The sequence below is a fragment of the Artemia franciscana genome, chromosome 2, assembly GCF_032884065.1.
Source record: "Artemia franciscana chromosome 2, ASM3288406v1, whole genome shotgun sequence".
NCBI lineage: Eukaryota > Metazoa > Arthropoda > Branchiopoda > Anostraca > Artemiidae > Artemia > Artemia franciscana.
The window spans coordinates 21,840,436-21,984,614 of NC_088864.1; the positions used below are offsets into that span (position 1 = coordinate 21,840,436).

Sequence of the window (144,179 nt, forward strand, 5' to 3'; positions counted from 1 at the left end):
ATTTAATCTGGTCCGGTCCCTGATACGCCCGCCAAATTTCATCGTCCTAGCTTACCTGGAAGTGCCTAAAGTAGCAAAACCGGGACCGACAGACCGACAGAATTTGCGATTACTATATGTCACTTGGTTAATAGCAAGTGCCATAAAAACTACGAGTAAACGAACAGCGCAATACCCGGCGCTATTAGAATAGAGATTGGTTCAATTATGACATAGAGCATCATGTGCTGGGCGTGGGGGCTGGGGGAAGTGGAAGGAGATATATACTGCAGCATTAGTGGTGAATCTGGTTGAAAAAAGCCGAGTGTACACGATATTCACCTTCGCCCACCCGAAAGCTTGTTTACGCTATGCTATTGTCGTCTGTAGCAGATCATTGCTGACAATTTAAGCAAAAGCCATGCACCAGCGCTTATATTTATGATTATTTAATGCTTGTTTATTGTTTATAATGCCTTGCTTAATGTTTATAAATTCACAAAGTAGTGTGTATGTAAAATAGTCACTTTTCTCCGCTACGGCTTGAATAGTGCCTACTTCAATAGCACCCCCTCTAGCTTCCCCTCCCGAATAAAAATACTGTAGCTATGCCCCTGAAACTGTGGGGAATCTTTCTTTTTTTTTAAACTGGACGAGTGTTTTGAATATTTGTCTAAAATTATTACCATAAAGAGTACCGATATTACATTTTCGCTAGTGCGTAAACGGAAAGTTTTAATTTTTCAAGCAGTTTTTACAGTCTTAGAAATGCGTGTAAAAATTAAACATTGATATAGATGTCAAAATTTTCAGCCTGTAAAAAACGCAGAGCTAATTGATCCTTAGTACAAAATATATAGCCCATAAAAAAGTTTTCGAGCTATAATCTTTTTTTATAATTATAACTCATAATTTTATAATTATAATTATAACTGTTTCTCTGTGGTTAAACTATGGTCTGAAAGAGAAAGGTAAGTTGTATCCGGTCTATCCATTCTTTTCTCTACGAAATTCTAAGCCCAGGCGTGTACTATGGAGAAAGGACCTCGATAAAACAGGCAGCCACAGGAAAAATAATTTAAGGTTTGGAGATAAAACCTCACCTATTTAATAATAATCAAAACCTATTCACGAAGATGTGTCAAATATATCCAAAAAACCCTAAAACTGCACGTAATTCAGGTCTTGCCTTAATCTGAACAGCAATTGGAATAAGAAACTTGACAATCAAATTCCCTTAAATAAGCGCTATTGTGTTTGCATCCTACCTAAACGCAGAGTGAACTTGCAGAGCCATACGGAAATAAATTCCCTAAACAGAGAGTGATGCAGATTAGTGTTCCATGCGTTAAAGAGGTCACTTGTCGTTTCGATGTATAGCCACGGCTGAGCCACCGTGACTTTGGAATTTTCATACAGTTCCCAACTTCCAATCAAAACAAGCCCATTTAAAAAAAAAGCCCACGTTCCCGCCCCACGCCTGCCCCAAAGTTCAACCCACCCCTGACGGCTAAGACAAGCCTACGGAGCAGAAAACAAGTCCATCTGGCAACACTGTCACTAAGAGGAAAATAAAATACAGTAAAAAAATACAGATGGGTGTCTTACAAAATATAAAAATAAACTAACAGTTTTCAATTATTTATGTACCTTTTATGTTTAGATATTACAATTTCCGTTTCTTTGAAGGTTTAAGCATTAGATAATATATGGATCTATCCCAGCATTCCCGCTTCTGCAAAATCTGAAAGTTTTATCTTGATGTGCAATTCTAGTTCTGATTAATTAAAATATATATTTTAAGTTTTAAGATTACTCTTTACCTTTCTTTAAATATCAAAACTAAAAAAAACCGACGAGTTTGGTTCAAAATTCCACTCTTCAAGACTATGAAAGTTTTACCCCGATGAGATCATCCAATCCTAAGGTATTAAAATTGCAGGTAGGGAATCTCTGTTTGTGATTCTTTTTTCTTTTAAATAACAATACCTTTGGAGTACAGGGAATTAGCCCAAATTCGTTCATTAAAAAGTTCATGGTTGTTGATCGGGGCGTCCATCGTTAAAGTAATTGGTATGGCCCTTACCCATGTTAGCTCAAGGTCAATGCTATTCAGGGAGCTAGCTCAACCTCATTCAAACAGAATTTCATTGTCGTTGCACTGGAAGTTAATTAAATGACTTTACCAGTGGGTACAATTTATTTTAATTGGGTAACCATCATTCTGTCTGTACCTCCTCCTACTATTCTGTCTAAAACAATCTAAAACCCATTTACAACACCTCTCAGTTTCAGAAGTCATTTCGTCTTAGATGGACCATTTCATCTCTAGAAATATGTCACTTTTATTAAAAAGAATGATTATCGCATCGAATAAGGGAGATTGAATGGGTGTTGGGGGTATAGATCCCTTACTATTGCTGAGAAATTTTAAGTAGAAAGATTTGAGTGTATATTATTACAGCATAACTACCTATAGAGGGGAGGATAGAGGACAGCACACGAAGTCAAGATTGTCTGAATTAATTGATTAATTTATTGATACTCTATTTATTTATGAGCATTATTAAATAGCTGTATACTACCTGAAATGAACACTACCCATTTTGCTTAAGATTATTTGGAAAAACACATTTGACAACTCCCATCTTTTTTACGTTTAGAGCGTCAAGTGTTGAAGTATCTAAAGTGTAAATCTAGGGTGTAAGTTATTTAGTATCTAGAGTGTAGAGTGTGAATAAAATTACATTAATAAATCTGCCTAAACAAAGGTTAAAATAATCGCGAATGTCCAAACATCTGCTACTTTGTGAGGAACCCGTGGTCTTAGAACCTTGGGGGAGCGGGATAATTTTTCAAGAAACTGGACTTTCTAGTGCTCTTTTCAAAGCTAAAAAGAAATCAGAGGATAATCAGCTTCTCTTCGCGCCCCATACACCTTTTTAACACCAAATCACACTACCACCGTGGACGAGTAACCAGCATTTGATTAAAAGATTTGATCTGATAGATCCGGATGTTGCTGTCCCTATGAGAGTAGTTAATTTTATTATTCGTACTCTGCCCCCTATTGTATTTGTACGGATATTGCAGGCAATAAATCTACATCATAGCATATCTATATATATAAAAATAAGTTGTGTGTTTGTGTGTCTGTCTTTCTGTCCGAATATGACGTCTGAATTATTTCATCATATACCAATTCAAAAACGAATGTATTCAAGCCGAAGTAGCTGAGTTGGTAAAGCGTTCCAGGTTCTAGGTTCGAGAGGTTCCAGGTTCGAACCTTGGCTTTAGCATTAATACAAAAGAAAAAAAAAACTAAAAAAGGTAAAAACTACAAAAAAACTAAAGCGGAAATACTAAAAAAAAACAAAAAAGCTAAGAAACTAAAAAAGAGTTAAAAAATAAAAACTAAATAAGAAAAAAACTAAAAAAAACTAAAAAAAGGTAAAAAAAACTAAAAAGAAAAAAAAAACTAAAACCTAATAAAAAAACTAAAAAAACTAAAAAAAAAACTAAAAACTGAAAAAGAAAAAAAAACTAAAAAAGGAAAAAACTGAAAAATAAAGGAGAAAAAAAACTAAAAATAATAAAAATAAAAATAAAAAAAATAAAAAAGGTAAAAACTACAAAAAAACTAAAAAGAAAAAAGAAAAAAAAACTAAAAAAGCTAAAAAACAGGTAAAAACCAAAAAAGAAAAAAAACTAAAAAGAAAAAAGGAAAAAAACAAAAAATTTATTTCATCATATACCAATTCCAAAACGAATGTATATACAGACCGGGACACGGGAAATATAAATGACGACCGGGACACACTCAAAGAGAAATTACAGACTGGGACACCGGGACAAAAATGACGACTGGGACGTGTGTGTCGACTGACGTCATGTTTGTGTGTCGTCGGACGTCATGTTTGTCGACTGACGTCATTATAAGGATTGAGCTGTATGTCGTCATGAAGTTGTTTGTCGACTGACGAAATTACAGACTGGGACACAAATGACGACCGAGACACAGGGAATATAAATGACGACCGGGAAACTCAAAGACATATTACAGACTGGGACACCGGGACACAAATAACGACCGGGACACAGGGAATATAAATGACGACTGGGACACAGGGACACAACTACAACGGGGACGCCGGGGGGCACAGGGGGGATATATAAATGACGGTGGGGACACAGGGAACGTTTGATTAGCAATCACCATCAACAAAGCGCATGGGCAATCATTAGAATAATGAGGTATAGATCTGAATACGGATTGTTTTTCCCATGGACAATTATATGTTGCATATTCAAGAGTCGATAAACCTGACAATCTATTTATATGTACAGACAATGGGACAGCGAAGAATGTTGTATATTCGCAAGTTTTACGTAGTTAAAAATAGATATATCTATATATATAAAAATAAGTTGTCTGTCCGTTACGCCAGATTATATCTTCTATATATATAAAAGAAAACAAACTAGAATGTAAAAACTGGAAATTGCATAAATATTTTGAAATATTTTGACAATAGATTAAAGTAATTCGAAAGAAGAAAAATGGTAAAAAACTAAAAAAAAAACTAAAAAGAAAAAACTAAAAAAAAATTAAAAATTGAAAAAATAAAAAAAAGAAAAAACCTAAATGAAAAAACGTAAAAAAATAAAAAAGATAAAAAACTAAAAAAAAACTAAAAAAGCTAAAAAACTAAAAAAAAAGAAAAAACTAAAAAAAAAAACTGGGAATTGCACAAATATTTCAATATATTTTGACAATAGATTAAAGTAATTCGAAAACCTTAAAACAGATACCCCAAATTTGAGGTTTAATTTAAATTGTTGGAGCTTTAGCATGCTTGGCACGTAAAGATTTTTCCAAGTGTCAATGTTAGAATGAACATTGAGAAATTGAAGAAAACAAATCAATAAAAAGAAGAAACTAAAAAAAGAAAAAACTAAAAAAGAAAAAAAACTAAAGAAGAAACTGTATCTATATATATAAAAATCTATCTTCTATATATATAAAAATAAGTTGTCTGTCCGTTACGCCAGATTATATCTTAAATATATATAAAAATGAAACTAAACTGAAAAGCAAACTGAAACTAAAAATGTAGAAACTGGTAATTGCATAAATATTTCTATATATTTTGACAATAGATTAAAGTAATTCGAAAACCTTATAACAGATATTTATAATTTTGAGTTTTATTATAAATTGTCGAGTGTTTGCATGCTTGGTACGTAAAATTTTTTTCTAACATCAATGTTAGAATGAACACTGAAAAATTGAAAAACATTGAAAAAGGTAGAATGTTACCAAAAAGCAAAACCAGGCTTGCGGTTCAAAGAGAAATGGCCAGATTAAGAATGTGCAATTTACGTCAACGAAGGCGTGTCGAGGAATTGTTTGTGGGTTATGTCTGTCTGTCTGTCTGTCGAGTGACGTCGTGTTTGTCCGCATATGACGTCTGAATTATTTCACACTAATACAAAAGAAGAAAAAAAACTAAAAAAGGTAAAAACTACAAAAAAAACTAAAAAGAAAAAAAACTAAAAAAGCTAAAAAACTAAAAAAAACTAAAAAAGGTAAAAAAACTAAAAACTAAAAAAAACTAAAAAAACTAAAAAAAGGCAAAAACTAAAAAAAAAACTAAAAACTAATAAAAAAACTAAAAAAGCTAAAAAACTAAAAAAACTAAAAAAACTAAAAAAAGGTAAAAAACAAAAAAAAACTAAAAACTAAAAAAGAAAAAACTAAAAAAAAGGAAAAAACTGAAAAATAAGAGAAAAAGAAAACTAAAAAAATATTAATAAATATAAAAAATATAAATATAAATATAATATAAATTAGCAATCAACAAAGCACCGAGACACAAATGACGACCGGGACACAGGGAGTATAAATGACGACCAGGACATAAGTAAAAAAAAAAACTAAAAAAACTAAAAAAATGGTAAAAACTACAAAAAAACTAAAAACTAATAAAAAAAAATAAAAAATCTAAAAATCTAAATAAACTAAAAAAGAAAAAAAAGAAAAAAAGGAAAAAAATAAAGGAGAAAAACAAAACTAAAAAACGAATGTATATACAGACCGGGACACCGGGATACAAATGACGACCGGGACACAGGGAATATAAATGACGACCGGGACACAGGGACACAACTACAATGGGGACGCCAGGGGGCACAGGGGGATATAAATGACGACCGGGACACCGGGACACAAGGAATATAAATGACGCCCGGGACACTCAAAGAGAAATCACAGACTGGAACACCGGGGTCTGTGGAATCACAGACTCGTCAATATAAATGACGACCGGGACACAGGGACATAACTACAAAGGGGACGCCGGGGTGCACAGGGGGATATATAAATGACGATGGCGACTCAGGGAATGGTCGATTAGCAATCACCATCAACAAAGCTCAAGGGCAATCATTAGAATCATGAGGTATAGATCTGAATACGGATTGTTTTCCCATGGACCATTATATGCTGCATGTTCAAGAGTCGGTAAACATGAAAATCTATTTATATGCACAGACAATGGGACAGCAAAGAATGTTGTATATTCGCAAGTTTTACGTAGTTAAAAACATATATATATATATATATATATATATATATATATATATATATATATATATATATATATATCTATCTATATTCACAGATGGGACATAGGGACACAACTACAATGGCGCGTAACTAATATGGCGCGTAACGACTTACGCGCGCGGGGGGGCTTGGGGGGGGCGCGAAGCGCCCCCACCAACTAGGTGTTGGGGTGGCGCGAAGCGCCACCCCAACAGCTAGTATATATATATATATATATACTAGCTGTTGGGGTGGCACTTCGCGCCACCCCAACACCTAGTTGGTGGGGGCGCTTCGCGCCCCCCCCCAAGCCCCCCCGCGCGCGTAAGTCGTTACGCGCCATATTAGTTACGCCCCATTGTAGTTGTGTCCCTATGTCCCACCTGTGAATATAGATATATATATATATATATATATATATATATATATATATATATATATATATATATATATATATATATATATATATATATATATATATATATATATATATATATATATATATATATATATATATATATATATATATATATATATATGTTTTTAACTACGTAAAACTTGCGAATATACAACATTCTTTGCTGTCCCATTGTCTGTGCATATAAATAGATTTTCAGGTTTACCGACTCTTGAACATGCAACATATAATGGTCCATGGGAAAACAATCCGTATTCAGATCTATACCTCATGATTCTAATGATTGCCCTTGAGCTTTGTTGATGGTGATTGCTAATCGACCATTCCCTGAGTCGCCATCGTCATTTATATATCCCCCTTTGCACCCCGGCGTCCCCTTTGTAGTTATGTCCCTGTGTCCCGGTCGTCATTTATATTCCCTGTGTCCCGGTCGTCATTTGTGTCCCGGTGTTCCAGTCTGTGATTTCTCTTCGAGTGTCCCGGGCGTCATTTATATTCCTTGTGTCCCGGTGTCCCGGTCGTCATTTATATCCCCCTGTGCCCCCCGGCGTCCCCATTGTAGTTGTGTCCCTGTGTCCCGGTCGTCATTTATATTCCCTGTGTCCCGGTCGTCATTTGTATCCCGGTGTCCCGGTCTGTATATACATTCGTTTTTTAGTTTTGTTTTTCTCCTTTATTTTTTTCCTTTTTTCTTTTTTTTCTTTTTTAGTTTATTTAGATTTTTAGATTTTTTAGTTTTTTTATTAGTTTTTAGTTTTTTTGTAGTTTTTACCATTATTTTAGTTTTTTTAGTTTTTTTTTTTTTACTTATGTCCTGGTCGTCATTTATACTCCCTGTGTCCCGGTCGTCATTTGTGTCTCGGTGCTTTGTTGATTGCTAATTTATATTATATTTATATTTATATTTTTTATATTTATTAATATTTTTTTAGTTTTCTTTTTTTTTTAGTTTCTTCTTTTTATTGATTTGTTTTCTTCAATTTGTCAATGTTCATTCTAACATTGACACTTGGAAAAATCTTTACGTGTCAAGCATGCTAAAGCTCCAACAATTTATATTAAACCTCAAATATGGGGTATCTGTTTTAAGGTTTTCGAATTACTTTAATCTATTGTCAAAATATATTGAAATATTTGTGCAATTCCCAGTTTTTTTAAGTTTTTTTTTAGTTTTTTAGCTTTTTTATTTTTTTTTTTAGTTTTTTGTCTTTTTTATTTTTTTACGTTTTTTTCTTTTTACGTTTTTCTTTTTTTAATTTTTTAAATTTTTAATTTTTTTTTAGTTTTTTCTTTTTTATTTTTTTCTTTTTAGTTTTTTTTTAGTTTTTTACCATTTTTCTTTTTTCGAATTACTTTAATCTATTGTCAAAATATTTGGAAATATTTATGCAATTTCCAGTTTTTACATTCTAGTTTGTTTTCTTTTATATATATTAGAAGATATAATCTGGCGTAACAGACAGACAACTTATTTTTATATATATAGATATATATATATATATATATATATATAGATGTTGGGGTGGCGCTTCGCGCCACCCCAACACCTAGTTGGTGGGGGCGCTTCGCGCCCCCCCCAAGCCCCCCCGCGCGCGTAAGTCGTTACGCGCCATAATAGTTACGCGCCATTGTAGTTGTGTCCCTATGTCCCACCTGTGAATATAGATATATATATATATATGGTTTTAACTACGTAAAACTTGCGAATATACAACATTCTTTGCTGTCCCATTGTCTTTGCATATAAATAGATTGTCAGGTTATCCCCCTGTTTCCCCCGGTGTCCCCGTTGTAGTTGTGTCCCTGTGTCCCGGTCGTCATTTATATTCCCTGTGTCCCGGGTCCCGGTCATCATTTGTATCCCGGTGTCCCGGTCTGTATATACATTCGTTTTTTAGTTTTGTTTTTCTCCTTTATTTTTTTCCTTTTTTTTTCTTTTTTAGCTTATTTAGATTTTTAGATTTTTTAGTTTTTTTTATTAGTTTTTAGTTTTTATTTCTTTTTAGTTTTTTTGTCCCGGTCGTCATTTATATCCCCCTGTTTCCCCCGGTGTCCCCGTTGTAGTTGTGTCCCTGTGTCCCGGTCGTTATTTATTTTTTAGTTTTTTACCTTTTTTTAGTTTTTTTAGTTTTTTAGCTTTTTTATTTTTTTTATTAGTTTTTAGTTTTTTTGTAGTTTTTGCCTTTTTTTTAGTTTTTTTAGTTTTTTAGCTTTTTTATTAGTTTTTAGTTTTTTTTGTAGTTTTTGCCTTTTTTTAGTTTTTTTAGTTTTTTAGCTTTTTTATTTTTTTTATTAGTTTTTAGTTTTTTTTGTAGTTTTTGCCTTTTTTTAGTTTTTTCAGTTTTGACGTCACCTGATCCAGTTTTTTCAGGTGACGTCACCTGATCCACGATCCACAGATCCACAAACAACTTATTTTTATATATATAGATAGTTTTTTTTTTTTTTACTTATGTCCTGGTCGTCATTTATACTCCCTGTGTCCCGGTGCTTTGTTGATTGCTAATCGAACATTCCTTTTGTCCTGGTCGCTTTCTCTTTGAGTGTCGTCATTTATTAGTTTTTTCCTTTTTTTTTTAGTTTTTTATTGGTTTTTACCTTTATTTTAGCTTATTTTTCAGTTTTTTCCTTTTTTTTAGTTTTTTTTTATTTTTTATTTTTTTTAGTTTTTATATATATAGATAGTTTTTTTTTTTTTTACTTATGTCCTGGTCGTCATTTATACTCCCTGTGTCCCGGTGCTTTGTTGATTGCTAATCGAACATTCCTTTTGTCCTGGTCGCTTTCTCTTTGAGTGTCGTCATTTATTAGTTTTTTCCTTTTTTTTTTTAGTTTTTTATTGGTTTTTACCTTTATTTTAGCTTATTTTTCAGTTTTTTCCTTTTTTTTAGTTTTTTTTATTTTTTATTTTTTTTAGTTTTTTACCTTTTTTTAGTTTTTTTAGTTTTTTTAGTTTTTTAGCTTTTTTACTTTTTTTATTAGTTTTTAGTTTTTTTTTGTAGTTTTTGCCTTTTTTTAGTTTTTTCAGTTTTTTTTTAGTTTTTTATTGGTTTTTACCTTTATAGTTTTTTTAGTTTTTTAGCTTTTTTATTTTTTTTATTAGTTTTTAGTTTTTTTTTGTAGTTTTTGCCTTTTTTTAGTTTTTTCAGTTTTGACGTCACCTAATCCAGTTTTTTCAGGTGACGTCACCTGACACATCCATCCACACATCCATCCACACATCCATCCACAGACAACTTATTTTTATATATATAGAAGATATATATGTATATATAAAAATATATGTATATATAAAAATATATGTATATATAAAAATAAGTTGTCTGTCTCTTACGTCTGTTACACTATGTCTGTTACGCCAGATTATATTTTATCAATATATATAAAAATAAGTTGTATGTATTTTTGTGTTGAGGGTTTGCATATGACGTCTGAAAAATAAAGAAGAAAAAGCAAACTGAAACTAAAAATGTAGAAACTGGGAATTGCATAAATATTTCAATATATTTTGACAATAGATTAAAGTAATTCAAAAACCTTAAAACAGATACTTATAATTTTGAGGTCAATGTTAGAATGAGTTGTTAGAATTTTGAGGTCAATCTTAGAATGAACATTGACAAATTGAAAAACATTGAAAAAGATAGAATGTTACCAAAAAGCAAAACCAGGCTTGCGGTTCAAAGAGAAAGGGCCAGATTAAGAATGTGCAATTTACGTCAACGAAGGCGTGTCGAGGAACTACCAGAGTAACGCGAAACCAGACTTGCTGCTGAAAGAGAAAGTAAAAAAAGAAGGCGTGTCGAGGAATCACAAGAGCAACGTGAAAACAGGCTTGCGGCTTCAAGAGATAATGCCAGATTAGGAATGTGCAATTTACGTTCGAAGGCGTGTCGAGGAACTACCAGAGCAACGCAAAACCAGACTTGCTGTTGAAAGAAAAAGTAAAAAAAGAAGGCGTGCCGAGGAATCACAAGAACAGCAAGAAAACAGGCTTGCGGCTGATAGAGAAAGTAAGAAAAGAAAGCGTGCCGAGGAATCACAAGAGCAACCTGAAAAATATGGCCTGGCATTCAGGTACAGCCCAGTCGATGATTATAGTAGATGTGTTCAAATCGGGACTATGTCTAAAATTTGTCCCTATTGCAAGGCCTTAAAATTCAATGGTGAAACAATGGGAATGTGTTGCGCCTCAGGAAAAGTTAAACTTCCTCTATTGGCTGCACCACCAGAGCCATTGAAGACTTTGCTTACTGGAACTACGTCAGAATCTAAGCGTTTTTTATCACAGATCAGAAAATATAACTCATGTTTCCAAATGACGTAGTTTGGTGCCCAAATCGAAAAGCCAGGTCAATTTATGCCTACTTTCAAAGTAAAAGGGAAAATTTATCATAAAGCAAGGTCCCTTCTACTATTCTCAGGCGAGAATCATAATTTTTACAATTGTACTTCATCAGTGATAGAAATTCTGAATTGAATGCACGTTGCGAAATTTCTCCCAACGTTGAAAAGACAATCGTTTCCCAATTGCAACATCTTTTCCCGAAAATAATAATTTAGTGCGTCTGTTCAAAACAGCCATCGATTTGATGCCTACTGATACGCATAAAATTGTTATTTGCGCTGACAAAACGCCTCCTGGCCAACATGTGCGTAGATACAATGCTCCAACTATCGACGAAGTGGCAATCTTTATGGTCGGTGATCAGTTTTTACCTCGAGATATTATTCTTCATAAGCGAAACGCTCAGTTGGTAAGAATTGCTGAAACTCATCAATGCTACGATGCTATCGATGCTACGACCCTACAATATCCTATTATTTTTTGGGATGGAGCCGACGGCTATCACTTTAATATTAAATTGATGAATCCAGCCACTAACAAAGAAACGAATAAGAAATGCAGTGCAATGCATTATTATTCCTATAGACTAATGATTCGGCAGGATGAAGACAATTATATTTTAAAATGCCGTCAATTGTTTCACCAATATGTCGTTGATATGTATGCAAAAATTGAATCAGAACGTTTCCTATATATCCGCCTGAATCAGACCAAGCTCCGCTCTGAACAATACATTCATTTGCGAGATGCAGTAGTAAATGACGGTAATACCACAAACGTTGGAAGATTAACGTTTTTACCTTCGTCATATGCTGGCAGTCCCCGTCATATGCAGGAATATGCTCAAGATGCTATTGCGTATGTTCGTCTCTATGGTCGTCCAGATTTATTTATTACATTTACATGTAATCAATCTTGAGACGAGATACAGCAGCTTTTACTTCAAGGACAATCGGCGGTTCATAGACATGATATTACGGCCCGTGTCTTCCGGCAAAAGTTGAAATCACTGATAAACTACATAGTAAAACTTGAAGTGTTTGGGTCAGTGCGATGCTGGATGTACTCAGTGGAATGGCAAAAACGAGGTTTGCCACACGTACATATACCAATCTGGCTACATAATAAAATTACTTCTAATGAAATTGATGATGTGATTTCCGCTGAAATACCTGATGAAAATGTCAATAAGGGGTTATATGATATTGTTGTAAAAAATAGAATACATGGACCTTGCGGTGCATTGAACGAAAATTCACCATGCATGGCCAAAGGAAGGTGCACAAAGCAATATCCTCGACTTTTAGTATCCAACACAATTACTGGCAATGATGGTTACCCCACAATATAGAAGAAGATCTACTGAAGATGGCGGTAAAACAGCAATAATAAAGAAGCGTAACGGTACCACCATCGAAGTAGATAACCAGTGGGTTGTTCCATATTCCCCATTATTATCAAAAACATTTAATGCACACATAAACGTTGAATACTGCAACTCCGTAAAGGCAATCAAATACATATGTAAATACGTCAACAAAGGCAGTGACATGGCAGTTTTTGGCTTGCAGTCCGAAATCAAAGGTATCGACGAAATCGTACAATATCAGGCTGGAAGATACATAAGCAGTAATGAAGCTGTTTGGCGAATTCTTTCATTTCCGATACATGAACGTAGTCCAGCTGTTGTTCACTTAGCGGTACATTTACAGAATGGTGAACGTGTTTATTTCTCGGAAACCAACGTGCAACAAAGAGCCCTGAATCCACCGGATACAAAGTTAACTGCTTTCTTTTCGCTATGCAAAAATGATTCTTTTGCAAAAAAACTGCTGTATACTGAAGTGCCTTCGTATTACACGTGGAATACTAAAAATAAAGTATTTGAACGTCGAAAACAGGGTAAGTCAGTCGACGGCCAGCCTACCATCTTCAAAGATACCACGATAGGAAGACTCTACACCGTTCACCCCAATCAACATGAATGCTTTTTTCTACGCCTGCTTTTGGTGTATGTACCCGGTCCGACGTCCTTTGAGTATTTGAGAACTGTAAACGGTACTATACATGACACTTACTGTAGTGCATGCCAAGCTCTGAATTTATTGGAGAATGACCAACACTGGGATAACTGCATCAATGACGCGTGCGAAACGTCAACTCCAAGTCAAATTCGTGCATTGTCTGGCATCATACTAACAACTTGCTCTCCATCAGCTCCTACAGAGTTATGGGAAAAATATAAATCAAAAATGTCTGAAGATATACTCCATCGAAAACGGCTAGAGAAGTCAGATATGACTTTTGATTTTACATCAGAAATTTATAACTACACTTTAGTTATTATAGAAGATTTGTGCGTATGTATGGCGAACAAACCTCTTCAGGATTTGGGAATGCCTTCACCTAATCGTACCGCTGCTGTTTCGACATGTGTAGCATTGGATCGTGAACAAAGTTACAGTACGAGTGATCTATTGTCGTATGTACAAAATAACATTTCCAAGTTAACGTCGGAACAAAAAGACATTTATGATACGATAATGCATTGTGTCGATAACAACGTTGGAGAAATTTTCTTTTTGGATGCGCCAGGAGGTACTGGTAAAACGTTTGTGATAAAACTGATTCTGGCATCAATTCGATCAAAAAATGATATAGCGTTGGCAATTGCGTCGTCTGGAATAGCCGCAACGTTGCTGCCTGGTGGAAGAACTGCTTATTCCGCTTTGATATTGCCTCTGAATTTGTATTCTACAGAAACTCCCACGTGCAATATTTCCAAATCATCTGGGATGGGTAAAGTATTGCAGCAATGCAAACTTATTATTTGGGACGAGTGCACAATGGCACACAAAAAATCGCTCGAGGCTCTGGATCAATGTTTGAAAGATTTGCGAGGGAATTCGAAACCCTTTGGCAGCACGTTAATATTGCTTGCAGGAGATTTCAGGCAAACATTACCTATAATACCTAGATCAACCCCTGCAGACGAAATGAATGCTTGCCTGAAAAATTCTAATTTATGGGCACACGTAAAAACATTAAAATTAACTACAAATATGCGTGTCCGATTGCAAAAAGATGACTCTGGTCAAACATTTTCAGATCAATTGCTGGCAATTGGAAACGGAAAGCTCCCAGTAGACTCAATTTCAGGGCGTATACAACTACCTGCTGAATTCTGTAATTTAGTGACGTCCAAAAATGAATTGATTGAAAAAGTATTTCCGAATATTCTAAACAATTATAAAAATAATAAATGGCTAAGTGAAAGAGCGATTCTTGCACCCAAAAATATAGACGTCCACGAAATCAACAATGTTGTTTTGACCAAGATTCGAGACCAGGCAGTCCTTTACAAGTCAGTCGACACAGTTTTGGAACCAAATGAGGTGGTTAATTATCCATCTGAATTTTTAAATTCCGTGGATCTTTCAGGGTTTCCACCACACGTGCTACAACTAAAAATAGGCGTACCAATAATACTGTTAAGAAATATCAACCCACCTTAGCTTTGCAATGGCACGCGACTTGCCGTAAAAAAAACAATGGAAAACGTAATAGATGCCACAATCTTGACAGGGCCTTTTGAGGGTGAGGCTGTTCTTATTCCTCGCATTCCCATGATTCCAACGGATCTGCCTTTTCAATTTAAAAGATTGCAATTCCCAATTCGATTAGCATTTGTAATCACCATCAACAAAGCTCAAGGTCAATCATTAGAAAGATGTGGTATTGATCTTAATACTGATTGTTTTTCCCATGGACAATTGTACGTTGCATGTTCGAGGTTCGAGGGTCGGTAAACCTGACAATCTATTTATATGCAGCGACAATTGGACAGCGAAGAATGTTGTATATTCGCAAGTTTTACGCAGTTAATGTGTATTTTATCTATCTATCTATCAATCTATATAAAAACGAGTTGTGTGTATGTATGTTTGTTTGTTTGTTTGTAAAAAGAGCGTTTGCATATGACGTCGTTAATAGTACATAAGGCTTTGTATATGCACAGACAATGGGAAAGCCAAGAATGTTGTATATTCGCAAGTTTTACGTAGTTCAAAACACATATATAAATCTATCTATGTTCATAGGTGGTACACAGGGACACGACTACAATGGCGCGTAACTGATATGGCACGTAACGACTTATGCGCACGGGGGGGGGGGCTTGGGGGGGGTGCGAAGCGCCCTCACCAACTAGGTGTTGGGGTGGCGTGAAGTGCCACCCCAACAACCAGTATATCTATATCTATATATATATATATATATATATATATATATATATATATATATATATATATATATATATATATATATATAAATAAGTTGTATGTTTGTGTGTCTGTTGACTGACGTCATGTTTGTGTGTCGACGGATGTCATGTTTGTGGACTGACGTCATTATAAGGATTGAGCTGTATGTCGTCATGAAGTTGTTTGTCGACTGACGTCATGTTTGTCAACTGATGAAATTACAGACCGGGACACAAATGGCGACCGGACACCGGGACACAGGGAATATAAATGACGAACGGGACACTTAAAGAGAAATTACAGACTGGGACACCGGGACACAAATAACGACCGGGCCACAGGGAATATAAATGACGATCGGGACACAGGGACACAACTACAACAGGGACGCCGGGGGCACAGGGGGGATATAGAAATAACGGCCGGGACACAGGGAATGTTCGAAGAGAAATTACAGACCGGCCACAGGGAATATAAATGACGATCGGGACACAGGGACACAACTACAACAGGGACGCCGGGGGCACAGGGGGGATATAGAAATAACGGCCGGGGCACAGGGAATGTTCGAAGAGAAATTACAGACCGGCACACCGGGACACAAATGACGACCGGGACACCGGGACACAGGGAATATAAATTACGACCGGGACACTCAAAGAGAAATTACAGACTGGGACACCGGGACACAAATGACGACTGGGACACAGGGGATATAAATGACGACCGGGACACAAGACACAACTACAACGGGGACGCCGGGGGGCACAGGGGTATATATAAATGACGACGGGGACACAGGGAATACTCGATTAGCAATCACCATCAACAAAGCTCAAGGGTAATCATTAGAATAATGAGGTATAGATCTGAATACGGATTGTGTTTCCCATGGACAATTATACGTTGCATGTTCAAGAGTCGGTAAACCTGACAATCTATTTATATGCACAGACAATGGGACAGCGAAGAATGTTGTATATTCGCAAGTTTTACAAAGTTGAAAACATATATATATATATATATATATATATATATATATATATATATATATATATATATATATATATATATATATATATATATATATATATATAAAAATAAGTTGTCTGTCTGTGGATCTGTGGATCAGGTGACGTCATGTTTCTGTGTCGGCTGACGTCATGTTAAAAAACTAAAAAGAGGAAACAAAAAGAAAAATAAAGGAGAAAAACAAAACTAAAAAAATAAAAATAAAAAAAAAACTAAAAAGAAAAAAAACTAAAAAAACTAAAAAAATGTAAAAACCAAAAAAAAAACTAAAAAGAAAAAAAGGAGAAAAATACAAAAATTTATTTCATCATTTACCATTTCAAAAACGAATGTATATACAGACTGGGACACCGGAATTCAAATGACGACCGGGACACAGGGAATATAAATGACGACCGGGACACAGGGACACAACTACAACGGGGACGCCGGGGGCACAGGGGGATATATAAATGACGATGGGGACACAGAGAATGTTCGATTAGCAATCACCATCAACAAAGCTCAAGGGCAATCATTAGAATCATGAGGTATAACTAAAAAAAACTAAAAAAAAAGGCAGAAAACTAAAACCTAAAAAAAAGACCAATTCAAAAACGAATGTATATACAGACTGGGACACCGGGACACGAATGACGACCGGGACACCGGGACACAAGGAATATCAATGACGCCCGGGACCCTCAAAGAGAATTCACAGACTGGGACACCGGGACATAAATGACGACCGGAACACATGGAATATAAATGACGACCGGGACACCGGGGGGCACACGTTCAAGAGTCGGTAAACCTGACAATCTATTTATATGCACAGACAATGGGACAGCAAAGAATGTTGTATATTCGCAAGTTTTACGTAGTTAAAAACATATATATATATATATATATATATATATATATATATATATATATATATATATATATATATATATATATATATATATATATATATCTATCTATATTCACAGGTGGGACATAGGGACACAACTACAATGGCGCGTAACTAATAAGGCGCGTAACGACTTACGCGCGCTGGGGGGCTTGGGGGGGGCGCGAAGCGCCCCCACCAACTAGGTGTTGGGGTGGCGCGAAGCGCCACCCCAACAGCTAGTATATATATATATATATATATATATATATATATATATATATATATATATATATATATATATATTCACAGGTGGGACACAGGGACACAACTACAATGACGCGTAACTAATATGTTGCGTAACGACTTACGCGCGTGGGGGGGGGGGGGGCTTGGGGGACGCGAAGCGCCCCCCACCAAAAAGGTGCTGGGGTGGCGCGAAGCGCCACCCTAACAGCTAGTCATTAGATAAAAATGAAGACAAAACTTCGTCTGAAATCATCGAAAGATTCAAAAGTGTGACTCCAGGCGTTTACGTTTCTCCAGCCTAAGTGCCCTAAATTACGTAAACGTCCCTCTCTTCAGGCATGTATTTTAGAAACAGTACCATATTGCACCTCGTTAAATGAAATATCATGAAAAAATTTAAATCTGTATAGTTAGAGGTGCAGATTACACCTATTTAGTCACCATACCTCCCTCCCTTCCGCCGCTTTCCTTGTAGCAGAAAGTTTCTCGCTTCTTTACAACATGCGAAGTACTAGCTGTAAAATCAAGCTACGTCTTGAGTCAACTACGTCTTGAGCAAAACAAGGAAAGTCCGGAAAGGACAGGTTGAATAATTACAAAAACAGGATATGTCTTTACACGGTAGGGAGACAAGTTAACTCCTCACTCATTGTAAGCTTTGCTTCAAGGATAAAAAGTAAACTATTCAAATATTTATTTGCCTTTTACAATTTGTTTTTGCCAATGAAAAGAATGATAGCAAATATTCATTGTTTTTCTTATTGTCAATTTAGGTTCTTATCACGGCAAAATTTAGTATTACTGTTGCTAGTTTGATTTTGAAGGATCAAAGAGCATGACAAGAACATACCAATATTTATTTATAAAGAAGATAATGATTAGAAATAAAATAAAGAAGTTATCGTAGTTGGTGCCAGGATTAAGATAGTTATAAGCTACGAGCCTGAGAAAAATTTCTTGATTTTCAAAAAAAAAAAACGGTAAACACCCCACCAAAGTCAAGAAGTCTCAGTGACAATGACACCATCAGATTCAGTATTTAAAACTACTATAGAGGCTTTAAGATCCTATCTACAAAAATGCGGAATTTTGTATTTTTTGCCAAAAGAAAGTTCGCGGATGTGTGTTTATTTATCTATTTTTTCAGGGGTGATCGCATCAAACCAATGGTCCAAGATGATCGTAAGATCTCATTTGATAGTTAATTAAAAGTTCTAGTGTCATTTAAGTGCCCAAAAAGGTTAGAGGACAACTAGCACACTTCCCATGCCACTTTTCCCCAAAAAACATGAGATCAAATATTTAATAGCATTTTGATTTGTTCAATAACTGCGCCTTTGGAGATGACATGACTCCTATAGTCCCTGAGGAAAGGGCTGAAAAACATGAAATTTGCCCATTGTATAGAATTGGTTATTCGGTAATATGCGAAGACTTTCTTTGGGAATTTTCTTCGAGGGAGAATTTTTCGTAGAGAGGAAAATTCTTGGGAGGAATTTTCCAGGGGAAATTTAAAAAAAATGTAATGTTGGAGACCATCAATTAGGTTTTTGAAGATAGGGGTTCAAAATGCACACGCAATATTTCTAGAAATTTTGGAACAACATAACTTTGAAAAAGAAAAACTATTTGTGTGTGGAGTTGATATTTCAAAAGTGTTTGATAGTATGTTGAATAACCACGCTTTTTTTTATCATTGTTGCGTAGTGGAGTGAACCCATTTATAGGCCATTGTTTGACGGGTTGGTATGATAATTCATTTGTGAGAATTTTTCGGGAGGGCAATATTCAGACCGAAATCCTTTACGTCGTGGAGTAAAATATGGTCAGTTGTTAGCCCCTTTGTATTTAATAATGTATATTAAATTTATTGACCCATATTTTATTGACGTAATCGATATTAGCGACTTGACATATTTTGGTGAAATATTGTTATTCACAAAAAATTTAATATCAATTAAGAATGCAATTAATATATTACACTCACATCTACGGGAAATAGGATTAGAAATTGAACCTTCTAAAACAGAAATCCTAGTGGCAGATAATAATAGTGATTTCTAGCATCATTCAATTAGGGTGTGTATGAAGATGTAATGAAGATAATAATCCATTTTTTAATAAATAATCCATGAATTACCTTGGGTTGCCTTTGGGTCCGTCAATTAAAGCTACGCAGGAGTTGGTGTTATCGTCTGCATTGGGAAAACTTGTGACCTGCTAGTCAGGGTGAAAGATTGTTTTGTTAAACAGACAGTTGCTATAATTTATAATCCAACGTTTGCACTATTTTTTATTGTTCCATTTTTGAAGTTTTTAAGCAAAAGTAATAAAAAGCCTATCCGCGTGTACTTTTTCTGGTTTTGTAAACATTTCCTTGGAATTCCAGTATGGTTCAAAAACAGGTATAACGAAAATTCGGAATTTTTGATATAACTGTTAAAATGGATCAACACTACGATCCATTTCCTAGACGATCTAGAGAAAATCAAATAAATTTTCTCTTTAATTGTCTTATTAAATGGAAAAATAGTTTTGTCACCATATCTTTAATAAACAGCTATTTGTGCGTCAAGCATTATTAGTGTTTATGCGTTGTCTTATGACTGTTTTTACGTGTTACATGCAAAAAATTATGAGCTACTTATTGTCGTCCTTTTCGTTAGAAGTGTAATTTTATATTTTTGAGCTTTCTTTTCATTTATACTCCTCTGTGAACATCTATCTATGTATAGAGGGCATAAATAAATTACTGTTATTATTATAGTCGAATTAACAAAATTATGGTGGCAGCACAAATGAAGCATCCTCTTTTCGTTCGTAATTTGTCTAGCGTGTTCAACTTAAAAGAGTAGAATGTATTATTGACTAAAAAGAGTGAAGATGTAAGACATACTCTTTTGAAATTAGACTGGTGAACGCCTGAAGCTACATTTTTCTATGTCAATTTGGGTGAATCTGGCAATAAATTTAAAGACATTGAATTAGTAGGAAATAATTGAAAACAAATTAGTGCTGATGCAAGCTGCCACAAAATACCACACAAATATATTGGCTTTCTTATCGATAGGTGTGGCTATGATGCGGCTCACGCATGGAGCTAATAAAAGTCCCATTTTTTGGATACACAGAATTTTGGGGCTATTTAGCCTTTTATACAATGGGCTAAAATGGGAAGTGTATCACCCATTGTATCACATCACCCAGTATAAGCTAAATGGGGCCAACATGCAATTAAGTCTTAGGGCAAGCAACATCTACCGATTTCCAACGTCTTAGATTCCCAGAATAAAGCAAACATAAAATCGAAACCACAAAGTGATTAACCTAGAACGACCTAGATCTTCTTAGGGCTGATAACTTTTACTTTTACTTCGTCGCTGTAAAGAACAAAATGAACTTAGAGGCAATGTTATTTTAGTAGGGTAACGACCAGGAAACTTTTGTGTTGTGATACTGAATTTGGTTTCGTGGTAGTAACCTATAAGAAATGGATCCCTGTGTTATGAAGAAGTTTCGAAAATGGAATGAGAAGTTTACGATAAAACTTTTGAGTTTAATTACTGAAATTAATAGTTTTTTAGTTGGAATATTTGGCCCAGCCCTTCCATTTTGCGCAACTTTTTTAGTAGTGTCAACAATTGGTAGACCAGCAGTAAGGTGAGTTTATTTTAAAAGCGAAATTTTCATTTATTTCTCTTTGTGTGTTTGTGTGCTGATACATTTTCAAGATATGTCCAATAAACTACAGAAGTACTAGGAATTCGGCGAAATTCAATGATCGCTTTGAGTTCTTGACAGAAAATTGCAAGTGTATCTTAATAAAGTGCATGTTTAAGACTAGTAAAACGTTTACGTTTCAATATCCTCAAGAGTTGTTATTTGAGGATTTTGAAGTCACTAACTAAAACTATCACTAACTAATTACTATATAATGGTCTTAAGCAAGTAACAATTGGATAGCTGACTTGTTTTACCATTGCATTCCAACGTTCACTACGGTTTGTACTGATGGATTTCTGTACGCGCTGATCACAAATCTGAGGCTAATATTATGTAGAGAACTTTTTTTCAACTAAATGTAAGGAGTAAAATTAAAGCTTAATAGTCCCCACAAGGAATTTTCTAGATATTTCCCGCATAGAACATGATTATGAATTTTCCCAGGCTAGGAGGTACAGCACATTTATTCAAACATGTAAATATTCCCCATATAGAACTCCAACATCTCACAAATAATTTATTTACATAATATCTCCCTTATAGAATCCCCATCCCCATGTGAATTCCTAGAAACACCTTCTTAAAAATAATGTAGAAGCCTGCTTTTTACCAAAAAAGATCCCAAAAAGAGAGTGTGTACTAGTGCCCTCAGAATAATGTTCTCACAATTAGTTGATTTATTAATATAAAGCACATACGAAAAAGTCTTTTTTCCGCTATCTTCAGATTCCTTCTTTTACATAAGAATCGTCATCGACGGCAGCTAGTAGTGGTAGATCATTTAGATTCACTTTATACTGGACTTGCAAAGAAAGTTAGGTTAACATTTTATACAATACAATGTAATTTGACCTTTATTGTATCTCTTTGTAAAGTAATGATGCTTCTTTCATTCACAATGTAAAATACAAGTGTTTCAATTTGCTTATTCACTGCAATATCCCACAATGAATCTTCATTCTCCGTGATAGCCAAATAAACATCAGTAGACTTGTAATCATAATACCCATTGTCTTCAAAAGGATGACTTAGTAACCATACTCTCTTACTATTCCCACAGTTGAAGCAAAGAACAGTCCTTCCTCCCATTATAATTCAAAACCACGACGATGCCAGTGTTTTAGAAAAAAACTAAAGGTTCGTTTATGGTTTTTCGATATCATACTAGAATAGGTACTTTCCCATTGTTCACACTTGTTATAGTGACAGTTAGAGAGAAAAGCAAACCTTTTATGTGAGAGTCACAAATTTCTACAATACAGGAATGAATATTCTTTATTCGTACTGCAAATCCTCTGTGTGGTCTACACGGATTGTATATGTTTCACCATATTCATCCGCAACAGTGCAGTTCACACAGAACATCCTGCTGCCCAAGATGTATAAACAGAGTAGACATATGTTATACATGTTTTTCATTGCTAATGTCGCACCGCAGTACAGCTAGGAAAACTCTTTATAAAAATATACAATTATGAAAACTCGATTTATTTTTGGGACAGTGCGCGGTAGCGATGCTAGCGGCTGGAGACAGAAACTGGTATTGGTATCTAATTGGTACCAGGAGACTGGTATTTGTATCTATGCTGTGCATGCAACAAAACAAAATTGCGTTCCCGCCTATGGTGTTGTAGTACGATCCACGTGTCGGAGCGCGGGCTTGCAGGAGGCGCCAAGTTCAGAGCTCCGTACCAAATGCTTCTCATGGGCAAGATAGGAGTTTTCATAACTGTATTGGTATCTAAGCTGTGCACCGCAGGTTTTCAAACTAACTATTATCTTACAAATATTCTTTTACTCCCGTTACCCGCTTAAGCTGTTCGCCTATTGGCTGCGTACAGGAACGAGAATTAACTCCCAGCACACAGAGCAGTTGACACAGACAGAGCATCCAGCTGCCCAAGTTGTACAAACAGAGTGGACATATGTAATAAATTTTTATTATTGTGGAATGTCATACTATTGGTTTCAAACTAACCATTATCTTGAAAAACATTCCTTTACTCCGATTACCCGCTTAAGCAGTTCGTCTACTGGCTGCCTATAGAAACGGGAGGAGTGATTAAAACACTGCAAAATCCTCTAATAAATTTACAATATCGTTTTTTTTCTAGATTAAAACATCATTTAATAAATAAATTAATTAAATGGTTTGATACCGCGATTCAAGTTTAATGTAATAATCAAAGGCTGGGGACTCATCTTCCATGATATCCTTAATGATTGATTCTTAGACTGAAGACATTCTGCATAGACAATGTTTGAAACACACTATTTACGTTTAACCATGCTTCCAAAGTAACAAAATTCCCTGTAAGTTTTTGTCTGCCCACTTCATTCATCTTTCAGTATTAACTCACACACTTCTGGTTTCAGACTAACGGATATCCTCACAGAAAATTACATTACTCCGGGTACCCGTTTGAGCTGTTCGCCTATTGGCTCGCTAGACAGACGGAGTAGTTTAAATGAGCATTCTATGTTGTAAAAAATATGTGATAAGCTTAGAATTCAGAAAACAATATTTCAATACGAAAATATCGACATCATAACATTTAAGTTTTTGTATACATTTTTAAGGGGGTGAATACCTAACATTATGCGTGTATAATCACTTATGACAAATAAATTTGTAATCATATTTAAAGTAGCCTTAACATTATATTCACGAGCTCTCTGTAAAATAAAAAAGATTACATGAAATCCACACGACATTGTAAAAGTACCTTGTATCTGTTTTCTATTTTGAGTCATTACAGAACATTTTCAAAAAATTTTCCAGAAATGGTTATGCTTTATAATCTCTCCTATAACTGTCAAGTATTTCAAATAATGCTTTTAAAAGAATTTATATACCAATCGAAATGTCCTTCGCCAAGTGACGAATCACTAGCATTAACAACAATAACCGTTGGATATTTTTTTTTTTTTTAAATGATCAGAGTGGATATAAAAACTATTGCTTTTAGCCTTTTCAAAATCCCTTTCCAAAATATTTAGAATCTCAAGAGCATTCATTAAGGAGGAAAAAACGCTGTAGGGTGGTTTTCAGAAGAAATTTCCAAACGATTTCGTAAAAAGCAAACACAAAAGAGATGATGAAACTAAAAGAGAACGCTTGCTTAAAATTCAAATCTAAAAGAATCTGTCCACTTTTCACAAGGGCTGACCGCCACCTATATCGTATATTGCATAACTTTTTATGCTTGACCCATTGTTACTAGCTAAGATCATTTGCAAAGTTGTGTTCGACTTGACACTAGGTGCCCAACTTAATTTATAGACGAGATGATAGCAAATATCAGCAAAATTTAAATTGTTCAAAGGTTGAACATTTACAGACATTCGGGATTCTATGGCTTATTGAGATTAAAATTAAATGGGATTTCATTGGAACTGTCCAAAGATCTGGTTATTTTCACAAAACTAATGGCTAGCTTTGATGGGAGGAGAGACGAAGGGTATCAATTACTTTGGAATATGTTACAGACCCACTCAAAATCTGTCTTGCATATGATATAATCTTAAGGCACACAAACCTTACATGCTTGCCTTCGGATCTTATCTTTTCTACATCTAGTGCTAGGCTAGGCACAACATTAATCTTTTAGTATTTAAAATGCATTCGGCAATGGAAATAATCACATCAGGGGATGTATTACAACTTTTTCTTAAAAGGAAAGCCTTTGATACTGGGAATAAGCTTAACATCAATTTTTACACTAGGGGGTTAATATCTTTCTTAATCAAATGTGTCCCAACTTCTTTTGCTGCTCTTTTTAATACCCCACTTGAATTTACAATGCAAGAACATTTCGGCCCTCCAAGCAACAGCTCTGTAAAACAGCCGCTATCTAGCTTATTTTTAAGCCTTCCAACTGATTTTACTTTTGACTGTTCACTAAATAAGTGTATACTTTAGGATCCCTGTTTGAAAGTCCATAATATGGTGGGTTGAGGGGACGTTAAGTCCTTGATTAAATTTTGCTTCTGTATTTTTACAAACAATGAATCTGCGTCCTTATAACACAATCTAATGCGTTTTGCACGATTAGGGGAGGGATAAAATTTTACCAAGTGGTCCTAGTAAAAAGAACTAAAGCAATTAAAAAAAAGTAAAGTAAAGTAAAAAAAACCTATTAAAGTAATTTTTCTCTTGATAGAAAGAATTCTCGCTTCAGGTGCAATATTCTCTTTTAGAAAAACATGTATTTTTTCCTAAAAATTAAGGCCATGTTTTCAGATATTATTGTGAAAAGTCAAAAATTGAAATCTTTTGTCATGTGTGATAATTGAATTAAATCAGTCCCAATGCCACACCTCATTCTTTCCCTTTCATGCTCAACTGATTTTCCAAAGATAGTTTTATTAAAAGTTTAGAAAGCTCGCTTTCAATTTTTGAAAACGTTTGAGCTCTGTTTCCATAAAATGCCTAACATTGGATTGAATATGTGAACTTTTTAAAGTGGACAAACTTATGAATTAAGTCTACTCTATAATCACGATTGAGAATCCATTTTAAATTTAAACGATGTATAGTAATATTTTGTCTTATAGTTTAAAGAAGCGACTAATTTTTCACTAGATGTCCAAGGTATTTTTCTTCTTTCATGAGTTTTTGATTATAAGGAGATAAATCCTCGATTCAAATTTTCTCTTCATAATAGGGAGACTTTTCTAAAGCACCGCTTTCCAAAAAGTACCTATATTACACATTGTCTTCAGCAGTCTTAAAATCAGGGTATTCTTATGGGCTTAGGAACTTCTAATCCCTATGGGCATACAAACACTGATATGCATTGTGCGTAAAGTGTATTTGCATCTAGGCCAAGCCCATAATTCGTATTTTCTTTAACTTCAAGGTCATAGTTACATATCTATCATTGAGAAAAACTAACCCCGATAGATAGCCCTATCTATAATTTCTTTTCTTGATCTGTGATCAACTAAACTATCCTTTTTTGCATTATGTCATTTGCGGGGGAGGGGGCTTAGGCAATATTTTAGTTCGATTTTATAAAGATGAAGGATTGTGGCACTCAATTCCATAAATACATCTTCTAAAGAAGCACATCAGAGGCATGACAAAATGATGTATAATCTCTTAAATTCTTGCGGTTAGATTTTACCCAAACTGTACTTACAAAATCACAATCCTCATCAAAAAATTAGTTTTTGGATCAAATCATTATAAAATACCTACTTCAAAAGTAATATCTTTTCTTCAAACTATTTAAAACTATCTAAATCTGAATAAGGAATAACGCCTTTGCAAGTAAGCAAAGAAAATTCTTCTTGTGAAAGAAATTTCTGTTTTAATATTAAGGGAAATATAAGGGACCTTCACTTCTTTGAGTTTCCACTAGCCTTTTTAAAGATTTGGTAAGAAAGTATATGCATCAAAAAAGTATATGATACACCTTCTGTCCTGATCATTCTACCAAGAAAACTTTAGGGACATGCATCTTTCGCTGGTCATGGCAATAGGTGCAAAATCTTCAATCTGAAAAAAACTCTAACCATATTTTTTTTTATGTCATATGCAAAATTGTGAAAGCCAATAGGTATTTAAAGCTTGCTCCATAACACGGATTACATACATTACGGGCCAAGCCTCTGAAATTTCCTTAGCATGATTATGATCTTTTAGAGAACACTTTCCAATATTTGTTGGTAATTTTTTAAGGCTCTTTCACATATCCACGCATTATACTGTTATATACCCATTATTGCCGAGCCTCTAAAATTTCCTGTAATATGATTATGATCTTTTACAGAATTAAATAAAAAAACGAGTTTTTTTTAACTGAAAGTAAGGAGCGACATTAAAACTTAAAACGAAAGGAAATCACTTCGTATGTGAAAGGGGTTGCTTCCTCGTCAACGCCCCACTCTTTACGTTAAAGTTTGACTCTTTCTTTTAACTCTACTTTTTAAAGTAGTAAAAAACTTTAGCGTAAAGAGCGGGGCGTTGATGAGGAATCAACCCCTTTCACATACGAAGTAATTTCTGTTCGTTTTAAGTTTTAATGTCGCTCCTTACTTTCCGTCAAAAAAACTTGTTTTTTTATTTAATTTCTGAACGTTTTTGAATCGATGCATGTTTTGATTTCGACTCTCCGCAGATGAATAATTAAAACGAAATTTGCATATTTTATCTTTTTTTTGGCTAAATGGCTTTCTCATAGTTTTGATCGACTGATTTTGAGAAAAAAGGCAACATATCCCCCTCTTCTCAACCCCCCCCCCCAACCGAAAAATCCCCCTGAAAACGTATGTACACTTCCAAATAACCATTACTATATGCAAGCAATGGTCAAAGTTTGTAACTTGTAGCCCCTCCCACGGGGACTGTGGGGGAGTAAGTCGTCCCCAAAGACATAGTTAATCAGGTTTTTCGACTACACTGAATAAAATGGCTATCTCAGAATTTTGATCCGGTGACTTTGGGAAAATAATTAGCGTGGGAGGGGACCAAGGTGCCCTCCAATTTTTTTGGTCACTTAAAAAGGGCACTATAACCTTTCATTTCCGTTAAACTGAGCCCTCTTGCAAGATTCTAGGACTACTGAGTCGATACGATCACCCCTGGGGAAAAAACAAACAAACAAATAAACACGCATCCGTGATCTGCCTTCTGGCAAAAAATACGAAATTCCACATTTTTGTAGATAGGAGCTTGAAACTTCTACAGTAGGGTTCTCTGATACGCTGAATCTGATGGTGTGATTTTTGTTAAGATTCTTTAAGTTTTAGGGGTTGTTTTCCCCTATTTTCTAAAATGAGGCAAATTTTCTCAGGCTCGTAATTTTTGATGGGTAAGACTAAACTTGATGAAATTTATATATTTAAAACCAGCATTAAAATGCAATTCTTTTGATATAGCTATTGGTATCAAAATTCCATTTTTTACAGTTTTGGTTACTATTGAGACGGGTCGCTCCTAACTACAGTTCGTTACCACGAACTGTTTGACACTTTCCAATATTAGTTAGTAATTTTTGAAGGCTTTTTCACATATCCACGCATTATAGTGTCTCATATACGCATTATTGTCGAGCCTCTAAAATTTCCTGTAATATGATTATGATCTATAAAGAACATTTTCCAATATTCGTTGGTAACTTTTTAAGGCTTTTTACGTATCCACGCATTATAATGTTATATACGCATTATTCTGTTTAGTTTCTCTTTATCAGCTTCTGTTATCATCATTTCTCTATTTGTATCATATATTTTATTTAAACAAGCTTCTACGTCTTCTTAAAGTTCTTCTAACCCGGCAATATGATAAAAAGAGCGTAGACGTTCCCTGTATTTGACTAGTTGCCTAGTTAACTTGACTACTGCATAGCCGAAAGCCGCCGGTTTATGCTGCAATGTTGCCCATATTTCCCTGTTTCTGCAGTTATAGATTCAAAATCCCAAAAATGTTGTATTCCATTGGAATTCTTAACGAAAACCTTCTAAATCTTAAAGTCGCTTTATCTTTCAGTAAAGTTTGAACTATCTTTAGCCAATGGGGCAAGCAACATTGCAAACGGTTCTCGCTAGATTTCGGCACAAGACAAAAGACGCAAAAAAAAAAAAAAAAAAAAAAAAAAAAAAAAAAAAAAAAAAAAAAATCTAGTCCCATTTCCGTTTGGTAAAAATCGACTGAAGTTTACCATTAGAAAAAAGTGTCCATATTCATCCTTTTCTGTATACAATCAAAAAACATAACATTTTACATTAAAATTAGACAAGGGGTATATAGGGCAGACAAGGGGTATTTTTATAGACAAGGGGTATTTTTATAGACAAGGGGTATTTTTATAGACAAGGGGTATTTTTATCATTTATCAAAAAAAAAGCACGCTTATTCCCTAGGATTTCATGCTCCCAGACTTTAGTATCTTTCATTTTAATAGGCTATCTTCCCTCAAAGCGTTTGAAAGAAACTGTAGGAAATATTCTTCCCCTCCACCCCAATGAGTTCAAAGCAAAAAGCTGTTTTCTGCTTGTATCACGCCCTAAAACCCGTTGGCCACTGGCTAAAATATCCTACTTAAAACAGTCATATTCTTGGTGAAAGGGTAAACAGATAGCGGCACTCTTTTTCTTCAATGTCTCATGGATTTGGGCCCCCTTTTTTATCAATGACAAAGCCATAGTCTGTGAGTCCTAAGTACAAGTCTGGGCTTTCAATCACTGTTCTTTAATGCCTCGTGGATTTGGGGCCATTTTTTTTATCAATGGCAAAACCATAGTCTGCGAGTGCTAAGTGCAAGTCTAGGCTTTCAGTCGCTGTTCTTTAATGCCTCGTGGATTGGGGCCATTTTTTATCAATGCCAAAACCATAGTCTGCGAGTGCTAAGTGAAAGTCTAGGCTTTGGAGCCCTTTTTGATCAATGGCAAAGCCATAGTCTGCGAGTGGTAAGTGCAAGTCTTGGCTTTCAATCGCTGTAACGGTAAAACCAGAACCATTCTCAATATATTTTTCTAGTCATATTAACTCTTGAAACAGATTTGTCATTTGACATAAACGTTTCTTATATATCCCCAAATTTGAGAAATGTCTATGGTGTTTTTTAATCTTTCTATACTTGCCCAAGGAGCACTGCCAATACAGGCAGAAATAAATTTGTAGATTTTAAATATCCGTTCAAGACAGTTTTGTTAGAAAAAAGAACTGATTCAGACTCCCCCCTCCAATTTGATTAGAAACAACATTACTTTGATCTGAATCTGAACCTCACTAGACGAAGGCTATTGAAATTCAGGGGAATAAGGAATTGACTCGCTTCAAAATTGTCACTTGTGATGAAAATGTCATTAATACCGCCTCAAAATTCAGAGGGAATAATATACTGACTCTCTTCAGTAATATCACTTGTGGTGAAAATATCATCAAAATTATTTGGTAGGGTCAAAATTATTTAGTCAGATATACTGACTAAAATCAAGTCTTGGAACATTTCATTGGTTAATTGTGAATGAATGTCTTCACTTGAAAGTCCTCTAAAATTATCACTAAAATATTCTGGTAAAGGTTGAATTACATTGCTAAATAAGTACCTTGTTACAGGAAAGTACAAAGCGCCTATAGCTGGGTTGGTTGTTGTAGGGACGTGGGAATGTAGCGCTTTTAGGGCCCTAGGCATCGCCTATAGCCGGATTGACAATTGTAGGGGCCTAAGAAGTGCCTATATCTGGATTAGCGCTTGTAGGGTTGTAGAAATCTGCTACAGCTGGGTCATCGGTTGTAGATATAACAATAGGTGAATTACCTAAATCAGGGCCAGTAAACGAATCATACTATCATTTCTTCAAGAGGGGGCTGATCTTCAAAGCCTATATAATTAAAAATACCACCAGACTCACTAAGAAATGCTGTAATAAATCCATCCATTTTTTTCAACTGTAACAGTCAATAGCTTGTGAAAAACTGATTTTTAACTGTCAGGAGTGCTTTAAATATACAAGCTTTTAGCTGGGTCATCGGTTGTAGATATAACAATAGGTGAATTACCTAAATCAGGGCCAGTAAACGAATCATACTATCCTTTCTTCAAGAGGGGGTTGATCTTCAAAGCCTATATAATTAAAAATATTACCAGACTCACTAAGAAATGCTGCAATAGGTCCATCCATTTTTTCAACTGTAACAGTCAATAGCTTGTGAAAAACTGATTTTTTAACTGTCAGGAGTGTTTTAGATATACAAGCCTTTAGTGAACAATTTCAGACGTGTTTTTGTAAAGAACGTCTTTCTAGGAATTCATATGTGGTATCTATACGGGAGATCTTTCGCAAAGAAATTCTTTGCAGTAGGTTAGAATTCTATGCGGGGGATATTTACATGTTTGAGTAGACGCGATATACCTCCTACACTGAGAGATGTCTTAAAATGTTAACGGAAACATGTTTATTTTCATGAATTAAAAGAAAAATGGGATAGAAACAAGAAAATTGCTCGTCTAGTCTTAGAATCAAGATCTAGCTGCACCACATAAGGAGTAACCTCCTGAAATGCGACAGGAAAGATACACCTGGAAGGGACTGTACATGCTGTAAAGGGGTTTCCCATATAAAGTGTTGGAAGCCTTACTACATAGCTCAGACTGTTTTTAAAGAGAATGGCAAAAAAAAAAAAACCATTTGGCATTACCTACTCAACAAGATGGAACCTCAACAAAACAAGGCTCATTACATTAAATTCTAAGAATTTTATTATCTCTACAATGTTAATTTTACTTCTACATATCGAAGTTATTGCAATAAAATTCTCAATATAATAAATTGTGTCAAATCACTTCTATACATCGACGATTTGATTGAAAACCTCTAAGTATCGAAGGAATATATATAAATCCATACTGTTTCTCAATGGAGTTTTGATATTTGACCTTAGTACCCACACTTTATTTTAGACTGTGGTAAGTTCTGTCAGTGTAACTTGCAAAGGCGTTTTGTTTACTTGTGTGTGCAGTCTCAAACGAAAGCCTAAAAGTCTGTCGTAGCCTACACAAGGAAAATTCATATTTTGGAAGTCTTGAACGCCGGTAATACGAAAGAGTGACATCATAGGCTGCTCAAAAGCGCTCCCTGAGTATAGAGCGATGTGGGCTCAATGTATTTATTCTTTTTATACCAGGGCACTTCGTATAGAAGATTTTGTCGTAGAAACTTCGAAAGGGGCTCAATCGATTGGAAATTGATAGTTCTAGCGCTCATTCCATCAAAAATGATTGGAGGGCAACAAGCCCGTACCATATCCATTGTGTACCCGGACACATCCAATCAAGATTTTAAGATAGCAATTTTATTCAGCATAGTAAAGAGGTCTAGTAATTAAGTTTTTGCGATGATAACCATCCCAAAGCTCCAGAGCAGAGATTTTAAGCTATGCCTCGGGGGCATATAAGGTTTTACAGACATAATTGGTCGTATAAACTTCTTAAGGGGGCACATTGGATCGGGAATCAGTAGTTCTAGTGCCCTTTTAAGAGTCAATGTGGTCGGAGGGCAACTAGCCCCCGCCCCACATGTCCTATTTTCCTCAGATGCATCAGCTAAAAATTTTGGGATAGACATTTGATTAAAAACAGTCCAAAGATGAAATTACAAGCCCTTTGAGGTTGACATTACGCCCCAGAGTCTGGGGGCAAGGGTTGTAAATTATGCCTCGGGGGCATATAGGTTTTTTTGGATAGGTTGGCTGTATGAGCTTTGGAGGAGACTCATTTGATTGTAAATTTAAAATTCTATTTCCTTTTCAGAGCCAAAGTAACGGACGGCAAATACCCTCACCCCTCCCTGACGCCGTCTTTCCCCAAATGCATCCGAATGAAATTGTGAGATAGCCATTAATAGCCCAAAGAGAATATAAAAATACCTCCAGGGTGGACATGACCCCCAGAGCCCGGGGACAAGGATTGTAAGATATGCCCAGGGGTATATAAGGTTTTTATGAAACGGGTGTTCAGATTAACTTCGGATTAGATGGGGCTCAATTGATTGGAAATAAGAAGTTCTAGTGCCCTAATTAAGAGTCAAAAGTGAATGAAGGACAACAAGCCCCTCCCCCACAATTCTAGTATTCCCCAAAACGCATTCAATCAAAATTTTAAGTGAGCTATTTTGTTCAGGATTGTTTAAAAGTCCACTAATTATGTCTTTGGGGATGTCAACCTCCCCACAGTCCTTAGGGCTAGGGTTGTAAATTAGGCAACTCGTTCATTGTTTACATATAGGATTTTTATTGAAAAAGGTATGCATGTCTGAGCTACAATTTCAAAAGAGACGAAAAGCATTCGGGTGAGGTATTTAGAGAATATTAAGGGGAATTTTGAACTAAATCCAAACACGTTACGTGTACACAGATTGTCAAAAGAGAGTAACTCAGGAATGACTGGGTATGTTAATTTAGAACCTTTAGGGAATAATAAGGGAGATGAAAAAGGAAATATTTGCATGCTACTCATACTGCTAAAACTACCACCACTAAAACTGCTAACACTACTACTACTGCTACCATACTACTCCATTTACATTGAGGGGAAATTTGAACTAAATCAAAAGACACTATGTGCAAGTACATTGTCAAAAAAGCGTATATCAAGAATTGATTTAGGCATTAAGGTGGAACTTTCAGAAGAATAATAAAAGGGTTCAGAAACGGTTCATAGTTTTAAGATTAAACTTTCGGCATGTGTTGAAGGGGACGGATCCTAAAGAAATGAAAGGTACTATGCGCATACTGCAACTAATGCTACTACAACTATGACTACTATGCAAGCTAAGAGTATTAAGATGAAGCTTTCAAGGAATATTTAGACGGATGTTCAATTAAATAATAAACTTCTGCCTTTTTAAAAGAGTCAAAAGAGATCGGTGCGTAAGCAGCCCTCCTAAGCTCGTTCACTTTCCAAACATATCCAGACAAAATTTCGAGAGGTCTAGCAAATATTAGAGATATTGGGTAAATTTAGCCCCCCACTATGATTTATTTCGTCCATTATGGCTTAAAAATAAATTTAGCTTTAAAACTAAATCTAAAGGCGATGTGTGTATGATTGCCCATAAGATACCTCAGGAATATATCGAGAAAGACCGGGGGTATTAGGCCGAAAATTTCGACGCTACTACTATAACTACTTCTGCTTTTGATATTTAAATTAATCAAAAGAGTGTTAATGCATCTAGGTTGTCCCCTAGCATAGATAGAATTTTTGGGAATGATACAATGTTTGATTTTGTAGGTCAACTTGAGGAGATATGAAATTGGATTAAAAATACTATTTCTGTCAGGATTAATCATTGATGAAAAAGTTTCCCCGACATACAAATACCAAGCCAACCTATGAATTCTTATAGAAAAAACAAAAAGATTCAGTTTTTTTTTTACACGAGAAAGACTATGAGAATAACAAGAGCTAAGAGCTCATATGCCATTTGTGACGAGGCAAGAAGAGGTAAGAGCCAATAGCTCATATGGTATGAGCTCTAACAAGATTCTATGAATCAATAGATTGATTTAAAAAGGAAAATAAGAGGCTTAATGCCGGTCAGGATTTAAAATAAGAGCTATGAGTCACGATGTCCTTCTAAATATCAAAATTCATTAAGAACCGATCACCCATTCGTAAGTTATAAATACCTCATTTTTTCTAATTTTTCCTCTCCCTTTATCCCTCCATATGGTCGAATCTGGGAAAACGACTTTATCAAGTCAATTTGTGCAGCTCCCTGACACGCCTACAAATTTTCATCGTCCAAGCACGTCCAGAAGCACCAAACTCGCCAAATCACTGAACCACTCCCTCCAACTCCTCCAAAGAGAGCGAATCCAGTACGGTTACGTCAACCACGTATCGAGGACATTTGCTTATTCTATCCACCAAGCTTCATCCCGATTCCTCCACTCCAAGCGTTTTCCAAGATTTCCCCCTCCAACTCCCCCCAATGTCAACAGATCTGGTCGGGATTTGAAATAAAAGCTCTGAGACATGAATTCCTTCTAAATATCAAGTTTCATTAAGATCAGGTCACCCGTTCTTAAGTTAAAAATACCTCAATTTTTCTAATTTTTCCAAATTAACACCCCCCAGCTCCTCCAAAGAGAACAGATCCGTTCCAATTATGTCAATCACGTATCTAGAACTTGTACTTATTTTTCCCATCAAGTTTCATCCCGATCTCTCCACTCTCAGCGTTTTCCAAGATTTCTGTTTCCCACCTCCATCCCCTATGTCCCTGGATCCAATTCGAGTTGAAAATGGAGCATCTGAGACATTAGATCCTCCTTTATATATCAAGTTTCATTAAGATCATATCACCTAATCGTAAGATAAAAATACCCCATTTTTCACGTTTTCCGAAAATTCCGGTTTCCCCCTCCAACTCCCCCAATGTCACAGGATCTGGTCGGAATTTAAAATTAGAGCTTTGAATCACAAGATCCTTCTAAATATCAAATTTCATTAAGATCTGGTCACCCATTCGTAAGTTACAAATACCTCATTTTTCCGAATTATCCTCCCCCCCCAACTCCACCAAAGACAGCACATCCGGTCCGGTTATGTCAGTCACGTATCTTAGACAAGTTTTTATTCTTCCCATCCAGTGTCATCCTGATCTCTCCGCTTTAAGTATTTTCTAAGATTCCCCACCCCCAATGACGCTGGATCCGGTTGAGATCTAAAATAAGAGATCTGAGTTACGAGGTCCTTCTAAACATGAAGTTTCATGAAGATCCGATCACTCCTTCGTAAGTTAAAAATACGTCATTTTTCTAATTTTTCAGAATTAAGCCTCCCCCCCAATAGAACGGATCCGTTCTAATTATGTCATTCACGTATCTAAGACTTCTGCTTATTTTTCCCACCAAGTTTCATCCCGATCCCTCCGATCTAAGTGTTGTCCATGATTTTAGGTCCCCCCCCCTTCAAACTTCCCCCAATGTCACCAGATCCGATCGGGATTTAAAATAAGAGCTTTGAGACACGATATCCTTCTAAGTATCAAATTTCATTGAGATCCGATCACCCGTTCGTAAGTTAAAAATACTTCCTTTTTTCAATTTTTTCCGAATTAAACGGCCTCCCAACCACCCCAAAGAGAGTGGATCCGTTCCGGTTATGTCAATCATGTATCTAGGACTTGTGCTTATTTTCCCCAACAAGTTTCATTCCGATCCCTCCACTCTAAGTGTTTCCCAAGATTTTAGGTTTCCCCCTCCCAACTCCCCCTCAGTGTCACCAGATCCGGTCGGGATTTAAAATAAGAGCTCTGAGACACGATATCCTTCCAAACATCAAATTTCATTAAGATCTGATCAACCGTTCGTAAGTTAAAAATACTTCCTTTTTTCAATTTTTCCGAATTAAACGGCCTTCCACTCCCCCCCCCAGATGGTCAAATCGGGAAAAAGACTATTTCTAATTTAATCTGGTCCGGTCCCTGATACGCCTGCCAAATTCCATCATCCTAGCTTACCTGGAAGTGCCTAAAGTAGCAAAACCGGGACCGACAGACCGACAGAATTTGCGATTGCTATATGTCACTTGGTTAATACCAAGTGCCATAAAAACGAATAGAAATTAATTTAAAAACTTTTTCCATAAATTCAATTTTTCAAAAAAAAAAGTAGAGCTCAATTAAACCAAAACTGAACAGAAATAAAGTCAAACTATTTTCCAAGAGTAAAACTACCAATCAATAAATATATGAAACCAAAAACGAACAAAAATTACAACAAATAACCGAATCAAACTGGAAACAAGCAAAAATTAACATTAGTAGGGCTGATAGCTCACATACCATCTAAAGACCAGTACCTAAATTGCACTTCACTGAAAACAAAACACTTTTTTAATTTTTCCACTTTTTTAACTTTAATGAATGAAACTTATTAAAATTTTAAGGAATAAATATCAATATATTTACATTAAACTGACAATCCACGGTCATTTGTTTTTTTGTCATTAAAGCGCAAATTAATCTTATAAGTGCAAACTAATTTGTCAGTAAAGTGCAAACTAATCTAAAGTAAAGTGCGAAACTGACAATCCGCGGTCATTTGTTTTTGTTTTTTTTTTGTCAGTAAAGTGCAATTTAAATTAATTGCAAAAGAATCCGTTATACTGACCAATACATTGTCTACCCTGCAGAAGAACGAGGAAAAGTGTGAAAAACGCGCACCTTTATTAAGGGGATCGAAAGGTTGTAAATCGAGTGACATTGAAAACTACAAGTTGACCGAGTGACAGTGGACCAACACTACAAAAAAATAAAACGGAATTGGCTAAACAACTGATAAAATTCTGTGAGCAATTGCTAGCCTCAGAAGTTAAAAAAAAATGGTTTCTTTAATGACTGGTGAAAGCGCGAGTGCAGACAGTCAGGTCTTCACAGAACACAGAATGGGTTGATAAACTGCCTGGTTTAACAGAGGGATACAAACCCAATGAAATTTCTAATGTAGATAAAATCAGGTTTTATTTTCAGTACTTACAAAACAAAAATTTGCCATTTATGGAAGACGCATGTCATGAACAAAAAATTTGAAACTTAAACCATTGATGATCCGCAAAGTGAAAAACTCGAAATTTTCAGTGAGGAAAACACGGTAAACCGAGAATCGCTGATGAAATCAGACGTTTTTTTGCAAATGGTTATCTGATCAACACACGAAGAAAGACAAAATAAAAGTTTTTATTGATGGCTGTACATCCCATGGAGATTTCCCTAAGCTGACAAACATAAAGTTTGAGTTTATCAGGGCATAATCAGGGCGTAATTCAAAACTTTAAAATTTGCTATCGGAAGGAAGTTGTACGCCAGTTTCCGAACAATACTGAAAACCGAATTTCTGGCAAAATCAACACACTGGATGAGACAAAATAGCTTTGAAGGCTCAAAACAACGTAGCAAAACAGATAATCAATAATTGCTTAAAAATGTAAACTTAAACAGGAAGAAGATTTTGAAGAGGACTGTGGAGTTGTTGCTGAGCCTAATTTTGACAGTAGAAGCCCTGGATAGTCAAAAATAGTAACAGAACCCCTAATCATCAAAGGAATAGCTTTTGAAGGTTTATAAATTATGATAATGATCTGGCTACAAGCGGCGAATAAAGTGACACAACCATTACTGCAACCATATCTCAACACACCGGTGTGGAAGAAGATGCAGATGACATCGATGAGGATCTCGGAAAGTGATCCCAAGACAAATTGGCCCAAACCACTTCCTTCGTGATGCACCACGTGCGGTGGAGGCACTACAGAAGTTTCTCCAAAAGAATATGTTTATGAATGACCTGTAATAAAATTGAGATCTGCATTGGACGGGAATCGAAATTGATCTATTCATTAGATAAAATCACAAAAAAGGGTAAAAAAACACATCTGGTTTTCGTATTTTGGTCAGTAAACTAATACTATGCACTACTGTAAAAATAATTTGTAAGTAGAGTAAGTATACATAGTCTAAGTATTTGTCTTAAATTTTACAATAGCATCTTGATCCAAAAAACTGTTGTACAGTAACATTTGTTTTGAAATAGTCTTTGTCTTCCGAAAGAAAGTTTCTGTTTGTATTTTATGCAAGAAGTTTTTGGTTTTTAAGGTACTTCTAAAGTCACTGTAGTATTTTACTAGAACAAAATTTTATGTTCAGAGAGAGAGTTTTATGTTTTTATTAAATGTCTATAAATGATTGTCTGAATTAAAAATTTTTTTTTTGCTGTTTACATAGTGATTGTATTTACGATTTTTGAGCTGTATAGCATGTTGTAGAAACTATTGTTTTTTTTTTCCTCATGACATATCTGTAACGCTGTGAACCTCAACATATCGAAGTCTGCCAAAAATGGCTTTGATATTTACCAAACCTCAATATACCAAATATTCGATATAAAGAGTTTTCCTTCCCCCCGCGAGATTCGATACTTTGAGTTGGTTGCATGCTAAAATGCTTCGAGGAATAGCACTAGTCAAAATTTACCGTAAAAGGGGGGGGGGCTTAAGGTGGCACTTCTTCTCATTGAAGAAGAACACTACAGCTTGTTTTCATAGAAAATCTTGTTTTTTCCTGTTGTCATATAATATTTCTAAAAGAGTGTGATAAGACCATCCTGACGTGAGGTTGTAAGGCAAATAATGATTTGAACAAATATTTGGTCATCTTAATAATGTCAGGAATCACGTAGTCATGCTACTATTTTTATTTAAATTGAAGAGAAAATTTGCAAGACTTTGAGACATCTTCATTCATCAGACACATTTCCATTAATAATACGGGGTGGAGGGGAAGACAAATTCAGGTATACCCAAAAAAAGACAAATATTAGAGATAAGAGAAGAAATTGTAAGAACATTGATAGTTTAACGGACGGGGAAGGAGATAAAGTTTAGTCCCTAAGGCCCTCTGCCATATGTCTTACGAATAAGAAAAAAGGAAACAGGAACTAAAAAGAAAGAAAATTTAAAGCACAGAGGAATTAACCCTATCCAAACACATGGAAGAGAGGCAGGGAATCCTCCACCAAGATCCGATAAATCTTAAGAAACGGCTAAGGGTATCACGTTGACACTTTCAGGGCAGGGCCAGAAAAAAGGCGACTGGAACGATTGGGCCAAATTGGACCCTGTGTTTGAAAGGGCCCCGAACCACCATCACAATGAACAGTTGATTTTCGTAATTCTGAAATGTTCTTAAACCAATGCAAGTAAGCGTTGCTTCTGAAGAGAGATCATTTTCCGGGATAAAAATCATTAAAAAAGACTATCTGATATCAACAATAAATCAGGATAGACTAAATAGTTTTGTAATTATGTTTGATTCAAAGTGAAGACAGAAGGAAAATAGATTTTGAAACCATTTTAGAAGCATTTCCACAAAAAAATTAGAAATATGAAAATTCGTGTGCCCATATTCGGTGACATAAATATCAAACGACATATTCAGCAGTTTCACAATATCTAGGGGACACAAACGTAAATTAACATAAGCACACAAATGAGTGCAACGAAGAACAAAAGAGGACAAAACCTTAAGCTCAAAATAAGCAAATTGGACCATCAAATGAGGCAAGATCAAGAGAAAGACCTGAGAAATGTAAATGTATGAGGGGTGATAATGAACAATGTAGACCATCAAAAGTGAAAAGAACAATCCAAGCAGCAAAGGCAAAAGGCACTTAAAAACGTCTGAAGCAATGATAAACGAAAATAAAGATCAACAAAACATGTAATTAGAATATTACCGAAACCACCAATTAAAACAAGTCAAAAACGAAATTGAAGAACATAAAAATATGCAGAAATAAGTGACAGCGAGAATCACAACGACTCAAAACAAAAGTGAAGAACACAAAAAAATTATATACGGTTACAAGACATGTGACAGTCAGGACCAGAAAGAACCAAAATGAAAATGAAGAACAGAGAAATATGTGGTTAGAAGATATACGACCGTGAGAGTAAATAAATATACAGTTAGATGAATATTCAGCAACGACAATTACAAGCAACAGTAGGAATCTGAAAGCGTCAAAGATAGAAGTGAAGAAAAAAGAACTGCAGGGTTAGCCTAAACGCTAAAGCGAGTATTAGAAACTGTCAAGAATGAAAAAAAAGATCAAAGAACTTTGCTGTTAAAGGAAAGCAAGAATCAGAACAAGTCAAAAATGTAAGCGTAGAAGAAAAAATGTTATGTAAGGAGGAGAGCACCATTACAATCTCCGACGCCAACAAATCGTGGCGCCAAACCCAGTAAAAACATACGAAGATGCAGTAACTACACTAGTGTTATTTACAAATCATTGGGACCCTTCAACACTGTATATATCCACTGAGGAGTCCTCCGTTCTCCGTCAAAAGTGGACAATACAGGTGATTTATTTGGGGACTGCTGCCTGCTTAGTGTAACTGTATTCTTGCATAAACAATTTCAAATGAATTTGTTTTACCTGTTACAGAATATCACATGCTCTCTAAGAGTTTTACAATCAAATGGTATACTGGAACTCATGTTTTGCTTTAGCGTCATTCAACGTATGCGATGATCGAACCAAACATTTTCGTAATGTTTTCAGCTTCAAAATTGCTGTACAAATTTATCATAAAAACAATTTAGCAGCTCACCAAACGCAGACCACTGGAAGTGATTCATGCTAAAGGTTACATATAAATGCATATATATATATATATATATATATATATATATATATATATATATATATATATATATATATATATATATATATATAGAATTCTACTATAAATTTAATATATAGAGGGTGTCGTGTAAAAAAAAAAAAAAAAAAATCCAATAGGGCCCCGCACTTAGACGATCCAGTCCTGTTTCACGGAATGTTAAGGAGAATATTAAAGTAAATCAAAACACACCATGTGCATTCAGGTTGTCAAAAGGGTGTATCTAGAATATCTTAGGAATAGCTGAAAATTTCTGAGAGTGTTCAACAAAGAGCATTGTACGAACCAGATTAAAAAATCTGCTATGTTATTTTCAAGAAATGCCATCGAAACCTTAATAATATATACTTTTCCAATAAAAAATGGGATAGCCCCCCCCCCACTCAATATAGAAGTGTCTCTGTGTAAAATTATCGGTGCAAGATTTGTACGAGTAAGACAACACAAGATTCCGATATTAATAATCAAAATAATAATAAAATAACCACCAATAAAAAAGCCTCCCCTCCCCACTTTACAACCGTTACCATAGTATCAATTTTATTATAGTTTCGATAATATTACAATTACTTGAGTCTACAAAACACAGATTTCGTCAGTATGAAGATTCGTCAATCAAAATAAGTTTGCAGCTAGTAAATTATTCTAATTTTTGGCGTTTGAATTCTTGGAATAATATGCCAAAAATCGAAACAAAAAGTGAAAGACTGAAAACGAATTAAACCTTTTCCACCCGATAGCTTTAATTTTTCTTGGGCCCTTTAAAGAAGAAACCAATTAGAGAGAATGCAATTAGTGCGATCGTTAAAACATTCAATCTTCTAATGTTTAACTACAAAGTTCAGTATCTAATATCTTATGATAAATTAAAACAATGCATTAGTTCGTTCCTGAAAGGTGTAGGAATAGCACTGAAAGAATTATGGCAAAGCTTATCAGCTTTTTAGCTAAATTAAATCTTTTTCTAAGTGGGCTCTTAGGCCCATCTCTTCCGTTTTTCACCACTTTTTTAATAATGTCAACAATCGGTAGACCAGTACTTGGGTAAGTTTAATTGACATTTTACGCTTACCGTACTTGAAAACGTACTAACGTTTGTTAAAAAGTGTTACGGTTCAGAGTTTGACGCCTCCTCCAGATGTTCATAAGTTGCATGGAGAAATGTTCCTTTGAATATATAATTGCTCAATGAATATTTTTCTTTTTAGTTAAAGTCTCCTCGAAATGAGTTGGAGCCCTGCAGGCGCTTATCAGAGGGCATTGGGAAGCTTTCAAAGACATGAATGAGAGGAAAATTTTCAAGTATAGTTGAAAATTTTCAAGTAAAACTCCTGTCAACCAGCGTGTGTTCCCCGGGGAGACCCTCCAACAAGGTTGACTCTAGTTCGGCATTGTGTAGTGACATGCATGAGAGGTGTAGCAAAAGTGGGAGAGAGTAACAACGGCAATCAAAGGGGTAAAATTAACCTTGACTTGATGCCCACTTAATTGGACAATCTGTCTTGGCTTTTTCTACAATTGGCCATGACTTGACTTTTCCCTCAACTATTCCATTGTCAATTCAAAATGAAGCAAAAGCACAAAAGAAGGAGCACTGGGAAGCACGCGTAGGAGGAGGGCATACGTCCCTCAAAATGTTATAATTTTTGTTATTTTTATGTTCATAGAATCAACGTGTTTGACATTATTTTTAGTAAATTGATCTTCCCAGTGGAAATATGGGGGTCTCCTAAAATAAATTCCGGGTTCTATGTCTGAAACAACACACTAGATGTTCAAATCAAAATAATAATAAAAAAAAAATCTAAAAAAATCATGCTGCAATATCCTGATCAAAATACGGACTATCATCTTGAGGTCTTTTATTTATCAGGCGTTTCTTAGGAGGAATTGCAACAAGGGACCATGTCCTTCCTTTTAGATACTAGTTACTATATGGTACCTCAAAGAGACAAATATTGAAATATATACTGTACTCATGATTCCCTTTAGTTATTATATATTTTATCTTTTATTACTTCCTTTCATATTTTTTTTAGGGGGGAGGGACTTCCGTATTTTCAGAATAGGTTCCTCATTATGTATATTGCTAAACCAGCTACTGCTGTCAAAGTACTACTGAGTGTCTGGTATATCTATAACATACATTATATCATACACAACCTATCTAGCCATAAGTTTTTTTGCAAATATAGCCATTGTCGCAAAGTTTTAAGCTATTTTCTTGCGTAAGTCTGTTCTTCAAATTCACTCAACGGCAAAAAAAGCTACATCAACGTTATCAAGAAAGAGGAAAATTAACGGAGAACATGTCATTAGAACTGGATATTAGGGGGGAAGGGTAAAATAAAATGCAGCACTTTTAAGAATAATATAAGTGTTTTAGAATTATCTAAAGTTGTTTTCACAATTTTATAGCGTTTTCTTCTGAGGAAGGCAACCACTAAATATATACCGTCAAATTTTTACCTGAACTTTCTGAACAGTGTTGAATGAACAGGCAAGGAGAATAATCACAAATTTAAAACAAAATCTTAAATTAGAAGTTCAAAGAACTTTATTAATTTTAATGGATTTTTACTAGATTTCTAAACTGCGCAGACCTGCTTTCTACTAGATCTAGTAAAACTTCACCAGGTGTAGCAATCTTACTCACAACCCATTCATAATCATTATCTCGAAGGTCAAGGTGTCTCTGTCAGCTGTCGTTATTCAGTTCACAAGATCGGAATTCAGCGAGCTGATATGGTTTGTGCAGATTCGCTTCTGTTCAGCTAAATACTTTAAGTTGACTTGGATGACTTGTTGAGCTTCCTTTATTGAATCGTTAGTGCCTTGAATTTCCTCTATATTTAGTTGTCAACACCTTAAGTCGATCTTACTGGTGAAAAAAACAAAACAAAAAAACAAGTTTTTTGAAATGAAAGTAAGGAGTGACATTAAAACTTAAAACGAACAGAAATTACTCTATGTATGAAAGGGGCTTTTCCTCCTCGACGCCCCGCTCTTTACGCTAAAGTTTTTTATTGTTTTGAAAAGTAGAGTTGCGAGAAAGAATCAAACTTTAGCGCAAGGAGCGGGGTGTCAAGGAGGAAAAGCCCCTTTCATATACGGAGTAATTTCTGTTCGTTTTAAGTTTTAATGTCGCTCCTTACTTTCATTTCAAAAAACTTGTTTTTTTTTTTATTTAATTTCTGAAAGTTTTTGAATTAATGCATGTCTGAATTTGGCTCTCCGTACATAAATTATTAAAATGAAATTTGCAAATTAATTCTTTTTTTTAAGCTAAATGGCTTTCTCTGAGTTTTGATCAGACGATTTTGAGAAATAAGGGGTGGGGAAGGAGGCCTAGTTGACCTCCAATTTTTCGGTTACTTAAAAAGGCAACTAGAACTTTTAATTTTTAACGAACGTTTTTATTAGTAAAAATATACGTAACTTAAGAATTAACTTACGTAACAAACTTTTATATTCTTATATTTTTGATTATATATATGAGGGGGTTTGTCCCCTCGTTAATACCTCGGTCTTCACACTAAATCTTAAGTTTTTTCACAATTCTTTAAGAATGACCCCTGAATCAGAAAGGCCGTAGAATAAATAGTTGAAATTACTAGAAATAATATAGCATAAAGAGCGAAGTATTTATCTCCTCCTAAATACCTCTCTCTTTATGCTAAAGTATTTTTAGAACCCCTCATGTGCGTAATAATGTCTGTTCGTTTTCAGTTTTAATGCTTCTCCTTACTTTCAATTGAAAAAACTTTTTCATGTTTATATTTTCATTGTTTTTTTTTAATAGTAATGCTAAAAAAAAAACAGCGCATTTCTGAACGTTTTTGAATTAATGCAAGTTTTGATTTTGGCTCTCCGCACATTAATAATGAAAACGAAATTTGCATATTAATATTTTTTGGCTAAATGGCTTTTTCATAGTTTTAATCGGAAGATTTTGAGAAAAAAGGAGCGGAAGAAAAGGCCAAACTGCCCTCCAGTTTTTGATTACTTAAAAAAACAACTAGAACTTTTAATTTTTCACGAACTTTTTGACTAGTAAAAAATATACGCAATTTATAAATTAACTTACGAAACGAACTTCTATTATCGTATGTTTTTAGTACATGTATGGGGGGGGGGTTCACCCCCTCGTCAATATCTCGCTCTTTACACTAAAACTTGAATTTTGTCCCAATTCCTTAACAATGACCCCTGAATCACAAAGGCCGTAGAATAAATAGTTGAAATTACCAAAAATACTTTAGCGTAAAGAGCGAGGTATTACAAGGAGGTGAACCCCTCACTGTATAATGATTTTTGTTCGTTTCAAGCTTTAATGCTACTCCTTACTTTCATTTGGAAAAACTTTTCATATTTATTTTTCATTGTTTTTTTTTTTAAATAATGCTAGAAAGTCCTGCGCTCCCTTCATTGAAATTCTCTTCCCCCATGACATATTCCTCCATGGAAAGATCCTCCCATGTAACCCCCCCTCAAACTCTCCCCCCAAACCAAAAAAATTCCCCTGAATACGTCTGTACACTTCCCAATAGCCATTAGTATACGTAAACAACGGTCAAAGTTTGTAACTTGCAGCCCCTCTCACGGGGACTATTGGGAAGTAAGTCGTCCCCAAAAACACAGTTATTAGGTTTTCCAACTTTGATTTACAAAATAGTTATCTCAGAATTTCTATCCAGTGACTTTGGGGAAAAATGAGCGTGGGAGGAGGCCTAGGTGCCCTCCAATTGTTTGGTCACTTAAAAACGGCACTAAAACTTTTAATTTCCGTTAGAATGAGCCCTCACGCGACATTCTAGGACCACTGAATCGATACGATCAGCCCTGCAAAAAAACAAAAACAAATAAACACTCATCCGTGATCTGTCTTCTGGCAAAAATGTGAAATTCCACATTTTTGTAGAGGAGCTTGAAACTTCTACAAAAGGGTTCTCTCATACGCTGTATCTGATGGTGTGATAGTTGTTAAGATTGTATTACTTTTAGGGGGTGCTTCCCCCTATTTTCTAAAATAAGGCAAATTTTCTCAGGCTCGTAACTTTTGATGGGCAAGACTAAACTTGATAAAACTTATATATTTAAAATCAGCATTAAAATGCGATTCTTTTGATGTAAATATTTGTATCAAAATTCTGTGTTTTAGAGTTTCGTTTACTATTGAGCCGGGTCGCTCCTTACTACAGTTCGTTACCACGAACTGTTTGAAAGAGCACATAAACAAAAAAACTTACCGCAGAATGAGCCCTCTCTCAATATGCTAAGAACAAGCGCTTAATACTATCACCCAGCCCTAAAAAAAAAAAACGGTATCTCTGACCCTCTTAAGTAAAAACACAAAATTTCAGATACTTTGTATATACGTCCAAATTCTTTGTGCTATGGCTTTCAGATATGCTGAATTGAACGGTGAGACTTTCGCCAAGACTTCATACTTTTTTGGGTTCTCCTTCCGTTTTTTTAACAATAAAAAAGTTTCTAATTCTAATGCTAGCCTGATTATCCAAACAAGATTCAGCTATAAATTGAATTTATTTTACATGTTTGGAATCAAATAAAAACAGATCTATTTGGAATACTAATTGTTATCCCAATTCCGTTTTAGAACCCTGGTTACTACTTTAGTGACCCTTCATCACCAAGAACGGCTTGACCTCATTGTTTTTTAATAGACAATGAAACGATTATTTTTTACTTCTTAAACATAATATTTTAATTTTGATAAATTGAGTTATTTTTAGATTAAGTAAACAGTGAAGCATTATTACTAAGAAAGACAATGGACTGATTTAGACCATGAATTTTACTACGCATATTCTTGTTTTTGCCAAAACATTATCTATGTAAAAACACTATCAGGAACTTAGGACAGACTTGTAAAAAAAATTTAAAGTAAAAAAAAATATTAAAAACCAGAAGCGTTTCAAAGAGAATTTGAGATGCGTCTTGTGCGTTTAAATCTTTGTTTGACATTACAAATTAATTACTTATTAAAAGGATCGATCTGTGCTTGTTATTACATAAAAAACTAGTTTTTTTAACTGAAAGTAAGGAGCAACATTAAAACTTAAAACGAACAGAAATTACTCCGTATATGAAATGGGTTGTCCCCTCCGCAATCCCTCGCTCTTTACGCTAAAACTTTTAATTGTTTTAAAAAGCAGAATTGTGGCAAAGAGTCAAACTTTAGCGTAAAGAGCGAGGGATTGCGGAGGGGACAACCCATTTCATATACGGAGTAATTTCTGTTCGTTTTAATGTCGCTCCTTACTTTCAGTTAAAAAAACTAGTTTTTTTTAATGTAATTTCTGAACGTTTTTGAATTAATGCATGTTTGATTTTGGCTCTCCACAGATAAATTATTAAAATGAAATTTGCATATTAATTCCTTTTTTGGCTAAATGGCTTTCTCTTAGTTTTGATCAGACGATTTTGAGAAATAAGGGATGGGGAAGGAGGCCTAGTTGCCATGCAATTTTTCGGTTACATAAAAAGGCAACTATAAATTTTAATTTTTAACGAATGTTTTTATTAGTAAAAAATATACGTAACTTAAGAATTAATTTACGTAACAAACTTTTATATTTTTTAATTTTTATTATGTATATGAGGGGATTTGTACCCTCGTTAATACCTTGTTCTTTACACTAAATCATAAGTTTTGTCCCAATTCTTTAAGAATGACGCCTGAATCAGTAGAATAAATAGAGCCGTAGAATAAATAGTTGAAATTACTAAAAATACTATAGCATAAAGAGCGAGGTATTTATCTCCTCCTAAATACCTCGCTCTTTATGCTAAAGTATTTTTAGAAACCCTCACATGCGTAATAATCTCTGTTTGTTTTATGTTTCAATGCTACTCTTTACTTTCAATTGAAAAACTTTTCCATGTTTTATTTTTTCATCATTTTTTTATAGTAATTTTAGAAAATCCTGCGCCCTTTTCATTGAATTTTCGTTCCCCCGTGACATATTTCTCCAAAGAAAGATCCTCCCACATAGCCCCCTCTCCTCAACCCCAAAACCAAAAAAAAATCCCCAGAAAACGACTGTACACTTCCCAATAACCATTATTATATGTAAACACTGGTCGAAGTTTGTAACCTGCAGCCCCTCCCCCAGGGACTGTGGGGAATAAGTCATTCCCAAAGACATAGTTATTCTGGTTTTTGACTATGCAGAACAAAATGGCTATCTCAAAATTTCGATCTGTTGACTTTGGAGAAAAAATGAGCATGGGAGGGGGCCTATGTGCCCTCCAATTTTTTGGTCTACCCTCTTGCGACATTCTAGGACCACTTGGTCGATACGATGACCCCTGGAAAAAAAAAAAAAACAGATAAACACGCACCCGTGACGCACTTCTGGCCAAAAATACGAAATTCCACATTTTTGTAGATAAGAGCTTGAAAATTTTGCTATAGGGTTCTCTGATACAACGAATGCGATGGTGTGATTTTCGTTGAGATTCTGTGACTTTTAGGGGGTGTTTTCCCCTATTTTCTAAAATAAGGCAAATTTTTTCAGGCTCGTAAGTTTTGATGACAAAGACTAAATTCGATGAAACTTATATATTTAAAATCAGCAAGAAAATCTGATTCTTTTAATGTATATTTTAGCATCAAAATTCCGTTTTTTAAAGTTTCGTTTACTATTGAGCCGGGTCGCTCCTTACTACAGTTCGTTACCACGAACTGTTTGATATCCAAAATGCGTTACTAGGACGAGAAGGGGAGTTCACTCTTAAAATTACAAAATGTCTAAAATATTTTCTAACACCTCGAAGAATTATCTTTTTTAAATGGAGTGTATTAAGATTTGTTGTGCAGGATTCCCTTTAACAAGGAAAAGCCAAGCTCCATGTATAGGCCCCAACTAAGCGTAAAAGATACGTCTCAGGTAACCATTGCTTTTCGAAATTAGCAGCTTAGTTATTCACTCTATCAAGCCTTTTAAGTAACGCACGTTCATGTATTTTCTGTCAGTCACTTGAACGCCACATATCATATCACACAGCTTAAAGCTTTTCTTCAAAGACCATACAACAAAAAGTAAAACAGGGTGTCTCCATTAGGCAGATATGTCTCAAAGGTAGAAGACAGGCTATACCCTCTCCCAAATTTATGTATTTAGTGAATATTATTGCCTCCATTAGGCAAAGATTTTTGTAGACACAGAGATCGGGGCAAACCCATGAAGCCGATATTATTGTATTTCTTCTGTCCGTATTCAAATTCAGTGATTTAACATTTGTTTCAACAGCTAGTCTTAGGGGGGTGGAGAAAGGAGGTATTTATTTTGTTGATCTTTTAGTTCTGCACTGTCTTGATTTAACTCCCTGGAATAAAAAACTGTTTCCAAAAAGCCCAAAAATCTTGTTTTCGCTTTTCTTGAGAATCGGAGAAGAACACCCTTTTGTTTTGAGGAGGGCGATACAGGATAGAAAGTGCAAGATTCCCGAGGCATCACAAGCGGTAAATGTTTTAAGAGGTACTAACGATTGTGACCAATGAAGAAGCCTACATGGATTTATCTTCAGTTGAGAGGCAGCTCCACTGTTTAGTACAGAACAATTTTCATCTTCTAAAGTAGCTTGCTCAAAGAAAGCGTAGTCCCCTGAAATGCACGTAAAAGTGCAACCAATATTCATTTTTGAGATGACCTTAAGATCGGTATTATTACTGTATCTACATTTCAAAATACGTTTTATTTGAAAATCATATGTATTTACGTTCCGATCTTGAACTTGAAATGCAACCATCATGGATCAAAGATACACAAAAATACGTACTTGCCCGAAATTTTTGCTACAAGTCGCTGGGATGCGATTTTTTTTGTTATATTTTTAATACGAAATGCTTCCTATCGAAGATTTTGGAGCGGAAATTTCTGCCGTTTTACTTCATCGGGAGTCATACTTGTTGGTTATTCCAAGAAGCTGAAATCCCTATTAAAGTAGCTTCAAAATAGTTACGTCTTGTAAATATTGACAGAAAGTCAAATCTAGCATACCGATTTGAAAAGGGGATAAGTGCATGGAACTGTTATTTGTGCAAACAAAGAGAAAAAGGCAGATGCTATGGATGATTCACCGAGCTAATAAATTATTCTAGCTCTGGTCTTTTCTAGCTCCTTTGTTGTAGTTTCAGCTAACAACTGCCATAATTTTTGAATTTAGCTTTTCTGAGATACTAGCTCAGCTTTTGGGAAAATACAGTAATAAAAAAAAATTAAAAATCGTATAGAATTTTTTTTTGTGATTGATAGGGACCTGGTATTGAAACCAGGTTTTTACGGACCCTCCGCCGGGAAAATTCCCCTTGGCAATTGTATTCTTGTTAAAAATTCCCCACGGAGATTTTTTTTGCGGACGATTCCAGGTGATTTTTTTTTTTTTTTTTTTAGCACACTTTCATTTGAAAAAGGCTTTAATTCCGGATTTTTTTTCAAATCATACCGGAAATTACCCATCTGTAGAAAATTTTCCCACAGCCAAAATAAAGCAAATAGAAAGTTGCTCCTGTAAAAAATTCCCCCTGAAGAATCTATTCTGCGAAAACAGTGTGATTTTCAGATACACTGAGCCTGATGGTGTGATTTTCATTAAGATTCCTTGACTTTTAGTGGGGGGGGGGGGGGTGGTAGTCCACTTTTCATAAATCAGGTTAATTTTCCAAGGCTCTTGTCTTTTGATGGGTAACACTAAACTTAATAAATCTTATATATTTGGAATCAGCATAATAAGCCGATTCTTCGGTGCATCTATTGATTTCAAAATTCCATTCCTTTTAGTCTCGGTTACTATTGAGCAGCGTCACTCCTTACTTACAGTTCGTAGTTTTAACAGGATGAAGATTAGACAATAAAAGTTTTAGTTTAAGGAAAGACCCCCCACCCCAAAGTAAGAAACATATTGTATGGGTAAAAACGAAAAACAGGCCAAAAACTGAATTAAAAACAGGTTTTTCATGTAAAAGTAAAGAGCAACCTAGACAAAGATTTAAATGGGCAGAAGTTATTTTAGCTATGAGAGGTACAAGCCCCATTCTGTACGATAAAGGGCCTTTCACGTCGCTTTAATGGAACTTACATTACATACCCAAGTAAATATAAGGGTATATGATTCATAGGGTGAAGATAATCTACCAATCACAAACAAGTTTACATACTTTATATAAACCAGTGTAATAGTCCTACATATACAATTTTAATCCCCAACAAAATTTTACTCCCGCTTTACTTAAACTAACTACTTTTCAAATAAGCGCTCTTAAAAAAATAATGTTTTATTAACTATTTTGCTTTATTTCTTTTTAGCCTGGTTGGACATTCCAGTATCTATCCGAAAGAGTTTCTGGACAAAGTGCTATCACCGCTAATTTAACAATGATGATTTTTGGCCTACCCTTGCAACGGCATTCTAAATGATATTAATATTTACCCCAAGGACTGCAGATTTTGTACCTAATGATTTTTTAAAATAAACGTTCGTAAATTTACATATTATTCAGCAAGATATAGTAACTCATCATTTGTCTCTAGAAAACTCAAACTTGTATTTCTTTTATTTAGTTGTTCAACATTGTCGGGTTCCTTACGGATCTTGCATGTTCGTTTTGTTCCCGTGTTCTTTGTTCTAAGGCCTAACTCCCGCCAAAGGTCCTCTATTAAGATATTGTTGAAACAAAAAACAGATATCTCAATAGGTAAGAAGTGTGTTTCCCGCATATGAAAAGAAATGCCCATGGGCTCCTCTTACATATAACATATTCTTTGATTTCGTAATATTTTCTATAACCTAGCTCCCACCGAAGGTTCAGCATTGGGCTCCTGTTACAAAAAACAACAACAAAAATATCTCAATAGGTATAGAAATACGCCTTTGTATAAAAAAAAAAACACAATTAGTTGACAAACATTGATTTTCCTAATAGCCTCATATTTGGGGCTACAAAAAAATTACTCTTTTTCATCCCGAACAATCCATGCACTGACAATCAGGGGGCTTACACGTAATCAATCTTGTAGATTCACAAAAACTTTGCAAACGTATGCTGGATGATATGGGTTGAAACACGCATCTGTATAATCCAGTTTAATTTTCTTGTAAGTTGCTACGAGGTGGAATTCAAAATTCGCTTGTTTTTTTTTAAACAATGCTCCATTAACTGCAGCATCTTTGTACATGTTTAATAATAATTGTAGCCGCAGCCGCACAGAGATCTGGACCAAATGGCGGGTAAGGGAGGGATCAGAACATTTTGCCATTCGAAATAACTTTGAAACATAGACTGGCAAAATTCTTTGGTGTAAAAACTACAAGATCAGGTCTCATAAAACTCTGTTCCATTGGCTTTCAACCTTATTTTGAAATGACATAGTTGCCAACCATCTTTTCTTGATTTTTTTTTTTTTTAATATGACTTAAAAAAAGAAGTGATAAAGAACATAATTAAAGAACCCACAAGGTCTGATCTTTGAACATGTTTTAAAAGAAACTGACAGAAGCGTTACGACATTCAGGCAAGGATTAGTTGCCAAAATTACTTTCTGAGTAAGAAAAAACAGATATTTTGTTTGGGAATTTTGATGCTGATGGAAGCGATACAGTTTGAAATAACAGTAGCTGTTTCCGCGGGGTTATTAACAAGTTTCTTTGTCAGATTTCAACGAACTTTTCTATTGTTTTCTAATCAAAACTATTCTTTTAAAGATGGATAAAAACAAGGAAAATTATCCTTCAACAAATTTCAACCTGTTTTAAAAGCATTTTTAATCAAGAAAACCTGTATACCGAATTTCAAAAATTAATCTGGTAGATGGATAAAACTAAATGCCAGCTATTGAGTGATAGAAAATTTTCCCTTTTCGTTTTTTTTTTAAATACCGTAGGATAGCGGAACAATAACATACCGAAACTAGCACAGGGAATATAATCTTAAATTTAGCAGCAGTTTCGGAAGAGTCTCACTGCATACGATGCTAACTGTTACATCAGAATATTTCTTGTTGGCGAACTTCTACTCTATCGCTCGGTGGGGCCCTGGAGGTCAACTTTTTTTATTGTTTTAGCAGTCTTCATGTCCTTAACAAGTTCATTTTTATCTTTCAATTAAACAGTAGCTTAGGACTACCCCTCAAACAATCCTTTTGAATGGAATATAGGGCTGACTACTCTACTTTATATTATTTGAAACCGTACACTTCCAGCCAATCACTAATCTGAGAACAGTCACCCGATAATGCGACCTGAAGCGTCCCTAGGTACTTTTATCCTAACGAGTACCTATTTTTAAACTTTATGCCAGAAAATTATTACAAAAATAGTTTACAGTTAGTAGGTTTCATCAGACGGTGACGAATTTTATTGGTAGTTTGGTCAATATAGTTTTGTCTCGTGTGTGGGGTTAGAGATGATACTTTCACGAACAATTTCATGGAGAAAAAGATGAGGGTAACAGGGCTAAAAATTGTATATCTGGGGAAACTTAACCTACCCCTTGATGCCTTTTTTTATGTTCTTTACCCAAAATTATTTATAATTACGTTAGGTCAAAAAGTGCTTAAATTTGAATTTGTGATAGAAGCGACTATTATTTTCTTGGTCTTCAGAGAAGAATATACGGTACATTCTTTCTTCTTTTTTATGTCTGTCATCCATCAGGTTCTTATACTAATCATTATATATAAATTCGAATGTATGTCTATGTCTGCCTTGTCCTACAGTAAATGATTGTATTAACCATAGATTACAGATACTGATGTAGATGAATAAACAAATGTTAAAACAATTAAAGAATGAATTGAATATTAAAGTCAAACTTGAAACGAACAAAAGCTACCACAATCAGGAGTTTGGCTACTACCCTTTTACCATAAAAGTTTTAATGCCTATTGGGCTTTCCTTTTCATTGAAAACTGTATGCATTTTGAGCATTGTGGTTTAATTTACTATCATAATCAAGATGATTAAAGAACTAATGAAAACGAATTGACTATATTATATTAATTCCTGGAAATCTCAACACTTCAAGATACAACACTGCACAAAAACACAGCCCTTTGTATTTCCTTTACAGTGAATAAAAAAAAAAAATTATTTACAACATTTTTTTTTTCATTTACCTTGTCGGGACAGATGGGATTTACAGCTCCTGGTTAAAAAAAAAGCAAGGTTTGGCACTTCAGAGTAAAAATAGCGAGATTTTATAGATCTTGTCGGATACTCCATTCAGATTTCAGAGACCATTATATTGATATGTCAACTCAATTAGATGATATGTCATTTAAAAATTGGATATAGATTGTACAACATGGTCAGTAAATTTGTCATATATAAGAGTGTTGAACACTAAAAAATCTTATTTTGCAATTAAGCGTTTTGGCTTTTCTGATAAAGGTAGGTAAATGCAATTGTTCCCTAATTTAACAAACACTGATTTATAGTTCAGATTGCATAAAATTTGGCCATTTCGCTTATGTTCGGAATAACAGCACTATTTATCTCTGGGACCCTGACGTCCCGTCAGTCAGTAACAGTACTTTTTGATTGAGGTGTATTCTTGATATTTTTTCACAAATAGTGAAATACGATCTTTCAAAACTAGTTTATATACAGCAAGATTCCGGAGCAGTGGCGGAGGGATAGGGGAAATAGCCCCTTGATTTTTTTTTCCCCTCTGATTTCTAAAAATGCCTTTTTTATATTTTTTGGAAAATACCTGTTTTTGGCAATTCATTAAAAAACAATAAAGACCAACAAAACCTGCCCTAGATTTTTAGAATACCAAATATATTTTGCCAACCTCTCCATCAAAATTTCATGAAGTTATCATGAAGTTAAGGCGCAGGAGTCATTTTTGCTTGACAAGTCTTATTTTCTATTATGTTATTTATTGTCCTTTATTGAAGTTCTTAATAATATTTTTTACCTTTATTTATTATTTTTTTTATTTTTCATTTTTGTCATTTTTTACATCATTTTTATATTTATTCCTTTCTATTTTTTTAAATATTTATTTATATATTACTAAATATACATTTATTATTTCTTTATATTTTAATTACTGATTCTCTACACATTTTTCTATTTTATTAATATCACTTATTAATTTTACTTTTTAAAATTAATCCATAATATGCATTTCTCTATTTTATAAATGCCATTTATCAATTCTATTTTGATACAGAATGTTTTCTTTTCTGAACATTAAGTAAAAGATAGCCCTAGGAGATCTTTCAACTTTACACGACAAATGGCCACCTGATTATGACTCATAATCGACTTAGTCAGGTTGGGAGCCCTCTGATTATCTAGGTGTCTTGCTCCAGTCTGACTCCTGCATTGAAAGGATGGATGCACCTCAAATAGTCGAAACTGATTTTGAAGAACCAGAAAGAGATACAGCGTCACCTAACTCAAACTAAATCGCAAACAGTTGAGCACAAAAGATAGCCCTAGAAGATCTTTCAACTTTACAAGACAAATGGCTATTTGATTATCCAGGTGTCTTGCTTCAGTCTGACCCCTGCATTGAAAGGATGGATGCACCTCAAATAGTCGAAACTGATTTTGAAGAACCAGAAAGAAATACAGCATCATCTAACTCAAACTAAATCGCAAACAGTAGAGCAAAAAGCATACCACTGGCCGTTGAAATAGGTCTTAAGAATGAAAAGAGCTCTCTAAAGCTTACCACGAGAGCTATTAAATCCTCAACTCACACTTCTATTTCTTCTATTGTCTCGCAAACTGCAAACAGTAATTGTTTTTCCAATATACTTGTTCCCGAAGGGAATAAGCGAATTTTGGTAGCCCCAACCATGGAAGCGTTTTTGGAAGAAACTGAAACTGTTGATGATTGCAGCAAATTAACTGACTTCTTCCTTCGGTTGTGGGACAGGAAGCTACACATTGTTGAGCGAATTAACCTTTACTCCGAGGAAAAGACGGATAATTAAACTCCTACAAGGCTTTCTAGCCCCTAACCATGCTTCAACTCTTGGGCTTCTTAGGCGTCAACATAATCTTGTCACACCTTACACTCCAAGATATTAAAATGTACTGGAAGGGGTCTGAGGATGTGGAGGTCATAACCATCTGCAAGACCACGACCAGAGACATATTCTACTAAATCTAACAATTTATCCATCCAGGTGACAACCATGCAGTACACAAAGAGAGTAAGGACAGGTCATCCAAGATTTAACCATTGATTGTAAAGTTGAATATACAGTTAGAAGGCGATTGGAAAGTGACAGACTCTAAATTTACGAGAATTTGATATTATTCTAGAGTAGATCAAGCATGAAGCAACATAGCGCTATGAAACTAGCAAAGGGAGGATATAAAATTTATTGCATTGCTTGCATGTCTGGCTAAATTTACAGATATAAAATCTACCTAGGAAATAAAGAAGAAGTATGCGTAGAGGCGCATTTTGGATTAGAAGGGAGAGCAGTTGCTGAATTAACTGCCGATCTCCGATCCAAACACGACATGTCGAACTCTGACAATAGTATTGTGAATTAAATTACTGTGCTAGTTGAAAGAAAGTCAGTCATGCATGAGGGGACTCGGATTGGCAAGTTTCTCTGCAAGACATAGCTGCTACAAATTGGAGAGACATTAAAGTGTCCCTTTTGGTGTTCACCTGGCACTTGACTGACCTGACGACCATTGTTAGGAAGAACGAGGACGGAAGCAAATCGGCCATGTTTAGTCCAAAAACGGTTGACGACGATGACACATATCAAACAGTTCGTGGTAACGAACTGTAGTAAGGAGCGACCCGGCTCAATAGTAACCAAAACTCTAAAAAATGGAATTTTGATACCAATAGCTACATCAAAAGAATCGCATTTTAATGCTGGTTTTAAATATATAAGTTTCATCAAGTTTAGTCTTACCCATCAAAAGTTACGAGCCTGAGAAAATTTGCGCTATTTTAGAAAATAGGGGGAAACACCCCCTAAAAGTCATGGAATCTTAACGAAAATCACATCATCAGATTCAGCGTATCAGAGAACCCTACTGTAGAAGTTTCGAGCTCCTATCTATAAAAATGTGGAATTTTGTATTTTTTGCTGGAAGGCAGATCACGGATGCGTGTTTTATTTGTTTTTTTTTTCCAGGGGTGATCGTATCGACCCAGTTGTCCTAGAGTGTTGCAAGAGGGCTCATTCTAACGGAAATGAAAAGTTCTAGTGCCCTTTTTAAGTGACCAAAAAAATTGGAGGGCACCTAGGCCCCCTCCCACGCTAATTATTTTCCCAAAGTCAACGGATCAAAATTCTGAGATAGCCATTTTATTCAGTGTAGTCGAAATGTTTATTCAGTGTAGTATTTTAAAAAAAAAACAATTAAAAAATAAATGTGAAAAAGCTTTTTCACCTGGAAGTAAGGAACAGCAATAAAACTTAAAACAAACAGAAATTATTACCCATATGAGGGGCTCACCTCCTTCTAATACCTCGCTCTTTACGCTAAAGTATTTTTAGTAATTTCAACTATTTATTCTACGGCTTTTGTGATTCAGGGGTCATTCTAAATGAATTGGGATGAAATTTAAGCTTTAGTGTAAAGAGCGAGGTACTGACGATGGGGCGAATCCCCTCATATATGTAATAAAAACATGAGAATACAAAAGTTCTTTACGTAAGCTAATTTATAAGTTACGTAAATCTTTTACCAATAAAAATATTCGTAAAAAATTAAAAGTTCTAGTTGCCTTTTTAATTAACCAAAAAATCGGAGGGCAACTAGGCTTCGTCCCCCGCTCTTTTTTTCTCAAAATCATTCGATCAAAATTATGAGAAAGCTATTTAGCCAAAAAAAAAATATGCAAATTTCGTTTTGATTATTCCTCTGCGGAGAGCCAAAATCAAAACATGCATTGATTCAAAAACGTTCAGAAATTAAATAAAAAAAACACGTTTTTTTAACTGGAAGTAAGGAGCGATATTAAAACTTAAAACGCACAGAAATTACTTCGTATATGAAAGAGGCTGCTACCTCATCAACGCCCCGCTCTTTACGCTAAAATTTTTTTACTGTTTTAAAAAGAAGAATTGAGAGAAAGAGTCAAACTTTAGCGTAAAGAACGGGGCGTTGATGAGGTAGCAGCCTCTTTCATATACGAAGTAATTTCTGTGCGTTTTAAGTTTTAATGTCGCTCCTTACTTCCAGTTAAAAAAACTTGTTTTTGTTTATTTAATATAGGAAGAGTCGATCATACTGACTTAATGCGTGGAAATTATGGGTATGATCAAAAGTGATAAAAGTGGTGGCATAGGCTGTTTTTCAGTTTCTTTGATACAACCATCACACTCTTATGCTTCTTATCAAGCAATGGAGCCTGAGAGGGCAAGAATGTCAAAGATTGAGTTTAGAAGGTTAGCTAGAGGCCTAATACTGTTATTTGTGAAACTACCTCTGGGGAAAAGGAGACAGGCAATGCAATGTTTAAATTGCATTTAAAAATTTTGCGATAATTTTTACAAATTAATACCCCTGAGTGTCAACAGACCAATTAAATCCATTAAAGAGACGAATGATATTTTTGAATGGCACAAGTATTCCTGGCATATTTACAGTCATTCTCAAAACTTCAAGAATGAAGTCCCACTGCATAATGACGAAAGTTCACAATCCTGAACAATGAAAAAAAAAAATTAAACTCTTACCAGACACTGATTTTTTACTTTCTGGATTTTTACTTTCTGGACTGGGGTTTTACTTTCTGGTAAGAAATTCGAGTTTAACCTGATGATGACAGGCGCATGTCCTGTTGAAATTATGGTTAGAATAATCAATCACCTGACATCCATAGCTTAGGTAAGGTTATTACCATCTATCACTATTATGATTTTTCCTACTTCTATTATCCATACTAAAATACGGAGCCATAAACAGATTAGACTGAGAACGTACCGTTTTATTCCAATTTAAAAGATAAATATTGAACAAAACGTTACTAACTTCGCCTTTAGAACTGGATCATTTGACCCTGAAAGAGAAAAAAGATTGATAAGTAAATAAAAGGTCAATCTCCTATTATCAAAAAATTATACTTTTCCTTTAATTCATTTCAAATTCTAATTAAACAGAACTCGAAATGAAAATTATGATCTTCATTTACATCGATAATCAACGACGTAAATAATAGAATTGAAGAAACTCTACGAATTTGGCAGCCAACAACTTCCAGGCAGATTGTATGGTGTTACAGAGTTAATACTAGATGTCATAAAACAGTACGAAGGAATCTCTATTCTAAAAAGGACCCCTCTCTGCCATCTATTCCACGTTTTACATCACAAATTGGTACAATACTAAAATAAGGACAGTGATAAAAAACACTCAAAAGCGTTTCTGAAGTGCGCTAACAGTTATTAACTCCAAAAATTGTGCATCATGCTTGGGCAAGGTCAACACAAAACATTGTAAAAAAAACTTCCATAAAAATAAATTCACTAGATATATTCTCAGGTTTTTGGGATATTTCATCACATTTTTCCTCCTTATTTTAGTATACTTTTCATGGAAATTAACTATAATAAGCAAAGTATGGCAGCATTGGTAAAATAGACCTTAAAATCGTCACTGCATCAATAACTTTTTTTTAACACATCCCTATTCTATTTGAATTAAAAATGAAATAGGTGTGGGTTGTTGGAATACTCAAGTCATGGCTAATTGTAGAAAAAGCCAAGGCAGATAGACATTATCAAAATAATTTTTTTTTACACATTATCATGGGCCTTTTCGTACTTTTTACATATAATCTGCATTACAAACTTATCAAAATTCCCACACCCCTCCCCCTTGCGTGGAGTTAAACACGAGACACAACCTGTTTCACAGCTAAGAAGTATATACAGCAGCTTTTCAAAAATCAACAACGGAAGCACCTACCTCAAACCCCTCAAAATTTACAATTAACATTTACGAAATTACATATTACATAAAACTCAAAATTTACATATTATTAGTCCTTTGATTTTGATAACCGTTGGTATTGGAATAATTTATTTACATCCATTGCAAGACCAACAGCAGAATGTGGGGTTTTTCAAAGGTATATAGAACAAATTTGGCTTTAGATCGACTGAACTAAAAAATATCCAAGGCATTAAGCTTCAAAACACAAGATCTTACAGCTACAAAAACATCTATATTTATGTAAGTACAGAAAAAAAAACTTCAACATAGATTTGAAAAATATTTAGACAATTTTAAGACCAATTTGCCATGAAAAGTAAAATAAACTTCCGGGAGAAACGGACAAAAATAGAACTCATACAATAGAACTTTCCAGAAGGAACTGACAAAAAATAAAAGAAGCCAATACTTTTGACTCAACAGAGCTATAAAAAGGCCTCTCAGATTCTCCAAGGACTTCCGGAAATGCTGTACAACCTTAAAATGCTCAAATTAGAACTTACTTTTTGAATACAAAATTACGAGTTTTGCTAAGTTCCGTACTTTGAAAAAGGAAGATGGGCTTGGTCCATGTCAATAATGAACTCCTTCAAATGAACTCAAATAAAAATAATACTCATAGATCATTGACATTTCGACTGGATAAGGCTCAATTGTCTTGATATTGTAGGATTAGAGCCCTTTATTGAGGTTTATTCTAGGAGGTTCGAATTGCAACTACATCATATGAAATATAAATAATCCAAAACTAAATCAGAACATACCCCCCCCCCCGATGGTCAAATCGGGAAAACGACTATTTCTAATTTAATCTGGTCCGGTCCCTGATATGCCTGCCAAATTTCATCGTCCTAGCTTACCTGGAAGTACCTAAAGTAGCAAAACCAGGACTGAAAGAATTTACAATTGCTATACGTCACTTGGTTAATACCAAGTGCCATAAATCTGCAGAATTTCCCTCAATTGTAGCTAGCAAAAATAAAAAAGACAACTATTGTCAAAATCTACAACTAACACCATGTCATTTTCCTTTCTTTTTTTGGAGGAAGGGGGGCACGCTGATTGTGACAAATCAGTTCCGTAATTAGTACTGAGAAAGCGAAAAAAAAAGGAGAAAAAACAAACCTTTCTCTTTTTGTCACCACCCAATTCGAAATGCTTGCACCTTTTCAGTGGGATCTGTTTCCTGTATTTACAATCAGTGCATTCCATACGCAATACAATTTTCTTGGTTGTCTTAGCCTATAAAGACACAAATAATTACATTGTATACTATTCTTCTTATCATCCTGAAGTGCCCTACTAAGACAATATTTTTTTATTATTTGTTTTCTCATATTATAAATGACAAAGATTTAGTGTACTTTGCTAAATTTGGAATTGGGCCCCAAACAAACAAAATCAATATTTTTTTTTTTTAATGTTAGTCTTTGTATATACTAAGAAGCAAATTATTACAAATTATCTTCAATTATCTTTTACAAAAAGTATCCTTCCCTTAAACACAACAGATTTTCAGAAAATTTCGTGTTTGAAAATTTGATTGTCTTAGAACAAATAAAGTTCAATGAAAGTGCTTAGTAAGAGCTGTCTTAAATCGACACAGAAGACAAAAGATACTCATCAATAAAGAACCACACATCAAAACCATAGCTTATGCAGATGCGCCATTCCTTAAAAAGATTCCCACTCTGAATAGTTGAATATATACGTGATACATAGTATTGAACTAGTTTGCCCCCCACCCCGACACACACACAAAATTCCAACATTAACAACATAACCCAGTATGGTACCAAAAAGGAAACAAAATAAAATACATTTAACTAGGCTAACAACAAATAGTGGACTTAAAATAATCTAAGCTTTATTAATTCTTGTTACAGTATTACAAAGAAAAGGACCCCTACAAAAAAAAAACTCATTTTACTTTATTTTTAACCATCTTTTTATTAGTGCCAATTTTTTGAACTTTAAGGTAGTTTAATAAAATTCAGATAAACTAGATGGTTGGCTTTTTCTAGCCAATAAGCCAATACCAAAACTTTTAAAAAACAAATTTTTGGTTACAATATATCCAGCATCAAGATCTGTTGTTTTGTACTGATTCTAAATATGCAAAATCAATTGATTTTAAAAAATTGCATGTCAAAAACTATTAGTATAATTGCTACCAAATTTATTTATTATTGTTTGGAATATTTTGCACACTTGAGCCTGTATATTCCTGGTGAACGACTCCCAGCTTTAATATGCATCAAAGAGTATAGGAAGCTGTGAAGAGACATAAGTTGAATTTGCCCATGAAAAAAAAAAGAAGAAAAAAAAAATTATCCAGTAAGTCATAAAGCCAATATTCACCTATGTAAAAACACTAGTTATATTTATTTGTTTAACATTTACTTTAAATTGGCAGAAGAAAACTGACTTCTGTGAATATGACACTATAGGAATATTTGAGTTCATTATTAAACTAGCCTAAGCTTAGCGGACTAGCATAGTCCTAACTAGTTTATAATCACAAAAAACGTCCATAGATCTGGTCTTGTGCCCTTAATTCTAATCAAATTTTAATAGACCTAAGCCTAAGGTACACTCAACCTAAGTTTGTACACTCAACCTACTGTTTCTAGTTTTGCAAAGATCTTCTTCCATTAAGCCAGCTATTTTCATTGACGTATCTCTTAAAAATACATCCCCAATTTTTTTAATACATACCTAAAAGATTAAGTACTAAAACAAACCTTTAAGTCATACGTAGGAAAAAATTATGTAATTAAATAATTCTATGTAAATTATTAATCAAAATGAAAAAAAAATTTGCATACCTTCTTTCTGAAGATGGGCTTAGTTTGTCCACCAAACCCAGACTGTTTCCTGTCATAACGACGACGGCCTTGAGCAACCTTGCGATCCTTGGATTTTTTGTACTGGGTTACTTTGTGATTCTTGTGTGTCTTGCATTTTTTGCAATAGGTACGACGTGCTTTAGGGATGTTGACCTAGAAGAAAAGTTGGTTTAAATTTTGGCTTGTTAACCCTATTTAAGCCTTGTCTAACATCTAAAGTATTTCGAAAAATGTAATATTTGTGTTTATTTTTTATATAGTTAAAAATTTGGCCTCAGTGGTAAAAAAAAAGAAAATAATACCTGAAATTACTTCTATTATATTGATATTTGAATTGTAAAGATGTTCCCAATAACTGAAAACCAATATCAAAATATGATATATTTTATACAACATCATGTTCCTTGATCTGTAACACTAGATATATTTTGCTGCTGACAAACTTGTGCCCTCACCCCAACTCCAATAAGGTAAAAATTTGATACAGTAAACGTTCTAAATAGTAGAAAAACTCTTATTATAAAACATTTAAACAAAGGCTAAGATTTTAAATTAATTCCCTTCTTGTATCTTCTGAAATGGATTTATAACTGTCCATAACTTCCTACCAATCCCTAATCTTAAGCTCCACAAACATAACACAATGTTAAAGCTCATGGACACAAATTCATCAAAGTCATCACAAAAATGTGGTTGTCTTGGAGCAACTGGGCCAAAGATTTTACCATTTGTTGCAAGAGTTGGCTGTAATCCAGTAAAGAGCAAATTACAGTCCATAGTAGCCAAAACTTTAAAAACAAGTTTTCAATAGTGTCAAGTGAATATTTTTTTCCAATTGACACTATTAAAGAAATGGACAATAACAAGCAATAATTGAAGTTTAAAACAAACAACATTATTCATTAATCATATTATTCTATTTCTGATAATTTTGCAGTTTTTAACATTACCCAGGATGAAAGGAAATATATCACTTGATCCCTTTTTATGCTCTTTCATAATTCAATATTCACTTCTGGGAGAAATCACATTTTCCGACCTTAAATGGCTAAGAGAGCTCAAAACAGCCCATATTAGACAATTTTTAAATACATTGTTTTTTTAAACTGGTAGTAAGACAAATTGCCATTTGCAGCTGATTCAGGAGAGGCAATTATTATTGTCATTAGTGTTAATTGTAAAATCTTATTTTGAAAACTTTTGAGGGGTTTTAGGCTCTTGATAAAAAAAATTCATGCAGCATTTGTTTTCAAAGTAACATTTTACTAGAGTAAGGTAAATAATAATTACCATTTCTGAATAAGCTACAAATGGTGATTTATTTTATCAGACATTTTTTTAAACAGGTTTTAAGCATGTAGTTACTGATACATGTTAAAATTGGGGTGGTCCAGGATTCAAACCTGAGATCTCTCATACCCTAAGCAAGAATCATACCCATAGACCAGCAAGCCACACTTAAGAAGAACAATCATTTGTTTTATTGTCAAACAAAATTCTTCTTAACTATCTTGTTTGTTTGCTCCCCCTCCCCAGATGGTTGAATTGGGGGAGACTATTTCTTATTTAATCTGGTATGGTCCCTGATATGGCAGCCAACTTTCATCATCCTAGCTTATCTGGAAGTGCCTGAACTAGCAAAATCTGGACTGACAGACAGACAGACCAATGGACAGAAACTGAGATCACTATATGTCCCTTCATAAATACCAAGTGCAATAAAAAATACAAATTAAAGTCCACAGGAAAACACAAAAAATTCAACCTTAAAACTAAAACAGGAAATAAAATAATAAGACCCTTTCCAAGTAACAAAAATATTACAGTAACTGAAGGGTGACTGAACAAAAATATGACAGTGAATGGCATTTCAGGCTTTCATTTTATGCAAAGCTTTTTTTTAAAAACTAATCACTTACCAGGTATGGTATTACCAGAGATCTTCTACTTAGCAACAACTTTTTTTCCAAACCAAGAAACCACCCCCAGATTCAACTGCTTTTCAATTAGAGCTTGGAGTTTCATTTTTTGTCACAATACTACTTGCTTCAGACAAGTCCTAGGTGAAGGAAATTGCCAGCAACATCAGCTTAAGCAAGCCAATCAACTTTGCAAATTGGCTGTGACAGCACCTGTTGTAGTTGCTGCTGCCAAAACAACATTTAGCAAGCTCAAGTTTGATAAGAATCTGCTGAGAACTGCCATGGTTGATTTTGACAAGATTCCTGATATTGTTGGCAAATGAGAAAGACCTCATAGATGCCATTGACTTAAGCAAGATTGTCTGGTGATGGTCCACTTTGAAGAGCAGGTGAATACAAACATAGGTATCTATAGTTGTTGCATGATGTATTCTATGTTAGCTTATTTGGTGTCTCTTTAGATAAGTATAATTGATAAAAGATTAATTGTAATAAATTTTCATGACTCATATAATATGTGAGCTAGGAGCTGTTTAAACAATGGGAATCTCCCCCTGGCCTTGGTCCTTCAAAGCCACCCTTGAGTACACACTTAAGAATTTGGATCTATAGGTACAGGGTTGAAACAACTGAGATACTTGGAAGATATATAGGATAAGTATAAATTGAGCTGTATATTTACATATTAGGGGGTGGAGGGTTAAGTATATAAGGACTGCATGCAAAATGTAAACTAACCAAAATACCAACTAAATATTTATTAAAATAGAGATACAATGTAGTTTTCCACTGACCCAGAGCTAATTGTCTCTATGTACAAACAGCAATAAACTGGTTATTGTCTGATTTTATAGATCCAAATTCTAAACTGTGTGCTGGCTAACAGATAACTACCAGAGATTGAGAAATATGATAACTATCATATAACAAACATTATATATCATATAACATTAAACAGATAACTATTAGGTTGAGAAATTTTGTTTGCTATTTTGTTTGCCCTTTTATTAGTTGAGTCTCTTTTGTGTCTCTTCTGATATGTTCTTATATATTTTCTTATATTTATATGTTTGTGCTCTGTCTTTTTCATTTTGTATGATTGATGGGTTTTCAAATAAATAAATAAATATGACTTTGTGGACATAATAAAAAAATGACAAGAACTAACAAGTTCATTGTAAATGGGGCTTAGATAAGTTTCTCTAGTATCTCTATGGAGGACAAACTTTTGGTAAATGTATTTTTTAATTTCAACTGCATAATACCTTAACAGAGTAAATAATGGAGATGTTATCAAACAAAATGGAATGGAGTGGGTATCATAGACATGTTGAGGCAGGTAAATATTGAGCAGTTTATATTATTGACCTATAAATAAAGTGAAAAACCACTTGATGCTTTTTATGCTCTTTCTAAATATAATAATTGCTGTTGGTGTAAATTCATTCTCACTCCATCTGTAGGGTGTATATTTGCACATTAAATGGCTGGGCATAAATTTCATGACCAGTGTAATGAGTGTTAAATTTGGTTTCAGGATGCAATTCTTAGTATCAAAGTAAGTTTGAACTTTACCCTTAGCCTCTTAACTAACAATTATACACCCCAAATTGGTATATAAAGGATATTCAAAAAGTGATTTGTAGATGAATAATATGAACTGCTCAGTATTTAGCCTACCTTGTGCAAAGGTGGAATCAGAAGTCTCAGGTCTTTAATGTAGCCCAATGATTAAGGACCTATGCTCAGATAACCTCTCCCCCAATTGTTGGTGACTTCTCACAATACAGAAACAGCTCCAAGAACATGGAATTCTATAAACACCACTACCCAGAATAGGGCTGGTTTTTTACTTACCATAGTTGACCAACATTTGTATCTTGTGTTTCCTAAATTGAGTGACAAGCTGAGAAGATTTTTAAGAAAACATAACCTTAATGTAACTTTTAAAAGTCTCAACCAAAATATTTGCATAGTTCTTTTCTATTTTAACTGGCTATTATTATCCTCATTCTCTCTTCTTTGTATTTTTTTTTTTTTTTGTTTTGTCATAATTAGCCAGCATGTTCTTAAAAATTATTTGTGGCACTAAGGGCTCAAAAAATTACAATGGAAACAATTAATACATTTGGAAAGAGCACAAAAACACTTTTTCTAATTTCAGGATGCCTAGTCTACATCTAGAATTTCATTTTCAGATATCAAATATATGGCTAATTTGGAGATAAAATTCATTTGTAATGCAAATGAATGTTATATTTAGCTTCAGGATACAATTCTGGGTATATGTACATAAAATAGGGGAATTCTTATTACCCAAACAATTGTTTAGTGTCATGAAACTATTGTTAGTAGATGCATTTTGACTTTTGGAACATCTTTTCTCTCTTGCAAAACTACTGTAAACTCACTGTTATGGAGTTATTTTATATTTGCACATAAGGGGGGTGTGGGTGGTTGTAAAGCATAGCATATATTAAATACAGCAACAGTTAGTTTACATATTTAATATATGCTCTGCTCTATCCCCACCCCCCTGATGTGCAAATATACAGCCCAAATTTGCTTCTAAACTATTACAGATTCACAATTTCAACAAAAATAGAAATGATTACAATTCTATGTGTAAATACAGGATTTTTGGGATAGAATAACTCCATAACAGTGAGTTTACAGTAGTTTTGCAAGAGAGAAAAGATGTTCAAAAAGTCAAATTGCATCTATTAACAAGTTTCATGACCCAAAACAATTGTTCAGGTAATAGGAACATTGACCAAATTGTTTTCTTAGTCTGGCTGGGATCAAAGGCTTATAATAGCCTACTGATTAGCTATTTTAAAGATTTGTAGATATATACACTGTCAAATTAGCCATATGGAGGTATCCCTTTTTTCAAAGCTAAGAGTGTTGGAAAATTAAGTTTAGGGTACAATAGAGGAACTTTAAGATATACCAATTTAACATCTATACCCTTTCTTCGTCCACCCACTTTCCCAATAAAAAGGAAGATTTTACTTCTTTTCACGTTGCTGTAACCAAGGCCCAGGCCCTAATAATGGTAGACCGCTTTAGCAAACTTATTTAATAGCAAGTATGATGAAGTCTTCGTGTTAAACCAAAAGTGAGATAGGATCAAGTAGGATAAACGATGTAAAAAAAAATTCCTACCATTTTTAGATTTTTATTTTATGCCCCTTCTTCGATGATTGAAAGACGGGATTCTTCTTTTAAAATATTATAACATTGTTTTTAGATTAAAAATACGGAATATGAGCCAAATGGCGAAAAAAAAAGATTATTCACCATAGATAAAAAACATATGATGCATACAATTTTTTATATATTAGTGACTAAGTACAGAAATAAGATACGATATGCAATGAATTCTAAATCAATCAGGCTCAAAGTTCAAAGAGTTTGAGACTTGGTCTAAGACTAGATCCGAAGCGCGAACGTTGTCCAAGTCAAATAATGGCTGAATTGATTAAAAAAAAAGTAAATAAGGCAACATCTGCAAGAGATGTTTTGAAAGTGAAGTAATGTATAGAGAGTTTGTATTAGATACACATATTTGGCCATTTGAAGGATAATATCCAGTCAGCACCAGATTTAGCGAAAACACAGACGCTGATATTTAAAATCAATATGCAGTCAAAATTTTTGGTAGGTGATATTGATAAATCAGTCACAAAAGCTGTTTCTCAGTGTTCTTAAAGTTTTCATCAATAAAAGAGCAATATATTTTTGAATTTGATCACTTACGGCTAATTCGATAGAAGCAATATTTGTGCGATATGGACCCTATAATATGTGGCTAAGTGTAACAAAGCCAATTCTACTGGGAGGTCGAGTTCAGTTACTTTTTGGTTAGCTCTTACAAACTGAAGATTGAAATTCCGCAATACTCAAACAGTTCGTGGTAACGAACTGTAGTAAGGAGCGACCCGGCTCAATAGTAATCAAAACTCTAAAAAATGAAATTTTGATACCAATAGCTACATCAAAAGAATCGCATTTTAATGCTGATTTTAAATATATAAGTTTCATTAAGTTTAGTCTTAACCATCAAAAGTTACGAGCCTGAGAAAATTTGCGTTATTTTAGAAAATAGGGGGAAACACCCCCTAAAAGTCATAGAATCTTAACGAAAATCACACCATCAGATTCAGCGTATCAGAGAACCCTACTGTAGAAGTTTCAAGCTCCTATCTACAAAAATGTGGAATTTTGTATTTTTTGCCAGAAGGCAGATCACGGATGCGTGTTTATTTGTTTGTTTTTTTTTTTGTTTTTTTTTTTCTTTTTCCCAGGGGTGATCGTATTGACCCAGTTGTCCTAGAATGTTGCAAGAGGGCTCATTCTAACGAAAATGAAAAGTTCTAGTGCCCTTTTTAACTGACCAAAAAAATTGGAGGGCACCTAGGCCCCCTCCCACGCTAGTTATTTTCCCAAAGTCAACGGATTAAAATTCTGAGATAGCCATCTTATTCAGCGTATTCAGCGTAAAAACCTTATAACTGTGTCTTTGGGGACGAAATACTCCCCCACAGTCCCCGTGGGAGGGGCTACAAGTTACAAACTTTGACCAGTGCTTACATATAGTAATGGTTATTGGGAAGTGTGCAGGCGTTTTCAGTAGGTTTTTGGTTGGGGGAGGGGTTGAGAATAGGGGGATAGGCTGGTGGAGCTTTCCATCGAGGAATTTGTCATGGCAGAAGAAAATTTCCATGAAGGGAGCGGAGGATTTACTAGCATTATTTAAAAAAAAAAACAATGTAAAAAGAAATATGAAAAAAAAATTCAGCTGGAAGTAAATAGCAGCATTAAAACTTAAAACGAACAGAAATTATTACCCATATGAGGGGCTCACCTCCTCCTAATACCCCGCTCTTTACGCTAAAGTATTTTTAGTAATTTCAACTATTTATTTTACGGCTTTGGTGATTCAGGGGTCATCCTTAATGAATTGGGACAAAATTTAAGCTTTAGTGTAAAGAGCGAGGTACTGACGAGGGGGGAACCCCTCAAATATGTAATAAAAACATGAGAATACAAAACTTCTTTACGTAAGCTAATTTATAAGTTACGTATATCTTTTACTAAAAAAAGATTCGTAAAAAATTAAAAGTTCTAGTTGCCTTTATCTTAATTAACCAAAAAATCGGAGGGCAACTAGGCTTCCTCCCCCGCTCTTTTTTCTCAAAATCATTCGATCAAAATTATGAGAAAGCCATTTAGCAAAAAAAAAAAATGCAAATTTCGTTTTAATTATTCCTCTGCGGAGAGCCAAAATCAAAACATGCATTGATTGAAAAACGTTCAGAAACTAAATAAAAAAAACAAGTTTTTTTAACTGAAAGTAAGGAGCAAAATTAAAACTTAAAACGAACAGAAATTACTTCGTATATGAAAGGGGCTGCTTCCTTACCAACACCCCGCTCTTTACGCTAAAGTTTTTTACTGTTTTAAAAAGAAGAGTTGAGAGAAAGAGTCAATTATATCTCTTTATGTACAGCTGCTCTAATTGCAGGCCAAAAAAAGGAATAAAGCTTTTAGAAGAGATAGAGAAAAAATTTCCTGAAGTAAAATAGAAACTTGGAGTAGACATAGGTATGATTGATTCAAAACGGAAATAACGATAGACTAGGTAGCCTAGTGCCAAACTTGTTCCCCCATAAAACACTAAGCCCCTTCTCATTCTTTGTAAACAGTGTAAAAAGTGAAAAAATCTGCAAAAAACTGAACAGAACTCAGTAAGTTTAGTTTTCTTCTCAGGTTTGGACTCCGATTCAATCATTATAACAAAAAAGTATTATCAAAAACAAAAGAGCTTGACTCTGTCACTGTTGGTTTGGGTCATGGCAAAGTTCTACATCCCACTAGAAATTTATGGGTCCTTATTAGTTGAAATGCTACATAAAGTGACGCGATTGTTACTAACTTCTAAAAGATATGAAGGACAACAGTGTCTCTTTTTATTTTCGTTTCTTTTTTATGGTGTTTAAGTTTCCAAAGCTCGTACTTGTGTTATGTACAAAAAATGTTGATCTTTTTTTGTCTGCAAAGCGTGTCTCAAAAACTCTGCAACTAGGCTTGAAGGTGCTCACTCTTAAATACCAGGTTATTCCCTATGGAGTAGCCTGAATAGTGACCAGTGACAACGAGAAGCGTCAGTATACACAATATATTAACACAAAGTAGAGAATATGAGCCTTTCTACTCTTGTACTTGCTTGTGTTTGGGTTGAGAATGCAGCTATTAGAATAGAACTATAGTAAAATTTGTATTGGAAGAAAGTCTTTGAACATTTTCACTCCCTATAAGCGTCCTTATGCCCCGGTCAAACTGATTCTTACTTAGAGGTGTTAGGTTTAATATAGCTGAAACTTTCCTTAATTGGCATACGGAGATTTCAATATGTCTGTGGTTGGTTGGTCTAATAGGGTTTGCCGTTTCATTGTTAACGCAACCCATGTGCAATAATCCACTCCCTTACCGATAACCTCCTCACCATATTCATTGACTGGCTCGCTAGATTTAGACATTCACAAACACCTTCACTACTGAACCTTCTGATGACTCCGAAAAGGTATAATAGTAAAATAACAAACTGAATAACATAGTAAAAAAAATTTCATCAATTACAAACTGATTTGTAAAGATTAGGCAAAATATATTGGGAAGTGCAAATAACTAAGGACAGAGATTTTGAAACCAATTGTAACCCATTCGAATTCAACAGTGCTTGCCCTGGAAAAAAGAGACACCAGCAGAAATTAGTAAGAAAAATGAAGGACAATCCCTTACTTCTCTAATAGTGTAAATAAGGCAAGAAAGAAAAAAGAAATTGGGGCTTTGTTTGAGTATTTCAAATGTGAGTGTCAGAATCACTATTATACATTCACAAAGTACCACAATATGTTACACGACAAACCCGAAAAATTATTCATCATTATGAAGAAGCAATAATCTCTGATTCTAAAGCAAGAATTTGACTAATAACTGATTACTTGGTGTTTTAACAAATAACATTATCGTTAGTTGACAATATTAAAGTAATCTGTTTAGTTATCTGTATTGTTTAGTTTTCAATAAAGCAGAATTGTCAATTTAGTATTGAGGGATTTTGAAAAGTAGCCCCTTAATCCAATTTGTTGTAATTTCTGTCCAGTAAATATTTGGCTCTAATATAAATTTTAATCGTTTTTGTCTAGTTTTAATGGTAATTTTTGTTTGTCTTAGGTTATAACAGTCTATTTATTAATATTTTTTGTCCGTTTTAGTTTTCGTTAATTCATTTACCCATGAGGTTCAAGGTGTCATTATTGGATAAATATGATTATGATATTGTCATAGGAAATTTGATTTGTTGTTTAAGTGATTTCATAGATACATATTTACTTGAAATGATAAGAATACCTCGTCTATATTAGTTTGGATATTGCCTAGTGGAACACATTTTCTAAATTTATCACTTTCATGGTATGATTACACAATGTCTAAAACCACTCTTAATAGAAAAATCGCGAATAGATTCAACCTATACAAAAAGCCTAGCAACGTGGATTTCAGATTCTGTTCAAAAATTTTCTTTTTCATATTTCCAGTGACAATTGATTTAAATATGTGTACTTGTTACGTCTGTTTTGAATTAATATTTGGGATATGAAATTTTGCTGAATCTACATAGAAAAGCGTGTGATCTTCTGTGTACTGATAACCCCCACCGTCGACAACGACACAAGCGGATATATTTTCAGTCCCGTAGTTTTATTTCTGGAGGGAAACTAAAAATCCCTCTTTTCTGGTAGTTTTTCCACATTGGCTTCGAAAAGCAGAGCAGCACTGCCTATGCTGTTTGTTTCGAAAACTGTGAGGCAAATCATTCGAATTTTTTTGGCGTGGAAATGGATGAAGTCTATTCTGTTTTACAAGCCAAAGTTGATCTTGGAATAGTAATGAGAACTTTAATTTTAGTCTAGAAAAAAAATATTTGTAACAGTGATGAATCAATATTGAAGACATTTCCGGTGCTTAGGAATTTAGGTCGTCAGCGTAGTATCATAGGTCTATGTAGCTATTTGTTTAAATTCTGAACACTCTTGTGGGAGGGGTGAACTGGAACTGGAAAAATGACCTCATTTTCCAATTAAAAGTCTCAAATACAGAGAAATAGACGATCTAATAAAAACTAGGCTAAATTTGCTGATAATTCCAATACTTACAAAGGTAAAGGTAAAGGATACAGCATTAGACTTTACAGTCCCTACCGGCGGTGCTGATCTCCGTTTCTTGGCCCTTCAGCCAGGAAGTGCAATGGGGGGTTGGGGGCCAGCCATCCTGTGCTTTTGCACACCCTTCCTGTTTACCTTCCCCAGATTTCTCCAGGTACCCATTTAGAGCTGGGTTGACTCTGGCTAAGCTTACAGAGTCACGCCACTGACCCCCGTCCCAACTGCAGAATTGGATACACTGGGATTCGAACCCGCGTCCTCTCAGACAAAGGATCCCCAATCCAGCACACCAACCAACTCGGCCAGGAAAACACTTGGTGAAAAACACTTGGACAAGGTGAAAACACTAGGCTAGGCTACTCATGCCTTGTTATCCTCTTCCAAATATAATAATCATTTCAGTTGCATATCTATATATATCTATATATATATATATATATATATATATATGTATATATATCCTTTCAGCATTTCAGTTTTATCCAAATATTAACAAAAAGCTGATTTTCTTCTGGTTCTGAAAATGTAACTTTTATTGCTTGATATGCATTCAGTTGGCTAAATCACAAATATTCAATATAATTTTTTCTTTTTCATCATATTTCAAAAGAGAGACCACATTTTGACAAATTATTAGTGAAAATTTCACTAAGAAATTGGGGTCTTGTTACTACTCTCACATTGCATCATTTTGTAGTAAAATAGGGGTGGTCTAAAAACTCATCTCTATTTTTCCAGTATGCCAAATAAAAGTGTTTTTTCCCAAAAAGAGGTCTTTTACCCTAGTTAGATTACCTTAAGCTTTAAACTGCATTGTCTAGCAAAATAAGGAAATAATCCTATAGAGTTGCTAGTTAGTGATGATGGGGAGCCATTGACTCAATTACGTCACACTCTGTCCTTCATGGCTTAATGAACCAACTCTTGCCAACAGCAATTTTAAAGGTGTTAACAGAGGGAGCAGTTACAGCAGTATCAGGAAGATTGTTACAATGGCTAATTACTATTAGAGAAGTAGTGGTTGTGGACTCTGGTATCTGCCCTATTCCAGGACAACTTCTTATCATGCCCCCTTGTCCTCAAGGATTCAGCAAATTGAAATAGATTATGACAGGAGTCAGCATTCAAAGATGGATTGTCAAGATTCTTGGATCCATCCACAACTTTTGTTGCCTGTTTTTGGACATATTCTATTTTTTGCTGATCACCCTTGTTCATGGGTGTTGCAACACACTTACCAAATTCTAGCAGTGATCACACAAGACCCTTGTACAGTTTGGTCATAACATTGGATGGTCTGCTATGTAGAGTATGCTTGAAGGGTCTGGGATGCTTTGGCAATTGGTGTTTGAGCAGGCTTGTTAAATTTTAGTTCCTCATCAACAACAATTCCCAAATCACTCCCCTCTGCCAAACAGTCAATCAATTACCTTGAACCATGTCCTCCTATCAAATGGTACTGCCACCTTATGTTTTTTCTCCCAAAGTGCATTACTGGCACTTCTGAATGTCAAGTTCAAGTTTCCACTCATGGGCCCATAGTGAAATCAAAGTCAGGTATTCTTATATGGAAGCTCTTGTAACTGACAACTCTGCAGAGCCAATAAGCTTCAAGTCATCAGAATAAAGGCTCATCTTATTTCTTACAGCTTCTGAAGCATCATTAATGAAAATGTTGAACAATGTTGGAGCTAGGATTGTTCCCTGAGGCAAACCACTGTCAACTTCTGATAAGAATTCTTTTCCATTTTCTACAAATACCTTGACTCTGCTTTCTTCTTGAAAGGAACTAGTTTTATCTTCAGCCAGTAATGACAGACTTTATCAAATGCTTTTGGAAAATCTAAAATGATTATGTTAACTGGAGTACTGAGATCTAGGAACTTAGTGATATAGTCATAAGCATCTATAAGATTTGTATTAACAGAGTGACCAGGTCTGAAGCCATGTTTGCTGTTTATGAGCAGTTTGTTGTCAAATAAATGTTTTGCAATTGCGGTATTCACAATTCCTTCAAGAATTTTATCAACTGTTGAGGCAGTGCTAATTGGCTAGCAATTGGCAACATTATTCCTACTTCCACCCATGTGGACAGGTGCAATATTTGCATTTTGCTGATCATGAGATACTACTTTGGTATCTAGAGTCTTTTGGAACAGTATTGTTAAGGGAGAGGGAAGCTCCAAATGGGCCTCTTTTAAGGTCTTTGGGTGAACTCCATCAGGGCCAACAGACTTATTTGGATTTAAGCTTCTGAGCCAAAGTTCTACATCCACAGGTTTTATGGTGATAACTTGCTTATGCCTCTCAATATTGTAATCCAGAATTTCTGGCAAGGGAACATTATCAGGAGGAGTGAAAACTGACCTGAATTGCTTATTTAGGGCTTCAGCAATATCTTCAGGATTGATTATAATATTCTTATTAACTCAGAGTTTTGTTACTGAATGTATACCTGGCTTTTGAATTGAGGCATATTTCCAAAGCTTCTCTGGATTAGTTGTTGAAGCTGATGTTAAGAAATCCTCATACTTGCTTGTAAGTTTTCTTGTAAGGTGCCAGACTTTGTTTTGCATCACTTTAAAATTGTTAGAATTTGCCTGTGTTGGAACGTCCCTGTAGTTTCTCCAGAATTATTTTTCCTTTAGATTGCTGGCCTAATTTCTTGTATCACATAAGGGAGCCTTCTTTGTCTTTGTTTCCAAGTGGTTGTTGTATATTTTGCAGTTGTCTGTGCAAGAACCCTTTTCATGTCAATCCAAGCTTCCTCTGTATTTTTTTTTTTTTTTTCAACAAAGGACCAATCTTGGTTTGCTAGATCTTGCCTAACCTTGTTATAATTTGTAAAGACGTGCTTTCTAAATTGTCTGTTTGTGGGTACAGTGAGTGGCTGTGAGTCAACACTTTGGATTGCTTCCTCATCTTTAACAAATTGAAGATCCAAGAAAGTCTGGTTCTGACCCCCTATGATACCTCGTTGAGAAATTAATAGCCTGATATAACGAATAGCCTTGCCTATATGATTGCTCATATAGGCAATCAAGGAATGGTTCAGTCTGATCCTCATTATTACCTATGGCAGCATAGTCATCCACCCATTAAATTTAGGGCAGCTTAAAGTCTCCAACAATTAATACATTTTGCAAAGGATAACTCATCAATGAACTTATAGCATTTGTAATTGTAAGATGGGAACTTTTCTGACAGGGAACTTTCAAGCTTGGGCTTCTATAAATACATCCTATAATTAAAGGATGTCCCTTTTGCTCAATCTTTATTTATACCTGCTCTGCCCATGGCCCATACTAAGAACCAAGTTTAGGAGTTCCTACTCTCAGGGTTGATGGGATGTACAAGACAATTCCTCTTCCTTCAGGATTCAAATGCTTGAAAAAATTCTAAACCCAGGGATCTGGATTTGTGCATCAGTAAGTGGCATTCTAAAGTACTTTCATATATCATTCCAAAAAGTGCTTTGCTTTACTACACATACTCTGCTTTTGTTGTTTTGTGAGTTACTGCACCAAAGGAAGCCAAACTTACACAAGAAAGCCAAGTCTTGGGTAAATCTTTAACCCCCCACCAATAGTGTAGATCCAAGCACCAATACAGGGGGGGGGCAATTGCCCCCTCCCAAACACAATTTCTTAAGAATATATGCAAGAAATAAGGACTGAAAAATCAATTGCTTTCTGAAATAAAAGCAATGAAAAATATGAATGCAATAAAATTGTTCAAAGACAATATGTGTTATAAATGCAATACTGAAACGTTTCTGTGCTGTTAAGGAAAGCTCAAGGGAGGGCAGATCCAAGACAAAAAGGTTTGACAGTGACAGTGCTGCAGCCTGTATAAGCATGCAAAGGTTAGCGTCACTTATTACTGCTCCCTGGAGATAGAGACACAGATGAAGTGTATGTAATACATCCATCCAAATGGATTAATTTGATTTCCATCACTGAACTTGAAAGAAATCAAGACTCCTTCACCAATGCTATGAGTGCTTTCCTCATTGCTAGCAGCCAAACAACATTATATGAAGTAGCCTACCCTGACAATGATGCCTATTCATCTGCCAGCAATCTAATGTCTGCCTCATTTGGTGGCACTGAAATAGCATAGACTTGTGATGAAGATGCCCTTTTATTATCTATTATAAAGGTCAAGGTTGTATTTTCTTTATGTTGAATGGCTTTGCATCCTACTGTAAAGAGATTTAAGACTCATGTGTTGCCTCATACCAATCAGGAGTCAGAGATTTTGCAATTTCTTCTGCCAAGCCTATGTCAATAGTTAAGTGTGTATATTTCACATCTCCCTTGACATTAAACCTGGTTGTACTTATTTTTTTTTTCACATGTTGAACCCATTACAGGGTGCCAACTATCATTTGTGTCATACCTCAATGAGGTCCTTTGAGCAGTAATATTCTTTGGAAGATGCATTTCCTGCTACTATTGCTGTATATACTAGTACCATTTATTGCCCCCTTTACCCATTTGTCCTGTTTTTTTTTTTTGATCATATTCTGAACTTGATTAAGTTCTCTTCTAGTCTCAGAAAAAAAAATTAGACAGAAAACCAAACTGGCTTAAGATTTTATTGTCCACTGCATAAAAAAAATTATTCATCTTTTGTCAATCTTTTCCAGCATCTGCTTTTCATCTTGATTGGAATAGTTTTGCACTGTGATGGTAATCAAAGAGCAATTTAAAATATTTCAACTCACCAAATGCAACAGGCAACAAGTGCATAACCCTCCCTTTGACTAGAGTTGCATCATTGGCCAATGGATATTGATGTTTAGTGGCAAAGTGAGCCAGTTGATCTCCTGTTGCATTATGTTACGTTGATATCTAACCTGACCTTAATTCAATTATTTTAAACAAAATTGTAGAGGAGGGGGGGTGTACATTTTCTGCTTTCGGCACTGCTGCCCTTCCCAAATTAAGGCTCTGGATCTGTGCTGGAATAAATCCTACCTATGTAGAGTTTCTGTAGAGATAAATACTATATTGTGCCAAGACATGATAGAAGGTTCCTCTGTATGCAGTAAAACCATACAAGCCAAAAACTTTCATTCTGGTAATAGTTTTTACGTGCTACCAAAGAACATCATCTTTCTGCTTGCCATGGGGTAACACCAACAGCGTTGGTTTTACCCCATACACAGGAGAAGTCTCTGAGAACGTTATTTTTTCTAATTTATATTGTAAATATAAAAAAGGTAACACCATAATTCGAACAATGGAAGGAAAGTAAAAAAAAAACAATTTCGATTGGTATCAGTGAGAGTCAAGAAAGTAAAATTTCAATCACTTGAAGAACCTAGTGCCCAAGGACAAATTTGGAATGATAGTACACTGAAGGGAGCAGAGAAGGGGAGAGCCCTTTTTGGAGAAAGAAAGCACTGGCTAAATATGAAAACAAGAGGCAAATTATCATTAATGTTTAAAATTAATATTTTTTATTGGAGGGGCAGTATTTTTAGCTTTGGTCTGCCAATTTTATTTTCTTAGTTTGTCTTATTTTTTTAATTTCTTTGTTTTCTTTGGTGTTATCTTCAATCCTTATTTTCTTGAAATGTTGATATTCTCGATTTTCTTTAAATGTATACTGCCTTTTCTTTTTAAGGATGCCTTTTTTATATAGATAGAAATCAGGGTTAATCTTCTTTTGTTGAATTTGTTTAGCCTAAAGTATTGTTTCCCACTATTTTGTCCTGACCAAAAGTCCTAATGGTTTGAATTTAGAAAAGCTCATTAAATTGGTGAATTATGGCAGAAATACTTAATGCCAGGGAGATTGTATCAATTTTGAGCTACCAGGAAAGGGCTGGGCCAATGGCTCTCGGGACCTAAACTCCTAGCCTTGTTCATATTCTTGATATACCATCTTTGATTATAGACCTATTTTGTATCAGATATTTTGTATCCTATATATTTATCAGATATTTACTATAAATTTTTATACAATAACTATTTTATGTGGCAGCAAAAAATCTATGGGTGTATTTAATCCAAATCCCTAAAACCCTACCTTAATTGATGCAATAAAGGTCATTAGGAAGCTAATTTGCAAATTTTTTGAAAGTAGATTTTATTGCGGCTTAATTTATGCATAAAAAAAATTAGAAAATACAATGTATTTCTCTCTTTTAGTTGTCTCCCTGTTGATAGATATAAGGCAATTTGAAGAGGCCATGCCTTTATCTTCTTGTATGCCAACAACTATCTTGAAGCTAAAACTAAGCATAGGTTAATACTAAGATTAATAAAGAAAGTTGAATAATGTCTTATTTTAATGTTATTATTTTTCTTATTCATTTTAAACAACTGTTTTTACCATTATTTTCAACTAAACAAACAACTATTCACATTAAGACTGGATTTAAGGAGAGGCAGATTGGTAGGTGTGCCCAGACAATGGTTAAAGAGAGAGCATTTTGGGGCCAAAATATCTAGGTTAAAAAGCATTAGACATGATTTTGTCACAATGTTAACTGCAAAAGTCTTCCAGGTCGTCCTAATAGCAGATCCCTTCCCTCCTGTGTGAACATATTCTCTTGAATCATAAATTCTGCCAAATTTCATTATGTGCAAGTTAGCATTATAGTTAGTTAGTTAGTTATGTTCAAGTTAGCATTATTAGATTATGGCTACAATGCTAATTGCAAAAGTCTTCCAGGTTGTCCTAATAGCAGATCCCTTCTCTCCTGTGTGAAGCTTTGTTTAGGAGAACGTATTCTCTTGAATCATAAATTCTGCCAAATTTCATTATGTTCAAGTAAGATATTTTACAGCTAGAACCAATAAACCAAAGAAGAATTGTTGCTTTTGTGAACCATTTTATCGAAGAATCAGCAAGGCTGCTGGATGTATTTATCCAAACCTCTGAAAGGAAGTTACTGCTAGTTAATGAGCGACTGTACAAACTTGAGGCTACCATGACCCTTCTTGAGAATCAGGTAATTGCAAAGGAACAAATTTCAGCTTTAGCTCTTAGTTGACTAATTATTAATTGACTAATCAATAATATGATTCAAATACACTTGGCAAATATCATCTGTTACATTGTAACCAAGTAAACAAAAAATTCTTTATTGATTCTCTGGGGTGTTTTAAAAATGTCAATGCAGTATATTTTTTTGTTATTTGAAAAAATTGCAGGTTTTTTTTATGAAGTTTTAAGAAAATGGCGGATTTTTTTTTCTTCTGTGTCCGCCTAGATATATACAAAATTATTATTATTAATATAAGAGGAAATCTAAGCATTTGCTTTTTGTTCTGCATAGCCAACTAATGTATACAAAATCCTCAAATGCCCAAATTTCTTTCCTTTTAAACGATTCTCCAGCTAGAAAAGTAAAACTTTTAGGTAAAACTTTGGTACTAATGCCAGAAGAAATCACTAAACATTCACTTCTAATTCTAAATTACTCATTAAAATATGCAGATTTATCAAAATACGAAACCTCTGCTGTTTAACTATGCTAATAAGGTTAATCTATGTATTTTTTTTTAATCTAAGAATGGAAACTATAAAAAATTACATGCGCTTTGGTTTCCTCCAATGGATAGTTTATGGATGGGAGTTCTGTGAAGCAATTGTTGCTTGACCCCTCTGGTGACTTGCTATAACGTGGGATTTTTGTTAATTCGACACAGAAATAGCAGCATAAGTGCAAAAATCAAAAAATGCTTGAAGAAACTATGGAGAGTTTTTTTTGTGCCCAAAACAATTTAGTGAGTGTCTTAGATGTTCGGAAGTTTTTCAGGGGTTTAATATTCCTGGAAACATCTTTAATGTCATTGGAGATGTTTCATGTTTTTATGCGAGTAATTCTCACATGTGAGCTTAATTTTTAACACTGCATGGAGTAAGGGAATGCAATAAAATATTAATGACAAGCCTATACCAAAAATTGTCTAACTGTTGCATCTTGACATGGAAGGATCTTTGAAAAAAACTGTAGAAAGAAAATGGACGGTACTTTGAACACAAATGCATAAAGCTGCAGTTTTGTAATGAGTAGCCGGATCTTTTAAGAAAAGATTAGTTTATTTTTTGAAGAGTTGTTCTCCAATATTTAATTTTAGAATTTTCTCTTGAAATTAAAAAATTTTGAAAGAAATTTTGTTCTGTTCAGCCTTGTCTTTCTATGGAATGAAACCTTGAAATACTTGTTTGAATATTTTATCCTGTGTCAAAACATGAAGCAGTTGTTCCAAGTCTATTTTGAGGATGTACTTAATATCTATTATTATGTTATTTAGGATCAAGTGTTTCCCTCAAATTTGTGCAATTGTTTTATTCCTACATTTTGTTCTGCATTCTTTTGCATTCAAAAATTCGTATCTTTATCTATTATATCTGTTATTACAATTGTATTGGGAACAGAGGCTATCAGAGGAAGATTTAAAAATAGAAAAATAAAAATTTTTCTCTCTCTAGCGAGGACTGAATCCTACTGATTGCATAATAGAAACTCTTGCATGGCTCTAGATTTCAGGTGCCCATTGTATAAGATCACCTGATTTTTTGCCATTAGTGATTTAGCAGAAAATGCAGACGTTTAAGAATCATCAGAGGCTGTGCTGCCTTTGTAAAGAGACTTTCCTCTTCTATTTTTTTCATCCAGCCGCTAAGTATAAAGGAGTGGCTTTAGAAACGTTCCATGCGACCCAATATTAAAAGCAAACTCACTCATTATTTGCAGTGAATGTATGACATCCAGAAAAGCCTTAAATCTGCTCTCTATTTGAATTAGAACTATTTGGTTTTTGTTTTGGCTATTGTATCTTGTATCAGAGACAAGGCTCTAGTGTTGACTTAGTAAAGAACGAACTGCCTTGAAGTTGGCAAATCAATGGGAAAATTCTGTTGTTCATTTCTGTTATTTAAAAATTTAATATTATTTATTTCTTCCTTCTTTTCTTTCGTCCTCCTCACATGGAAGAGGTGGCCGTAGAAACTTGAAACGTGGCTAATATGATTGAAAGTTTAAAGCACTAGTCCCCATTTAAAAGCTTAAATTAATTGTAGGGCAAATTCCATGCCCTTTTTTGCTACTTGGCCCCCATGGCCTTCTAATTACATCAGATCGAAGTTTTGAGACACTCCTTTTGTTCAAATTAGTCAAAAAGTAAAGTAAATACAAGGAAATGACTTCCCATAGTTCCTGGGACAAGGGTTGCAAAAGATGCAAATTGTCAAGAACTTAGCTTTATAGTGGAAAAAGAGGCATGTTTCATTTTGAGTGTCTGATTTGCTTGGAACTTTTAGAAATCATTCCCTGAGCCAAGGGAAGCAAATATCTTGCTAGCAAAGGAAAAATATCAAGGCCCCACCCACTAGTGTCATATTAGAATTACCGTTTTTTTTTTTGGGGGGGGGGGGAGGCATCAGCGAACAGCTTCCAGAAGTCCATAAATTTACCAGCAAATAAGTATATTACTGTCATAGTCTCCTTTTCGAACTTATTTATCTCTATTCTACTAAAACAGATAAAGTAATGCATTCAATTAACCAAGTTAAAGAGCCCTAATCTTGCTAATCTATCGATCAGATGCAAAACCACACATGCACTGCAGATATTTCTTATATTCTAATCCGTCTTGATTTCCTCCTGCAGTCGCTCTAAACATCGTCAATATCCTTCTTGACATCGCAATTGATAGACTTGCGTGTAAGACTTTATCGGGATGATGAGACTCGCCTATTGACCTCTATTTGGCTTACCAGACAGTCAGCTCAGCAAGGAGGCTAGTTTTAAAAAAACTGCTTGTATTTTTGCAACTTCGTCACGACCTTGGCTAATATAATATCGACAATGCAACGAGGGAACAGAAGTTGGATTTGAAATGCTGTGGCCTGGTGGTTAATAAGTCTTGTATCGAGTTCTTCAGATTGCTGCTCGAGGTATGGGGAATGGAAAAGTCTTTGTAAAAAAGAAGAGTGTCTGTAGTGGAGATTTACTAACGATGGCGTCTTGGTATTAAGACGGATGTTCTAACATTTTCAGCTGTCTGGACTGATTTTCTATAAAATAAAGGAAAATCAGCTTCCACTAGCTCTTTTAATACAGACTTGCATAGAGCGCCGTGTTCACAGTTGGTAAGTAGATCTAATTTTCTATCTGCAGAGAAACGGAAGTTGAAAGCAGAATCGAACTCACTTTTTGAACAAGAATCATAGGAAAAATGAAGCTGAACTCGGGTCTTGCTAAAGAATTTGCTTTTGTGTCACAAATCAAAGCATCATGTGTCACAAAAGCAAAGGAGGTTTTGCTTTTTTGTGTGTGGCAGAGCAGAAGCTAATCCCTCAGTTCGTTTGGGGGAACAATAAAAAAAAGTCTCGCAAATATTCGTATAATATTTGAATTAGGTCCAGTCTGGAGGCCTTCACCAGGGCAAGTTATAAACAATGCGTGTAAATGGTTAGTTGATACTGCTTTCGTACCTCTGCTTGTGCCCACTTGTACAAAACGGACATGCTACTACCTCCAACAATGCCAATTCCAAATAACTTGTTTATTTCCAATACATCGCAATTCATCACTAATCGAAACAGTCCTTTGAATATCCTTTCATTTTTAATATTTTTTGCAAGAGATCCAGCTTTTTCGCAAAGACCCCGCAGGGCTAGTTCATGAAAGCCATAAAATAGAGTCTTTAATCCTTTCCTTATGATTTTCCAAAATCAATTACCGATCAATTAGAATACTTTTTCCTTCTTGTATTTTGATAAATGTCATAGATTTTTGTATTGCAGTAATATGATACTGTCTTTCATCACGATATATGAAGTCAGCGAGGGCATACTTAAGGTCAGTGACTTCTGATGTGAACCTTTACTGATCTCAAATTTTGTAAATAGCTTTTATATAATGTACCAGTTTTCGAAGGACTGAACACCAACCATGAATACTTTTTGGCCATGTACTTTGATACGACGGCGTTTTGTCACTATGCCCTTAATATTCCCGTTGACTATTTCAGGAAATTCGTAGTCCTTTCCTTGTTTTCAGTGCCCAAGTCCAACTTTCAAGCATCAGAAATCTGTTCACGGTTAACAAAGGACTCAAGACTAATATCAAGCAAGGTGATTATAGGCGTAGTGACTTATGTGCCTTCTGAATATTGGTCTATTTCATGAAAGGGATTATTATTGTTTCGGCTTTGAAGATATTCTAATGTCTGAGAAGTAGAATAGTACTTTATTATCAAGCAAACTCTTACAACTTAATAAACTGTCGAACTTGTTGCCTTCAGTCAGCTAGCCTACATTGTATACAAAAAACAAAAACAAAATATAAGTACATGAGTGTAATATTAAACCACTGCCTACAGCGATGAGCCAAACTACATTGAATAAAATGAACAAAAATGAGCACTTAAGTACATAAGTACATAAGTAAAATGTAAGTAAAATTAGTAAAAGTAAGTAATGTAAGCAAAATGAATAAAAACGAGGGCAAAAGTAAAACGTAAGTACAATATAAAAAACATACAGCGATGAATCCAACTGGCCTGTCAAATAAAAATAAAAAACAACAACAAAAAACTAACACATTAACACTACAATAATTTCAACGAACGCTGGCATAAAGCTCTTCCTGTAATGCTCAGTTCTTGCATTACTAGGATTTAATACCAGGATTTTTTGTGCTTTTGATTGGAGTAAACGAGACTTTTGAGGACAAGAAGGGGTTGGGAGTATACATTGAAAGCCTGGGTTACGACGTAGATTATTTCCGAAATTGGTGCATAGAGTAACACGTCGGGCTGCCAAGGTAAGGAGGAGGAATTCCTTGAGGAGGACGATTTAAGGTACTTTGTCCTGACTGTAAATAATTCTCAGGACTCTTCTGGATAATTTCGAGCCTATTGGACTGATCCACTGTAAGACTAAAATACCGCACCGGGCAAGCATACTCAAGCTGTGGACGGATAAAATATATATAAAGGCGGAGGATTTGTGCTTTTGGGCATGAAAATTTAGCAAGTAGTTTAAGGAAAGACAGAGATGTACTAGCCTGTTTAACAATAGAGCAAGTATGGGCTTCCCATTTCAAATTGCTAGTCAGTGTGACCTTTAAGAGTTTAGTTTTGTTGTAATTATTTCATTAGGTATTGGGGTTATAAATGATGGTTTTGATTTAAGGAAGCTAAAGGTCATAATGTGACCTTTTAAGATTATTTTAAGATTATGGGAATTATTTAAGATTATTTAATTAGATTATTATATTATTAGATTATTATATTAGATTATATTATTTGATTATATTATTAGATTATGTTATTAGATTATTAGATTATTATATTATTAGATTATTATATTATGTTATTATTAGATTATATATATTATTATTTAGTTAAGATTATTTTAAGATTATGGGAATTAACTTTAATTTTTGACCGGGCTGCTTCACTTGTAAAATCTTTGGCAAATTAACTTGAAAAGTTGGTTTAGTTCACATATAGTTGAACAAAGCATTTAGATATTTTTCAGAGATTGAAACACAAAATAGAAGATCTTTCAATCCAATGACCAGTAAGTGTTTTGTGTTGCTCTGTTTATCAACATTGTTTGCATTTTTGTTCAAAACGGCCAAAGGCTTTCCTCTACACCCTGTTCCCTATGTGTGATTTGACTGTTTTTCTTCTTATCACGGGATTCCTGATGCCTTTTTTCTCAGACCATGACTGAAAAAACGATCAATTCGTATTCTTGTATTTTAATGAAATTTAACTGTATTTGATTGCTATAAATTCCAAAATGGGTTTTTAATTCTTGTAACCTTCACGGCTATATAATAGTCATGTTTCTTATTTTATTTGATTTTTACGGTAATTCCAAAAGGAGACAGGAGAACTGATCTCAGAGGCGCGCTTTCCTTTCTTTGCAGGCCGTAGGGGAAAGGGCTTGGTTAAAAAAAGAAAGAAAATAATCAAGGCCTCAGAAGATAGTTGACAAAAATGCAACTATGGTTGTTCAACATTCCTTTCTTGTATACCTTGGCTCATCAACAATCCTTTTCTCTTATCAACAAGGATTTTATGGCACATGTCAAACAGTTCGTGGTAACGAACTGTAATAAGGAGCGACCCGGCTCGATAGTAAACGAAAATCTAAAAAACGAAATTTTGATGCTAAAATATACATCAAAAGAATCAGATTTTTATGCTGATTTTATAAGTTTCATCGAATTTAGTCTTTGTCATCAAAAGTTACGAGCCTGAAAAAATTTACCTTATTTTAGAAAATAGGGAAAAACACCCCCTAAAAGTCACAGAATCTTAACAAAAATCACACCATCGCATTCGGCGTATCAGAGAACCCTATAGCTAAATTTTCAAGCTCCTATCTACAAAAATGTGGAATTTCGTATTTTTTGCCAGAAGACAAATCACGGGTGCGTGTTTATTTGGTTTTTTTTCCAGGGGTCATCGTATCGACCAAGGGGTCCTAGAATGTCGCAAGAGGGCTCATTCTAACGGAAATAAAAAGTTCTAGTGCCCTTTTTAAGTGACCGAAAAATTGGAGGGCACCTAGGCCCCCTCCCACGCTCATTTTTCTCCAAAGTGACAGATCAAAATATTGAGATAGCCATTTTGTTCCGCTTAGTCAAAAACCTTAATAACTATTTCTTTGGGAATGACTTACTTCCCCACAGTCCCTGGGGGAGGGGCTGCAAGTTACAAACTTCGACCAGTGTTTACATATAATAATGGTTATTGGGAAGTGTACAGTCGTTTTCAGGGGATTTTTTTTGGTTTTGGGGGTGGGGTTGAGGGGAGGGGGCTATGCGGGAGGATCTTTCCTTGGAGAAATATGTCATGGGGGAACAGAAATTCCATGAAAAGGGCAGAGATTATTACGCATATGAGGGCCTCTAAAAATACTTTTGCATAAAGAGCGAGGTATTTAGGAGGAGATAAATACCTCGCTTTTTATGCTATAATATTTTTAGTAATTTCAACTATTTATTCTACGGCCTTTCTGATTCAGGGGTCATTCTTAAAGAATTGGGACAAAACTTACGATTTAGTGTAAAGAACGAGGTATTAACGAGGGTACAAACGCCCTCATATACATAATAAAAATTAAAGAATATAAAAGTTTGTTACGTAAGTTAATTCTAAAGTTACGTATATTTTTTGCTAATAAAAAAATTCGATAAAAATTAAAATTAATAGCTGCCTTTTTATGTCACCGAAAAATTGCATGGCAACTAGGCCTCCTTCCCCATCCCTTATTTCTCAAAATCGTCTGATCAAAACTAAGAGAAAGCCATTTAGCCAAAAAAGGAATTAATATGCGAATTTCATTTGAATAATTTACGTGTGGAGAGTCAATTTCAAACATGCATTAATTCAAAAACGTTCAGAAATTACATAAAAAAACTAGTTTTTTTTTAACTGGAAGTAAGGAGCGACATTAAAAGTTAAAACGAACAGGAATTGCTCCGTATATGAAATGGATTGTCCTTTCCGCAATCCATCGCTCTTTATGCTAAAGTTTGACTCTTTGCCACAATTCTGCGTTTTAGAACAATTTAAAGCTTTAGCGTAAAGAGCGAGGGATTGCGGAGGGGACAACCCATTTCATATACGGAGTAATTTCTGTTCGTTTTAAGTTTTAATTTCGCTCCTTACTTTCAGTTAAAAAAGTAGTTTTTTTTTATGTAATTACACTCCAGAAATGACATTAAAATTAGATTTTGGTGCCACAAGGCATTCTATTATGGTGTTGTTATTAGGAAATTATAAAAAGCGTGTAAATATGAATATTAGAATCAGACAATATTTTGTTTAAATAATTCAATTCTTAATTAAATAATATTGAACAGCTCTCTACGATATTCTAGTGCCCTATTAGTATTGGAGAAATAAAAAATAAAAAAAGGTGACTTATCAGTGTTTCTGGCTCTTTTTAAAAGTTCTTTGAATTTCTTTCAAAATAAAGTTTTACTCTTGAATTAAATAATAACTACTACTCCTAAATTGACAATAATGCTGAATTTTTCTTACGAGATAGTATTTTTCTTTAATGTGTTCTTAATATTTTGACCACTACAGGCTGTCTCTATACTCGGGTACAGCTATTGTTGCTACCCCAAACTTTTCCTGCCCTGAGCATAAAAGCTCTGCTAATTTCCAGATATATAGAACAGGAGGTTAAATCGTTGTCTTGTAGAGTGGGCGACAGTTTTAAATCGGAGCAGCATCAAACACTTCGTAGTAACGAACTGTAGTAAGGAGCGACCCGGTGCAATAGTAACCAAAAGTCTAAAAAATGGAATTTTGGTCCCAATAGCTACATCAAAAGAATTGCATTTTAATGTTGATTTTAAATATGTAAGTTTCATCAAGTTTAGTCTTACCCATCAAAAGTTACGAGCCTGAGAAAATTTGCGTTATTTTAGAAAATAGGGGGAAATACCCCCTAAAAGTCATAGAATCTTAATGAAAATCACACCATCAGATTCAGCGTATCAGAAAACCCTACTGTAGAAGTTTCAAGCTCCTATCTACAAAAATGTGGAATTTTATATTTTTTGCCAGAAGGCAGATCACGGATATGGGTGTTTATTTGTTTGTTTTTTTTGTTTTGTTTTGTTTTCCCAGGGGTCATCGTGTCGACCCAGTTGTCCTAGAATATTGCAAGATGGCACATTCTAACGGAAATGAAAAGTTCTAGTGTCCTTTTTAAGTGACCGAACAAATTGGAGGGCACCTAGGCCCCTCCAACGCTAATTATTTTCCAAAAGTCAACGAATCAAAATTCTGAGATAGCCATTTTATTCAGCGTAGTCGAAAAACCTTATAACTATGTCTTTGGGGACGACTTACTCCCCCACAGTCCCCGTGGGAGGGGTTACAAGTTCAAAACTTTGACCAGTGCTTACATATAATAATGGTAATTGGAAAGTGTACAGGCGTTTTCAGGAGGATTTTTTGGTTGGAGGCAGGGGTTGAGAAGAGGGAGATATGCTGGGGGAACTTTCCATCGAGGAATTTGTCATGGGGGAAGAAATTTTCCATGAAGGGAGCGCAGGATTTACTAGCATTACTTGAAAAAAAAACAATGAAAAAGTTTTTTTTAGCTGGAAGTAAGCAGCAGCATTAAAACTTAAAACGAACAGAAATTATTTCCCATATGAGGGGCTCACCTCCTCCTAATACCTCGCTCTTTACAAAAGCATTTTTAGTAAAAGTATTTTTGTAATTTCAACTATTTTTTCTGTGGCTTTTGTGATTCAGGGGTCATTCTTAATGAATTGGGACAAAATTTAAGCTTTAGTGTAATGAGCGAGGTACTGACGAGGGGGCAAACCCCCTCATATATGTAATAAAAACATAAGAATACAAAAGTTCTTTACGTAAGCTAATTTATAAGTTACGTATATCTTTTACTTATAAAAAGATTCGTAAAAAATTAAAAGTTCTAGATGCCTTTTTAATTAACCGAAAATCGGAGGGCAACTAGGCTTCCTCCCCCGCTCTTTTTTTTTCTCAAAATCATTCGATCAAAATTATGAGAAAGCCATTTAGACAAAGAAAAATAAATATACAAATTTCGTTTTAATTATTCCTCTGCGGAGAGCCAAAATCAAAACATGCATTGATTCAAAAACGTTCAGAAATTAAATAAAAAAACCAAGTTTTTTAAATGAAAGTAAGGAGCGACATTAAGACTTAAAATGAACAGAAATTACTCCGTATATGAAAGGGACTTTTCCTTCCAACGCCCCGCTCTTTACGCTAAAGTTTTTTTTACTGCTTTAAAATGTAGAGTTAAGTGAAAGAGTCAAACTTTAGTGCAAAGAGTGAGGCGTTGAGAAGGAAAAGCCCCTTTCATATACGGAGTAATTTCTGTTCGTTTTAAGTTTTCTCTAGTTTAGGGCGAACGAGCAACAATCGTGCAAACTGGTTTTTTTTTTAGTTTGAGTTATGAGATCAAAAAGTTGGTAATTATAAAGCAGCCACTGCAGCTCTAGTTCTTGTGTCCATGTCCATTCACCCCATCTTTCCCAAGAAATTAAAAAAAAAACTCCCCTTTCTATGGGTTTTGAATTTAAGGAAAAAGTCCAACTATACGACCAATATATTTATTTCCTAAAACTGCTAAGTAAATAAAAACTGTGTCAAAGAAAGTACTCTTCTATGCAGGATAGCTTCTCTGATAGAGTTGTGGGCTTAAAGTGGCTGCTTTATAACTAAAAAGAGTTTAAGAGTTTCTGAACATCTTTAAAGTATTAAAGGAATATATTGCATTGCTAAGGTTGGGATTTACAATTAAGCTGTTTAATTGCAACTTGAAGTGAAATAAGGTATTTAAACCACAGTTAAGGTTGATGTGTTGACCTACAATATTGACAGTCATTGTAGATCTACACCCAATAGAGAACTAATCTGGAGTATTAGTGTCAATGTAGTGTTGTTATAGGAGTAACCTGTTTCATTCCTGATATTCAATCTTTTTCTGACATTTAAAAACGTGAAAAAACAAAAATGATAAAAGCGATGAAAAAAGGCCATCCATCAATATCCTTTTGACTGGAATGGTTTTGCCAGGAATGAGATTAGCCGAGTTCTTTTTACCCTTACCTCAACAACTGGAACAGTAGGAGTCAAAGCACCATCTTCATCAACTATACGCAACAGTTTTTCAAAAAAAAAAAAAAAATAACATAAAGGGATTGTAGACAGTATCGTTTTCCCATTAAGATACCTGTCAATATGTATTACGCTTTCTTTTTAAATATCAACGAGTCACGTCGAATCAAATACTTGTAGCGAAGCTTACCTTTCAACCTGATCAAACGTAATCACAATAAGCCTGAAATAAGACTAGCCGGAGACATAAGCAAAGGGATGGAATGACCTATGGAATAATAATTCTAGGCTAAGGACATGAGAGAGATCTTAAAAGTGCAGGGTCTAGACCTAGACAGATATATAAAAGATCTGAAAAGAGGAGAAATTTTATTATTGTTCAACACTTCCTTATATTATCAAAGTATACAACAAAAAATCAAAGGAACTGCAGATGGAAAGACATTAAACTTAAAAAATTTCTTCCTTTTTTAAGGGGGGGCGGGCCCCTCTAATTACGTCGCTGCCCTAACTAAAAACGAATTCCTAATAGAATCACATAATTTTTTAATCCAGTTGGCTCTCAATTTATGTCCCTGGGCTAAGGGAAAACGAATGCAGAATAAGGTTATTAGTTCCCCTGGAAGCGGGTGTTGACAAAGAACAATAAGTTTTTCTGGTCCTGAAAAGAGCCATTTTCTGTAAATTTGCTTGAAATTTTAAATATTTGTTGCCTGGGCTGTGGTAATCATAATTTATGTTGTGAGCGGTTGGTTGTCAGGAGGATAGAAATGGTCCAAAAATATTTTTTTTCCCGATGAGTTTGAACCTGTAACCGTAAGTCCCCGGTCGAAGAGAAATCTAATGTTTAAAAAACATTGTTCGGGCTATCTCCCTAAAATTAGTTCAAGAAAGGCCATTTTGTTATTAGCCCAAGACTTATGTCCATAAGCTCTTCGGTAAAGAGAAAGCAGAGTGATTGAGAGCAGAAGAAAATACCAAGACACTATGTGCATCCAGGTGGTTAAAATAATATATCTGCAATATCTCTAAAACTGCTTGTGAGATGGAGATGAAACTTTCAGGTAATGTTGTGGAAAGGAATGGGGGCGAGGGGAAAGGGAACTGACATTTTGTGCTGGGAGATGGGCTAAACGAGATTTGTCTGTGGTTTGACATTTTCAGCAAAATAGTTTGGCACTATCAGCTCCTGTGGGACTCCATTCATGGGCAAGTAGCGAGGTAAATCAAAAGACATTATGTCGTGTCAGGGTATCAAAATGCTGTACCTGCAAAATCTCGAACATTTCGGAGGATAGAGTTGAAACTTTCTGGTAGTGGTGAAGAAGGAGGGGGTAAATGGCAAGAGGTGTCCAAATACTGTATTAGGGGGAACGGCTATATATGTTTTATCTCCAGTTAACCTAAATATTTTTGGACTATAAGCCACCATGGGACTTAAAATCTACTCACGGTTAAGTAGTGAGGTAAATCAAAGGATCAATAATTGCAAAAATTCCGAAAAGAAATCGTTCTTTTTACGGCAAATAATGAAACTAGGTTCATTTTTCATGAAAAAAGTTTTAAACATTAACATGTTTTCAGGTCATATAAATTAATTGCGTAAGTTGCGTGACTGTTGGTATGTTGAGGAAAAGACGACTTATGAAGATGGCTTAGAATAGCAGTATGGCCAATTCCAGGATAAAAGACAAACGAATCAAGAGATAGATTCATAGCTGTATATAGGATGACGTTTTTTTTTATAATCTTGTGGAAATTTCTCTTAAAATTTCCAAAAGTTAAAGTCAAAGTTTGTTAACTTACAATTCCTATTTCCTAGTTAAACTCCATACCAAGAGTTGAAATACAGGTACAGAAACAGTCGGTTGAGAATCTCGTAATCAATGCCAAAGCTGTTGACCCGCTCAAGCCTGATGATACCCAAATCACGGAGAAAGAAGAAACTGAATTGCTGCAGCTACCTGAAAACAGCCAAAGTGAGTGTAAATTATTTAGTATTACATAGAAAAACGTAAGACTATTGCTTTTGCTTATGTTATGAACTTTGCTTCTAACAACTGTCATATAAAACAGTGTTTTTCAACCTTCGTAGCCGTGTGGAAGTCTTGAAATAAATCTCAAGGGCAAAGAAACCCGTGTACAGTATACACAATGGCTCTTTTGTAATTTTTTCTTCCTACATTTTGCAGATCTCAACGATCCACTTTGTAGTCTGTTTGTTCTGCTTTTTGCAAGATATTTGTAACTTTAGACTAGAGCAATGTTCATGAAGGTGAACGATTGGTGTGTATTTTGGTGTGGAAAAGTGGGAAAAAATGGAACAAATTAATGAAAAATCTGAAATTTTTTAAAGCGTTCTTCAAGAAGTTTATTTTCAAATATGTGAAGTACAATGACTCTAAAAAAAGCTAAGTGACAGGAATAAGTTTTATCATTCTAGTTTTTCTCAGTCCTCGTATTGTTATCTTTCTTGCCTAAGAAATCCAACTTGAATTGCGCAATTAATTAGACTCACAGGTTAATCAGATTAGAAAATTAGTAAGTGGTAATTTGTGATGCATATGATACATTTTTCTTCAATTAGTTCATTGTTCTACTGTTTCATAATACTGATTAAGATGCAAAGTGTCTGCAGGGGATGGTAGATCCAAACATTAGTGCAAAGTTTAACGAGATTGAATAACACTTTCTGGCATATAATTTTATTTTAGCTTGACCTCCCTCTAAAGTATTTGCAGGATCGCTCTTCCCCCTCTCCCCTTATTCTTGGCAATATTTGTTTCAGAACTCTCAAAAACCTTGAAGAATCAATCACAAATGAACACTATATTTCATAATTCTTTAAAGCTTTTACTAGGCAATGTACGAAACCGCTGTCCGTACATCCCCCCTTAATATTTGAGTTAAAGTAATAGAGCCACATAAACGAAACTTTTTATGGTCAGCTACTTTCTTTAAAATTTCAAAAAAGTTGATCTGGATAGTAAACGTTTTTAATATTAAAAAAAAAAATGTAGGAAAATGAGTTTTTCTTGATGACACTTCATGGAATCTTATTGTTGGCCAAAGTAAATGATTCTGCTCTTTAAAAGCAATTTTTGCTGAAAAGTGTATATCTTCAAACGAAATTTGGCTATACCTATGACTTCACTCGAGTAAAATGAAAAGTGTTCTTTTCTACAAATTTCAAATTCAGCTAGTATTTTGGAGATGGAAACGATTATTTTAGACACAAAATTAGGTATATCCGGGAAAAAGAGTCCATACATCCCTGGTTATTTTACTTAAACATGCTTTTTCTATAACTATCATCTGTTTCTATTGTAACTCGTTTTGCGTATACTATGTTCTTATTCTTAGATATTGCGATCGATTTCAGCTACAAAGTAGAATTTGTTGAAGGGATCATTCTAACGGTAGAATGATCCCTATATTTATACTATGGTAGTATTAAAAGGGGTATATTTGCAATGCTGTTTTTGGCTGCATTTTTTTGCTGTTTTAACTATACTGTGGTTGTAGACTCTTTCTGATCGGTCTGAATGTCAGAATTGCCGCAATGTATCACCACCGGTTTCTCCTGAGAGTCACCACTACATTTGCTGACAAAGGCTCAAAATTGTTGGTTGTATCTTATCTTGTGAAATAATATTGTCTGGATAAAATTCTTGTTTCTCTTTCATTGATGGTTAAAAAGGAAAACTAGTTCGCAAGATTAGTGGTATCTTATTATGTTAATGGACATATCTTAGTCCTGTGATCGTCGAATACATCTAGAAAAAGAAATGATGGAGAAGAAGAATAATCACTGCACGCCCAACTCTTTACATAAGGAATGATAGCGATTTATGCCTTAAAGAAGTTGTATCATTGGCCAAGTCCAATGGAATTATTTCCCCATAACTCTGATTCTAAGTTTTCATTCTGAATTCTCGTGTTCTATCTCATTGCACGATCAATAAATATTTCATAAGTTGCTCGAGTTTAATAATTCTTCTTTTCATTCGTTAGATTTTGTGTCAAACGATAAGAGAATTGTGACTTAGTAAACTGGGCTATGGTGCCATAAGTGCCATATACTGATGCTATTAAGTAACTATGCAAAAAAAATCTCTTCCTAAAATGTGCAATGTGATATAGATTTATAAAGGAAAAATGAGACCTTAGGCTTCTTTCTTTTTTATAATGATAGTGAAGTAGAGTTTTGAGAGTCGTTATATAAAATGTTTTTATCCCGTATAAGCAGTTCAAGTAATACATCAGTTTTTTCAAAATATAGCTACAATATTTAGCTACTGTATATGAAAATTTCACTCGTAATTGTTGATAACTTATGTTGGTGTAGGCTAGAATATTTTACCAAAATTTCGTAGACACAGCAATTGGTTAACCCTGCTGTGACTCCGACCAAAGGGATACACATTAAATGATGGTAGGGTGGATTTATAAATTTTATCATCTTGCTTGGCGTCACAAATTCTTCAAAACAACATTAAACTTAATCTGTATGATGCTAATTAGCAAGAAAATCAAGAAATTTCAGAAAAAACTGGCACAGACTTCCAAGTCAACAACGCAGAGGCACAATAAAGTAAGATAGTGTGGATAGAAATAATTTTAAAACTCTCGGAAGGATAAAAAAAATTTATTATATAACTAGTTGTTGGGGAGGCACTTCGCGCCACCCGAACACTTAGTTGCTTGGGGCGCTCTGCGCCCCCCAAGTCCCCCCGCGCGCGTAAGTCGTTGCGCGCCATATTAGTTACGCGCCATTGTAGTTGTGTCCCTGTGTCCCACCTGTGAATATAGATATATATATATATATATATGTTTTTAACTACGTAAAACTTGCGAATATACAACATTCTTGGCTGCCCCATTGTCTGTGCATATAAATAGATTGTCAGGTTTACCGACTCTTGAACATGCAATACATAATTGTCCATGTGAAAAACAATCCGTATTCAGATCTATACCTCATTATTCTAATGATTGCCCTTGAGCTTTGTTGATAGTGATTGCTAATCGAACATTTTCTGTGTCCCGGTCGTCATTTATATGTGCCCCCGGCGTCCCCGTTGTTGTTGTGTCCCTGTGTCCCGGTCGTCATTTATATTCCCTGTGTCCCAGTTGTTATTTGTGTCCCTGTGTCCCAGTCTGTAATTTCTCTTTGAGTGTGCCGTTCGTCATTTATATTCCCGGTGTCCCGGTCGTCATTTGTGTCCCGGTGTCCCGGTCTGTAATTTCGTCAGTCGACAAACATGACGTCAGTCGACAAACAACTTCATGACGACGTACAGCTCAATCCTTATAATGACGTCAGTCGACAAACATGACTTCAGTCGACACACAAATATGACGTCAGTCAATAGACAAACAACTTATATATATATATATATATATATATATATATATATATATATATATATATATATATATATATATATATATATATATATATATATATATATATAGATACATAAAGGGGGTGGGGTGCTTCATAAAACCTCCCTCCCCTTGAGGTCTAGATGCTTTTATGATGTTTTACGTAATCTCTTGCATTTCCCATACAAGAACGAGGACCAGCAACCAATGCCTAACGACATGGTCTAGACATAAGATAAAAATAATTGAATTTACAGTCTATAAAAAATCATGAATATTCACCAATAAACAGGATGCCCTGGAAATTGTGAAAATAAAAAAAAAATGTCAAACAACATTTCCATCTAATTTTAATTCCTCTAGGAGTGCCATCACTAAATCTTCTACTTACAGCCTGGAAAAATTGCAGGTAACTAGTGATATTTTATTGATAATCTATATATAAAAATAAGTTGTCTGTGTGTTATGTCTGTTACACTTTGTCTGTTACGCCAGATTATATCTTCTATATATATAAAAGAAAACAAACTAAAATGTAAAAACTGGGAATTGCATAAATATTTCGAAATATTTTGACATTACAGATTAAAGTAATTCGAAAAAAGAAAAATGGTAAAAAACTAAAAAAAAAATAAAAAGAAAAAACTAAAAAAAAATAAAAAATTAAAAAAAGAAAAAACCCAAAAAGAAAAAACGTAAAAAAATAAAAAAGATAAAAACTAAAAAGAAAAAAAACTAAAAAAAGCTAAAAAACTAAAAAAAAGAAAAAACTAAAAAAATGGGAATTGCACAAATATTTCAATATATTTTGACAATAGATTAAAGTAATTCGAAAACCTTAAAACAGATACCCCAAATTTTGAGGTTTAATATAAATTGTTGGAGCTGTAGCATGCTTGGCACGTAAAGATTTTTCCAAGTGTCAATGTTAGAATGAACATTAACAAATTGAAGAAAACAAATCAATAAAAAGAAGAAACTAAAAAAAAAGAAAAAACTAAAAAAGAAAAAAAAGTAAAGAAGAAACTGTATCTATATATATACAAATAAGTTGTATATATGCATGTTTGTTTGTTTGTGGGTTTGCATTTGACGTCATTATAAGTATATAAGGCTTTGTATATGACGTCATTATAAGATGACACTACAGACCGGGACACCGGGACACAAATGACGACCGGGACACCGGGACAGAGGGAATATAAATGACGACCGGGACACACAAAGAGAGATTACAGACTGGGATATCGGGACACAAATGACGACCGGGACACAGGGAATATAAATGACGTCCAGGACACAGGGACACAACTACAACGGGGACGCCAGGGGACAGGGGGATATATAAATGACGACGGAGACACAGGGAATGTTCGATTAGCAATCATCATCAACAAAGCTCAAGGGCAATCGTTAAAAAAATGCGGTATAGATCTGAATACGGATTGTTTTCCCATGGACAATTATTATGTTGCATATTCAAGAGTCGGTAAACCTGACCATCTATTTATATGGACAGACAATGGGACAGCAAAGAATGTTGTATATTTGCATGTTTTACGTAGTAAAAAAAAAAATATATATATATGTATATATATATATATATATATATATATATATATATATATATATATATATATATATATATATATATATACTAGCTGGTTGTGGGGCGCCCACCTAGTTGGTGGGGCGCTTCGTAACCCCCCAAGCCCCCCCGCGCGCGTAAGTCGTTACGCGCCATATTAGTTACGCGCCATTGTAGCTGTGTCCCTGTGTCCCACCTGTGAATAGAGATAGATATAAATATATATTTTTAACTACGTAAAACATGCGAATATACAACATTCTTCGCTGTCCCATTGTCTGTGCATATAAATAGCATTTATATTCCCTGTGTCACGGTCGTCATTTGTGTTCTGGTGTCCCAGTTTGTAATTTCTCTTTGAGTGTCCCGGTCGTCATTTATATTCCCTGTGTCCCAGTGTCCCGGTCGTCATTTGTGTCCCGGTGTCCCGGTCTGTAATTTCTATTCAAACAAACCCTGTGTCTCAGTCGTCAATTATATATCCCGCCTGTGCCCCCGGTGTCCCCGTTGTAGTTGTGTCCCTGCTTTCCGGTCGTCATTTATATTCCCGGTCGTGATTTGTGTCCGGGTGTCCCAGTCTGTAATTTTTCTTTGAGGTTCCCGGTCGTCATTTATATTCCCTCTGTGTCGGTCGTCATTTGTGTCCTGGTCTGTAATTTATCTTTGAGTGTTTTTTCTTTTTAGTTTTTTTTTAGTTTTTTACATTTTTTCAGTTTTTTCTTCTTTATTTTTCAGCGTCACTATGAAGTACATATCGCCGAACCTTTGTTTTTTAACTTAAATCTGGTAGGCATTGATGACCTTATCCAAGTCAAAATCCCAAATCCAATCATCATCGCTATCATTTTCAGTTTTGACCTAGAACCTGAAACATAACACTTTACCAAATCAGCTACTTCGGCTTGAATACATTCGTTTTGAGCAGCTTCCTCGGGTGTCGCCATTGTAGGTTCTTCAGTCATTTTACAATTAGAAATTTCTCTTTCAACGGTCTTCTTACAATTAAAAATTTGTCTTTGAACGATATTCTTAAATACCTGTGTCCTGGTCGTCATTTATATTCCCTGTGTCCCGGTCGTCATTTGTGTCCCGGTATCCCAGTCTGTAATTTCTCTTTGAGTGTCCCGGTCGTTATTTATATTCCATCTGTCCCGGTCGTCATTTGTCTCCCGGTCTTTAATTTCTCTTTGAGTGTTTTTTCTTTTTAGTATTTTTTAGTTTTTTACATTTTTTCTTTTTTCAGTTTTCTTTTTCTTCTTTATTTTTCAGCTTCACTATGAAATACATATCGCCGAACCTTTGTTTTTTTTAAACTAAAATCTGGTAGGCATTGATGACCTTATCCAAGTCAAAATCCCAAACCCAATCATCATCGCTATCATTTTCAGTTTTGATATGTTTTGACTCTCGCTGTCCAGGTGGATCTTCATCTAACTGCGCGGTTTTGCGTTCTTTAGCCTCAAGCCTGTTTCCTTGCTGTTCTTTTGATTCCTCGGCACGCTTTCTTTTCTGACTTCCTCTATCAGCAGCAAGTTTTTTGGCATAGACTCTTTGAGCATCTTCATCGGCTTTTGCCATTGTAAGTTCATCAGTCATTTTAAACTTAAACATTAATAGATTTCTACGTGAACATATGTCTTAAATATCTTGAATGACGTCACCGTCAAAGCAAAAATGACGACAACTAATTTCATGACGTCAGTCAACACAGAAACATGACGTCACCTGATCCACAGACAGATACACAGACAGACAACTTATTTTTATATATATAGATATATATATCTATATTCACAGGTGGGATACAGGGACACAACTACAATGGCGCGTAACTAATAAGGCGCGTAACGACTTACGCGCGTGGGGGGGCTTGGGGGGTGCGAAGCGCCCCCACCAACTAGGTGTTGGGGTGGCGCGAAGCGCCACCCCAACACCTAGTTGACAATAGAAATGCTAATAAAAGGTGGTCGTGAATAAGCCCACCAGTGACAAGTACATCACTTAATTCTTCTATTTTTTCCGGATATGCATCCCCTTCAAATAAATATTGACGCACGTGCCTAATTTTTTCATGATATAAATGCATATACGTAGTTGCAAGCCTTAATATATTCAAATTTTAACGTACTGATAAACAAAAATAGTCAAACATTTGAGTTTTTTTTGCGAAAAAAAACCTTTTCACATAAAATTGAAGGACCCAAACTTAGTGATTATAGAATGATTTTTTGTCCATGGATGCTTTTCCTAAGTCCCTATGGATTGGCTTTTGCTGTCAGTTTGATAAGAAAAAAGTCTTAATTAAGCATTAAAAAGTCATTAAGTGGACTCAAAGGCATTAAGTCAAAAAAGTCGTTATAATAATAATAGTTTATTTATAACCCACATCATAACAAGTTATGGCACTTGTGGAGTAAAAAAAAAAAATGAAATACACTGCAATTAAAATACACTACAAATAGAAAAAACACTACGCTACAATGAGATTAACCGAACAGACGGACCAAAGGATGATGAGGCGATAAATGATAAAAAGTTGTTTCCGTCAACCTTCCTGCAGAAGGGCGTAAAAGTAAAGGAGGCAAAGTAAAATTTTTACTTTGTACTTATATCAGGGACATCAAACTTACGAATTATCTTCCCATTGCTATACCAAGGGGGGAGATAAAGTAAAAATTTACAATATCTGAAATAAAAAGTCCGAATCTGATTAACATCTTTTTTCTTTAGAAGGGGAAAGAGACCAGAGAGATAAAGGACAGAATGATCACAGAATGTAGCATATAGTCTACCGAGTGCACGTCTATAATACTTCCCTTGATTAGCAACTATCTTAGAATAGCCCATTTGAGTTTTCTTTTGAACATCACGAACAGTGCACTGCCGTAAGCAAGAAATTGAATTCGTACCAGTAATACCCAACCACCGAAAGGCGGAAATAAAGGGTATAGAAAAACCGCGACAAGCTAAGGGAGTATTAGAGGAAGTCGGACCATTAAAAACTAGAAATTCACATTTCTCAACATTAAGAGAAAGACCAATTTTAGAAAATAGACGTGAAACTTTTGAGACCATAAATGAGAGACGTTGCTTATTTTTACACAATAGTAAAAGGTCATCCGCATAAGCAAGATAAGAAACATCTGAGAGTCCAATAAAATAATTTGATCTAATTTCATCTAAAATACCAGAAATGCACATTTTGAATATACTAGGTGATAAAACCCCTCCCTGTTTGACACCCCGATATAAACCGAAAAACGGAGATTCAGATTTATTAATTCGGAGGAAAGAATTCTCTTACCAAAAACGAAGAAGAAAAATGACTGAAAGATTTACACCATTATTAAAAAGGAAAAAAAAGCTTGACTGTGAACTACATTGAACTACATTGTCAAAAGCTTTAGAAAGGTGCAAAGTACATATATAAAGTGGCGACCTCTCCACTTATGTTTGTATAACATTCCTGTATTCGCTAACGCGCCATCTTTTTCCCAGTTGACAGAAACATTAATTTTTTTTTCGATTGGCTCTGTTATTTTGCATATACTAATCTCCTCTGCAAAAAAGGCGCTTATCTGCATAAAATTCCATTGTCCCCAATCCTATTTTAAGGACTCTAAACACACTACAAAGACACATCAACATAAATACCGTTTTGCAGGTCAAACTTACGCTAAGAAATATTATAAAGGTCTTGGGGTGGGTAAATCAGGGAATTATGAATTAGGAAAAATATGTTAATATGAAATAAAACAATTTCGACCAAGGCGTAAGCGGAGGGAGTGTATTTTTCTTTATAGACACGCAATTGTGAATATCACTTATAGGTAGATGAATATGGGGGATCGATTTAGATATCTTATTTAAATCAGTGTTAGTCTTGATATAACCTCATTGCTTGTTAATTAATTCTATATGTCTGAAAAGAAAATCAATTAATATTTATCATTATACTATATTTATCTTATTATTTTGTCAGAGCTACTTTGCTCTGTGGTTCCATCTTTATCAATATTTTCATTTAATGCTTGTTCCTGGATATACACTGGGCTACTTTTAAAATGTCTCTAATACGTTTCTGTATATGTAATATTTTAGAAACACCTTTGGGGGCCAAGCTAAAACTTTCAAGTAATATAAAGAAGGGGAGGGGCAAGTGGGCCTCAAATTTTGATTGAATGGAAGGGGATGGTAAAAGTCGAAAGGCAGTGTTTCCACTTTTCTTTTCGTCAGAAAAGTCTAGAGACTACAACGGACTGCATTAGGTTTCTTTACAGCCACTATTTGAAATATTGAGTTCGAGTGATTAATGGAAACTGAAACGTAAAATGGTAAAACTAAAGTCGATTGTTCAGTAATCGGACTGTGCCCCTTTGGATCTAGTCTTTGGGCACCAGCGGGTTAATAATGGTGTCCAGCAAACATACCTAAAGTCGGGGCTGCCGGTTGCCAAGTTCAGTACACAAGGATATCAATAAAGAAATGTTAGTTGGACTGAAAATACATCTATAGGATACGACTGGGATTATGATTTGGAAAACCGTTATGTGTGGAAAAAAATTAAGTCAAATAATACAATTGGTAAACAATGGGAACAAATTTTCCTGATCTATCGCTTCCGAATACCTCTCCCCTACTCCTGCAAGAGCCAAAAATAAAAAATTCATCAGAATTCAAAAATAACTTACACGATCAACTGTCCTTGGCTGTTGAAAAATTTCTATCCGGGTTCGTCTACCACCCAAGGAACCAAATTGAAATATTTATCAGAACTAAAATGCTGCTTATAAGGAGCATAGAGAGCTTCTTATATACGGAGATATGGTAGTGTTACCCACTTTCTTGCCGATTTTCTAAGGATATCAGGATTAGCAAGCCACCATCCTACTTTTAGACGCCTTTGAGTCCTGAAATTAGCGAAACTGCTGCCCTGATTTTACACCCTATGGAGCACCGACCCAAGTACCAAGGACCTGGTTCTAGCGGTCTCGACTAAAAATTTTTTAATTGAGGTTGAAACCTCAAAAAAGGAAACACTGAAAGGTACTGATATTTGAAATCGCGTTTATTTTTTTTTTTTTTTAATTGTTTAGATCAGGGCAAGCTTTTTGATGTCAGAGGTAAGCCAGAAAAATCATTTTTTTATCTGGTCTAAAAATAAATTACTTCGTTTTGTGCATCATACCATTCTTGCTTTTTTACTTTGGAGGGTCACTTCCATGCTCTCCGTTGGATAATATGAAATTTGTAAAGCCACACTCTTAAATAAATTGCAACGTACGCTCATTGATCTTACTTTATGGGAAACCTCCTTCTCCTCCTGTTCCAATTAGCAAATTTTTTTGTGTGAAGCTTGTTTCAAGTTTGCTGTGAGAGGAAAATAAGCTTGAAACAGGCTGTAAGCTTAAATCAAGGTTTGTTTCAAGGCTTCAATTCTGAGAATATACTCAGAACAAGCCTGCAAAATAATCCCGTAACAACAAAGTCCTGTTTCATGTCTGTAATTTTGATACTTAGAATAAGATATTTAATTTTGATTTTATTTTGACGCGATATATATATACGTTTGAAATAAGCTTACTACACCAGTGCAATAGCATGGCAAAATCTTCATCTTGAGAATCTGAGCGTAAGTTAACTCGATATTTATTCATCTGTTTACTGCTTTTTTCTTTTTAGTTTCGACCGATGTTGCTGAGGAGGTTGATCCAAACATACTTAGATACCGGAAGATGCTTCAAGTTGGTGTTCCTGCGCAAGCAGTGAAGCTCAAGATGAAATCTGAAGGATTTGATCCATCACTTTTATAAGTAATGTTTCCCATTTCAAGTTTTTGTTTTCATGTTTGACAAATTATATATTTTTTTCATCTTTACGGTAAAATGTTTTGATTCTTTCCATTATATTTGCCATCAAAAGTGACAGTGGATTGTGGATATTTGGTTTTTAACTAAATTAGGGGAAGGGGAAGGAGGTATATTTTAGAGTTATGGTGTTTTGGATAAATTGGGTAAGTCTTTGTAGAGATAATACTATGTTACTTGGGAAAAAGAAAGGGTTAAAATAAAGAGTCGTCCTTACGGTTGTCCGGTGTGTGGAGAATGTGAGGAAAACTTTTTGCATTTTCTAAAGAAGTATGAGGGACTGAGTGTTCTGAAAAAATGAAGTTTTTGGCTTTGATGATGGGGAAGGGTTTTGGATAAAAAACTGTTGATCACTAATACTTAATAAGTGTATGGAAACTGGTGCAGTTTATGCGTGTGGACATGACCCACTGGGAGAGTTTTCTATGATGGTCATGTTTATGTTGATGTTTTTGCTGTGTTTGTTTTTGTATGGTTGTTTTCTCATTTTGTGTGTGTGGCCATGGTTCTGTAAGGTTTTTGTGTCAAACCTTCATATACAAATGAAGCCAGTAGCCCTACTTCCCAATAAGCAAGATCTTAACGTCCTGATTCGGGATTTAAATCTGTCTAAACAGCAAACATAAGTTTTAATTTCCAGAACCACTAGAAAAGAATCTACTTAAGTAGAATCTACTTTGAAAAGATGTAAGAATGTAATATGTAGAGAATGTATAGATGCAAGAATGTAATATGTAGCGAATGTAAAGATGTAAGAATGTAATGTAATATGTGGAGAATGTAAAAACGTAAGAATGTAATATGTAGAGAATGTAAAGATGTAAGAATGTAAAGATGTAAGAACTTAATATGTATAGCATGTAAAGATGTAAGAGTATAGTATGTATAGAATGTAAAGATGTAAGAATGTAATATGTAGAGAATGTAAAGATGTAAGAATGTAAATATGTAGTTTTTGTAGCCGCCATAGTATTTTCAAAAACTGCTTCTCTGAAGAAAAAGGAAATTGTAATGTGTTTTGTAATAATATTTTTTAGTTATGGAAACTCTTAGGGATCAACAGTGACCAGAGGAGTAATGATTGTTCATAGACTCTTACAAAGTTAGTTTCAAGGCTGTGCTGTAGAAACATTAGCAATGAACTTCCATTAATACCTGTAGCACATGTCACTTATCCAGAGAAATTGCCCACGGATTGTTTTTGGTACCCGACTGACTGACAGTATCTCAAACAGTAAGCTGTAGGAAAAATGGGGTTCAATTCCGCTTTCTAGGGCTATAATGAGAGAAAGGTTGAGATGGCTAGGACGTATTCTGTTGATGAAGGATGAAAGATTACCAAGGATAATCCCTGCTGGCCAACCGTCTAGAGCCAAACGAAAAGCAGGTTTTTTCTGAGTGGGGTGGAAGGATGAATAAACCAAGCTTTTTTACTTGGTTTGTAGCTTAGGTTCAGCAAATTTCGCTGCTTTTGTGCAAACAGTACAGCAGAGATAAGAAGTTTTGCTACGTTAGAAAAGAATGGCCTAAACGTAAGTGTTTTATCTTTGGTCATAAAAATGTGACAAATGTCCCATCAATGAATCCTGGAATTTTTTTTTTTGCCTTCTTGCACGTTGAGTTTGGAATGATAGAAAAATTTATCAAAAACATGGATAAACTTTTTTATAGATTCTCGTACTTAAAATAGAAATTTCCCCAAAGTCTGGAATGCGAAATTGAACGATGAATTTTTATTTGGGCACAAATATAGTCATTAGTAGCTGATGAGCATTTGATTGGTTTTGATACATGTGTTTGATGAACATTTGATACATATCAAATCACTGTTAAATTCTTTAGAGGAAGTAGCCTGGTTGTCTTCCAAAAGATAATGTTACATTATTTTTGAAAATCATCAAGCAGAAAACGTTCGTGACATAATGGCTGATCTTCTGCAATCTTTTGAAGCTAAGGGATTCAACATATTTTAAGAATTATCTTTTTGAACTCTTACTTTGACTTATTTGCCAGAAGTGTCGAAAGTATTTGCCAGAAGTATTCATCCACTCTAAGCATTTTTCAAGATTTCCGATTTCCCCCTCCAACTCCACCCAATGTCAACAGATCTGGTCGGGATTTGCAATAAGAACTCTGATACATGAATTCCTTCTAAATGTCAAATTTCATTAAGATCCGGTCACCCGTTCTTAAGTTAAAAATACCTCAATTTTTCTAATTTTTTCAAATTAACACCCCCCAGCTCCTCCAAAGAGAACGTATCCGTTCCAATTATGTCAATCACGTATCTAGAACTTGTGCTTATTCTTCCCATCAAGTTTCATCCCGAATTTTTTAGGAGTACAAAAAAATATTTTTTGTATTTTTCTCCAAAAAGGTTTGAAGAGGGGAAGCCCCCCTTATGTACGTCATAGTCTCTGTTCATTTTCAGTTTTAATGCTATTCCTTACTTTCAGTTGGAAAAAAAGCTTTTTTTCTTTTTAATTTAATCTCAATATGGAGGCAATAAACATCACAGGCTCCTAATAGGCCCAAAAGAATAGAAATTGGTTCAAAATAATAGGAAGGTCGTTTATTCCAGAAAGATAATATCCAACACGACACGTAGTAGGTCTCAGAATCATCAACTTTAATGATAAAAACATTTCACATGTCTGATTTATATATAGTAAGTAACGTGATACAAAAGTGACGCAACCTTAGTAATTTTCAAGATGCATTTTTAAGCCAAACACTCAGATCGTTTCAATTTTTCTTTATAATCGTCTATGTGAGTCCCCATGAAACTGCCTTGTAAACCTATCTTCTACAGTGTATGCTAACGCAAAAATCAATCCTTATAACCATATTGCCCCCACTCTAAAGTTTCTATAGCACCTTTGTCAAAGATATCATCCTCTATATATGTCCTTAATACATCATTTCTACTCACAAGACAAAGTTTAATGGATTTTTCAAAATTTGGTTATAGGTTCGAGTTGTGTTTACTTGTTCCCAGCAAGCTCATTTAGCTTTTTCGAAAACAACTCGTCGAAATGCTCGGCTGCTAAATCATTATAATGAAGACTCCATGAATCAGGAACAACATTGCATCCCCAGTTACAACATTGATAGCTTTGTCTATCGTGTAACATGCTTGTTAAGTAATGTATTCATCTTCATCACCGCAGTGCATAATCCTCTTTAACGGTCCAAAGGAAGATGTGGTTATTCGGTCAAGCACAACTCCATTTTCTACAACAAGGGGATTATTTTTAACAACATAAATTTTATCTACATCCTTTTTATCTGTTGGCATAAACCAATATTTCCGTTCTGAAAGTCTTAAACTTCCACCCTTCAATTCCTTTAAAAAAATGTTAGATATCTGTTCTACCTTTGCACCGAGAAATTTTATATCCTGTATCCCAGAGACATCGACAATTTCTTCTCCTGACGTAAATCCTATATCGTCTTGTCCTGACATAGTTCCTCCAAACATCATATTCACACGATTTATGAAAAAAGAGCTATGGCTTTTAAATAGCAATTTTTATGTGACAGACAAATAATAAAGAATTTCAATCATACTTTTTTAGTTTTTTATGAATCAACAGTTTAGAAAGCAAAATCTGAAGCCCCAAGCCATGAAAATATTTTGCTCTTGTCAACTCTTTGTTTTAAAAAATGATTAAAAGATTATCTTAACCAGGGAAAAATAATAACGACATTGTTAATCCACTCGGTCATTTTTTCGTCAATTCTTGATTTCGGTCAATTTTTGATTAAAGATAATGACGTAAATGTTCAATAAGCTGTTAAAAAATAAGAACCAATTGTATTTCATCAGGGATGGAATTCACACAAGACTAGTTAATCTCTGGCAGAAGACAAGTTAAGATTAGTTCTCTATTTCGTCAACATCCCCGGCAGTTTCAAAATATTTTTCTAAACATACTTAAAAACAGAACGAAAAGGATAGAACAGCAAATTTTTTTTGTTTAAGCAAATATTCTTTATTATTTAGCGTAAAGTTTGATTTTACTGGATGGACTTAACAGTAGAAGCTGTATAATTTTTTTATTCTCTCGTAAATTATACATCCTTTTTATTTAAAAAGGTATACACCCTTTTTATATTCTGGAATATATTCTGAAAGCCCAAAAAATCTGTTTTGGGTTTTAGGGATTCATACACTTCACCCATCTCTGTCGAAGCAGGATTATCTGTCGCAATTACCATTTACTGTTTGGTTAGAAAATAGGAATAATTATCAAGGAGTGGGGCATCTAGAAAAGTTTGGTACTCTACACGAAAGATATACCTTGTAATGCATAATGAGAGAGATCCGTTTAAAAAATATTAACCTCTGCTGTTAACCAAACTGAACTCGGCCTATTTGTTTCTTTTTTTACTGCGAAAGCATCAGTGTCTATTCCAGTGCCGTTATACAAAAAAGGGGGGGGGATTAGACCATGGGAATTAAAGAGGTATAAGCCTAGGAAATGGTTATTAGTAAAGCTATCAAGTCGTAGGATAGATAGTTGGATAGACCAAAATAGATCAGATTCGCAGGAAGATTGTGGTTAGAAGATTTGACCACTGAACAAAAATCTTGAATACGACCTTGCTTTCGGAAATCCCCATTGAACCTTTTAGAAACAAAGTTGAAACAGAATAGAATTGAGGTTAGCGAGTTGATCCTTCTCTGATTTCTGTTGTTTTTGTTTTTTATTTCTTTTGGTCCTGTACATCGGATTTTTATTTTATTAGGATAATTAGGAAACAAGATAAAAGAGGGCAGGCTACTTGTAGGATCTTTGGATTTAAATGAGGCGTTTGATGGAGTGGATAAAAGCTTAATAATAGAGTTGTTGTTGGCACTAGGGCTACCTTAGAGCCTATATGTTAAGAATTAAATAAAAAAAAACGAGTTTTTTTAACTGAAAGTAAGGAGCGACATTAAAACTTAAAACGCACAGAAATTACTTCGTATATGAAAGAGGCTGCTTCCTCATCAACGCCCCGCTCTTTACGCTAAAGTTTGACTCTTTCTCTCAATTCTTCTTTTTAAAACAGTAAAAAACTTTAGCGTAAAGAGCGGGGCGTTGATGAGGAAGCAGCCTCTTTCATATACGAAGTAATTTCTGTGCGTTTTAAGTTTTAATGTCGCTCCTTACTTTCAGTTAAAAAAACTCGTTTTTTTTTATTTAATTTCTGAACGTTTTTGAATCAATGCATGTTTTGATTTTGGCTCTCCGCAGAGGAATAAGCAAAACGGAATTTTGCATATTTTTTTTTTTGGGGGGGGGGGGGCTAAATGGCTTTCTCATAATTTTGATCGAATGATTTTGAGAAAAAAAGAGCGGGGGCGAAGCCTAGTTGCCCTTCGATTTTTTGGTTAATTAAAAAGGCAACTAGAACTTTTAATTTTTTACGAATCTTTTTATTGGTAAAAGATTTACGTAACTTATAAATTAGCTTACGTAAAGAAATTTTGTATTCTCATGTTTTTATTGCATATATGAGGGGATTCGCCCCATCGTCAGTACCTCGCTCTTTACACTAAAGCTTAAATTTTATCCCAATTCATTAAGAATGACCCCTGAATCACAAAAGCCGTAGAATAAATAGGTGAAATTACTAAAAATACTTTAGCGTAAAGAGCTAGGTATCATAAGGAGGTGAGCCCCTTATATGGGTAATAATTTCTGTTTGTTTTAAGTTTAATTGCTGTTCCTTACTTCCAGGTGAAAAAGCTTTTTCACATTTATTTTTTAATTTTTTTTTTAATAATGCTAGTAAATCCTGCTCTCCCTTCATGGAAGTTTTCTTCTCCCATGACAAATTCTCGATGGAAAGTTCCCCCAGCATATCCCCCTCTTCTCAACCCCTCCCCCCAACCAAAAAAATCCTCCTGAAAACGCCTGTATACTTCCCAATAACCATTACTATATGTAAGCACAGGTCAAAGTTTGTAACTTGTTGCCCCTCCCACGGGGACTGTGGGGGAGTAAGTCGTCCCCAAAGACATAGTTATAAGGTTTTTCGACTACGCTGAATAAAATGGCTATCTCAGAATTTTGATCCGTTGACTTTGGGAAAATAATTAGCGTGGGAGGGGGCCTAGGTGCCCTCCAATTTTTTGGTCACTTAAAAAGGGCACTAGAACTTTTCATTTCCGTTAGAATGAGCCCTCTTGCAACATTCTAGGACAACTGGGTCGATACGATCACCCCTGGGGAAAAAAAACAAAAAAAAAAACAAAAAAACAAAAAAACAAATAAACACGCATCCGTGATCTGCCTTCTGGCAAAAAATGCAAAATTCCACATTTTTGTAGATAGGAGCTCAAAACTTCTACAATAGGGTTCTCTGATACGCTGAATCTGATGGTGTGATTTTCGTTAAGATTCTATGACTTTCAGGGGGTGTTTCCCACCATTTTCTAAAATAACGCAAATTTTCTCAGGCTCGTAACTTTTGATGGGTAAGACTAAACTTGATGAAACTTATATATTTAAAACCAGCATTAAAATGCGATTCTTTTGATATAGCTATTGGTATCAAAATTCCATTTTTTAGAGTTTTGGTTACTATTGAGCCGGGTCGCTCCTTACTACAGTTCGTTACCACGAACTGTTTGATTATAGTATTTATGTATAATATAGTTAAGATTGTAGTAAGGGTAGGTAAAAATTTTTTTGGGGCTATGAGGAGTAGACTTGATGTTAAGAAGGGATGTACAATTTTCCCAAGGCTATTTTCATTGTATATTAATGATTCTGAAGACCATTTGATAGGTAGAGCGCCCCAATAATTAAGCTTTAAATTTAATAGGCTAAATAAGTTAAATTATTCGTTCAAATAAGCAACTGTAATATAATAAAAGTGTACTTGTCAGTTAAACGAAACTCCCTCAAGAATTACGCTTTGGTTAGATACGAGAACACTGGTTTTCATAGCTAAAAAGAGAAATGACGCATGGCAGAGGGCATTGGACTTGTATAGTTTGGGCTATATATTTGCATATTAGGGGGATGGGGGTGGGTTAAAGTATAGCGGGTCTGCAACAAAAATGTGTTAGCTAAAGGTATTCTGCATATTGTGAAGTAAGAATTATTTTCTAACTTCGGGCCGTCCGAATACTCTACACCTCCCCCCAAAATTTGCTAATATATTGCCCAAATTATATAAGTCCAATGCATTCTGTCCCTCCTCACTGGTCTTTGTAGCTATTAACCGGTTTTCTCAGATCTAACCTAAGCGTAGTTCTTGAGGGTGTTCCGTTTAATCAAGAAATACCAATAAAAGTACTCAAGTTGGCTTCATAGTATGGCCCGTCTATCATTTTATATTGGTTAGTTATGTGGAAAAAGGAAGATCCTTTTGCCGTGTGTAAGTTTCGTATTTGCTAGCAAATTCAAAGAAGGAGATTGACTATGCGTTCATATAGTGTATGAAGCTGATTTTTTTCTGAATTTATTGATGGATGCATGCTCAAAGAAAGCTACATTGCTGCTTCTCAATAAACAAATAATAATAATAATAAAAAAAACCAAGGATGACCTGCTTTTCTTTCACATCTAGACGGTTTTTCAGGGCTAAATATCTGATGGACTCAATGATATATTAATATAACTGATAATATAATAAGGATATAATAAATAATAATAGTAAGTGTAGGCTACTAATCTAATTAATTCACAACTATATCTGGTAATAATATAATAAGGATATAATATAAATTTTATATAATAATATAATAATAAAGAATAACAATACTAGGTACAGACTACTAATATAACTAGTGCACAATTTATTAGGTAATAAACCTCAATGTACGAAAATTCACGTCTCTTCGTGCCGTTTAGGGCAAAGTTTAAGTCTTGCATTATCAGCCGAATGTAAAGAAAATTGTATTCTGGCGGATAAAAACTGATGGGAGAAAGTGATTAAAAGATGAAAAAAATTACGAGTTTACCGCTTAAAGAGTTAATTCCTTGCGACACGCGGGATTGAACCGAAAACCTTTCAATCAGGTATCTCAGCCACATCCACTACGCTGTCACAAGGTGTACGATATGAGATTTTTCATAGTTGTGCTATTAACAAATTTTGTTATAGAAAAATCATAGTTGATGCTTTTGCTTTTTCTTGTGGGGAGTTGAGGCTTTAAAGCAATGCTACGAATACATAATAACTCCATAACTGACATGGGGACAAGATGATCACAGTACAAAATTCCTTTCTTGTACTTTTAACAAATATAATAAACAATTCTCACACAAATGCACAGTGCAAAAAAGAAATGTTTGGTTTTAGCAGAAGATGGAAAAATAGATGCAGTGCAGTTCTTATTCAAAAAATATCAGATAAGAAATTATGTAAAGCAGCTACTGCTTGCTTTGTTGACCTACCATGCAAGAAACCAAACTGATTGGGAGAAAAAAAATTCTTTACCAGAAATGAAGTATATCTACTCTTTATTATTTTTTTTTCTAACTTTAGAAACAGGTGATTAAATAGCAATAGGCATATAACTATTTGGATTATTTTTATCGCCTTTGGTAAACAAAGGTAAAACCTTAGCTACTTTAAGAAAAACTGAAAAAAACAATTTTTCATGCAAGAATTGAAAATAAATAAAAGCGGCTGACAAAGTACTTCAGCTAATTCTTTAAACAGAGAAGACGACATACCGTCACATCCTATCGAAAATCTGTTTTTCAAACTAGTAACAGCTCTTTGAAATACCAATAACTGAATAGGGTACATAAATATAGTCTTATCTACTTAATTTGGAATATATTTTCTATGATTATGTGTTCAAGCAGAAATTTGATCCACAAGACCACGTCCAATTTTCCTAAAATGGTTAGCAAGTGCTTCTGCCATTACTCTCTCATCCGTTATTTTAACTCCTTCATTAGTTGTAACGTGGGATGGAATATTTTTTGTTTTAATATTACTTATTCTTTCATTTATTATTTTCCATCTTTTCTGCGGTAAATTGCATTCGCGAAATTTCTTTTGATAATATTTTCCTTCTGCCTCTCTGAGAGCAAAAATTGACCGATTTTTATATTTTTCTTAAGTTTTCAATATTAATTTCATTTGAATGGTGCATCTTCACCTTGTATAATCTATTTTTTTCCTTCATACTATTTAACAAGTTTTGAGTAACCAATGGCTTACGAAGTAAATTCTGATATATATATATATATATATATATATATATATATATATATATATATATATATATATATATATATATATATATATATATATATATATATATGTAAATTATATAACATATATAATATGTATATATGTATATATAAAATATATATATATATATATAATGCATAAAAATAAGTTGTCTCTGTGTGTGTGTGTGTCGAGTGACGTCATGTTTGTGTTTCGACTGACGTCATGTTTGTCGACTGACGTCATTATAAGGATTGAGCTGTGCGCATCATGAAGTTGTTTGTCGACTGACGTCATGTTTGTCAACTGATGAAATTACATACCAGGACACCGGGACACAAATGACGACCGGGACACAGGGAATATAAATCACGACCGGGAACCTCAAAGAGAAATTACAGACTGGGACACCCGGACACAAATCACGACCGAGACACAGGGAATATAAATGACGACCGGGACACTGGGACATAATTACAACGGGGACGCCGAGGGAAAAGGCGGGATGTATAAATGACGACCGGGACACAGGGATTATTCGAATAGAAATTAGAGACCGGGACACCGGGACACAAATGACGACCGGGACACCGGGACACAGGGAATATAAATGACGACCGGGACACTCAAAGAGAAATTACAAACTGGGACACCGGGACACAGGGTATATAAATGACGACCGGGACACAGGGACACATTATTAGAATAATGAGGTATAGATCTGAATACGGATTGTTTTTCCCATATATATCTATATATATCTCTATTCACAGGTGGGACACAGGGACACAACTACAATAGCGCGTAACTAATATGGCGCATAACGACTTAGGAACGCGGGGGGGCTTGGGGGGCACGAAGCACCCCACCAACTAGGTGTTGGGGTGGCGCGAAGTGCCACCCCAACAGCTAGTATGCGTATATGCATGTTTTCATGACCAGCTGAAACGATAGTTCAGTTATTTTTCCTTCTCTCGAAAATTTGTATTTGAGTTGCGTTTTTGAAGCAACTCTAAAGATCCTTGGAAGTTTTCAAAATAAATCATCAAAAATATATATTGTACTTCTTGTTTAGTTCTGAATAATACTTAAATATTTTGCATCAAATAAATTCCTTGTACTCCTATTACTTTTTGTTGCGTACATCCTTTTATGTCTAACACAAAACAAAATCATTATTCTTTTTCTTTTTTAAAATTAAATTGAACCAAGTATGCAAAACTAATAAGATGCCCGAGGTTTTAAAATCATGTGACCACAGGAGTTTTCTTATTCTGATATATTAATATTAATGTTGTTTGGTTGATTGAAGAAGTTCGGCATGCAGTTTTTAAACAGTTCGTGGTAACGAACTGTAGTAAGGAGCGACCCGGCTCAATAGTAACCAAAACTCTAAGAAATGGAATTTTGATACCTGTAGCTACATCAAAAGAATCGGATTTTAATGCTGATTTTAAATATAAGTTTCATCAAGTTTAGTCTTAACCATCAAAAGCTACGAGCCTGAAAAAATTTGCCTTATTTTAGAAAATAGGGGAAAACAACCATTAAAAGTCATAGAATCTTAACAAAAATCACAGCATCAGATTCAGCGTATCAGGAAACCCAATTGTAGAAGTTTCAAGCTCCTATCTACAGAAATGTGGAATTTTGTATTTTTTGCCAGAAGGCAGATCACGGATGCGCGTTCATTTGTTTGTTTTTTTTGTTTTTTTTTTCCCAGGTGTGATCGTAACGACCCAGTGGTCCTAGAATCTTACGAGACGGCTCATTCTAACGGAAATGAAAAGTTCTAGTGCCCTTTTTAAGTGACCAAAAATATAGGAGGGCACCTAGGCCCCCTCTCACGCTAATTATTTTCCCAAAGTCACCAGATCCAAAATTCTGAGATAGCCATTTTATTCAGCGTAGTCAAAAAACCTTATAACTATACCTTAATTTCTTCAGTTTGGTCTTGCTTTTTGTGAATTAGTCTGAATTTCTGGGACCTGGTCATGATTTCTGTGTATTTGTTATAATTTTTAGTTGCTGACCTTTGTTTTTTGTGTGTGTCTTGATTTCTTAAAGGACGATCTTCATTTCTAGAGTTTGGTCTTGCTTTTTACTCCTTATTCCAGATTTTTATGCATTGGTCATAATGTCTAGGAATTTGTATGAATTTCTATGCGTTGATCTTTTCTTTATCGGTAGCGAAAAAAACTGGAGGGCACCTAGGCCCCCTCCCAAGCTAATTATTTTCCCAAAGTCAACGGATCAAAATTCTGAGATCAAAATTCTGAATTCTGAGAATCGAAAAACCTTATAACTATGTCTTTGGAGACAGCTTACTCCTCCACAGTCCCCGTGGGAGGGGCTACAAGTTACAAACTTTGACCAGTGCTTACATATAGTAATGGTTATTGGGAAGTGTACAAGCGTTTTCAAGAGGATTATTTGGTTGGGGGAGGGGTTGAGAAGAGAGGGATATACTGGGGGAACTTTCCATCGAGGAATTTGTCATGGGGGATGAAAATTTCCATGAAGGGAGCGCAGGATTTACTACCATTATTTAAAAAAAACAATGAAAAAATAAATATGAAAAAGTTATTTTCAGCTGGAAGTAAGGAGCAGCATTAAAACTTAAAAAGAACAGAAATTATTACCCATATCAGGGGCTCACCTCCTCCTAATACCTCGCTCTTTACGCTAAAGTATTCTTAGTAATGTCAACTATTTATTCTACGGCTTTTGTGATTCAGGGGTCATTCTTAAGAAATTGGGACAAAATTTAAGCTTTAGTGTAAAGAGCGAGGTACTGACGAGAGGGTGAACCCCTTCATATACGTGTTAAAACATGAAAATACAGAAGGTCGTTACGTAAGCCAATTTTTAAGTTACGTATATCTTTTACTAATAAAAACATTCGTAAAAAATTAGAAGTTCTAGTTGCCTTTTTAAGTAGCCAAAAAATCGGAGGGCAACTAGGTCTCCTCCTCCGCTCCTTTTTTTCTCGAAATCATTCGATCAAAACTGTGAGAAAGCCATTTAGCCGAAAAAAAAAATAAATATGCAAATTTCGTTTTAATTATTCATCTGCGGAGAGCCAAAATCAAAACATGCAGTGATTCAAAAACCTTCAGAAATTAAATTAAAAAAACAAGTTTTTTTAACGGAAAGTAAGGAGTGACATTAAAGCTTAAAACGAACCGAAATTACTTCGTATGTGAAAGGGGCTGCATCCTCATCAACGCCCCGCTCTTTACGCTAATGTTTTTTACTATTTTAAAAAGTAGAGTTAAGAGAAAGAGTCAAACTTTAGCGCAAAGAGCGGGGCGTTGATGAGGAAACGGCCCCTTTAATATACAAAAAGTAATTTCTGTTCGTTTTAATTTTTAATGTCGCTCCTTACTTTCTGTAAAAAAACTTGTTTTTTTTTAAAATTTAATAGTATACTTGAATCAATCAAAAAGACTAGATTCTGTATAAACTTTTTTTTCTCGCCTTCATTTTCGGACACGGATCAGTTCCATTTCCAGAAGTAATGAAATAAGATTCTCTAGATGTGTCTCAAACATTATAATGGTCCAATGGGGGTACAGTGGACCGATCTTCGTCTGTAGGTAAAAGGACCAGGAATTGATTCCATCTGCTGCAGGGCCAAAGTAAGGATCTGCAGTCAGGAATCTTCGTTAATTAATGGATGGATAAATACTACGTGTGTACTATCATACAAACCCAACTTATTAAACTTTTAGCGGGATTTCGAAATTCTTCCCTGTAGGTTTTTGTCTTAAAGGCAAATCAATGCTAGGCAGCGGAAGACGATGCAATTCTTTATTCAATTTTAGCTTACAAAGCCAAGGATAACTGAGAACTAAGCAACTACTCTAGTAGCCTATTGCAGTAGATTACATTATATCGTTTTTTACTCCTTATCTTTGATATAAGATGCTTTTGACATCAAATCAGATAATTTGAATCTACGTTTATAATAAGTCGATTGTCGATACTGTAGATCTGTGCCATGAATGTAGTCCAAAATTCCAAAAACTCCAAAACATTGTGTAAACCTGAAAATAAAAAGGATCAATTGAGGTGTGTCACGAGAAGTCATATGTGGACTGCAATTCAGGCACGTCCAACATGTGATATTAAGGTTAGGTACGTTCATCAACTTACGGTCTATCTTCAGTCTTTTTTTTCTCCATGCGCCGATATCCAGTATCTTTTTATGTATTAACAAAACAAAAATTTAAATGTATAGCTGAAGGTTCACACTGAAAGAGTTGGTGAGATAGGCAAGATTCGTTAATAATACAGCTTTAAATTCAGTCTTTATTAATTTTTATTCAACTAATTTATCCCTTAATTTTATTAATTTTTATCCCTTAGGTAAAGCTAATGAAGTAAAGGTTCATTACCAAAACGCATTTTGGTGCGTTTCAAACAAAAAAAAAACCCTCGTTTCAACCCAAATTTATCTTAAATCGGAGAAAATTTGGACTTGATTAATTAATACTTGATTTGCAGTATGTCTTTGCATAATTTATTGCTTTTGATGACCGATCATCCGAAGTTTTCGAATTATAAACTATCCTCGGATTATCGAATTATAAAACTATTCAACAACAATTTCTCATAGTTTTTGGATGCATTGGCTGCAAGACATTGCATGCTTATTTCATCATTACCAGTTCCAATTAAATAAAAATAAAAACATGTTTTTTTAACTGAAAGTAAGGAGCGACATTAAAACGAATAGAAATTACTCCGTATATGAAAGGGGCTTTTTTTCCTCAACGCCTCACTCTTTACGCTTAAGTTTTTTAATGTTTTAAAAAGTAGAGTTAAGAAAAAACTTAAGCGTTCGTACAAAAAGTAAAAAAAAAAAAATCTAGTTACATTTTCAAGTAACCGAAAATTGGAGGGCAACTAGGCCTCCTCCCCCACCCCTTTTTTAATCAAAATCGTCCGATCAAAACTATGAGAAAGCCATTTAGCAAAAAATAATATGCACATTTCGTTTATATTATTCATGTGCGGTGAGCCAAAATCAAAGCATGCATCAATTCAAAAACGTTCAGAAATTAAATAAGAAAAAGAAGTTTTTTTTAACTGCAAGTAAGGAGCAACATTAAAACTTAAAACGTGAGTTTTGTCACAGAGCAGTGTACTTTAAGTTTAGTTATTTCCTTTTTTTAATTAAACCCGATTGGACCTTGAATCAACAAACATAAATTATTCCGTACATGAAAGGGGGTTCTCCCCTCCACAACGCCTCGCTCTTTACGCCTTATGCTAAAGTTTTTTATTGTTTGAAAAAGTAGAGTTTTGACAAAGAGTCAAACTTAGCATAAAGAGTGGAGCGTTGGGGAGGGGAGAACCCCTTTCATAAATGGAACCCTTTCTGCTCGTTTTAATTTTTAACGTCGATCCTTACTAATCTATTTTAAGAAACTATCTTTTCTTCAAAGCAAGATCAGTGGTTCGTATTTTAACTATGTTTTATATCCCACATTCCTTTTTTGTTTGTTTTTGAGATTGTTCAATGTTTCGACTGTGTTTTGGGAGTGCAAATTGCGTATTTGTAACCGTGCGTATCTGCAACATATTTGTCAAATTTGGAATACAAAGTGGTTTCGTCATCTAAAGGTGTGATAAATTGTCTATTCTTACTGCTTTATGTTAAATTGTGCGTGTAATCGTCAGTTGCATCTGTCTCTGTCTACATATATGGTTGCATCCCTAGACAAACAAAATCATATCTCTTGATACAAACCTAAGATACATGAATAGTATTTATTTTTCTTTGATTTTAATGCCCTTGCAGTGGAGCGAAAAAATGAAATCCCAATATTTGGCCTGATAAGCTCAAATATAAAAAGTAGCTCAGATCAGCAAAATCATAACTAGTAGTTTATAAAAGCCTAAGATACATGAATATTTTTTCTCGATTTCAACCCCCATGCAGGGAAGTGAAAAATTGAAATTCAAAGAATTGGTTAAATTAAAACTAATTTGTTTTTGTCTATTGTCTAATAATAATATATATTTCTGTCGTTCGCCAGCTACATCTCACGTACTGGGAAATTGTTATTCTAAGTTTTCATTTTCCCTAATTTCAAAAAGTTATGCCTTAAATTTTGCTGACTGACAAATCATAATTTTATGTTTAAAAGTTGAGCATTATTCAATCCACTATATCACGAGCTGGATACATAATCGGTACTGTAGCCGTGCGCATTTTTTATTTTAACCACATGTGTGACCAAATTATGCCGAGGGGCCACCGAAAAGCAGTGCAATGGTGTTAATCAATAAGGAAGTCGTGTCTCCCATTGCTTGTTTCGTTTCCCAGTCCCTTTATAATGAATAGATGGTCTCAGAAATCGGAAGGTGGCTCATTTGATCGAAAATTGAACTTTATAATCTCTGTTTTGATCGAAACTGATCGGATGGGAACCAGCTAATTTTGGTGTCAGTTTATCCCGCCCACTCCCTTAGCTCCAATGTTATTGGTTCACAATTTTGGGACTGTTATTTTACTTAAAATTGTCAAAGAGTAAAAAGAAATGTACTTCCAGAGGACACATGACCCATGAAGCTCCAGCGACTAGCACTCCAAATTGAGCCATTGACCCATTCTTTCAAATACATTTTAGTAGAAAATTTGAATATGTTTTGCCCTGTTAAAACCAAAATCATAGAAAAATTTAAATCTGTATGATTGGAGTTATAAATTCCACTTATAATATCCTCCCCTTATCAGCCACCAATTTCTTATTAGAAAGTTAGTCATGTTACAACCTGCTTAAACTGGAATCATGCAAGGGTGTTCAATGCTCGCGCAAAAGCCAGCCAAGTTTAAGTTGTGAACTGAGTCGCTGTAATACCGAGTTAAGTCCCGATTTGGTACAAAAATTTCGAGTAAACTGTTTAGAAAAAATGGCCAATTTCTAGGTTTTACTTTTGTTTTAGGTCCAGGTCCAGTCTATACTCTTTGTTTGAAGGACTCTCTAAATGATTTCTAGTAGGACATCTACCAAAAAGGAATAGTAGATGCTATCCCCACTTGGCGGAAAGTAAGAGCTTGTTTTTTAGATATCATTCTGATGATCATGACCCGATTTCTTAACCGAGGGAGAGTGGAAAGGGGTATTTTTAGAATATTGTCATGAAGACATCTACCGGAAAAGATTATTGGATATTTGCCAAGCTTGGTTGGAAGTGAAAGGTATAATTGTTTGTTTTGGCACCTTAGCACAATCCGCTCCGAGCCAGAACGAGGAGGGAGGTCCCATAAGCCTTCATCAGGATATATCCAGAAGAAGCTGTTGGGCCTCAACAGAACTTGTTTTGAAGTAACAAGTAATGTCCTAGTTACGCCTTCTCTGAATCAATACTCGATTTAAACTTTTTGGCATGAAAAAAAAAAGAAGGGCTGTTGTATGAAAAAAAAGAAGTAACTCCTATAGTTTTGCCTGTTGGCAGTCCATTTATTCGTGGTCCCTGTGAGGAAGAGTTCCTTATTTCTTGCCATCGTGACATCTACTAGAACGGGTTGTAATATCTCAGTCGTCATTGGCGGAGAATAAAAACAATAGTCCAAATTGTGTGACTTCGTGACCCGGCCTCAATTTTAACACTAGGTTTTAGTAAAACTTCGTGAAAAACGAAAGCTAGTTTCCTTGTTGTGGATTTTTTTTACTAAATCCTATCTTACCTCTCTTCTGGGAAGGGGTTACTAATTTATTTTTTTAAGGACACCCACAGGAAGAGGCAGTCTGATTTCTACCTGTCCAATGGTTTGAGGCTAACTTGTTCACAGCTAGGCCATCAGGCTCTAGATCCCCATATGTAACCTGCTAGAAATAGGAGGGGAGAGAGAAAGGGAGAGTTAATAAATTCTTTTCATGAGCACCTATACCAAAAGGAGGTACTTGATCCTAGCCAAAGTTTCTACAGCGTAAGAACTTGGCTCATAGTCTTATCTTTTCAAAGTCCACGTCTTGTCTTATCTCCGAGTGGGGAAGTGAAGGGGGTATGGGTTTTCACCATATCTTTTTAGCAGTTTAATTTCTAGGTTAGCAGGCTAAATTCAAATGAACCCAGTCAACAGTTGCTTGTACATTTTTGGGAGTCAGTTAAAAGTCAGAATGTCAGTTAAGTTTGATTGAAGATCATTATAGACCTATGACTTGTAAAACGTTTTCTGCTAGAAGGAAGTGCCATATGAGTTTTAAGGTCATGTTTTATTTCTTGATTTAGGTGATTAAAAGGACAATAAACAGCTTAAAAATAAAAATGTATAAATAGCAAGACGTAGAAGTCTGAGAAAAAATCCATGAAGATATATTACTTTAATATAAATCAAAATAACTCTCAATATTAGAATAGATAACACACAAAATGGTTTGCTAGAATTAGACAAAATTAAGTTTTGATTTATTACTAATATGAATAATGACTAATAATCTAAAGGTGCCACAAGAAAAGGGGCTGGAATATTTTATTTAAAATTTCAGCAATACGGAGAAAAAGGTTTTTGCATATCTTGTGCAAAAAAATTATTTTCTAAAGAAAAAAAATAAATGGTGAAATGGATGAGGCTTAACAATGAGGATATACAGCTGTGATAGAGCGAGGGCGTGAGATCCAAGAGGATAAAAATATCTAGGGGAAGCCGAGATTGCTAGGAAGTTACGGGTACAGTTGTTAGTAAAATGCTGATAATTTTTGGTGTCCTTTCTTCCAAATTTAGCTCTGCGGAGGAGGTAGATATAATGAACACAATAAGGGTGAATTTTAGAGTTTTTTTTTTAAATGCCTCTGTTCTGTCCGAGAATGGCTTGGAGAGACCTGAATGTTTAATCTGGTACACGGGTTCGAGTACCGGGTACATAAATGGTCATAAATTCTCAAACAGTTAAGTTCAGTTCTTACTTCATGTGATGATAATCATGTGCTTCTGGTGTCGAAATCAAAGGTAGATGGTAGCCAGAGTGGTCATTCAACGTGTGAACAAGTGCCATAGTAAACCATACCCACTGTGTTGCAATATGAGGACAAACCAATAGAATTCCGATGAATGGTGGCAGTAGGTTTGATAGCACATGCTCAACAGGGTGGCAGTAGATTGCTGTTATCGCTATAGGTGCAGTCCATTGATGATGCTGTTTATGAATATGCTTGTAAATCGCTTTGTGATGTAACAATCTAGAATAATAAGGATCAAATCGTTAACATATATAGATGTGTCTTTTTTAAACGCTTTTATTCAACTTCGTTTGTCTAGGGTGAAGCTAAGAAAGATCAGATCTTTGAAGATTAAATACTAGTTTATTTTATGTGTTAAGCATCAATACAACTTAAGTTTTTATCCAAAACTCAACATTCCCATTTTAATAGCCCTGGTTCTGTCTACATACAGTCCCCGAATAGTTTCAAGCTGATTGAAGGAAAACAATTTAGGTCCCTTTTAGAGTGTCTTTCTTAGGCACCTTCTTAGGGAATCTTGTCTACTTAAGCTTGTTTTGTCCAGTCAAAATGTCCCAATTGCAAGCAGATCAAAGATAAAAAGGATCCTTTTTTGTATTTGTCAAGAATCGATAAAACTAAATTTTGTTTACATTATTAGTTTTCCTTTCGGGCCCCTTGTGTCTCTACCTGCCTAGTAGAGAATTCAAACAATAGTTCATGTGTAAGTCCTTCTGTCTAGTCTATCATACCTTGTAAATTTAATCCAACCACTAAAAAAATTAGGCCCGGTTTCAGGCATCAAAGATGGAAATCAAATTTGGTTTTAAAATATTTTGTCTTCAATGAGGTCTACCGGGCCCTGTTGACATTCCTTTTAAATTTTATGTCGATTAAAGACGAAAAAAAGTGGGACCCTCCTTCAAACTCCACAAATCTATACAGCCAAAATTAGTTTCAAACTTTTCAACATTCGGGATACAATTAACCCAGGGAAATGCAAATAAATTTTCAAGCCGATACGAGGCATGAAATTCATTACCATTCTCCAGGCGTCACGAATCTTATTGTCTTTTGTTGTAAGATGATCGGAAATATTGCAAGTTCAGCAATTCCTTTTGATCTGGGTTGATCCTTTCTTACTGGGGAAAATAATTTTTCACCAATTTTGAGACGGACTGAAAATTTTCATTTTTTCTGTGCATTCGGGTCCATTTTACTCAGAGACTTACTGATATAAGTTTCAAGCTGGTTGGGAAGAAATTTGTTGGCCATTTTTCTGGCTAATTTTTGAGTCAGCCATATCTTTTTAACTTATTCCTTGTGTATTGGGCTCAAGAACTTGCAGATACAAGTCTCCAGCTGACTAAAAAATCAAGTTTTTTGGCCAGGGCCTAATTTTTGGGAGGCAAGAGTTCCCACCTTAACTTAATTTTGTACCTTTGGTTTTCTTTTGCTGAAAACTTACGGTTAAAAGTCTCTCTTACGGGGCCAGTCTCTCTTAGAATGGAGGCCTATGTTTTATCTCCGTTCTAAGAGAGACCTTGCTCTTATTGTAATCTTTCCTTTATTTTCTGTAAATTAGGCCCCATTGACCCAGGAACTTACGAAATTAGGTATCAAGCTACAAAGGAAATAAGTTTTTGACCCTTTTGTCCCATTTCTGGGAAAACCAAAACCTCAAGCCTAAAACTGTGCTTTGATGCGTGGGTCTCTATGCTCTTATCTACAGGGGACTTAAAAATATAATTTTGAGCCATTGGAAAAAAAAACTGTTTCGGACTTTACGGGTTCTACTTTTTGGGATTGTGCCCACTATGTGTTTTTTCTTATGTGTTAAGGTCCTCTTAACCCAAAAACTTTGGGATATAAGTATAAAGCCGTTCAGAAAAAATATTCGGCCAGTTTTTAGGCCAACTATAATCTATGTTTTTATTTTATTTTTCTGGTGCTTTGGAATCCCCTTGGCCTACGATTTTAAGTTCTAAGGGTCAAACCGGCTGGAAGTTTCGGTTGAAAATTTTGCGATTTTTTCTTTTTTTCTGGTTTTAATTTTCGTCGTCTTTCTTTTTTGTTCTCCTTTTTCTCGTTTTGCAGAGTCTTGAAAAACCAGTAACTAAAACAGTGAGTCTTCGACTAAGTTCTGAGTAGATTAATGCTATTTGGATTAAATTGAATTTCCATGAAGAATTGCATGAGACAGATTGCAAGCCGAAATACTATAACTCTATCAAATCATGAATTTTTTTTTTCATGAAGTTCACATGATTCTGTTAAGAACTTCAAGCTAAAAAATTGTATACATGTAATTAACGTGTCAAAAAGAAAAAAGAGACAGAGGTCTTTATACCATTTTCGTTTTTGCCTATTGTGGGGGGGATTTATGTTCGAAACTATCATTTCCAAACTTCAGAACTCATCCGCCAAAGCAATTTTTGCAGATAGTTATTAGACGACATTTTCTACTTTGTATCCTAGACTACTACTACTACTACTACTACTACTACTACTACTACTACTACTACTACTACTACTACTACTACTACTACTACTGCTACTACTACTACTACTACTACTACTACTACTACTACTACTACTACTACTACTACTACTACTACTACTACTACTACTACTACTACTACTACTACTACTACTACTACTACTACTACTACTACTACTACTACTACTACTACTACTACTACTACTACTACTACTACTACTACTACTACTACTACTACTACTACTACTACTACTACTACTACTACTACTACTACTACTACTACTACTACTACTACTACTACTACTACTACTACTACTACTACTACTACTACTACTACTACTACTACTACTACTACTACTACTACTACTATTACTACTACTAATAATAATAATAATAACTCACTGCAGCACCAAGCCGCTTGAGGCCAACACAGCTACGCACGCTCCTCCTCCAACCTAATCTATTTAAAGCCTCCCTCTTTACACCCTCCCAGGAAGTTCCCATTTCCTTTAAATCTTTATTTATGACATCCTTCCAACCCAGACAAGGACGACCTGCTTTCTGTGTAGCCCCAGACGGTTGGCGACAATCTTCTGTAATCTGTCATCCTTCATCCGTAGAACGTGGCCTAGCCATCTCAACCTTTCTTTCATTATAGCCCTAGAAAGCGGGATTGAACCAGATTTTTTGTACAACCTACTGTTTGAAATACGGTCAGTCAGCCGGGTACCCAGAACAATCCGTATCCTAAACTATTTTGAGAAAATACAAATCAAATGCTTATACTACGGATGAAAACAGTTGAACTACCTAAGAAAACAATTAAAAACTACTCAGAAAAATCAGCGATGTTAAGAGAAGAAATTTTTTCTTACATATCCTTCGCCTCTATAAACAGCTGAGTATTCTTAGAACAAACGAAAAGAAAAAATCCTAAATGTCCAGAAACAGTATAGACTTCAAAGGAAGAAAACAAATCAAAAAGTTAAAGCAATAATTTTTCTTTCAGAAAAGTAATAAATGGAGATAAAGGCCACCCACTTATTAAAATATGACAGCATTCAGAAAAATAAGTTTTAAATAATTTACTACCCCACAAAAAGCACAGGTGAGTCAACTAAAAATAAAGGAACGAAGTCAATAAATGCTGCTTAAAAACTATTTCGCCCCCTAAATATTGTTTTCTTAGTTTTGTTAAATGGAAATTTTTACTGATTTTAGTTGTTTTCTCAGTACATAGTTACATAGATAGGACATAGTTGTATGTTTTTTTTGTCTTCGTTCTGCTTTTATTTTTAAATTTCCTTCACTTTTTTGTTGTTTTTAGCTATTGGATGTAGTCCTGATAAATTTAACCTTATTGTTAAAATTATCACTGTCAGGGGTGACTGAGGATGACTGAGACTCTTCATTGCTTGTACAGGTGAAAAATCTACGATCTTTTTTAGTTTGTGAGCTTCTTTGGGCTTAGCAGGGATAATTGGCTGCTTCTCTTGGTCCCCTAGGTGCCTCAGGAGGCTAATATGGAGCTAAGGTAAGGTCATTGGGTTAATATTGTTTTTCCTTTTTTTCTTCCTGATTTTCAGTCAGTCAACGCTACTCAAAAACTATTTCCCCGCTTAAATATTTTTTTCTTAGTTTTCTTGAATGGAAATTTTTGTTGATTTTATTTGCGTTGATTTATTTGGACAGGAGATAGGACATAGTTGTATGTTTTATTTTTATTTTTTCTTATTTTTGTTCTGCTCATATTCTTTAATTTCGTTCATTTTTGTTGTTCTTTTTGGCTCTTAACTAGTGGATGTTTTCTTCATAAATTCAACCTTATTTTTAAAATTTTCACTGTCGTGGGTTACTATGCATTGAGGACACTTCATTGCCTTTGCAGGTGAAAAATCAACGATCTTTTCTCAGTTTTCAGCTTCATTGAGTTTAGAAGGGATCATTGGTGGGTTCTCCTTGATCTCCTAGGCGCTTCAGTAGGCACATATGGAACTAAGGTAAGGTTATTGGGTTAATATTGTGTTTCCTTTTTTCTTCCTGATTTTCAGACTCTTAGTTATTCTTGGCCAGTTCAACTTTAGAACTGAGAATTCATCTATAAGAAATTTGCGCAGTCCTTCTTTCTAGCTGTGGCTAGAATTTATTTTTTTGTTGTTGATTTTTTATACTAGTACCTGTGAGAATAGTAAAACGCGATTTCTTCAATGAGACTTATGAAGACTAAATGGATGACAAATGTTGTAAAATCTGGCAGCTTAAAGATTGGAGGTAATTCTCTATGTTTGAAGTTCACGTGAGAGAAGTATGTGAGTGGTAACGTCACTACTATTTGATTGAACAATACTTGCTTGATGACCTAAAAAAGAAACAGATAGAAACCATTTGTTTATCATTGCGTTTGGCAACAACATATTTGCTCTCTCTATCTTTCTCCCTACCTCTCCTCTTCTCGTTCTAGCTGTCACTCTCACTCTCTCGCTCTTTCTCTGCCTCTCTGTCTTTGTCTCATCTCAGTTGTCTATTTATTTCTCGCTCAGCTTTCCGTCTTTCTTTTTCTCTCACTCTCCATCTCCCTCTTTCCCTGTCACACGTTTTTTATATATCTTTCTGTCTCATCTCTTTCTTTTATCTGTAATGGTCTTTGCATCACTTAACCTTTCATTAAAAAAAACCTTCGTAATTTGACCGATCCTTCCAACTGAAAGTGTATCAGGGATGACCTTTCAACAATGCAGAAAAAGAAAACACGGGAACAAGAACTATGAACCAATTCATAATTTAATTCACTTTGTCTATCTCTGAACTCAAAAACTCACCTATTAGCTAGACTACATCCCATTTTCTTAAAATAACTTTCATTTCGTTACTTTATGTTTAGTCCTGTGTACTATTATGGACACGGTTCTTCACACATACATTACTGGTGAAGAGTGGCAACCTCGTAACTGTACTTTTTTTTCTGTGAAAGTTACTTTTGTACATTTTTCTGCAGCCGCCATCAAGAGAAAGTTTGCATATCCAGTCATTTCAAGACAAAACGTTTCACCTGCTGCCTGTCGATAATTTTAAGCATACAAAGCCTGTCAAAAAATCTTGCATTCTCACTCACAATGGATCTACTACAAATTTTAAGTTACATGTGTAGAATAAATGTCAATGACCCAGACGATGTTAATTTTATTGCGATCTACAAAAAAAAACTTAAATCCAAGACAGAGATTGGCGTCCCAAATGGTAAGGGAGTATTGGTTTAAAAAAAGATGTAGCCTCGATAATTTTAAACAACTCGGACGTGGCAAACAGCAAGAGGTGTTTTTATGCTAAGCCAGTAAAAAAGGATTAATTGAACTCTTGGTCGTACAGGATTGCCATTCTAACATGTTTTTAATAGAAAGTGAAGGAAAGATTCATTTACTGGTCAATATAAGCTGCAATGCACTAGTTGGTTTAGCGAGTTGAGCCAGTCTATGAAAATAAGGATTTTGAACTTGGCATATTCCAGGATGTATAAGGAGTATCTGAAGCTGCCACTTTGAGAAGCAGTAGAGGTTGCTATGGAAGTATGCAGAATAGGTCAGTGCATTCAGTAATAGAATTCCAATATGCTCGAAAATTGACAAGCTGTCGTAAAGTTGAAAGGAATAAAAGGTCAAAACAGTTCATAAAGTTGCGTTTGGTGTACCACCTATGGATTTTTGCTATTCCACGCCTTAATGGAGAAAATTTGGGCAGTCCCGCTGGAAGAATTCTATTTCCCATATATACGGAATTTGGTTATGAATAGTCATCTGAGTTTATTGTAATATCATTCAGGATATACCCATGGATATGATGATAGTTTATTGTCCACATTAAAAGGAAAATGTCGAATAATCTAGTTTATAAAACAGCAAACAAATCTGTTCACAAAAACATAAAAGTATACTTAGCTCGTAGAAAAAACGAAGTAGTAGTTTTTACATAAGAGGGAATGTCAGGTTCTTTTCGTTACAAGAATATGTTATCGTTCAGTTGCCATGAATAGACAGGTGAACTAACTTGATGCTTTATTAGCCCACCAGTTAAGCTGGAAAGCTGACTGTAATGAAAATGCAGGAATAGCCAAAGCTTTTCCAATCTAGTGCTAATGAACGGTGAGAAAGAACTCTGACTTTGGTCCGAATAATACAATGCACCTACAAGACTAATCTCACCAGTTTTGTCATGTGAGGCAGATGTAGTGGCTCAGAGAGCTCCAAGAAAGCTGCCATCTACTTTCACAAGTTGTTTCCCTTTGTCATTTTTTTAGGCAAGCTATTTTGTTTTCTGCATTTGGGAAAGAGGCACAGAATGGTAGTGCATTTACCTTCGAAACTTTAAAGGTATCTCACTACTAAGGCAACTCGTTCATGACGTGCATCAGTTAAAATTTTTTATGTCCTTACAGCTAATTTGTTGTGATGCATACCGAAAAAAAATTGAAACGACTGATCTTAAAAGCGAACCACAAACTGATTTATCGTAAAAAAAACCTAGAGGTAGAAAATGAGCCCCCCATCATCAACTTTTCGAAAAAAATGAAGGCATGTTGCATCTTGTGGTAGCCATAATTATGGAGGGAAATTTAATTGATATGATTGGTGAACTGAAGAAGGCCTGATGCTTTCTGTTTTCGTCCCACTCCTTATACTACCAACTTTTAGCACAAACGTAGGTATGATACAACTTTTTTGTACTAGAATTTGACAGACATTCTCAGTCTACATGATCGGAGAACGAAATGGGGCCAGGGCCATTTCGCTTCTTGTTTCAGCCAGAATTACACAGTGATTTTAAAACTAATGTGGCGGAAGAAAAAATATGAGGCTACTTGCCCTCCAACAATCTTTTGGATCCAGCCACCTAGACAATTATTCTTCAATCTATGACTTTAAGACTACCAAATAATCATTAAGAAACCATTCTGTAAAATGTCTCTGAATGGGCGTGAGCTTATGAGGTACAACATGTCTCTGTATGCAGATTTGGTGGTAATCAATGTCGGAGTGTGCATTGAATCACGGGAATGATTATGGGCTCTCAAATCTTCTAGATTGGCATTCCTTTCATAACTGATTTCAAGAAGATCCAATATGGAGACTATTTAAACTGTCCCATTAAATTCTCTGTTTTTAATGGAATATAATAATTGCAGGCCCTTACCCCTGGAATTACTCAAATCTTCTTGGACCTTTCGAACGGTCTAATTAAAACTTCGTTTTGAAGTGTTGATCAAGTGCCATGTATTGTATCAGGGTATTGAGGCGTTGAAGGACCGACAGATTTCCTTAAGATTTGTTTCTTACTATACATAGGTTTTTAACCTATGAATGAACTCGAAAACTCACGTGACTGCTGTATTTTTGAACGAATAAAACCTTCACAAACTTTCTATCTGTTATACATGAGAAACCCTATCAAAAAATTAAATAATGTGAGTAATGTTTCGCTCTTTAATAATTCAATGCTATTCCGTTAACTTACTTTAAAACTACATCAAATTCTTATTAGTGAAAGAGCTTGATGACATTTCAACAGGTAACAAATAGGCAGTGTGCGTGTAACTAAAAGCTACTCAACTCAGCCCATTTAGCTCAACCTTCACTCAAATCAACCCCCTTTTAACTCATCCTCGTCGATTCAACCCCATCCGACTCAACCCGTGTCGTACTCATTCCGTGTAACTTAATCCCCATGCAACTTAACGCCAATTCAGCTCAGGCCCAGTTCAATTCAACTCCATTGAGCTGTCTTTGCTAAATGGAGGTTTAATTGAATTGGGATTAAGTTTAATAGAAGTGAGTCAAAAGGAGGTAGAGTTGCATTGAGGTTCAGTTTAATGGGGTTGAAATTAGCTAAAGGAATTTAGCTAAACAGAGGTTGAGCTGAATAGGGTTAGAGTTGGAGAAGGGTTGAGCTAAATGATTTGAGTTGATCAGGGTTGAGTTAAACGGGGGCTGAGGCACAAGGGAACCCGGTATGCTACTGGAATTCCGTTAAAATATTTTTGCATAACTATAATAAAGTTTTTCCTCTGCTCGTTGAGAATTCACTACCTCCAATGGCATCCTAAAATACTTAATACTAAAACAAAAATATTTCATTTGGTACGAAAGTTGTCAAAACTTTTAAGGTTTGTCGTCGGATCTTATCACTGATGATATTGGAGAATTTAAGTGCATAAATTTTAACATTCCCTCAGTTTTAACAGTAATTTAAATTCCAAACTGTACTGTATGGCCTAGATCCCATTCTCTTTCATGAAATTCACTATTTGAAGCCTGCCTACTATCCACATTGAAATTTTTTAAATAGCAAAAAGTCTGTCATATTTGCGGTAATGCTATGAGAAACTAATGTCCAACGACCATTTTGTTCTGCACTATTGGAAAAAAGTCTTTGCCCCTGAAAACCTTGCACCTTGAATGTTGACATTCTGTTTCATAAGGTACTTCAGTTCTTGAATGTTAAAATTTTGAAAATGGAGACGCAGGGCATATATCTTCATCTTTTACTTACGTTGTAAGGTAACAATTTCGATATTTTGTCCCGCGTTTGACAATCTTCTTAGAAATCTTAAAGAAGGCTTTGACGATTTGTTATTTTTGCACTAAGATAAAGTTACCAAAAGTCACCTTTTTCAGGCGGTTGGGCTCCACTGGCTCGTTTGTTCCAGGTTGAATTTTTATTGCTTTTAAAGCTTTTGGGTGCTCAAGAACCGTAAAGAGGAGGTAAATTGATCCAACCGTCCAATAAACGACGAATGCCAGAAATGTCGTTCCTGTAAATGAAATTAAATTATACTAATATAAATTTTTTTTATTATTAATTAGTATCTTTGATATTTAATCTGACTAACTTAAAAATGATTCGAAGAATTTTTTTTTTGTTTCTTTTCTAGTCCCCGTTTCATGATTAAGGAACAAGTATATGATTAACTAATAATGAATTGTGTCTAATTTTTAGAACTCTGGTACTCAAGCATAGAAAAAACTTTATATTTTCCAATATACACATATGCATTTTTTGGTTTGGTACTGAAGCATAACAACTGGGTTTTGTTTTAGTCATTTATTTAAAGTTTTTATCAAAAGTATGCCCCTCAAATAAATCTTTTTACTAGCCTTAATTTTCTTATTTTTTTATGTCTACCACGTACCAGGTTAGATTTCAGTGTCTGTTCAGACTAGAACGGATGTTTCGTGTACAGTGTTTTATGTACCAATATCAAACGATTCAGTGCAAACACGAAATGTAGTGAACGGTTGAGTAGCCATATTTAATCGGGGAATGAGGAAATGAAAATAAAGAGACATAGAGAACGATTCACGATCCGTGTTTGGAAGAATTACGTTATAATACTTGCAAAAGAACATGGAGGAAGACACCTTCGCTGAGTATATCCATGGTTGTAGAAAAAATTGGCACTGAGAAAATGCCAGCACAGAGCATTATTGCTCAAAGTTTATCTGCGCCAAATTCTCCCCGAGTATCTTAACGAACAACCAAATACACAGGCAAGTATCTGCTTGTGAAGACCTTATACTAGCAATAAAGATTAAAGAAGACACTGGCAGACAATGATATCACAAAAGATTCGACTTGGATGTTTGGAAATGACCCAGAAACAAAATAGAAAAATTCCGAATAAGGAAATACAGCACCACTTCAATGTAAAAAAATGGCTTGAATAAGCAAACTCTGAGTTTTCCAGACTTTTTGTTTCCTCAAAGTACACAAAGTTGTCCGCTAGGAATTTATACCCAGACAAAAAATGGTGCACACAATCATCAATATTTCTTATCTAGTATTGCTAAGTAAAGTGAAGAGAATAGTCATCCAGGTATCAACTACCTCAAAGGCATATAGAAATATGATTTTGTCATATAGCCGAAGACTATAGGTCGAGGATTTCTAACCCTCTTCTTAGTCTCGTAATGACACCTGTACGTTGTTTCCTACTCCCAAAAGTAAAATGCACGTTCAAATTCCACTGCAATCACGGGATCCTAGGTGTCATAAAGGAAGACAGTCCATGTAACCTTGAGAACGTTCTCGAATTCGCCTACTAGAGAGTCTTCGAGTCGCACAAAATTTGCAGGAAAAAATTGTCGATGCTTAAAGGGTGTACTTTGAAACTTTCGAGGTTTTATAGCAATATTTCAAATAATTAAATGTTCTTTCAACTTTTCTAATAATTTCAAAATGTGCTGAAAACCGTCTTGAACACTTTTCAAGCGTAGCTAAGTCTCAGCATCCATTAAGAACTCAATTAGGCTTACGATGCTCAAACTACTAGTGGCAAGTTACTATTGAAAAACATTGCTGGGAGTTAAACCCGAAGCCTCCTGCTTACTAGAGAGGCAACCAAGGGCTTTGAGAAACGACACATCAACCTCAGATTTTCCTAGCAAATTATACTTTTAAGGTAACTTTGCCACTATATAATCCACTTTGAAGTAATGAAAAGTCTTATGTTGCTCATCGAAAATGAATATAAGCTAAAGGCAAATAAGTAGACAATCATTGAATATTTCCTATGCATTAGATCTATTTAAGTTTTTTAGAATATGGGAAGTTTTGTGTTGACCAGGCTTCCGTCTTATTTTAGTTTGGAAATCCTAACAGCTAAACGCCTTTGACTGTGAACTGACTGTAAATTGTCTTTTTGACATACATCAATTTATATTCTTTACTATTATGATATGCTATGTCAATGTTTGGATTTGAACTACGTCTTTTTTGAGGTTTGATCCATCGTCAGTGACATATTTCGATATCGGGAATAATCTAAGTTTAGTATCCTACCTTGAAGATCATACTCTATTACTTTTAAAATAATTAACTAACTCGAAAGACCTTGCATTGGGAAACTAAAATTTCATGGAGACCTGGCCAATAGTTCTTCTACAAAATACTACAAAAATATTTTTGTTACGGCCAAAGCTGTTCAATCCAATCAGAGAATGTGTTCTGTGTATAGCTTTTGTTACCAGGTATAAATTTTAAACTTTTAAAATGTGATAAAATCAATCGTTTTCGTCATTAACTGTCTGATTCATAGATATTCATGTTTTTGATGTAGTAATCAGTCTTTCTTGATATAAAACTAATTTAAAATTGCTTAGACTTTATGTAAAATTCAGTTAAATTCTCTGGAACAGCTATATCTATTCCCTGTTGATCATTTGAAAATGAAATGATTCAAAAATTGCTCAATATTTCCCATAGCTCCCTAAACTATGGCATCCATAAACCTTTGAAAACACTATACAAGTTTTGCATCCATTTTATTTTTGAATTAAGGTAGCTTTGATCAATAGCTTGAATATTTTATAATACAAAACCTGATTTTTGTGTCAACAAACGTAAAACGATTTAAGTCAATTAAGAACTTTTGAAACAATTTGAATATAATAAAGAAATAAAAAGAATTAATCTTTCATCATATTTCACACAGTTTTTCTTTTGTTTTATTTTGGTGTTTTTCCTTTTAAATGATATCTAGTCCAATCTTCGTCGTTTGCATAAGAGCTGAAATATATGAAGCAAGCATTTTTTTTTTCGAAAAGAAGTGTATGAAGTTTTGCTTATGTAAGCAAGACTGATAAATACATTTTTGAATTTCAGTTCATTTAGGCCAAAATTTTTTAGTTCAAACTAATTTCTGTTCATTTATTATAACCAATGTTTTTGCCATCTAAAAATAAAAAGTATTCTTTAAAATAAATTAAAATAAACTTTTTACTATCAAACAGTTCGTGGTAACGAACTGTAGTAAGGAGCGACCCGGCTCAATAGTAAACGAAACTCTAAAAAACGGAATTTTGATGCTAAAAGATACATCAAAAGAATCGAATTTTTATACTGATCCTAAATATATAAGTTTCATCAAATTTAATCTTTGTCATCAAAGGTTACGAGCCTGGAAAAATTTGCCTTATTTTAGAAAATAGGGGGTAACACCCCCTAAAAGTCAAAGAATCTTAACGAAAATCACACCATCGCTTTCAGCGTATCAGAGAACCCTATAACAAAAATTTCAAGCTCCTATCTAAAAAAATGCGGAATTTCGTATTTTTTTGCCAGAAGACAGATCACGGGTGCGTGTTTATTTGTTTTTTTTTTGTTTTTTTTTCCCAGGGGTCATTGTATCGACCAAGTGGTCCTAGAATCTCGCAAGAGGGCTCATTATAACGGAAATGAAAATTTCTAGTGCCCTTTTTAAGTGACCAAAAAAATTGGAGGGCACCTAGGCCCCCTCCAACGCTCATGTTTTCCCAAAGTCAACAGATCAAAATTTTGAGATAGCCATTTTGTTCCACATAGTCGAAAACCATATTAACTATGTCTTTGGAAAGACTCACTCCCCCACAGTCCTTGGGGGAGGGGCTACAAGTTACAAACTTTGTCCAGTGTTTACACACAGTAATGGTTATTGGGAAGTGTACAGACGTTTTCAGGGGGATTTTTTTGGTTTGGGTGGGGTTGAGGGGAGGGGGCTATGTGGGAGGATCTTCTCTTGGTGGAATATGTCATGGGTAAAGAGAAATTCAATGAAAAGGGTGCGGGATTTTCTAGCATTACTATAAAAAAAAAACAATGAAAACATAAACACGAAAAAGTTTTTCAACTGAAAGTAAGGAGTAGCATTAAAATTTAAAACGAACAGAGATTATTACGCATATGAGGGGTTCTAAAAATACTTTAGCATAAAGAGCGAGGTATTTAGGAGGAGATAAATACCTTGCTCTTCATGCTAAAGTATTTTTAGTAATTTCAACTATTTATTTCACGGCCTTTCTGATTCAGGGGTCATTCTTAAGGAATTGGGACAAAACTTAAGATTTAGTGTAAAAGGCGAGGTATTAACGTGGGGAAAAACCCCCTCATATACATAATAAAAAATATAAGAGTATAAAAGTTTGTTACGTAAGTTAATTCTTAAGTTACGAATATTTTTTAATAATAAAAACTTTCGTTAAAAATTAAAAGTTCTAGTTGCCTTTTTAAGTAACCGAAAAATAGGAGGGCAACTAGGCCTCCTTCCCCACCCCTTATTTCTCGAAATCGTCTCATCAAAACTAATAGAAAGCTGTTTAGCCAAAAAAATTAATTTGCAAATTTTATTTTAATAATTAATGTGCGGAGAGTCAAAATCAAAAATGCATTAATTCAAAAACGTTCAGAAATTAAATAAAAAAAAACTAGTTTTTTAAACTGAAAGTAAGGAGCGATATTAAAACTTAAAACGAACAGAAATTACTCTGTATATGAAATGGGTTGTCCCCTCCGCAATCCCTTGCTCTTTACGCTAAAGTTTGATGCTTTCCCACAATTCGACTTTTTAAAACAATTAAAAACTTTAGCGTAAAGAGCGAGGGACTGCGGAGGGGACAACCCATTTCATATACGGAGTAATTAAAAAAAACAAACAAGTTTTTCCAACTGAAAGTAAGGAGCGACATTAAAACTTAAAACGAACAGAAATTACTTCGCATATGAAAGGGGCTGCATCCTCATCAACGCCCCGCTCTTTACGCTTATGTTTGACTCTTTCTCTCAACTCTTCCTTTTAAAACAGTAAAAAACTTTAGCGTAGAGAGCGGGGCGTTGATGAGGAAACAGTCCCTTTCATATACGAAGTAATTTCTGTTCGTTTTAAGTTTTAATGTCGCTCCTTACTTTCAGTTGGAAAATCTTGTTTTTTTTTCGTAAATAAAGCTATTTTTTCTTTTTGTTTCACTTAGATCGAATCGTAGTTCTTTTCTTAAATACCTATTTTTCATTTATACAAAAAAACAGTTAATATTTACCGAAAACGTAGTAATTGACTTCGCTGTCACCAAGTCGATATGTTACTTGATTCCAACATTGCTGCCATACATCATCATCGAGACCAAAAAAGTTATGAATGACACTAAAAATTTACAAACAACAGAATTGGTTCTTAATTACCTCTGTATGAAAGTTTTCATTGAAAATTTCTTTGAAATATTTCACTGTAAAATTTTTTCATTTTTTAATAGTCTGTCGTTAACATATAACTAGTGTTAACATATAACTTCATGTTTCTTATTTAGTCAATACGTATTAAAAATACATATTGAAACGTAGGAAACAGGGATCTTTTGACACTACAAGCTCTTTAATATTTTGGGACAAAACTGTACCATGAATTTTGAATTAATTTGAAATTGAAGTGCCTTTGTCGACTCGATAGCCAATGTCGAATTTTATATTTAAACCTTAATTCTACCCATGAAAATGCGAATGATCGGTAGAATTAATTTTGGTTTTTTATTTATTGCAAATTTTTACTGCAATTTTGTTAAACAATTTGATTTTTTCAAAAGCAGCTAAGGATATTCAATTCTCAGCGTTCAGACTCTTCAAGAATAAATTGGTATCTAACTTCATCCATCTACGACGACTGATTTATAATCCGTGATTCTGCTTATAATATGCTGAATGAGGAGTAGTATAAATTTTGGAAAATATAGAAGGTGCAAAGACAAAATTTTAGCTCCCGTCGGATTATCTCTTCTGCACAATCCTACTGAATGTGGATATAAGTGTCGTCATTTTTGATCGGTTGATAAGCCATAACCAGTTAGAAATGTTGATATCATTACTTGCTAGCTTTAATGATTATACCAACTAGTAAAAATTTTAATTGTATCATCATCAATATTACCATGAATTAATAGCTAAAATTCACATCTAAGCATGAAGAAATGAGACACGAAAAGTTTTTCTGTAGAGCGAACTTTTGAAACATCATAAACATGTTGCGCAAATGCTTACGCCTGACATAAAATACTGATACTAGAATACTTGAGAATGAAAAAAGTTGAGAGGTAAAAGTCACAATCTGAATCGTCCCAACGCAGAAGACCATTTGAAACACTAAGGGATAATGTCAAAAGCAGAATGCTTTAAGTACAGGAAATTTTCAGACATGCCAATATTTACGCATAGGCCTAGTAGGCCCGGGCCTATGGGCGCACAGTGCCGAGGGGAGAAAAAAAAACAACTGATTTTTCTACAAAACTGGATCAGTTCACTCATCACTCATCAATTGTCTTCTGTTCACTATGCCCTAATTTTTGAAGATTTCCCTGTAAATCTCTATGTCTACCCCCAACCAAAAAAACTCGCTTGGACCTAGGTACGCCAAAACGCTTTGGACTAGGGACACCAAAGATTTAATTCCGCCCCAGTATACAGCCATACATTCTTTAATAATATTTAATAATATAAAGTATAAAGTATGTTTTGAAATAGATTCAGAGAAAGAACTTTGTGAGCTGGCTTAGTGTTTCCCATATCTTTTTTGCCCTGTAAGATAAAAGAGCAATCATATTCAATACTTACTAAGAAGCCAAAATCCTTAGCAACACAAAGAAACAAACAATTGCTAAGATTGGATTAATTACCAAACGCAGTAATTTCAAAAAAGATATCTTATTTTCATTTGCATCCATTTCTTTCCAATAACAACAACTATTTCTGAGATGAGCGTTTTCTCAATGTTTATCTAAACATTTTTAATCAGGAGCAAATAAGATTGTGTGCCAAAAATATATTAATTAAACAAAGAAGCCTTATCACAAAAGCTATAAAAAAAACAACAACAAAAAACAAAAACAATATCATGCGAGAAAAATTGATAATAATAAGTTATGTATCCGATATTTACAGAGTATTTTCAAAGCACGGTAAAAACAGCAGCCCAATGTGCGATTTACATTTTTAAAAATTGGGAAAGGAGGTTTTTATTTAGTTAGATCCACAGCTTAGATACCAATATACAGTTATGAAAACTCGATTTATTTTTTGGACACAGTACGCGGTAACGATGCTAGTGGCTAGTGGCACAGGAAACTGGTATTGGTATTAATTGGTAACAGGAAACTGGTATTTGTATCTAAGCTGTGTATGCAATAAAATTTCGTTCCCGCCTATAGTGTTGTAGTACGATCAAGCTTGTCATGGGCAAGATAGGAGTTTTCATAACTGCATTGGTATTTAAGCTGTGGTTATTTCCTTGTTTAGTCTTATTCTCATTACAGATGAAATTCCATGATTAGCATATGGTTAAGGTTTAAATTTGAAACGAATAGTTTTGTTTAAGAGGATAGAATTTTCTGAGGAGGGGGGTCTAAAATTTCAAAACTGAAGGGCAGAGTCATCATTTCCATGGTTTCCAGTGTGAGTTCTTAAAAAAGAACTGTTGATAGATATGTCTTTCATAAACACCGGCGAGTACCAATAGGTTAATGTCTTCGGAAAACATGAATAAATTTGAAAATGTGTACAAATAGGAAAATAAGAAGTATTGCCATATAGATTTTGATAAAAACTAATCTTCCAGAAGTGATAGACCCAACCCCTACCACCCCACAGAGTAATTTCATGGTGGTACATACAATACCAATCCCTCGCCACCATTTGTGCCACAGCCCCCTGTTAGAGAATTAGACCAAAAATATTTTCAGGAATGAAGGAGATTCAGAAATTAGTCTTGTACCCCTCCCCCCCGAATATTCTTCTTTGTTTTTCTGAAGGCTCGCGGAAAATTTGGAAATTTTGGCTAAGAATGTATTGTTTGGGATTTTAGGTACACCACTGCTTCTAAACATAATTAATTTTATCTCTGCACTTGTTGCTTGGATTTTTTCCTTTAAAAACCTAATTGAAATATTTGTAGCCTATGTTTTCAAACAGTATAATATCAGGCTTAAATGATAGTAAAAAAAGGTAAAGGATACAGCATTAGACTTTACAATTCCTACCGGCGGTGCTAATCTCCGTTTCTTGGCACTTCAGCCATGAAGTGCAATGGAGGGTTGGGGGCCAACCATCCTGTGCTTTCGCACACCCTTCCTGTTTACCTTCCCCAGATTTCTCCAGGTACCCATTTAGAGCTAGGTCGACTCTGGCTAAGTTTACAGAGTCACGCCACTGATCCCCGTCCCAAACTGAACAATTAGGTACACTGTGGTTCGAACCCGCGTCCTCTCAGACAAAGGCCGAGTGCACGAATCCGCTCAACCAGGACGGTCCTTATATGAGGCCCTTAAATGATAAACACATTATTGGTTATGATTTATGAATGAATAAACATAATGAATGTTTAACATGTGCTGTTGCTGTGTGGTCTCTGAATCTTATCTCTTGTGGTTGTGGTGTCTATTTTGTCTCGTCAGTGCGATAAATCACTTGGCACTGAGGAGCAGGGTCGCCTCGGGGAGTACCAAAATACTGTTTTAATACTTTTCAATCAAAGAAGTACTTTTTGTATACTTTCAGCGAAAGTAGCACTTTTTCGTTTTTTTGTAAAAGAAGTACTTTTTCAGTACTTTTTGTTAAAAGTAGCGCCTTTTTAAATCTTGTGTTCGAGAAACCAACTGGTTCATTAGCTATCAGTTTTCTCGTAAAAAAGATCCATTTCCGTTTGTTTTTTTTTTTTTTTTACAAGCGTATTCGTGTAACGAGAAGTAATACATAACACTAACATTTTCATTTATCGATTGTTCTCTTGTTAAGCTAACAAATAGATGTTACATTATATTACAAGCTACAGACAGACAGCATTTGGGTTTTGTTCAGTCATACATTAGATAGACATCTAGAAAGAAAAACGAACGTACAGATAGATTAAATACGGGTAAATATTATTTGGAAAGGATATGTGGTAAAGATTATAAGAAGTCATTTCAAAATAAAGCAGTGTAATATAGGCACTCGATATTAAAGTAGTAGGGGGGAGGGGCTTCAGTGTCTATCCTCTTCCTCAAATATTAGACTAAAAAGAACTCTCTTAAAATCAGAAATCTTAAAACCAGTAGTTATACAGGATACCGCACATAGTTTTGTTGATGAATGTTTCACAAAATTTTTGAACATTATTTAACCAGATATTATTACTGCCTACATTAAGAAAATGTTTTCTTGATGTTAGTTTTTTACCAGATTTTTTAAATCCCTTCCAGTTTAACCGTTTACCCCCTTCCTCACTAACTTAATGCTTGAACATAATCTAAGGTTACAAGCAAAATTATATTGTTTTTCAATGGAATTATGACCAGCTACTAGTGGAAAATATTCTAACTACAAAAATGGCGGAAGCTGTCAAAGTGAGCTAATTTTTCATTATAGAAAAGCCAGGTATCAATACTCATGTATCATTTGTGTCAATTGGAGAATAGACTGTCCCCCTTTTTTGATTCTTTGTCCCCTTATATTTTGAAATAAAATGTTTTTGAGGGATACTTTATTGAAAATCCTTTCTGTATATTTAGTGAAAAAATTAAATTGGTAAATTCGTACTTATCTGTTAGCCAGTACACACTCGAGAATCTGGATCTATAAAATCAGACAATAACCGGTTTATTGCTGTTTGTATATGGCGACATTTAGCTTCGGCTCGGAGGAAAACTACATTGTAGCCATATTTTAATAAATATTTTGCTGGTATTTGGTTAAGTTAGATTAAGTTACATTTTACATACATCCCCGCTATATTTAATCTCCAACCTCCCCCCCCCCACTAATGTGAAAATATACAGCCCAAATCATTTATATCCTATCTATCTCCCAAGTGTCTCAGTTGTCTCTACTCTGTACCGTTAGATCCAAATTCTCGAGTGTGTACTGGCTAACGCTAGTTACGCCAGTCTGACCGGTCTAACCGGTTAACGCCAGTCTGAGCGTTAGTTTAAATGGAGGTGACTTTGAAAACTAATAGATAAAATTTTTTGGGTAAAAGGATAGAATTGGGAATATTCGGAAGGAAACACGTTACAAAAATAATTCTTACTTCATAAGATGTTGAAAATTTGCAGTTAAGATATTTGGATGCTCGTCCACTGTAGTTTACCACCAAAACTCACTAATATATCGCCAATATATAGCCAAAATTATATACTACAAGAACAATTTTCCGTTGGGGGGAGGGGGTGAGATATATTCCACAAGGGGGGGATTATCGTCATGATTTGAAAAATGATCTGAAATTAAAGTATTTTTCAAATGAAAGTAAGCCAAGGAGAATTCTTCAAGCGGAATCGTCCGCGAGAAAATTTCCCTTGGAGATTTTCAGAGAGTACAGAATCGTGTGGGGAAACTTTCTGGGAGGAGGGATTTTACGTGGGAGGAACTTAAATTTGAATATTTTCTTTCATGTGAAGGAATTTTTCATGGAGGGAGGCTGGATTTGTTGGTATTATTTAAGAATGGACCAGAACTTAAATACCCAACGAGAATTAAGTTTTAAAACCAATGACGATTGTGTTTTTTTTCAACTTAGAGTAGGGAGCAACATAGAAACTTAAAACTAACAGAAATAATTCCGTATTTGAAGAAGGTTGCCTCCTCCCCAATACCTTGCTCATAACGCTAAAGTTTGAAATTGTCTTCAAATTCTATAAGAATAACTCCTAAAACACAAAGGAAGTTTAATTAGAACAAGATGCTTTTTCAAAAGTTGTAAAATACTTTTACACTTCGTGTAAAAGTCAAATATACTTCGATCGCTGTTAATAAAAGCTGAATTTCAGCTACACACAGTTGGTTAGACAATACTAGCTTCTGCGTATGCATAAAACCCATAGAACTACACTGAGTTTTCGCTGAATGCCATGAGCTGTAACGAAGTGGGTATAAGAAAGCGATGGAATTTTCTTGCTGCAGAAGTATTACCTCTTACTTGAGTTTGTCTGGGGTTACTACCTTCTTCTTAAAAAACGGAATAGTACTGAGCCAAATGATCTGAGAATTTTGCTACTAACAACTAGTTTCTGTGTGCTCAGTGTAACCTATTGTTGGTTCTGTGTTGCAGACATTTCATCGAATATTCTTTGAAAGGCTTTGCTTTTGTCGAAACTACATAGGTCCTGGCCAATGTCGTCTGCCACAGAGTGACATACCAGTGACCAGTAAAATTCAACATCTTATTAGTTTCATTTTTGTATTCCATTGCTGTCGTCCTCTTAAATAAGACCACTTTTGAAAAAGTTGGATAGAATACAAACTCATTCAAAGTATCAAGTAAGATGCAAGAATTGTACTGGCAATGAACTTGCATGGCATCTCCAGCAGTGTTATTAATGCTCGTGTTACAATAGCTTGCATCTTTGCCTGATCTAGGGTATCTACTAGTATCTTTATCCTGGTGTACTCTTTCCAAGTGCTTTCTGAGGCATAGTCCGTCTCTGTTCCTCCAAGATAAGTACCCATCTTTTAGTTTGTCTCATTTAGCTCAATTGGTACATCGCAGTTTCATGGAGCAGACAGATGGTTTGAAGAAAGGCTTCACATCGTGCCCTGTAATCCAGCCAGTTAAATTTGGGCTTTTTATTGTTGATAGGTACCGCTTTGAATAAATTTTGCTTTGGAATATTCTTAATAGTCAAGAAGTTCACAGAAAAAACCCAATGGCAGAGAGAATTTTCTGTTTGCAGGTAGGATGTCGTTGAGTTGATCCGAGAATAAATGGTCCTTCCCTCTGCATAATTTCCTCTTTCAAAAGCTTTTCTAACAATTAGGTCAGTCTCAAACGTCCTCAACCAAAAATCTTTTTTGGTGCCCATGGTTGTCTTGGCACGCAAAGCCACAAAAGAAGTTTTGAGCCTAAAAATAAGCACTTTGCTATTGGAGCAAAGGGCTTTTATATTTACTTTTTACAGTTACTCTTCAGTGCTTACCTTTTCTCATAATCCTAGCGGCGAAGTCCCTCCCTCCTTCACTGAGCTAAACCGATGTATGGACTTATTTCATTTTAACGATAACCAGAGGTTTTTATCATTGCTGGGTCGAAAATTAGATTTCGACATTTTATTCTACGTTTTTACACTCTTGTTAAGGTACCTTACCCTATCCCAGGTCATGAGGCCTAAAATCGCTACTGCTAACCAACAAGTAGCTTTTTGTCATGAAACTAGATGGCGTTTTCTATGCCTGTTTCAGGTTTGTCACTTGTTCAAAAATAAAACCACTAACATCTTAAAAAAAATATCGCAAAAGTCATAATTTATCTGCTTTATTCTTAGGGGTGGTAGATTGTGTATAGTTTTCACCTTTTCGTAATCTCATAAGAGGTATTCTGTAGGGAGACCAGAAGAACCTGTGCTCGTTGATGATGGTGATAATGGCTGGTGATTCGCCCTCAATAGGTCAATAGCAATATGATTCAATGGGTGGAGGGGAAAAGGAGAAACAAAGGTCCAGATCTTATAACACACAGTAGACTCTGGATAAGCTGCTGAATTTCCTATTGAACTGTCCATTCAGACTATGATAAGATTTTGGATAAACTGATGGATTTTTTTAAACGAAAAATTCAGTCAAAATGTAGAATCTTTGGCAGTATTTCTTACAGAAGAGGATTTTTCGATGAAATTTTAAATTAATATTTGTTTATATGTTACCATGCTTCATGAAAGTACCTGGTCTAAACCACACTCTTTCCGTTATGTCATGTTGGTGCTTCAAAACCGTTAAAAAAATAAAACGATGGAAAAAGAGTTAGAAAACCATTCTTGCAAACACAGAAAGAAGTCGCAACCATTTAAAGGATAAAATTACGGTTCCACTACCTTGCTTATAATGTTGTTGATTAACAGATTTCTTCACGCCGTTTGAGAGATTCCAGGAAAAATTCCTGATCAAAGTAAACCATTAAAAATTTTGAAAATCACTAAAAAATCCCTATGCAAATCTAAATCACTGGACAAAAACCAAAACTAAAAAGTGACAAAAAAAAAACTAAGCTACATAAACAAAGGGTGGCAACCCTGATTTGGCTGTGGTTTTAAAGTTCAGGCGTTGACTGGAATCAGACGGAGTAAGGTGAAATTGGGCTCAGAATTAAAGAAAAGAATCTTG

The 144,179-nt window shown here is 34.8% G+C and overlaps 3 protein-coding genes and 1 long non-coding RNA gene across 4 annotated transcripts; 2 read left to right on the top strand and 2 right to left on the bottom strand.

The window, feature by feature from the left end:
• Window positions 1-42,073: 42,073 nt before the first annotated feature.
• Window positions 42,074-51,708, top strand: LOC136038747 (uncharacterized). Its single transcript, XR_010620290.1, has 2 exons — window positions 42,074-42,236; window positions 51,527-51,708. It is a non-coding gene; the product is annotated as an uncharacterized LOC136038747 (long non-coding RNA).
• A 7,416-nt stretch (window positions 51,709-59,124) lies between these two features.
• Window positions 59,125-68,195, bottom strand: LOC136038752 (large ribosomal subunit protein eL42). The gene is made up of 4 exons (XM_065722118.1): window positions 68,092-68,195; window positions 62,981-63,154; window positions 61,278-61,394; window positions 59,125-59,217 (listed from the first exon to the last, which is right to left on the bottom strand). The coding sequence occupies exons 1-4, from the start codon at window positions 68,092-68,094 to the stop codon at window positions 59,197-59,199; spliced, it is 315 nt and encodes a 104-aa protein (XP_065578190.1). The 5' UTR covers window positions 68,095-68,195; the 3' UTR covers window positions 59,125-59,196.
• A 4,576-nt stretch (window positions 68,196-72,771) lies between these two features.
• LOC136038758 (WASH complex subunit 3-like) lies at window positions 72,772-103,635 on the top strand. Its single transcript, XM_065722130.1, has 4 exons — window positions 72,772-72,878; window positions 79,960-80,124; window positions 92,604-92,760; window positions 103,440-103,635. Exons 1-4 carry the CDS (start codon window positions 72,831-72,833, stop codon window positions 103,568-103,570), a joined length of 501 nt encoding a protein of 166 aa, XP_065578202.1. The 5' UTR covers window positions 72,772-72,830; the 3' UTR covers window positions 103,571-103,635.
• A 12,977-nt stretch (window positions 103,636-116,612) lies between these two features.
• LOC136038764 (fatty acid hydroxylase domain-containing protein 2-like) lies at window positions 116,613-137,825 on the bottom strand. Its single transcript, XM_065722140.1, has 6 exons — window positions 137,667-137,825; window positions 136,106-136,209; window positions 130,925-131,070; window positions 126,446-126,627; window positions 121,736-122,008; window positions 116,613-116,862 (listed from the first exon to the last, which is right to left on the bottom strand). The coding sequence occupies exons 1-6, from the start codon at window positions 137,774-137,776 to the stop codon at window positions 116,718-116,720; spliced, it is 960 nt and encodes a 319-aa protein (XP_065578212.1). The 5' UTR covers window positions 137,777-137,825; the 3' UTR covers window positions 116,613-116,717.
• Between the last annotated feature and the right edge of the window lie 6,354 nt (window positions 137,826-144,179).

Excerpts from the sequence above, each read along its gene's own strand:
- LOC136038758 (XM_065722130.1), top strand. The coding sequence starts at position 72,831 with ATGGATGAAGTCTATTCTGTTTTACAAGCCAAAGTTGATCTTGGAATA. Across the intron at positions 72,879-79,959 it reads CCAAAGTTGATCTTGGAATA|CTAGAACCAATAAACCAAAG; the intron begins GTAATGAGAACT and ends GATATTTTACAG. Across the intron at positions 92,761-103,439 it reads GCTACCTGAAAACAGCCAAA|TTTCGACCGATGTTGCTGAG; the intron begins GTGAGTGTAAAT and ends TTTTCTTTTTAG.
- LOC136038752 (XM_065722118.1), bottom strand. Across the intron at positions 61,395-62,980 it reads AGCCCATCTTCAGAAAGAAG|GCTAAGACAACCAAGAAAAT; the intron begins GTATGCAAATTT and ends GTGTCTTTATAG. Across the intron at positions 59,218-61,277 it reads GTGGTGACAAAAAGAGAAAG|GGTCAAATGATCCAGTTCTA; the intron begins GTTTGTTTTTTC and ends TTTCTCTTTCAG.
- LOC136038764 (XM_065722140.1), bottom strand. The coding sequence starts at position 137,776 with ATGGATGCAAATGAAAATAAGATATCTTTTTTGAAATTACTGCGTTTG. Across the intron at positions 126,628-130,924 it reads AGCCCAACCGCCTGAAAAAG|GTCATCAAGCAAGTATTGTT; the intron begins GTGACTTTTGGT and ends TTTCTTTTTTAG. Across the intron at positions 116,863-121,735 it reads CATGATTATCATCACATGAA|GTTTACACAATGTTTTGGAG; the intron begins GTAAGAACTGAA and ends TTTTATTTTCAG.